This window comes from Xyrauchen texanus, chromosome 18 (genome assembly GCF_025860055.1).
Source record: "Xyrauchen texanus isolate HMW12.3.18 chromosome 18, RBS_HiC_50CHRs, whole genome shotgun sequence".
Taxonomy (NCBI): Eukaryota; Metazoa; Chordata; class Actinopteri; order Cypriniformes; family Catostomidae; genus Xyrauchen; species Xyrauchen texanus.
This window is the reverse complement of record NC_068293.1, coordinates 34161127-34275475: the sequence shown is the minus strand read 5'-3', so window position 1 is coordinate 34275475 and position 114349 is coordinate 34161127. Positions and strand designations below refer to the sequence as shown.

Sequence of the window (114349 nt, the reverse complement as noted above, 5' to 3'; positions counted from 1 at the left end):
ACTTTGTATGAATAGTAATACAACAATATATATTTACAATAAACCATAACATGAGAAGCAAAACTTTGGATCCATTTTGTGTCAGATGTGTGCTTGCATTAGACATAATTCATTTTTTATTTTAAACTCAGATTTTAGTATTTACATTATTAGTGCTTAATTATACTTAAACACTGTTTGAGCTCTCATTCCCACAACTAATTCCACAATCTTTGTTAGATTTAAGGCATGGTTAATTAATCCTTAAAAATAATTCAATGCAACTGATTTTTTTTTTTTTTTTTTAGCCTGAAAGGGAATTCAGTAGAGTGATTGTCATTAAAGGAGGACAAAATTGCTTTAAGGTAAAGGCAAATATCCTAGAGGTTTACATCTCAGCCTCTCATCTGGTTCATGGATGGGAGTCATGAGACCTATGAAAAAAGCAAAGCAGAGGAACAAACAGATATTTATCAGAGACTTTGAACAAACAGATATTTTGTCTTCACAGACTTTCAAAGAAATTTTTAATTCTCTTACGACTACAATCAAGTGTGAATCCTGTATATTTTAAATGGAAAAAGGTTACAATACATTGTGATGATAAACGGTAAAAACAAGGGCCAGTTTTGCACTGAAATGGCACCAATGCTTAATATTAAAGTTCTTAAGACGTCCAAATTTGTTGCACCCTGTATGTTTTTGAAGTTTTGTGAATTATTTTTATACTCTATACGTCAACATTACTACCCATTGGTTGTAATAAGGAAGGTTGTAGGGTTACAAGCTATACAAGTTTTTCTATGTTTAAAAAAATAATAATAATAATTTAAACCATGAAGTGTCAAGAACAATTGCAATCTGCTCTGCTTTTAAACTCTTAATCCAACACAAATATTTTTTCAGCTTATTTTTAAGATTTATACATTTCAATATCATAAAATTCCATCAAATTGTATTGTGTAATATTTAACAAAATTAACTTAATAAAATTTTAAATATTTAGTTTTTTATTTTATTTAATTTTATTAAAGATGAGTTCAATTAGATGGAATTTTGTTATTAAATTAAATTAATGCGTATATATTAAAATGATTGTTTTTTTGTTTAAATGATATATACATTATCTTTTCTTACATTGATGATTATATATTTACTTGTTAGTCATCTGGTACATAAGCTGATTTTCATATATAAAAGATATGTTTTTAAAAAATTATATATTATAGGCTATTATACTGTAGTATATTATATTACATAATATAATTTATTATATAGAAAGAACTAGCTACACAGCTGTATCGCTAGACCCGCCCATTTATCCAAATTACAACGCTCTGACACAAGTGTTGACCAATAGAAAACGTGTTCGGAGACTTGCGCAATCATACATCTAATAGAATCACAAAAGGGGCGGGGCTTAAAGATCATACTTGGTTGAATGGCAATACGAAGACAAGCAGCTCCAGAAGAAATGACACCGTTGTGTGTGCTTCGGTCTTGAGGGAATCTGCAGGGAAAAGACGTCCAGCTTGTCAACGCGCAGCATTGTTGAAGCATTGTGGATTCGACTCTTATCGCGTGGCGATTCATCCTCATCTGGACGCAAGCGCTGGTGATGCTACTGCACCAATCGGCATTGGATATATCTATCAGCACAGCACGAATGAACACGATCACCGAAGAAGTGTCCTTCGGTGAGGTCATGGCAGTGTGAGGGATCTTGGTGGTAACGCAACTTACTATGCTGTACTAAGCAGACGGAAGCTCGGGTTTCAACAGCCATCGTGATGGTTTCGCGTTGAGAGGAGATCATGTAATCATCTAGTGGGCTGCGACCACATATTCACAGGTGTACAGCTTTTGCGTGGATCAGTGCATCAATGCGGACGCACCATATGGAGTCGTGGTCTTTACTTTCTACTCCAACCAAACTGCACTTTGGTGGACAATACTGACCAAGTCTACACAGAACCGTCCCCTAAAGTTAGAGTGTATTTCCGTTGGTTTAGTTTGGCAACCAATTCCTAACGTTCTAGAAACGTTCTTGTTATTATTTTTTTATTTTTTTTATAACCATAAACTAACGTTCCCAGAACGTTCCGGTAACCAAAAGGTGTTAGCTTAGGTAGCCTACTCCTGGGGGGGAAAAAAGGAAAATGAGATGCAAGACGCGTGATGGACATGAAGTCAGTTCCTCTTAATGTGCAGTATAAAATAATGCAAGTGGCTCGTGTTTTCGTATCTCTACATTAAAATGTGGAGCTCAGTAGCCTACTTACAAGCAGAGCAAACTCTGTCTGCCGTTTACCGCTTCTTTAATTGCTCTAACCACCTGTGCATGTGTCCCCAATAGCTACTTTGTATATTTAATTAATTAAAGTGCCCTATAAAGTATTTGTAATGGTGTAATCTCTCAGACACCGTGTGACTAATAATTTATCTCACCTCACATTGCTCTTATTTAGAAAGGTAGCTTAGTATGCAAAATGTTGCTATGAAGTTTTTCTTGCTCAGTTGTAATAATGAGGTCCAGTGAGCAACCATCCACGCGTGGATCTCACACAAATAACTTCTATTCACTTTTCTTTTCAAGACATTTTTTTAATCACCAGCTGGCTCATGCTTTGTATCTTAATATGGCTTTAATGCAATATGTCCACCAAAAATTATAGTCTAACTGAAACTGCGCCTCTTTTGGGTAAAAGCAGTTTATTTTGGATCATGCACGTGTAAGTTTGTCCTTTTTATTTATAGCCTATATATAAATATAGGCCTACAGTATTTTATTTAATACTCGAGATCATGTCCAGATCTGACACTGTGAGCCCACCCGTTGCTGGCGCTCCTGGGCTGAGGGGAGGGACGGAACATAGATCTGCTTGGGGTGAGTCGGAGTCCGTGGCGAACGGATGCCCATACTCGACCAGATCCTCCAGCAGGAAGCTCATACGGTCCAACAGTCGCTGGATAGAGGAGGATGAATTCGAGCGACCACCGGGTCGAGCAACGACCACCGTCAGCCGGGTTAGTTTCAGGTCCAAGTCCGCGTGGCAAGAACATGGGGAGGAGAGTCGCAACAATAACCGATCGTCCCTGAGGTACCGAGATGGAGAAGTGAGACCAAAGTCTGTGGAGTTGGGATTGGAGGACAGGAGAAGCAAGCCCGAGGAGGAGCTCATGCCCGAAGTGGTGAACTTTTCCATGGTCGCGTGCTGCCACGGCGTGATGCAGATCTTGAAATCCAAGAAATTCCAGTCGGAGAAGTTGGAGAGGCTTTACCAGCGCTACTTCTTTCGACTCAACCAGAGCAGCCTGACTATGCTCATGGCCGTTCTGGTGCTGGTGTGCGCGGTGATGCTGGGCTTCCACTGCGCCGCAGGACTGTGTCGACTGACGTACGTCGTGGTTTTCTCCACGGCGATCTTGCTGGTCCTCACACTGATTCTCGTGTGCAACAGGACCGGCTTCCATCAGGATCACATGTGGATAGTTTGCTATGTGATCATTTTGGTGGTGCTGCTCGTGCAGGTGATCGGTGTGATGTTCGTGGAGCCGCGGAGTGCGTCTGAAGGTATCTGGTGGACCGTGTTCTTCATTCATGTCATTTACACTCTTCTGCCGGTGCGGATGCGAGCAGCGGTCATCACTGGAATTATACTGTCTGTGGTACACGTGCTAGTCTCTTGGAAGTTAAACGAAATGGACGTGTTATGGAAACAGGTGGGTCTTGCACTCTTATGTCAACTTGTATGCTTTTATAAAATGGTTACGTTATACAATGCTACAATAATGTGTCAAAGATGCCCATATGGTGCATTTGATCTCAATTTTACATACAAAAGGAAATTGTTTGGCACCGTTTAATCACTCTGTTAACTTAAAACAAATTTGGGGGAATTTGAGTGGACTTGGGGGCCGTTCACACCGCACACGTTTCAACACGCGCTAAAAAGTCAACGAACGTTCGACGAACTCCGATATCTCGAGACGCGTTTTTAACAGGTAAAGTTCTTTTGAATTCGACACGACGCAGCGTTACGGTCAAAGAAATCCGTCGTACGCATTTCGACATAAAAACAATCGAAAAACAGCGCGAGTGGACTCAAATTATTTTGATGTGAACGGCCCCTAAAGTGGTCTCCCTTGTTCTATGCATGAAGAGTTTATTTTCATGAACTTTTAAATATTATGATGACATTTTAACCTCCTGCGTTTGCGCGTATCATTTCCATAATGGTCACCGTTTGCAAAACTGAACAATTTCCCTCTTTACGTTGTGTGATAAGCATATGTCAAAGAGTGATGGGGGACCCATATTTTCTTAGTTGATGACTTGCATTTGAAAGTGGTACTAAACTCTGGCTGCATATGGAAATTATTAACACTTTTGTTGCATCTGCAAAGCCTCTGTATTTTAAGCGCTCTTTTAAACTTTATTAAGGGTTTCATTATTACCTGTCTGTCTGTTATTTATAATTTCTTGGTAAATGCTTGAATTTGTCTCCCTTTTTTAGTGTCTTAATCTTCCCTTAAAAGAATAGTTCACTCAAAAAATTGGAATAATCTCTCATCATTTATTAACCCTCATGCCATTCCATATGTGTATAACTGACTTTCTTCTGCAGAACTCAAATGTAGATTTTTAATTTTTAGAAGAATATCTCAGCTCTGAAGGTCCATACAATGCAAGTGAATGGTTGCCAGGACTTTGAAGCTATAAATGTAATTCACACTACTCCAGTGGTTAAATCCATGTCTTCAGCTATATAATAGGTGTGGGTGAGAAACATTTTCATTTTCACTTCCACTTTTTGTTGTTGTTGTTGTTGTTGTTGTTGTTGTTTCAAATTCTTCTTTCATATCGCCACCTACTGGTCAGGGCTGGTCAAAGGTTGAGATTTATAGTAAAAAAGGACTCAAAAAATGTATCTGTTTCTCACCCACACCTGTCACAGATTGATTTAACCACTGGAGTCATTACTTTTATGCTGCCTTTAAGTGCTTTTTGGAGCTTCAAAATTTTGGTTACTACTTGCAATGTATGGATCTACAGAGCTGAAATATGAATATAACAGTCTCTGTGTTCAGCTGAAGTAAGAAAGTCATACACATCTGATATGGCATGAGGGTGAGTAAACTATGAGATCATTTTTATTTTGGGGTGAATTGTCCCTTTAACCGTTGATAATGAAAATGGAGTAATGGAACTATTTGTCAGTAGTTGAACGAAACTGTGGAGTTACTTACTAGTGATGCGTGTTTGTACAAACATCATACATGGAAAAACACTGAACTTCTCCAATGTAATAGAATAAAATACATGCTAAAGTAGAGTTTATGAAGAGCCTATCTAAGAAACATAGAGACCAGTAATAGCTTTTACTATTTGAGCTCTGTGGACAAATACTGTGCAATATTATGTCATCGTAGTACTTCTAATGCTGAAGGATATATTATGAATATTATAAAACGGTTCTTATTTTTTAAATATATTTGATTATTATAATTCTCAAAATAATCTTAATGATTAATTTCATATCATGTAATCTTTAAAAATGATTACTAACGAAATGTTTTATTAGGGCATGTAGACTTATTGACTCTCAAAATAGGTTATATAAAATCCTAGGTAACTTTCACCATTTTCTATACTCAACCACTGTGATCTTAAATTTCATAATTGTTCAAATCTACCATGTTATCTTTATAGAAATTTTTTTTTAAACTCCATTGCCTTCAAATGTAATTATGTTGTCATTGCATACACAGACTCTTTGAATGGCGTGTGTGGGAACCGGCTGCTGTGTTTGTTGCTCTTTCCACACAATGCTGTTGCCTTAAGCAGATCAGATCTTTCTCCGCTTACAAGGGTCCTAGCAGGGCTCTCCAATGGTGCATTGTTGTTTTAAGATCCTGGGTTAAAGGATGTATTAGGAATGTTCTCATAGATGAAGATGGCTAGTATTCATAAGGCTGTGATATTGTTCCTGTTATTTTTTAGGTGTTTTGTGGGCTGGAGTGACGGCTAAGGTGAAATCGTTTCACTTGTTGCATTTCCCTGATATAGCATATAGTGTTTCTAATCTACTTAACAGTTTAATTTTTAATTCTGCATTTAAAAAATATTGATGGTAAAGTGAGATTTGGATGATAACCGAGAGAATCGAAAGATATATTGGACCAAGGGCATAGCCAGGAAATTATTTTTGGGTGGGCCACAATAAAAATGGTTGGGCCAAATATTTCACCCATTTTTTTTCTCTCCAAAATTTCCTTAGCAACAGATAGGGGGTGCATTCAAACAGTTCTTTCACACTTTCAGAAAGCAGAATGTATGCATTTTTAACAGTTTTATAAATGCATATTTTAAGTTAAAAAAAAAAAAAAAGTATAATATTCTGGGTGGGCCTGAGTCTAATTTGGCCCACCCATGGCTACGCCACTGTATTGGACACATGATGGTTATCACGGGAGTCATGGGTAAATTGTCGAAGTGTAAAATATGATTAATGGAAAAATTATGGGGGTATTAAAAGTTGTGAACTGCATAATAATTATTGTAATCGTATCTTAAACAAATGTACAGGTCATAGTATTCAGATCCTTATGTTTACGGCACAAAAGAGTGTAATTTGAGGATTGGGCAAGGAAGTTGCTGCCTTATGTTGTTGATGTGTTTACAATCAATGCTGCCATACTCATACTGTCATCATTTACTCACCCTCATGTCATTCCAAATCATTCAATGAAAGTTGACCAGGGGCTGTCAAGCTCCAAAAAGGACAACAAAAGCACCATAAAAGTAGTTTGACTCAAGCACTACATTCCCTTCTTCAGAAGCCATAAGACAATATTATCTGAAGAACAGACTGAATTTTGTGTCATTATTCACTGAAAATCTTGCTTGACATCTGTGGTCACCATTCACTTTCATTGTATGGTAAAGAGCAGCTTGGACATTCTGGTATAAATAACTTATTTTTAACTTAAAAAGTTAACTTGAAAGTTAAATCGATTTGAAATGACATGAGGGTGAGCAAATGATGACAGAATTCGTTTTCTGGGTGAATTATACCAAATGTTGGTTTGAGAATGGCAGCATTGATTGTAAATGCAACAACATGAGGGATTTACTTCCATGCCCAATCCTGAAAATACACTTTAAAATCTCCACAACATTGTTTTTTTTTTTTTCAGTCCTTCAAGTTCTACTGTTTACAATAGGAAGAGGATACAGGGGAAACTTCATGTATCCTAAGTTTGAAAAAGAACAGACCAACAAAGCTTTTCAGTTTTGTCTTAGAGATCATTAAGAAAGTTTACAAACCGCTGCTTCATTTCCCCTGTGTGCTTCATTAAACTGTAAGTTGGTTGTGTGACCCAGTTATTGGAGGAAACATGGGTGCTTCACCAAGCAGCAAGCAGAGGAGGTGGACAGAGCCTGCCTGGCACATGTCCAGCTGTAACGTGGTTTGTGCCTGCTTTAATTTAATTTCCCCTCTCTGTAACACACAGACCCACTGGAATTCAAAACAGATGTCCTCCTAGCTCCTCTTGAAAGATCTTCTATTAATTTGCCTTTGAGAGTCAACCCCAATGGAGTCATTAACCTTCTCCCAGGACAGGCTGACTACGTGCTCTGCAGAGCAGCATGCTGAAAAAAAAAGCATCACCTCTTGGGACTAATGCAGAACACACACACACATAATCTTTTGTTGTTCAGAGTTAGAAAGCTTTTGCTGCTGCTGCTTCAGACAATTTAGCACTGTGTGAATTGGCAGTTTACCTTTTACGAGTATACATATTGCAGGTTAAAGGGAAAGTTGGTATTTATGGTGTTTCTGTTGGTATTCACTTTTATTTCACAACATTTTGAAAACATTTATTTATTTATTTATTTATTTACTGAACACTGCAAAAAATAAATAAATATGCAAATGTAAACTGCATTTGGCTTGCTGCTCAGTGATAGTGATGTCCGATTCACGGATTAACAATTTGAGTTGATTTGATTCAAGTCTTTAGATCAACTATATTCTTTGGAATTGGTCAGTTTGTTTTGAATGGTGGTCTGAAAGATCTATTTTGTGAATCAATTCACAAATCTGAATCTAAAGGCTTGGGGAAGCCTGGACACTTCTGTGTCTCCACTCTAGAATCTAAAGAGAAGGGACTGTTTATGGAAGATTTAATCAGTGTTTCTGTCTAAATTCAATTGATTACATTTTTGGTTTAAAATTTATGATGAAGTTGAAATATTAATATACATATTCCATTAAATTTAAATAAGCCTTTATGTTAGGGCTGGGCGACGTGGCCAAAAATATCACTGCAATTGTTTTATTTTTTTGGGCAGAACAAAAGAAGAAAAAAATTACGTCCTAAACGGTCAAACTAGTCCTTACACAACTGCATTGACCCAGAGACAGCAAAAGCAGTGGGGTCTGAGGGTCTATACCAAAATATAAAAATATTTTATAAAATGTATCTATCGAGTGCAGTTGGATATGAATGTTAAAAGATCTGTTCGTTCTGAATCATAATGACAGAAGTCCAGTATTTGTTGAATATTTTTACATTGAAAATATATATTTGAATATTTCTTTACATTCAGATTGATACCCAATAATGAGGGCACAGAAGCCCTTGTGACTGAGGAATGATACTGTATGGGGGTTCAGGGGTATCCCCTGAGAGAGAATTTATAAAATGTAAAAGTCTGAATGGACCATTTTTAGTGAGAGGGACTAGGCTACCAACTAGTAATTTTATTGTCTTGTTATCTATGCCAGAGATGATGTCATCTGAATAATTTTCACAAAATTAGAACACAAATTTAGCTGTTGATTATTAAAGGCTTGTAACATGTTGATTAATAAAGTTAAATTTAGAAGGAAAAAACTTTATGGTCTAAATGTGCTTTGGAACCACGTTAACTTACCTGGCACCTCATGTCTACTCACAATACGGGGAAATGAGACAAAGCGTGTCAAGCGGGACAGGTCATAAATTAAGCGTGTTCGGTGCTAGAATGCTAACAGTAACTTTAGCAACTTCATACAGTCTGAGAAAGCCGAACTGCTTGCTTTTTTAGTGACACACACCTGATCGTCTAGAAGTAGAACATAGGCTATCAAAAATGAATCAAAATCTTATTATCGGTATCGTGGATATTTTTTATTGCGATTTTTAAATAATATATATAAAAACTTTTTTTATCGCCCAGCACTATAAGTGTTACTCAAATACTTTTAACATTGCTTCAAGTTCCTGCTGCTTAATTGGTAGAGCATGGAGCTGGCAATGCCAATGTCATGGGTTAGATTCCGATAGAATATTGATGTACTGATCAAATTTATGCATTACCTAATAACATCCATAGCCCTGCCCAGTGGTGGTGAGCAGTGAGATGGCAAGGAGAGAGCAGAGCAGGTTAGTCAAGAGCCAATCATAACAGTGCATGTACACTGTCAAGTCTAATATCATATCAAGTGAGCCTCAAGGTATATATAAAAATGGTAACATACATTTTTTTTAACATTGTAGTTTTGAGCAGTAACAGTCATGATTCAATTATGAAACTATGATTTATTGTAACTTATTATGGGGTACCCTGGAATACTCTATTCTGATTGGTCAATGGCACCATCTAGCAGTCTGACATTTCTCTGCAACAACCACATATTCTCCGTATCAGACCGCTTATCCGGGTATTTGTGAGCCATTTGTCCTTTTGAGATCACTGTGCAAACTCTGCAAAAATCGAAGTTTAATGAGCATTTATTTATTTGGCAAGTAGCCTTAATGGGTGACACAGTGGCACTGTTGCCTCACAGTAAGAAGGTCCCCGGTTTGAGTCCCGGCTTACCCAGGGTCTTTCTGTGTGGAGCATGTTCCCCCCGTGTTTGTGTGGGTTTCTTCTGGGTGCTCCGGTTTCCCCCACAGTCCAAATACATGCATGTTAGCCCTGTGATGGAATGGCCACATGTTCAGGGTGTTTCCCTGTCTTTGGCCCAAGACAGCTGGGATAGGCTCCAGCACTACCCGCAAACCTTTATAGGATAAGTGGCTTTACAAGATGGATGTAAGATGGATGAAAAAAAATACACAATGGGCTGTCAGACATTCATTAATTACAAAATAAACATTAGGAAAGTCTGACACAAACTGGAGGTGGATTTCAGCTGTTCTGCGATTTTATATTGTTCCTTATTTATTTGGTAAGTAGCCATGTAATAAGCCGCTTTGCATCAGGGTCCTGATCTCCCTGTCGGGATTCATTTTGCGATAACAAATGGCTGACTGTACAATATACCTTACTTAATGCATGTTTCAATGTGTATTGTATTGCAAGATACTGTTGTTGGCAACCAGCCCTTTTTGTAGATCTAACTTTCTTACATGCAGTCAAGATATTACAAGTTTAATATTATGTTCTGTTCTAACAGTTAGCTTAGTAAGGTGTAAGTTATGTAAATATATAATGCAGCTTTAGGATTGAATTTGTGTTACCTCTCGATATCCGACTCTGACATGTCCCTTATTAGTTCAGACACTCAGTCATGCTTCCTGTACCTTAGCAACCAATATCTGTTCTCACAAACACCATCCAAAAGCACTTAGGGCCTCCCTGTGAGAGGACCCCTGCTTTTCATCTCTAAATCACCTCCAGTGAATGTGCCATCTTACCATTAGAGGTTCAAATTGAGATAATTGTGGCAAAACTGCCCCTGGTTCAGTAAGATTTCACTCTCTCTCTCTCTCTCTCTCTCTCTCTCCTTCATCCCTTCACAATGCATTGTTTTTCGTGTTGTCGGTGAAGAACTGTGGTAATCAAGCTCATTTGTGTGTGGGTGGCCATCCGCTCTTCTTTTAAAGGTTTGCTGCAGCCTATAGTTTGTATTTGAAATCTTATTAGGAGTTATGTCTTGGGATGTCACATCATAAAGCCTTTATTCAATGTAACCTTCCCTTTGAAACCAGATTTCCACACATGCGGCTGAATTTTGATAATTGATTTTTGTTTTAGTTTTTGTAAATACTTATTTCTGATGTCTTTGTAAGCATGTGTTGACTTGCTTTACAGTATGATATTTTTTCAGATGAAATGAAAGGAAGGTCAGCACAATAATTCCTGATAATATATAAATTTGTGCCAGTGGTGTCCTTTTCAAACTTGCAATGGATAGTGTGTAATTTCTTTGTTAAAAGTAGGGTTCAAAAGTCTGAGAACAGTGTTGAAAATGCTTCTTTTAGAACTGAAAATGTGTGTGAAATTTAGTGTTTCTTAGTATTGGATACAGTGTCGCTTTTCCCATTTTGCTTTAAGCATGCTTTTGGGCTGGCATGGACTCCACAAGCTTGTGCAAAACCTGATGATCCGTGTTGTCCTATCATGATCTGAGAATGTTCCAAAGAGCATCTTGTGTGCTTCAAAGGAAGCAAAGAAATTGAACTTGGGTACAAATGAATTCACATGGTCAGTGTCACAAATAACCTTATTTGTGACTAGGGATGTCTTTGTAACAAAAGCGTTTCTGCATGTTAACATGTATGGCCCTATTTTATTCATGAATTTTCACTATTTCCGTGTTTTCTGTTTTTATACTTTATTCCATATTTGACAGCATAATTCAGTTTTAACATCAAAAGGGTGTCAAAGTAAAGGAATACATTAAAACTTTAATCAAAAGAAAGTATAATGATTAATTTTCAACATAACTGCATTAGTATTATAATATGAAGTACTTTTATACAGATCTTCACAGAACCATTCATAATGCAACATGGAGTTATTTTTGTCAAATAAAGTGCTGCACAACAGAGCATCACAGATGTGAGATATTGCTTAATTGAAATACAATTATTATAATTAAAAATATAAATATTATTAGTTGTAGAATTATCATTATGGTGAATATTATTAACTATACAGTAAATTTTGCTTGTTATTTATTTATTTTTCATTTAAATTGAACTTTTATTTTGGAAGTAATCCAAGTGAAGCCATTTCAGTTTGTATGTGTTTGACAACAGAGTCACACCTCCAGAAAAGCAGTTTGCTACGTGACCCGATGTGATTATTAAATTCCAAAAGGCTGTGATTTAATTAAATATGTAGTCTGTATGTGCTGTGCGCTTCAAGGTCAACTCATGCTCTGCTCTCGGTCATCTACTACACGAGCGTGTGTGATGCTCATTGTGTGGTGTTTTCAGTGTATGAGCAGCAGGCTGCACACATTCACTTTGAAGCAATCAGAACATGCAGACTAATAATCACATGAAGACATATCACAATTTGAATTTGTGCAGTGAATGTTTACACAATGATGTTGTGTAGTGTCATTGTGCAAACATACAGTATGTAAACAAAAGAACATCTCTGCAACTAGTGCAGAATCTTCAATATTCATGAACCTCCTAGAATAGCATTGCAGCTGCTTGGATTTCTGTGGAAGTTTGTGAGAACATCAGATGTATAAAGGGCAGGAGTGTGCCTTCAGGGACTAAGCCATCCCAGTTGTGTAATCTTTACAATCTTCTTTAAAATATATTTTTCCCTGTTGATCAATTTCTTGCCGACTGGATGATTGTAATGGCATGGTTGGATAACACTGACAGTTCTCAAAATCATCAGTGTCCATCGATTTTTGAAGAGTGACATTAAATTAGCGTTAGGATTTTCCCACCTCACAACACATTTTGGGAAAGTTAGTCCAAAAGAGATTTTCTTTTTTTTTTTTTCTTCCTCCAGTTAGCCAGGATTTATTTTTTTATTTTTACGGAATTAGAATGTTCACTTTTTAAGTTGTGCACATTAGTTCCCCTAACATTCTCTTAACCTCTAAATTCTGCTGGAACGTTAACAATCATTAATTTTAATGCTCAGAGCTAGTCAAAACCATGCTTTCTATTCTGAATGTTTTGTCAATATTTAGCTACCACTCTCTCTTCTCTGTAACAGGCTTGGTCTCGCACACAAGATAAATGCATGATGTGTTGCGCGTGGAGCTGATTATTTCAGTACCAACTCTGGAATGCACCCTGAAACAAACCAAATCCAGCTTGTTATTTGTATTGCAGAACCACCCTCTTTCTCCATGTAATCATTTGTCATCCATCTCTTTCTGTTTTGCATCCAGAAGTGGGCCTTGCAAACTAAGTATATATTGCAGACCTGCATAGTGCATTTTCTCAAATCATTTATCTACTGTAACTTTATAATTATATATCTTAGGCTACAGAAAACTGCCATACAATTGAAATTCTAAAAAGAAAAGCCCCCTCTTAAAAAAAAAAAGAAAGTATAAGCAAAACATTGGGTACAGTGAGAAATGTAACTTCTCAAAATCATAATATTTAACAGCTGCGCAAATCCCATCAGCAGTGCACAACAACAGCCAATTATTTATTTATTTATTGTTTACATAATTCACTGTATTCTACCAGATGTTTTTAGCTTTCAGAAAAAATTATACATGAATTAGCTTTCGTTTTTTTTGTTTGTTTTAAATATATACTTAAAGAGATAAACATCATTATAAAGTGGCCCCAACAAGTATTTGAACACTTTAAGCTATATGGAATGTCACTGTATGCGATAACAAAACCAAGCATTATTTTAAAGAAGTTTAGCACAAGTACATTTTTCAAGTAAAATACACACAATAAATGTAAGTTTTAAATGATAAAACAATAGATACTGCAGACACAATGCAAAATACAATAGATAATGATATGCTATAATTTGGAGCCTGATATCATTGTTATATGTAGCCATTTGTTTAAACCGTACTTATTTGCACATTTGGATAGATGCTGAAACTTAGAAAAGTTACATTATTTACTAATCAATTATAAATAAAATGTTTTTTATAAATTGTTCCTGTTTTATAGATATTTTAGATTCCTAAACCCTGCCTAACCCCTAAACTTAACCACTTTTCGACAACAAATATTTTTTTTCACAATGTTAATTTATTTAATAATCCCACACATACCCCTAAACCTAACCCTAACATTTGTTAACCATATAAAAATATAATGGGCAGATAAATTTAATCACAATTTATTCTGAAAAATGGCAAAAAGTGCTCTCTGACAGCATCCAATTGCTTTAAGTGATGTAGAGAGTGGAATTTAAGCTATTAATCACAAAAAAATCTTCTCCTGATCATATCTTATTGTCTTAGTCATGAGACACATGATAACCAACTTGACATTACTGCCTTAAAACCTGTGACATAATGCTTCCTGAGGTGGCAATTTTTTTTATTTCGAAATCAGTGTGAATTGAAAGTTTGGCTGTTATGTGCACTATGGTGGATGGAGACCAAGATCGTAATAAAATTCTTTAAATTTGGGTCTATTCCTCAAACAGAGCTATCCGAAGACTTGAATTATAGCACACAAACAAAATGTATTACTTTTATGATTCTTTTATGGTGCTTTCTGAAAACTGCTTCTGTGTCACATGGCAAACAAAATAAAAATCAAATGCTTAATGAAGAATTAGACAATAACATGTTTTTTTTTTATTCATTTTATCATTTTAATGTTGAAGGAATAATTTACCCAAAAATGACAATCCTCTTATTTAGTCACCCTCATGCAATCACAGATGTGTCTGATTTTCTTTCTTCTCTGGAACACAAATATTTTCAGAAGAATATTTCAGCTCTATAGGTCAATACAATGCAAGTTAATGGTGATCAGAATTGAGAAGTTCCAAAAAAGCACATAAAGGCAGCTTAAAACCAATCCATATGACTCCAGTGGTTAAATCCAAATCTTCAGAAGTGATATGATAGGTGTGGGTGAAAAACAGATAAATATTTATGTCCTTTTTTACGATAAATCTACACTTCCACTTCTACATTCTGGTGTGAACGGGACATTCACATTCAGCCTCCTGCTGGTTGGGGCTGGTCACAGGTGGATATTCATAGTAAAAAAGGACTTGAATATTAAACTGTTTCTCACCCTCACCTATCATATCCCTTCTGAAGACATGCATTTAATCACTGGAGTCATATAGATTACTTTTATTATGCCTTTATGTCCTTTTTAGAGCTTCAAAGTTTTGTTCACCATTAATTGCATTTTATGGACCTACAGAGCAGAAATATTCTTCTAAAAATCTTTGTTTGTGTTCTGCAGAAGAAAGAAAGTCATATACAGCTGAAATGGCATGAGAGTAAATGATGAGATAGTTCAACCAAAAATACAAATTTTCTCTTTAAGGCTTTGTTAAAGAAATTGACATAATCCTTTGAAACAAGTTGAATACAGCAGCAAAAATCACACAGAACACAATGAAACCATTATAATGTTATATCAGTTAAATGCATTAAAGGGGCCATGACATGCATATATGATATATATATATATATATATATATATATATATATATATATATATATATATATATATATATAAATTCTACCTTATGGATCACTTATAATGTTATTGAATTGTTTCGAACAAAAAAAAAAACAAAAACATTTTTTATGTGTGACATGACATCTTACATATCAAAATATCAAGAAAAATGTGATTCCTCATGTCATGACCCCTTTAAATCAATGTGATGGCATTGAACATTTAATTACCATAATCTCATTTATTCTAAATGTAATAAGATCAACTGATTAATTATATTAATTACATATTCATGGATTCAATAAGTAAATGCAAACAATTTGTTCGTCTCTAAACTTGTTTATACATAAATTATGCCGTTTTAGATACTGTCAATAGGTCCGTATTGTACGTTTTGGTGTCTAAGCAAACATGTGCAAATGTATGTTTGCTAGAGCCACTCCTCACATAAGAATACATAGGAATTCTCATGCGATCTCATTGGGACTTGAGTGGAACTGACTCTGTATTCCTGAAAAATGACCATGGAACCAGTTGGTTAAATAAAAAAAAAAAGAAGCGTGCATCATTTGTGTAAGCCCGTTTATCGGTCCAATGACGGTCTCCAATAATACGGGTGAAGGTCTCTGCGCGTTACAGTCTTTCTTGTACGCAACACAACAATATTAAATGAAATACATTTTCTCTTATGTATTATCTCGTTATTTCATCTGACTCCATAAATGAAAAAGGTTTTTAATGATATCTGAGTATCATTAAAAGTGAGCGAATGTTTGATTATTCCTTTAACTCTTTAATTATATTTTACCCGTTTAGATTAAGAAACTATGTCGTTTTGAGGTCCTCGCGTGTTTTTCTCTACACCGCGGGTCTCACGATCACAAGCGGCCAGTATTGGATCATCAAACAGAGGTAATTGCTATATACCTGAGATCGGTCACGTTCACGTATACACAATCAAAGATACTTCAGTATAGCCCCATGGAATTGCATACACTTGAATGTAACTTAACGTTTTCTTCAGTAGAGGTCACGGCCACTATTATAGATGTAAGTTGACCAACATAACTTCTCTTATAATAGCTTTGGATTGGCCATGCGTGGTTTCCCACGTACACTTATCTGGAGAAACATCAAATTAAAACAGAGGTAAGACACCCAGATTTAGATTGGTCAAGCAGCGTTTGCTGTTCTAAACGGAAATTCCTTTTTGTCTTTGCAAACCAAGTACACTTGAATCGATGCCAAATATTAGTCGTCACTAATCTGACGCAGACTTGCGGTAACATACGAATCATTCAATCTGTTTGGGAAACACAATGTCAGAGTCAGTCAGAATAAATCAAATGTTGACAATTTATTGACCAGGTAACATAATCAATTCATCAATTCCAATTAGACATTGATAAGTCAAAGTTAGACATTTTATCAAAACATAAGAAATACGAATTGCAATCACCTGAAATAAACTACAAACAGTAAACTGTTTGGGATCGTCTGATTACAGAGAGCCCTGAGCAATGTGTCAGCCTCTCCTTAAATACCCAGATAATTCAACATGCTTACCAAATGGTGGTGTCTGTCATAATTAGATTTTGGTCCCCTGTTGAGGGGGTTCCTGTAGATTAACATACAGGAGGTATGGAGGATCTGGGGAGGGCACACCTTTAAGGGGCACACCAAATTTCACATATTTTATAACTTCTTTTTGCTTTTCATTATGGCTGGGAGGATGAGACCAGTTTACCAGAGCACTGAGAGACTTTAAATGATACCAAACATGTTATAGTTACTTTTTGTACACACTTCACATTGCATAAGTTTTTAGTGAGCTTTAAGTGAGGAGGAGGAGTAAGATGAAGATACTTTAGAAGGGAGGTGTTAGCTGCACAGTATGTTGCATCTCGGATGTTGCTGTTACATCTGCGAGAGAGAGTTCAGATGTTAATTCTCATGAGAGCCTTTTGTTTTCTCGAGGAGAAGCCCAGGCTCACTGGCACCCGCCTTAAATTTGTTTGCAAAATCCATTTGGTTTGGTGTTTTGTTTTCTAATGCACTGAAACTTGTAGGTCTTGACTTCTAAGTTACAGTAGGTGTTATAAGTAAGTAAAATAACTATTTCATGTTTGTACAAAAATAGGATATTCAACATTTTCCCTGTAGGCAAAAGTGGTTAGTGAACCTGAACTCTTTAGTATTTTAAGCCATTCGGTGTGATCAGAAACAGATGCCCTCTTCTCTCTGGGATGAATCTGTAGGCCCAAGGGTCAGTTCCAGTGTTTGCCTTATTGCTCATTTTCACATTCAAGTTGCTGAGCACTCATCATGTTATTCAAGGGGTTTCCATAACGCTGTCACAATTGTAAAATTATACTGGAAGGAAGCCAGTTGGCCATGCCTTCATAGGTAATCAGAAATAAACATGCAGTCCCTCACAAAGTTTTAGATACAGATAGAGCGTGGAACGCTTTCCTCTGTTGCACAACCATTTGATGTTATAAAAAGGTTACAGCTCTGTAGCACAGCCCAAAGATTGATGATGGGATGAGATGGAGTGAGAAACCAATGGCTAGACAGTGCAACACTCAGATTGTCAGTTACCTCACAGATGTACTGTTCATTAGCACCAGAGAAAAGTGATTTAGGTTATTCCAAACCATGAGGGTTTAAATGAGAAATGCAGGTTACATTTAAGGGAAAATCCAGTTCTCCTTTATCTTTTGAAATAAGAGCAATGTATTATAAAGCAATTCAGTCCAAAAAGGACTGAAATTAAATTATGACTGTTTTTGGTGCCAAGACCTTAGTTGATGGATGTGACCTCTATAAATGCGAACTGATTAAGGAGTATGAACCTTGCTGACTTGACAAAGTGCAACAATTATGGTAAACTAACAATTTATCGCTACTCTCTTCACATTTCAACTTTGTTGAAGTTGCTATTTTTGGATGCCTTTTTCATTCCAGGCTATAATTTTTAGGCAAAACCCAGTATGTATTCTCCATAAAGATCAAATTGAATTTGTATTTGTTCTTTACCCTTTCAGATTTTGAAAAGCAAATACATTGTATCTAAATAAATTCTAATTTGAAGTTGAAATATTCAAATATATGACAGTACCGGTTTTAAATAAGAAGGTTGACAGTTGTTGTTATAGGCATTGACATTTTTAGCATTAAATAAAAAGAAATGAACCTGCAGAGGAGTGAGGGAAAATTTAAAATATAATAGGCCTAATTGAATCTTGTTGCTGTTTTTTGATGTCTTGACCCCTGGCTCCAAATTGAGGGAATGAGGAATTATACTGTAGTTTCTCAATGATTGAAAATTGCTTTTTTGTTCGCTCTAAATTTGAACACAATCAGTATCTAAAGCATAATGTTTGTTTATGATGGTGTCATACAGTGTTGTTCAAAAGTATTAGGCATATAAGATGCTTCACAAAAGTATTTGTCTTAAGATGGTTATTTATATTTTCAGCTTTAGTGTGTCAATAGGAAAAATACATTTTAGACTCCCAAACATTCCTTCTGCAAATAGAATAGAAGAACGGGGAGCCCTGCAACCGATGGCATGATCCCCATAGATCCCCCTACAGAACATCGAGTCAGTCTGGGATACATGAAGAGACAGAAGCAGTTGAGGCAGCCGAAATAGATAGAACTGTGGTGAATTCTCCAGGACGTTTGGAACATCCTATCAGCCAATAACCAAGAAAAACTGTGTCCAGGTGAACTTAGGAGAATTGGTGCTGTTTTGAAGGCAAAGGTGGTCACACCAAATATTGATTTAGCTTTTTTTATGTTTACTCAACTTTGTATGACATTAATTGATAAATGAAAACAATTTATGTCATTATTTTTGAAGAAATCCTCACTATGCAACATTTTTACAAGTGCCTAAAACTTCTTCACAGCACTGTATATAGCAAAACACAATCCTTGATGTGTGGAACTAACTTTTGTAGCCTTATTTACTCTTAAAGACCCCTCCAGTGAAAATCCAGTTTTCAACCTTGTTTGCATGTCCATGTGGTGTTTTTATATAGAAGACATATCATGAGTGAAATCAACAGCCAATGCCATGGCTGAGCATTTTCGACTTGAAACTGCAGTGTACCAAAACAGTCTGAAAAACACAGATTCAGACAGCCAGGGTTTCATACATCACAAACCTAAGGAACCAATCCTGTCAACTTGCGCGATGGGGCGTTCCACATCAATAGTATACGCTATGGCGAAGCCAGGAGTGGGTGTTGGACAGCTGTCTGTAAATCTCTCTCTCTGTTGCACTGCCGTCTTTGGTCGGCCTTTATTCCTCTTGAAGGCCGGGTATGCGGAATCATGACCCGGTCCCGCCCGCCACCTTACCACACTCTGGTTTGAAGTAGTCATTTTCCAGAGTGCGGTTTTGTAAATTTCACCCAAAAACAAATGGGTTTTGCCACTAAACAGATATTGAAGCCCAACACGGTTCCATCAATTTATCCTAGGGACACAGCGAGAACGAGTTCAACAGGTAAGTTTATTTTTCTTTTGTTTTAACCGTTGACTGTGTCCAACAAATCTGCAGTGTGCTAGATAAAGTTAGCCAGCGTTAGCATACCAAGTTATTTGATGATTCATGTCAAATGGTGACAGGAAATGTTATATGGCTTGGGTATGTTGACGAAGAAAGTTATAGCAAACGTTACTCAAAACATATACATATTGTATATTACGATGTTAGTTATGATGAACTATATTCCTTTCTCCAGAGACTTTCTATGGTGTTCAAAGCATTTCTTCTTAACGGCACATCTGGGTATTTATCTTTACACGGTAGCTAACTTGGCAGAGGTGGCGACCGGGAACAAGGTTTGTCTAACATTAGCAACACATTATTAGCTGTTTGATAACGTAGTCAAGCTGAATGATCATGTTATCTATTACTATTACTTCTGTTTCTAACGTTGTAGAGAGCGATACATAAAATGCATTTCCATTGTGATACATAGACATGTAGGCGACCCTGTACAATTCGTTCTTCTTCTGAATCAGTTTCCTGTTCGAACATATATGTCTGAATTACTCCAATATTACCATTTGCCATTGTGTAGCGTTTAGTACTTTTACAGTGAACAGAGTTGAAGGTGAGCAGGGAGCCTGATCTGCAGGTGAGCAGTCCAAGGGTGAGTGGAGATGGAGGTGGGGCTAATTTGCATATTCATAGATCTGTGCATACTAAATGAGGCAAAGATGTAGTTATATCTAAGCCATTTTAAGGTATGAAGGGATTATTTTCATGTAAAAAACTTTTAAATATGTCATTTTGATTAACAAAGAGGAGTTGTTAGGGGTTAAACCAGTGAATGTAGAGGGACAATGAAATGGGCCTAAGGGGGGAAAAAATCGCCCTAATAACAGATGCCATTATATTATAAATAACTGGGTTAAGGGTTTTAGAGACTAAGGAACAGATTTAAATTCCACACACAATTAAAGTGATTTACTTCTCAGTCCAACAGTTGCAAAAGTGTTAATAGTGCTTGTATTAATTTACTAGGGTGCTATTAACCATATTTTAGCTGAAAATACATTTTTCTCTTTTTTTGTGAACATGAAGGTTCATCTGGTGTACAGTGCTGCAGAGGGATTCTATTCTAACTGTTACAAATTTTTTTTCTTCATTTTATTCTTTCAATATAAGAGCTTAATATTAAAAAAAAAAAAAATTGGAAATCAAATTTGCATCATATCATATCATACAAAATATCAATATATTAAAAATGAGCCATGTTTCCAACTTGATGTGAGTTTGTCCAGATGTCAAGATATCTACTAAAATTTACTGTTTTTCATGAGAAATGTATATTTTTATTGAAAATTAGTAACTCTACAGACACTGTGATGTGTTTTTGTAATTTTAGACAGATATTATCCTCTTTGATCCTATTATTAAAAACGTCCACTAGAAAAAGTCAGGTGATTTTGCCCAACTTTTAATTACATCATGTCCACTGATTTTGACATTTTTATGCAATTCATTTTTTTTTATTCACAGCTCTAATAAATACATGTACTGTATTAAGTTAATTAAATAGTTAAATATATAAATTGTGTAACACCAATGGAAGACAAAATATAAAATAATTGATATTATATTAGTATTTTTAAATAACCAAGATGATGAGTAAATCATGCTTTTTCCTGTTGTTTTGGCCAAAAATATTGTTAAATTTTGAATTATATAATTATTTGAATCCTTTTAGTGTCCTGTGGACAAATTATCTTTTTTTTTTTTTTACCTAAACTTGAAAAAGCAATCAAATACATCTCCATAATGCAAATAAGTTTTTATTTTATACTAGAAGGGGCCAGCCCCCTCAGAGAGAGAATGAGAGAGAGGGGCCCAGCTCTTTCTCATCTCAAACTGCTGTGATGAAAATGTAATACGAGTTTCTGTTGTGTTGCCTTGATTGTACTTTCTCTCCCTTCCCTTTTATCATTTAACTGAATTAATATTTATAAAAAAAATCTAACTGATTATTCCATGATGGCTTTTCAACACTCTGTTAAGCCACTGCTTTTCCATACCAAGATTTGCGTTGCACGGTCAAAATGGAAGGTAGGTTGGATCATGTACCTTATGTAACACATAATCCACATTGAAGTCTTAATGAAAATTCTGCCATCATTTGCTCACCCTTATGTCTTTGGAAACCCATATTTAGTTTTTTTATGGAACACAAAATGTTACATTTAAGTAAACATTTTCTCAGTTGGTATTCCACAGAACAAAATAGCTCACCTTCATGTCTTTTCAAACGTGTTTGAGTTAATAATATAAAAACAAATAATTTTTTTAACATTTTCTCTCTAAATCTCTTTAAACTCTCATATACATCAAATTAGCTTAGGTGTGGATTGAGTTCCAAAAGTTGGAATACTCTAATAATGGAACCAAAGTTTTCTTTACACCAGTTGTTGTTGGCAAAAATTAAGAGCTTTTCTTTAACAAGAAGCAATTCCACTATGATATGATATTATACAGAGAGAAAAACCTCTTGACCAACTATCTACCAGATTTGATGTCCGGCAGAGATATCTGCTTCTTTTAAGTAGATTGTTGTTTGATATTCCAGTTTTAATCATTGTATATAGAATATTTATTTTTAGTTAAAGGTGCAATATGTAACAATTTTCATGTAATATCCACCTTTTTTGCCAATGTGTGAATGGCTTGTAACGCAACTTAAACAATGAGCCCTTCCTAGACTTCCTAGGTTGCCTATTAAAGCCTGTAGACTGATTTTCATGCGACATGAGTAGGTCGCTTTTGCACAGAAACTCCAAATGATGTGACGTTTATGCGCGCTCCCTGCTAACGCTGACGAATTACAAGCTACCTTGCTTCATAACTTTCAAATAATTCCAATGATCTTCTCTTTATACTAAAAATCAGGTATACAGGATACATTTAAGCAAATAGGCTGATTTCTTGTATCGTAGTACAACATATGACAGGGTTTTTCCTGACTCAAAATGAGGTGGAGGTGATACCATACTGATAAAAAAAGTGACGTTAAAAACGCTTAAATATTGGCTTTGCGTTAATACAGTACTAATGACTACTGAAACCATACTGAATACTAGTGTTAATTTTGTCAGCTGTTTTTAATTTAGTCTTAATCCTGTGTCAAATGTCCTTTTAGTTTTTATCATATTCAGTCAACTAACCTGTATTATTTGTACTTTAATTAAGGATGAAATAAATATATATTGCCAAGCTGTGGTCTATCAGACACTTGAGCTTCAGTGTTCACGTGTCATCATTATAGTTTTATATGATCTCAAGTTATAGTTAAATGACATCAAGCAACTATTCGACAACAGAATGATTTTATTATTATTGCAGAAATATGTTAGTGTTTTCCAAGAAGACACCTACCAGAGTTTTGTAGACAGCCGGATGTGGCATGAAATTATATGGAGGCGGCCGCCTAGTAATTCTCTATGCAGGAAAAACCCTGTATGACATACAATAGTGTAACATAACAGGGCAGTGCAACAGTAAACTGTGGTATAGTTCGGTAGTATATAGCTGTATTTGTGTATCAGTTTACTATGTTAGAAGATAAGTAGTTTTATTTTAGTCTCAAAGTTTGTAGTAAAACAATCATAACTGTGTAATTTTAATTATGCTACCTCATCTGTCAGGTGAATCACGTTGTCTTTTTGTATGCTATTTCATTGTTTTGGATGCTCGCTTGCGTCCATATGGAGTGTGTGCACGAGCATGAGCAACAGGTAGCTGGCTGCAGTTTACTTAATGGCCACAGGTGTCATTAATAACAAGGGTTTCTGAATCTTACATTCTGCACCTTTAGTTAAACATAGCAACAAGTATATATTTATTTCTGATTACAATTGAAAATAATTTTACATTTTTCTTCAAATAAAAATTCAATATAAAATATAAAATAAACTTGACAAAAACTCTTTATACCTAAACACCTTCTGATGCAAAATGTTTTACTAGATTCTCAACAATGTGTAAAATGCAAACTTGATGCATATTACTTAATTGCATCCAGCATGGGTGCCCTACTACAAACCAGCCTCTTACTTTTGCATTATTGCAGTAGCTCAGTGTTATAAACAAAATACCATAATAATTAGTGGTTAAAATATATGTTTTTCAATGGCCGTGGGCTGACTGAATGTCAATATCATGATGATAAAGTACATGTAGGCTGTGATATGCTAATTTGTTGAAATAAGCTATAGGAAGAACTATATATATATATTTTTACTTGAAACACAAAAAGTACTGAATTTTAAAACAAAATTGTGCATTATCCATTGACTAGGCTGTTGGTGAAGTCTGGAACTGACAAAAGATTTAGACCAAATGTGTTCTTGCATTAAATATATGTAGGTGAAGTCCAACAAAAGGTACAGAATGTATGTGTCTCAAGGCAGGTTGCTTTAAGTTAAAGGTCTTTTTAAATTGACACAAGTCTAAAAATGTAATTAATAATGTTTTACCATAGAACAGGTGTCCCCAATTAGTTTTCACCATCGGCCAAATTTCATCAACAATACAGTCAAGAGCCGTTGCCGTCAATGTAATTATCATTGTTTATTATTATTATTATTACTATTGTTGTTTTATTATTAAAGAGTTTTTTTAATGTGCACTATTCCACGCGCATTTGTATCACAGTACCTTGTGTTATATTATCCAGGCATTAATCCAGACATTATAAAAAGAATAGTTGACTTCGGGAGTCTGTTTAAAAAAAACTCAAAATAGCAAAATACACGTGCAAATATAAATACATATAGGATGTATATTTACGCAACAGCGCTCTTTACTCATCTCACTTGCATAAATCACAGATTATTTCCTCCCCAGAATGCATCAACACCATGGAAAGAATATAGTGAAACAGTTATACCAAACTAGGTAAATTAATGCTTTAACAGCGTTCAATATATTAATCTCTAACAGTTGAAGGTTCGGGCATGAGACTAGTATCAATATTTGTAGAACAGCAACAGTGCCGCTTAATGTACAGGGTTGAAATTGTATTACATTTGTATTTTTTACGCACTCTGTGTGGACAGACATTCATCAGAAGTTTGTCTCTCAAAATCGTCACACATTGGCAACCCGATCTCATGAAAATTAGTACATAATTTATGAGGTGGCTATTTTGAATGATCTTGCACGATTTTGTTCGTATAAACTCATATGATTCATCACATGCAAATTCCCAGATGTCTAATGCGGAAGTAAGCGTGAGTTCCTCACACGAGGTGTTAAGGACATGCTTATTAATATCATGCCCTTACCCAAACCCCTTATCTATACTTCACCAATCAGTAGAGTGTGTAAACATGATAGGAAGCCGTTGTGTGTGACAGAAGCAAGTCATTGTCACGTATTCGATGGAAACGATGTCCGGCGATGTCATTGGCTTTTGTGAAAGTCGTGGGTCGCACAATACCTTATGAATTAGCCAAATTTAGAAAATACATACGAATCCTGACAATTTCGCTGTGAGTGTGTTGGATTTGGTGTGAATAGTCCTTTAGCGCAGGCCAAACATTTGTCACTCGTGGGCCGACTATTGAGGAAACCTGCCATAGAATAATTTTCCATGACTAACTACAATTCTTGTTCCTTGCTGTGGTTTTGCTGAATCCATATTGAAATTACTTTTTGATGTTTTCAGTTGGATATTGGTTTGATGTGAAGGTGGTGTGAATATGAGCTGTAGGGGGTTGTAAGATAATGACAGTAATGTGCAGGCTCCTGTCAGATAGCACTCTGCAGCAGGTCTTCCGTCAGCCTATTTAAACTGGGAAATGACAATAGCTAACTTTACTCGCTTTGATTCTCTCTCCCTACTAAAATAGGGTTGAGAAAATATGTGTATGTAGTTTTTACATGTGAATATGAGAAATCATGAGAACAAGAGAAAACAAGCAAAAAAAACCTAATTGGATAAAATTGTATAATTTGGGTGTGTAAACACTGCAACTTTTACCTTTTTTGATAAAGCTTCATATGTGATTAAGACGTTTTCAGGCTAAAGTTTCTCTCCCATAGATTTTTGACTCCCACACTTTATTTCTGTGTCTCTGGGGTCTTTGAAGCCATTTTTAACATATCACGTGTGTAGATAGATGTAAAAATATTATGTAATCTCAGTCCAGCCAATCCTGATGGGAAAGTTTAGGGAAAAACACTATCTTGTATTTGCACAAACATTTTAGCCCTTTTTGAAACAGGATGTCTTCACACTGTAGTCTTTTTAAGGAACTCATTGTTTTGTTTTTCACCTTTGAGACTGGACATCTTTTTAAGCAAATATCTCTGTATGTATTTTGAAGACCACAAAAGTCAACGGCAAGTTAGTGGAATGATACTGAAGTCATATCTAAAGTGCCTGTTGCAGTTTGTTTTTTTGCTTCTTGTGAAGTCAAGCTATGAAGTTCCACCACAAAGTGAATTCTGAGCCTGGTAGTAAACTGGCTCCTAGCTTGTTGTCTTTACTTGTCTTTAATTTACCATCTTGTAGGATCCAACATAGCCAGTTTAAATTGAATTTAAAGTACACATCCAGACATATCTTTCTATTATTGATGCACACAGCTTTGAAAGGTTCAGTTCCCCTCAGTTAATCATGGATGGATAATTTAGAGCAGACAGACCAGCCCTGAAGGCCCATGAGCACAAGTGTGTAATGGGTCTGAGGTTCAATCTGTCTGCCTCCAGGGACACAGACATTCGGTGAGGCAGGCAAGAAGAAGTTCTGCAGCTCTCAATGCATATCCCAAGAGAGACATGGAATAATTAATAAAATGTAGTTTTATTGCAAGCCTCAGCTGACAGCCCCAGGACCCTTTCTTGACAGCTTTTTCCTCTGACCTGGAGCACTTGAGGAATACAGCAATGATGATGATATAAACCAATCTTTCTCCGCTAAAATAAAATTGTCACCTTTTACATCTTTGGCTTCTTTGGTTACTGTATTTAAATCCATTCTGTAGAATTCTACAGGTCTTCCTAGAAAATGTGAAAAAGGGTCCAGATTCAGTGTTGGGCTATGATGATTCTCACATTACTGTAGCGTTCTGGTGGCTCTGATGGGTTTCTAACATACCATTTAAAGCCATGGAAAAAAAAGATGCATTAAAACAAAGTGGAAAGTCAATGACCTCACCATGTCAGTCCTCAGGGATGTGTTTAGAAGAGACTTAGCCTGTGATGTATGTACCCTCACTCTCATTGGGCTATCCTTGTATCTGATAGACATCAGCATTAATGCTAGGCTGCATTTAGGTCTTTTTTTTTCCAGTTTACCATAAGTAATTAGACTGGACAGCATAAAGCAATGTTCACAGGTCCCTCATACAGTATGTATCAGTAACAGCTGTTATTTGGATAAGAGCTCTGAGCTTTGTGAATTTCATGAATACAACAGCGAGCATTTGTGGCACATGGAAAGACCAGAGCAGTTCAATCCAGGAAAACAATATCCCAGCTGCCAATTGTGGCTTCCCCCCTGCGAGCCCATATGCTTGTTAATATAACAGGATATTTGGGATAATCACAGGGTGGCCATAGCAAATACACCTGAAAACAAGGCCAGGGGCGCTCAGTGGAGCTTTGGTGCATGCAGCTGGTATCAAGCATGAATATTCAAAAGGCTAGAGAATTCAGTTTCAGATGGCAGCATGAGTTGGTTCAGTACAGATATTTTTAAGCATATTCTAATATGAAATGCACTTTCTCTCACTATCCAACAGGAACCAGGAAATGTTTATGTTTGGATGTGATTGGCAGCAATGAAACTTGAGCAACTAGCTTTTTGTAATTGGCATCATTGTGTGGCATGAACACTGAGCTGAACTGATGAACACCGATCGTTTCAAAAGAGTGGCACTGTCTTCTTCTGCTCCACTACTCCTTGCATTTTAAGGTCTCTGTGCATAATTGATGATCTTGAAGGAGATTTTCACATCAATCCCGGTTTACTTGATGAAGAAGTGTAGAACACAATTGAGCCTTAACAAATCCATTGCACCTTATTTGTCTCTGAGCAGCAGAAGAGTTGATCTGACATCATTTAACACTTAAAGCGGAGTAACGCACACAAAACATAATGTTCTGTCTGTCTAAATGACATTCCTTTTCTGGAAATGTTCTTGTTTTAATTCTGCACACTACAACAATCTCTTCAAACAATGTAACTCTTTTGCGATATGCCTAACAACAACCACTTTGGAGGCATCCTGTGATTTCTTCACAAAGCCTTTGGTTAGTCAGTATGAATCATCAATTAGTGCCTCTAAAAGCATTTGTGTTGTAAAATGTGAACGAGTGCACATACCTTGCTGCAAAAAGCTTCTATATAAATATATTGTGCACACTTGTTTGTCAGCCACTAAGGATGAACCTGAGTGTTATCAAGTAAGGATTGCCACGGCAACTGAATGACACCTTGGCTGCCTTGGTAGCAAGAGCCTCTGCAAATAGTCAATTCACCCGTGGGAGGAAAGGGTGGGTTTAAGAGACTGCTAGAAACAGAATCTGAGAATAATTTTATGAAGCGCAACCTGAAGTCCTGTTCCGTTAACAAGTTCAAAAATGGAAATGAAAAATGTTCCAACATTCAAATACAGCATGTCATTGTTTAGACAGTTTGGACAGCTCAGCGGACAGCTTAAACAATTATACCAAACCTTATTAACTGTTTTCCAGCTCAAGGAATAGGTAGGATATATTTTTCCAGAGACTACATAATAAAAGAGTTCATTGGCTAAAGATTTAGCTATTTTATATACATGTGTTTTAGTTTGTGTTGCTCTGATTCTTTTCTTGGAATAATATTTGGTTTAAAATTGGCATAGAAATTACAGATTGAGTGCTTTGGCTGGTGACATGCTTAAAGATACAATATTCTTTGGTTATCATTATGGTGTGCCAGGATCATCTCTCTCTGAAGTTTCGCCAACAAAACACTATTAAAGATATGCTGTACAACAAGATGGCGCCTTATTAAATCACACCTTGATAATGAGTGGAGCTCTCAGCCATGCCATTATGTGGCAATTGATTTTGGAAGGTAAACTTTAGAGTAGGGGATTCAAATTCCAAGAGGTCTAGTCTCATAAATTTCCTTCCGAGCAAAGGTCTTTGCAATTCTAACTTTACATTTTCCAAGCCAATATGTTGAATGGCTATGAAATTACATAAGTTATGTGCATTTTAAGATTATTTATTGTACATTTGGCATATTTCATCGAAATAACATTTTCGTTACATTTAAGAAGTAATAAATCGTAAATAGATGCTCGAAGACTGCTGCTTTGACAATTAGGCCTATAGAACAGCAGATAATTGCATATGATCTCTGCCTCATTAATACAATTTTGATGGTAGACTGTAAAAAATGTCTGTAATTTTAACATTAAAAGAAAGAAAAAATGAATTGGTTAACAGGTAGTTTCTTTAACATACTATAAAAGTATTATATATTTAACAAGAGAATACATTAAACTATTGTTAAAATTAATGGTGAAAAACAATAATCGGGTGTTCCCAGAGGTCCCTGTCTGATCATTTTAGTGTCACAGGTGTTACCCTGATGATGTTTTGTGGTCTCTACATGTGTATTGGTCATTGCTCCTGGAAGGGATGCTGTTGTTGAACTTGAAGTAATTTTTTGTGTAACTACGATGATTAACAATACATTTAAAAGTGAAAGGCTGACATTTTATAATGTAAACCGTATAGAACCGTAAAATATACAGGCATCAAAATGACATCTCATAAGGCCTGAAACATTGTAACCGTATTTATTATAGTAAATTTCTAGCAACCACAGCTTAAAAACCTTTTCAAAGAAAGGCTTATACAAATTCATTTTTTTTTTTTTTCATGGGAAATTGAGGCAAATAATGGCAAATTTGAAGAGACTAAATTTAATGTAAGAGTTTTTATGTGTCACATTTTTGGTCACTGCACATAAATCCCATACCATTTATTTCATAGATTGGATGACTTTACTATTATTCTAAAATGGGAAAGTACATATTAATAAATAATGAGACAGCTTGTCCAAAAGTTTGACCGGTAGTGTATGCCATCTTAAAAAAACTCACTTATGAGAAATTATTTGTGGTTCAGATGAAACCAATCCTGATGTCTGAATCTGGACTATGATTTGTTGCAATGTTAAGTCAAGAGGTTGACTCAGTGTAATATGTTCCAATTGCCTTGGACTTATATTAATCCAGTGAATCCTGCTTCTTGATTAGTGTCTTCCTGTATTCGTATAGTATTCTTTCAGTGTCTCGTCCAATCACTCCTTGTAGTAGGCAAATCTGTTAGCAGACTGCAAGAAGGCTTGATTATTTGATTACACTAATTAAAAGGATTAAGTCACCTTCCTTACTCGAATGAAATTTCCTCCTCCATGTAATGGGTGCGCTTGTACTCTTTCAGTCAGGCATTGCGTCCAGCCGACTGTACAGTTGCCTGGTTACATTTGAACTGGCATGGAAGATGGTGCCAGGACTTAAACATATGAAGGAAATATTGGCTCAGTGGAACCAATCTGGCAGTGAGTCCTCTCCTGCCCTCTGCTCCTCATTCACCGCCTGGCCCTCTGGGCAGCTCTTTCCATTGTCTCAAAGCCAGCAATTTGCATTTTAGAAAAATCCCGTAATTAGGAAAGCAAGGGGTGTGAGAGCTTTTTGAGATACATTTATTAGTCACTTTGGTTGTTTTTGGACAACATCAGAAACCTTTAAGGCAAAAGTGAGCAAACAGTGTTATAGATGTTGTCCAACTGAGAGTGGTAAATGTGTTTAATGTGTCCAGCATAGTTAATAGCTTACCAGTGCCAAATTTCAAATCTATAAAAATTAGATTAGCCAGCAGCATTATAACATAAATATCACTATGATGTTTTTTGAGTTGTTAAATGGTGAAGTGTGCAAATTTTTATTCTGTTAAAATAAGTACTCCTATTCCAGTTTAATGTGCAGAGACAACTATAGGCTAAGCCATTTGTTGGCTGACCTCCTGAATAGTGTAAACACTGTGCCTATTTGGTACATTGGAAACATTGCTCTGATCTTGTGGGGATCAGCAAGGGCCTGCAGATATGATATTATAATTATATCTAGGTCTCAATATGATAATAGTGGGATTTCTTTTTATGTTTTGTGTATTGGGATTTAAAACTTTAAAGCTACACTGTGTAAGATTGTTTGTTAGAAATGAACAACATTTCATTAATGAGCATGTACACCAACACTCAGTCTTCAAAACCATGTTTTTGCATTACCCCGATTCACTACGGTAAGCCTATAATAATTATTTATATTTTAGAGCTTTCGGAACGGAATTGGTGGGAAATTGCATACTTCCATCAGTCTTCCGTGTGTTTATGTCACGTCCGTAAATAAAGAAAAGAAGGTCCAGCTAGCTACTACAGTGTGTGTATATGTCTGGTGATAGGCGTGGTGGAAGTTTGAAGCTGCCACAACCCATGAACAACAATGACCATGGATAATTCAAAAAGTCAACACTCCGGGGAATCACTAGTTTTCAAAATAAAGAAACTTCGAACCAAGAAGAGCCTGCAAGCAAAAAGGGAAAAGGACAGAGCCCGTAATAAAACATGAAACGACATCGGCTTGGCTTTTTCATAAGTGACGACAACTCCAAACAGGATTTAAAACCGACCCCGAGATGGAGTTTTTCTCGCTCAAAAGGTAATATATTTTATTGGACCCATAAAATTAAGAGACAGGTCAGGACAGTTTTATTGGACCGTCTCTTAGCGCTGAGTTAGTTAGACAGTGTTAGCCATTTAAATGGGGCATTTTATTATGGAGTGTGGTACTGCAGTGCTTTCAATTTCATTTTCGAGAAAGGACAATGGGGGAAAAAAATAAATTTTATACTGGTAACAATGCCAATCTTTAAACTAGATACTACATTGGTCTTTTTGCCTGCTAAATAAGTTACAATTTTCACCGTTTGCACCGGGTCCACTATTTGACTTCATCTTTTACTCATTTATCATTTATTATTGAACTTTTTGCTTTGTGCAGCTGAACTTCCTGCTTAACTTCATTGAAGGCCCATAGAAGTAGCGTTGAGCCAACATGGTCTCATAAAATCACTTTACTAAACCTACATTTTTACAAAAGGTTTTTTTATGTGGCTTGTGTACATGTTGCAGCAGTTTCCTTGTGAAATGAACACCAGAGGCAGTACAACAACCATATTTTTTGCCCTTCAAATAATTCAGAAGTAAAACTGCAGATCATCTGTTCATTAACATATATTTTAGTCTTGTTACTCACACTTTGCTATCTTATGACAAAAAAAAAACGTTTACTATACTGCATGACTTGTGAGGCAATATATTTGAAAGTTTATGTCATTTGGTTCAGTTTAATGTTTAGGAAGGTAGGTTTTGTTTGTTTAAAACTTACTCGAGCATTAAAAAAAATTAAAATAAATAAAATCTGTTAGGTGGAAAAGTTAAATCGCTTTTAGTACCACTCAGTGATACATGTAAGGAACCAGGTGATATAATTTGAAAATGTAACCACAGTCCAAAAAAAAAAAAAAAAATTAGTTGAGGGAATGGCATAATTCAGTTGCAGCATGTTCATCATTATCCAAAAAGTTTAGCAGTTTAGCTGTATGGAGGATCTGTTCGGACATCCTTACAAATGAAACAAGTTATTGACTTATTCTTGACTCATTCTGGGTTTATGTTTTGGCAGAATAAAAATAATTGTTTGTTGACCTAATGCCACAGTATAATCTGTCTTCTCACACACTTTAATTTAGTGTATATATATATATATATATATATAACAACTCTGGAAAAAATGAATAGACCACCCAAATGTTTCTTAAATCAGCATCACTACATATATGGCTTCCATTCCAGTGTTTGTTGCATTCCTGCTTTAATTGTTGAGCCAAGAGTGGCATAAAGTCTCCCAACAGCTATGTGAAAGAGGCATGAAAGCTGTGATTTGAAACTCAGGGCTATTCCATCAAATATTGATTTCTGAACTCTTCCTAAGTTAAAATATTAGTATTGTGTTGTTTAAAAATGATAATTAACTTGTTTTATTTGCATTATTCAAGGTCTGAAAACACTGCAATAAATGCTCTAAATGACAATATTTTTATTTGGAATTTGGGAGGAATATTGTCAGTAGTTTATAGAATAAAGCAAAATTTTTGTTTTACTCAAACACATATAATAGTAAATCCAGAGAAACTGAACATTTGGAATAGTCTCTTAATTTTTTCCATATATATATATATATATATATATATATATATTAGGGCTGTCAATCGATTATTTTTTTTTATCAAATTAAACTATTAATTAAAATGATTAACTAAAGCGGCTTTAGAATACAATGTATTGTTTACTACCATATTACTGAACATAAGTCAATCATTGGCATACAGTTCACAGCAATCCATTTCACAAGTGAATTTGTCAATCTGTTCGAAATATATTATGAGAGCTTGTTTAAGAGCCCGTCAATCTACACCTGCGTCAGACATGCTTGTGTAGTCTCGGGTGTGTTGCATCATAAACATAAAACTAAATATAGTTTAATACTTAGAACATATCTTGAGATCCCTTAGTTCGAATTTGCGCTCCATCAAGTGTTTTGAACGCAAGAACGTAACGCATGTTTGTGTTGTCTGCTGGATGGTTGTTTTCTTCACTGTATAAACTGCGCACTACAGCTGAAGTTTCACTTACTGCCCGAGTAAACTGGTGGTACTACAAACTTGCATTTCTCTGGAATCTTCCTTATTACGGTTCGGGGACAATGCGATTAATTGCGTAATTTAAAAAAAATCTCTCTCTCTCAATCAACCAATCACATGGCAGTTGCTTCAATGCATTTAGGGGTGTGGTCCTGGTCAAGACAATCTCCTGAACTCCAAACTGAATGTCAGAATTGGAAAGAAAGGTGATTTAAGCAATTTTGAGCGTGGCATGGTTGTTGGTGCCAGACGGGCCGGTCTGAGTATTTCACAATCTGCTCAGTTACTGGGATTTTCACGCACAACCATTTCTAGGGTTTACAAAGAATGGTGTGAAAAGGGAAAAACATCCAGTATGCGGCAGTCCTGTGGGCGAAAATGCCTTGTTGATGCTAGAGGTCAGAGGAGAATGGGCCGACTGATTCAAGCTGATAGAAGAGCAACTTTGCCTGAAATAACCACTCGTTACAACCGAGGTATGCAGCAAAGCATTTGTGAAGCCACAACACGCACAACCTTGAGGCGGATGGGCTACAACAGCAGAAGACCCCACCGGTACCACTCATCTCCACTACAAATAGGAAAAAGAGGCTACAATTTGCAAGAGCTCACCAAAATTGGACAGTTGAAGACTGGAGAAATGTTGCCTGGTCTGATGAGTCTCGATTTCTGTTGAGACATTCAGATGGTAGAGTCAGAATTTGGCATAAACAGAATGAGAACATGGATCCATCATGCCTTGTTACCACTGTGCAGGCTGGTGGTGGTGGTGTAATAGTGTGGGGGATGTTTTCTTGGCACACTTTAGGCCCCTTAGTGCCAATTGGGCATCGTTTAAATGCCACGGCCTACCTGAGCATTGTTTCTGACCATGTCCATCCCTTTATGGCCGCCATGTACCCATCCTCTGATGGCTACTTCCAGCAGGATAATGCACCATATCACAAAGCTCGAATCATTTCAAATTGGTTTCTTGAACATGAAAATGAGTTCACTGTACTAAAATGGCCCCCGCAGTCACCAGATCTCAACCCAATAGAGCATCTTTGGGATGTTGTCGAACGGGAGCTTCGTGCCCTGGATGTGCATCCCACAAATCTCCATCAACTGCAAGATGCTATCCTATCAATATGGGCCAACATTTCTAAAGAATGCTTTCAGCACCTTGTTGAATCAATGCCACGTAGAATTAAGGCAGTTCTGAAGGTGAAAGGGGGTCAAACACAGTATTAGTATGGTGTTCCTAATAATCCTTTAGGTGAGTGTGTATATTAAAACTGTAACTTAAAATGTTATAAAATGCAAATAATACAGTTATTATTGTTATCAATAGTAAAAGAAAATCCCACTTCTAGTGAACAACAGAACTCTGTAAGACCCTGGTTGTGAGAGTTTAAATTCTCATAGTCAGGCTTAGCAGTGTATCTGGTTAGCTGGGCTCCACATTAGCAGCTTTGCCTGAGCTCAGTAAAGGGGGCTCATAGAATCTGAACAATACTACCCAGTGTCCAAATGCTTGTCCCGCTGCAAGTGTAATCCGTAGGGGATCAAAAGGTGAAGCACGTTAATTAGGACATTAAGCAAATACATTAAGCATTAAACGAGTCTAAAAATAGTTCATGTGTTTCCAACATCAACAGCAGCAGTTGCCATTAAACAGCAAATAACGGTTTTGTCCTCCGGCTTTGTGATTTGTTTGTTGAATTTATTCTTGTAGTGGAAAAATATAGCTAATGACATTAACCAGATGATATGGCATACAAAATTGGAAACTGCTTTAGGAGATGATAGGCAGAATGTCGTAATCTCTTCATTTTCATTTAATTAAAAAAAGATGCAATTAAAGTGGATGATGACTATTACTTTTTTTGGGGTGAACTATCCCTTTAAATACAGTAAGTTAGGTGAAAGTTTTTACAATGAGATCTCTTTACACATGTCATTTGTCTGTTGTGTGTCTGAGTCCATTTAAGTGATGACACTGAGCAGAGAATCTTATCTGGTTATTTGTCCAATGAAAAATGAGTGGCTATAGCCGTGTTTCATGACATTCAAGATTGATTGTACTACAAAAGCCATGCTCTTTCTCTTTCTGCATAATTGATCGCTGTAATTCACATCAGACAAATGTATATGTGTGAGCATGAACCATGTAAGACTGCATATGATTGTATTCCATATGGCTATTTTCAACTCTACTCATGTTTATGCAAAATTCAAGTGCCTCCTCTTAACCCAGAATTCTGAGACACTGCAGATTTCACAAACTGCACGATTGACAACTGCATTTACTTACAGGTGTGAGTCTTTAAATATCCTCTTCATACAACAGCTGACAGTAGCGGCTTCAAAACTGTCTGTATGAACGAACAACCCAAGTCATGCCTGTATTCTAACAGCTGTAACCATAGTGCCAGTGACTAAAGTAAATATCAAAGAGCAACATCCATAACACCAGCACGTCTTATCACAATTTATGATGCATTATTTAATAAACAAGTCTAATTGAGGCGCAAGTTCATCCATTAGATCATAATTAACCGACAGTGGTTTTAGCCCCATTCACATTGTAATCGATTTTGTTGCTGGATGCAACAAATTTCAATGACAGCTGGTGACTTCCAGCTATATGAGCGACAGCGACCATTGGCAACAGGATGTGGGTGTGTCAAGAAATGCGAAAATTTGAGAAAAGTTTAACAATGCAAATGCAGAGCGATATCATGCAGCGGCTAACAATAAGAGAAGACCGTGAAGATCACGTCATCGGTGTCCTGTGAGAAAATGGAACCGAGTGCAGAAACCACATGTGTAACCACATGCATAGAAATAATAATACAATGGTGAATGGAAATACATGTCAGAAATTGACGGCATTCTGAGTGAGTGAGTTTGATTGATAAATTGAGCTGGTGAGTTCTTTGATTTCATTGAGCATTGCCACAGTTTATAACACTTTCCCCTCCAGAATTAAAATTTTAGTGGGATGAATGATGTACCAGAAATTGTTTAATACATATATTATCATATACTGTACATATCACATGCAATATCATACACACATATGATGCATTGAGCACAGCTGCTGTTTAATATATAAACACCCTCCCTTGCAGAATGTTTATTATTAGAGGCAAACAAATTATTCGTAGTCAAATAAGAATAATTTCCTAGTTTTACCGGTAATATATATCTCATCTGCGAACAAGCTTTTGCCAGTTGTGCAGCCTACCAATAACTTTAGAGCGACAGCAGTAGGAATGCCCACTAGTGACACGGAGTACAGAGACTAGCGACATCAAGCGACAAAATCGCTGAATTGTGAACAGGGCATTTGAATGCTTTTTAACCGAGTGTAGAGCACAGCATTTGTGTGCAGCTCATGCCCTGGAGCAGCTCCGATGGAAGAAATCGGCTGGACCTTCAGATGACACGCAGCTCATTTCTCCATCTCTGTGAGTTAACAAAACCCCTCATGATTAACATGAGACACGCATGTACAGTGCACTATGGCTGTCACATTATATGACGTGACTAACAACTAGTTGTCCAGTATGTTTCCGCTCACACAGCTCAGGTTTGCCAAAAATGTGGTTGTTAGTCCTACAAATTTGCTTTGACAACCGTATTCTGCTGTTGTGTGAACATGGCCACAGTGAATTCGGAAACAGTAGGTTGACTTTTCTTTAGCTAATATCGATCTGTGCTTACCTAGATGTGAAACACTATGTAACAAAAAAGGTCTCTTGCTCAAGGAAAAGGAGACTGGAACAGGATTAACATTTTAATTCAACATAAAACACTGACTTCCAACACAACATAAACAATGAGGCACACACATAGCTTTGTGCGTCTCTCTCTCTCTCACTCTGATGTCCCTGGCTCCTCCTTTATCTTTCTCCCACTGATTGGGCAACTCAGTGCCGGGCGTGCATTCTCTTGGCCCGGCCTCGTCCTCCTCCTGTCACACAATGCCTCCAGTGGCCAATGCGGTATCTGTTGTAAGGCGTATATCAAAGTGAAATGTCCACAGAGCGGCGCCAAAAGCAAGTTGTGAAGCAAGTTGTTTTTAGATGTACAGGGTGTAATTCAGTGAAGAGGAATGCATAGTTTATTAACCTCCAACCCCAAACAATAAACCTAACCATCAGTGGAGTTAAAATGTAATGAAAAATGCAACCTCCGAATCGCAATCGTCACTGATTATGTGAATGCGATTATGGGGGAATGAAGGTCTCTCACGCTGTTGACGGAACATGCTTCCTGGTCTCGACAGAGGTGAAGGTAAACATGCTGGAGCCGATGCAAAAATGTCTGATAAGAGATGGTGTTTGTCAGTAAGTTTGCATTATGTGACCGATCCTATGGTATTGGAACTCTCTGAAACAACATGCCAACTTCCTGTGTGATCATTTTAATATTGCAAGATATGAGAACATTTTGAAAAGTAGAAGTAGAAACCGCTGTTGAGTGGCATTCAACATTTGGCATTGTTCCTGAAATGGATCGATTGGAACCATATTAACCGGGAGATTAACAGAATGCTATATTGATGTATGCTAGAGAATGTCAGTTTATTGCTTCTCATTCACAGATTTATTCACTTGGAGATTTCCACACTCCAGAATGGATTCCATATGCACTTGAAAAATTGAAAAAGATATCCATCTGTTGTATTTTAAATTACACATTTAATTAGCACAAGCTTTCTTTTTTTCCACCATCAACAACATCTATTTTGCCACTCTACATTTTTACAGCTATATGTAACAATTCATTCTGAGGAGGATCCAAAACATCCTGAGATGTGTGAGAGAGAGACAGAGACAGAAAGAGAGTTTTTTGGTGGAGTTGACAACTTATAATTATTATTATAATATAATAATAACTGTAATATAATTACAATACAATTCTTGCAATCAGATTACAGTTACTGAATTTCAGTTAAACTAACTACTGTGTTACACATTTCTAAAATAAACTTATATATGTAGAATGCATTTTGTTACAGATGAAAGGTCTGTGCCCCCTGAGTCAATGAGCAAAGAGGAAAGTAGACCATTATTTTGAATTTCTTTGAGCAGAAAAACAAAAGCATTTCAGTGATAAGTGATTTAGCAAGTAATGTAAAAGTAATAAGTAATGTGATTACTTCAATTTTCAAAGAAGTAATCAGTAAAGTCAGCAATCTGATTACAATGTTAGTATAATAATTGTATTGAATTACAGAACTTTTTTGTAATAACTTTCCAAACATGAACTAACAGTAACTTCTGCGTAACAGTGTAACTATTTTCGAAACAGTCTAGCGTTTCCTGTAACAAGCTACTTTTTCCAAATAATTATAGTGAACGTTACAAAATGGTACATTACTGTTGTTACGTGCTCCGAGGATATGTTGTTCTTTTGTTGTTGTTTTTGCTTTCACTTTCTCTGCTATCATCTCTCAGGGCGGTGCTGTTGGCTGTCCGTAATCATTGTGACGCGCACCGGAATGGGCGTCCTTGCTATAAGAGATTGACGTGGACCGGAAGAGAGAGGGAGAAGGAGGGAACTGTTCGTTTTCGTTTCGGGTCACGCTGTGATGTTGGCATGTCTTGTTTTCTTTTCGTTTTGTTATCTAAAGTTTATATTTTGAGTTAATAGTTTGTTAACGTTTTTTTTTTTTGGATTAGGTCGGAAACTTGAGTCTTTATGTTTCTTCTTTTTGTTTCTTTTGTGTTGCTTTTCAACCAGCCAGGGAGTAGTAATCAGGCAAGCATGTCACGTGACTTCCATTCATGCAACACCTAGGGAAGCACTCTGTTAATACAACAGGTAAGGAGCGGGTGCTACTTTTGTATGTTTTGAGTTTTTATGTAGAGTAGGTTAGCGAGGGCGTGTTGCAACGCAGTCGATGTTGTTTTGTTTCTTTCTTTGATGTCGTAGTTTAGTGGGAATGGGAATGTAGTTAGAACTTGGGTTTTGTTTTGATTATTTCTTTGCTTTAAGCCCCATTCAGATTCCTACTCCCTGGGTACGGTATTTGGATTCGTTTTGTCTCTCTCTCCTTTGTGCACGTGGTTGCAATGAATAAATATATTCATTTACTTGACTTAAACCTCCTTATGTCTTCGTGTCTTGTTGCTCCAGCATCTTAGTGGTGTTAACAGGGATAACTAATCTGGGAATATTAAATAAATTACTCTATGTTGTGTCCCCTCATTCCCTGAGCCGTTTTAGGGACGTAACATAAATTGGGGGCTCGTCCGTTCCTTAAAGCCTGGAGACGTTGTTGGGGTGCTGGTTCAAGTTGTTGAGTATACATTTGATTTAGGGATTTGGTGGGTGGCCTGTGGTTCGTTTGTAGATTTCATTATGATTTCGCACGCGCAGGATTTTATTGAGAGTCCTTCGTTTGGGGCGTTTGAGAGATGTTGAAAGATGAATTGATCGTTATAGCTGACCACTTCCGAATTTCTGTTAGGCAACAATTGTTAAAAAGGGAAATTAAAGATTTTTTATTGCATCGATTAGTGGAATTAGATATTTTGGTTTTATCTGAGGCGGAGGGAGAAGCAGATCAAATCGGCGATGATGCGCAAAGTATGAAGGCTGGGGAGGAAGTTGTGAAACTCGCTGGGACGGAGACCGAGGTCGAAAGCCGAGCAGCTTTTCCACTCTTCGAGCCGTTTTCCCCGGCCACACCGGGATCGATAGGGGAGTCAAAATTGAAAGTTCGTCTCGCCCGACTCCGTATGGAAGCGGAGGAGAGCGCGCAAGCACGACAGGGCGAATTTGATCTGCGGCTCAAAATCCGTAGGTTGGAAATAGAGGCTGAGAAGGAAGTGAACTTGCGCAAGTTAGAGATAGAGGGGAGGACACTCGCCCCTGTTACTGCTGGTCCAATCACTTCTGACTTGGTGAATAAAGATACTACAGTTCGCGGTTCTACAACCTCGGTGGTATTTGATGTGAGTAAAAATCTTCCCTTGGTGCCCTTATTCAGAGAGTCGGAAGTGGATAGCTATTTTGGAGCTTTTGAACGGATAGCGTTTTCTTTAGGATGGCCAAAAGATGTTTGGGCTTTATTGTTGCAGTGCCGGTTGTCAGGGAAAGCTTTGGAAGTTTTTTCTGCACTTTCATTAGCGGAAAGTTTACAGTATGAGACCGTCAAGATAGCTATCCTTCGTTCGTTTGAGTTAGTCCCGGAGGCTTACCGGCAAAGGTTTAGATACCACGGGAAGAGTGGGAATCAGACGTTTGTGGAATTCGCGCGCAGAAAGGGGTATTGTTTGATAAATGGTGTGTATCAAGTAAGGTAACTGATTTTGCATCCCTCCGAGAATTAATGTTGCTTGAGGATTTTAAGAAATGCTTGCCAGAACGCGTTGTTCTGTATTTGAATGAGCAAAAAGTTACTGATCTTGCCACGGCAGCCGTGCGCGCTGATGAGTTTGCGCTCACACATAAGAATGTGTTTTGTAGTGCGCCCGGATAGAAATACGACTGTTGGTGTAGCTCAGCCTCAGTTGTTTCAGGGGAGATCTGCTAACGAACAGACGAGGATGGCGGGTGAACAATCGAAAGAGAGACGTGAGTGCTTTTATTGCCATAAGACTGGTCACGTTATTGCAGATTGTTTAGTGCTGAAACGCAAACCGCAGAATGGTTCACAGCAGAGGCCTGTTGCTTTTGTGAACACGGTTCCTGAGGATGCCACAGAAGTGTCACCTGATGGTATATACAAGCCTTTCTTATTGAAAGGGTTTGTATCGTTTAGTGGTAAACTTGAGGAGCAGGTGGAAATACAGATTTTGTGTGATGCAGGGGCTGCTTATTCGTTTATATGTGCTGATGCGTTGTCCTTTTCTGATCAGTCACATTTGGGATCTAGCATATTAGTTCAGGGATTCTGTATGGAAGTGGTGAAGGTGCCTTTGCATCGTATATATGTGAGGTCTGAATTAGTCACGGGATTTGTCAATGTGGGGGTACGTTCTGCGTTGCCAGTTCCAGGGGAGTCATTTATTTTAGGAAATGACTTGGCTGGAGGGAGCGTGTTACCTGCACTAGAAGTAGTTGACAGCCCTGTGTTGACTCCAGAATCAGAGGAATTAGCCCAGACATACCCTGATCTTTTTCCGGCATGTGTTCTCACTCATGCGCAGGTTAAAAAAAAAAATGAGGAGGTTGTGTTGGAGGATACCTTTTTGTGTGTGTCTGAGTCTGGTGAAGTTGTTGCACACAGTGATCCTGTTAGTAAAGATACAGAAGTTACAAAGGTCAGTAATGTTGTTCTGCCCTTATCAGTTACTCGTGAGGAAATTGTGGAAGCCCAGAAGATGGATGAAACTTTGTCGAGGTGTTTCGTTGCAGCAAGGGATGGGAAAGACAAGGGAGTCTCGTATATCATCGATGGTGGTTTGTTGTTGCGTAAATGGCAGCCGACTACCACTGCGAGTGAGGAGGGTGTATCAGTATATCAAGTGGTGATTCCTTCCACATACCGCCCTCCTGTACTTTCCCTGGCGCATGATCACATTTTTTCTGGACATCTGGGGGTCACTAAAACGTATGACCGTGTTTTACGACATTTTTTCTGGCCTGGACTTAAGAAAGATGTAGCAAATTTTTGTCGTACATGTCACACGTGTCAATATATGGGAAAGCCGAATCAAGTTATTCCCCGGCACCACTGGTGCCTATTCCAGCACTAGGTGAGCCGTTTGAGAATGTAATCGTGGATTGTGTGGGACCGCTTCCTAAGACTAAATCGGGTAATCAGTATGTTCTCACGATCATGTGTTCTGCTACTCGATATCCAGAGGCTATTCCGTTACGTACAATTACTGCTAAAGCTGTAATTAAGTCCCTTATTAAATTCTTTTCTACTTTTGGACTGCCGAGTTCGTACAGACTGATCAGGGAACGAATTTCCTTTCCAGAGTGTTTAAGCAGGTGTTGAGCTCGCTCAATATAAACCATCGTGTGTCAAGTCCAGTATCATCCTGAAAGCCAGGGAGCCCTGGAAAGATTTCACCAAACGCTGAAATCAATGTTGAAAAAGTACTGTGTGGACACAGGTAATGAATGGGACGAAGGACTTCCTTTCGTTTTATTCGCTATACATGGAGACTGTGCAGGAATCATTAAGGTTTAGTCCAGCTGACCTGGTCTTCGGACATTCTGTTAGGGGACCTTTGAAGGTGCTTAAGGAACAAATGCTTGGTATTAGTAATGACTTGAGCCCGAAGGTTAATGTGTTGGATTATGTTTGCAGACTCCGGGAACGTGTGCAGAGCGCTGTGACTTGGCGAAAGATTTTTTGTCTCACGCTCAGAGTGATATGAAGAAACGGTTTGATAAAAAACAGTTCTTCGTTCATTTTCCGTTGGAGACCAAGTGTTGGTGTTGTTACCTATACCAGGGTCGGCCTTGTCAGCACGCTTTGCTGGACCATATGAGATCGTGGCTAAAAGAAGTGAAACTGACTATGTTGTTAGAACACCTGACAGGAAGCGACAGCGAAGAGTCTGTCATATTAACATGTTGAAGACGTACTATTCTAGAGATGATGTGTTAAAATCACCTATGGATGAGACTGCAGGGCCCGCTATCTCTCCGGTGGCTGTGAATTGTCATGTGGAAGCGTCATCTTCTGGAGTATCGATCGATGAGGATGGTTTGATGCTACGCAGTGATCCATTACCGCTCGCGCGGTTGTCAAACTCCGAGGTATTGAGCGATCTGTCAAATTTCCTGGTGGGATTAACGGAGCCACAGAAACAAGATGTGACCGCGCTCATTCATGGTTTTTCCGAAATTTGTGGTAATGTTCCTACACAAACACGGGTGCTGTACCATGACATCAATGTGAAGGATGCGCACCCTATTAAGCAGCATCCATATAGAATGAATGCCACTAAGAGATCTTTAATGAAAGATGAATTTGACTATTTAGTAAGAGAAGGTCTTGCTGAACCTAGTAGTAGCCCGTGGAGCTCACCGTGCCTACTTGTCCCGAAGTCAGATGGAAGTTATCGATTTTGCACGGATTACCGTAAGGTCAATGCTGTCACTGTGCCAGATTGCTTCCCTTTGCCTCGCATGGAGGATTGTATTGATAATTTAGGCTCAGCTCAGTTTGTTAGTAAACTAGATCTGCTGAAAGGGTATTGGCAGGTGCCTTTAACCCCTCGAGCTTCAGAGATTTCTGCTTTCGTGACACCTGATTCATTCATGCAGTACCGGGTTATGGCATTCGGGTTACGAAATGCCCCGGCCACTTTTCAAAGATTAGTAAATACTGTACTTGTTGGCGTTTCGAACTGCAGTGCCTACTTAGACGACTTGGTGGTGTATTCGACTAGTTGGTCTGAACATGTGTCCTTGTTGGGAACAGTGTTCCAACGCCTTGAAAAAGCTTCATTGACCTTGAATTTGGCCAAGTGTGAATTTGGCAAGGCCACTGTCAGATATTTGGGAAAGCAGGTAGGTCAAGGTCAAGTTCGTCCGGTGGAAGCTAAAATTCTAGCCATTCTTGAGTTTCCCGCACCTTCGACCAGACGTGAATTGCGACGTTTTCTCGGGATGGCAGGGTATTACAGAACTTTCTATAAGAATTTCTCCACTGTGGCTCGTCCTTTAACGGATCTGCTCAGTCCTTTAAAGACCTTTAGCTGGTCTTTGGAAAGTCAACAAGCTTTTGAGAATATTCAGGCATTGTTGTGTAGTGCGCCGGTGTTGTCCGCGCCTAATTTCACGGTGCCGTTCAAGCTTGAGGTTCACGCGAGTGCGTATGGTGCGGGTGCAGTGCTTCTTCAGGAGAGTGCAGATGGAGTGGATCATCCCATTTGTTACTTTTCCAAGAAATTCAATAAGCACCAAATCAACTATTCAACCATTGAGGAGGCGGCGTTAGCTTTGCTATTGGCACTCCAGAATTTTGAAGTGTATGTTGGATCTACGGCATATCCAGTGATTGTTTACACCGATCATAATCCCCTAACCTTTTTGTGCCGAATGTATAACCAGAATCAAAGGTTAATGAGGTGGGCTTTAATTGTCCAAAATTACAACATCGAAATCCGGCATAAGAGGGGCTCGGAGAACGTAGTAGCTGATGCGCTTTCAAGAGTTTGAGGCGTTAATCAGGGTGTATGAATATTGTCCATTGTCTGAGTTTTGTTTTTGTTTTATCTGTCTTTCTCCCCTTGTGGAATTTGTGACAAACATAATGTTGTATCATGTTTGTTTTTTTAGGGTGGGGATGTTACGTGCTCCGAGGATATGTTGTTCTTTTGTTGTTGTTTTTGCTTTCACTTTCTCTGCTATCATCTCTCAGGGCGGTGCTGTTGGCTGTCCGTAATCATTGTGACGCGCACCGGAATGGGCGTCCTTGCTATAAGAGATTGACGTGGACCGGAAGAGAGAGGGAGAAGGAGGGAACTGTTCGTTTTCGTTTCGGGTCAAGCTGTGATGTTGGCATGTCTTGTTTTCTTTTCGTTTTGTTATCTAAAGCTTATATTTTGAGTTAATAGTTTGTTAACGTTTTTTTTTTGGATTACGTTGGAAACTTGAGTCTTTATGTTTCTTCTTTTTGTTTCTTTTGTATTGCTTTTCAACCGGCCAGGGAGTAGTAATCAGGCAAGCATGTCACGTGACTTCCATTCATGCAACACCTAGGGAAGCACTCTGTTAATACAACAGGTAAGGAGCGGGTGCTACTTTTGTATGTTTTGAGTTTTTATGTAGAGTAGGTTAGCGAGGGCGTGTTGCAACGCCGTCGATGTTGTTTTGTTTCTTTCTTTGATGTCGTAGTTTAGTGGGAACGGGAATGTAGTTAGAACGTGGGTTTTGTTTTGATTATTTCTTTGCTTTAAGCCCCGTTCAGATTCCTACTCCCTGGGTACGGTATTTGGATTCGTTTTGTCTCTCTCTCCTTTGTGCACGTGGTTGCAATGAATAAATATATTCATTTACTTGACTTAAACCTCCTTATGTCTTCGTGTCTTGTTGCTCCAGCATCTTAGTGGCGTTAACAGGGATAACTAATCTGGGAATATTAAAAAAATTACTCTTATGTTGTGTCCCCTCATTCCCTGAGCCGTTTTAGGGACGTAACAACTGTACTTTTTGTCACATTTTATTGCATCCAAAGCTTTAATTTTAGTGAATTGGTTTGTTTGCATGGCATGCAAATAAATCATTCACCAGTTTAATAACCTACTGATTCAAACAAGTTTTGCATCTTTTTTTTGTAGTGGAATATTTTGTTTAATTAAATGCTGTTGAATGACTGAAATTATGGTGTTTTCTATTTGTATTTATTGTAAATGTATCTTCTTAATGTTGTAATTTAGATCTTTGTTTATGTGCAGATGAATACTGCTCTGATTTAAATATATTATTATATTGTATGTATTATATTATCCCCTCAAATAGCTTTAATGTCGTTAGCTACTTTTTGTTAATAGCTTGCTGTGTAGCTGACAACTGTTTGGAAAGGGAAGCTGTATTTTAATGATTTTTAGCTTAACTAAACTTTAATTGTAGCTTGCCAAGCTACTCATAATTTAAAATATCTTTCGTACAACTGGTTTCCAGTGCCACTTTTATTTTCAGCCTTAGATCCAGGCCTGTCTTAACAACAGCAGACTGTGAGCTTAATAATATGCTTTATTGTTTGTGTAACCACTTACACATGTTTAACTCTCATCAACAAAACTAGTATTTAATTGTTAATGTGGCTGGTTTGGACTGTGTTCAGAGTGTTGCCGGGCCTTTGATGTTCAGGAAACAGACAAAGCCTGTTACGGCTCACTGTATCAGACTTCTATCAGGATTCTGAGAGGCCAGGTTCATCAACCTGGCCTGTCAAACAGGGAAGGTCGTGAATATGCTCCATTTCCATTTAGTCATTTAGCAGACGCTTTTATCCAAACAAAATAGCAAGCAATTGGTCATTCAGAGTTTAACAACATCTGCAGTTCTCACAGTGGCTGGAGTAGTAAAAGATGCTAGAACAGAAGTAAGAGACGTTAGTACATTAAGAGCAGTAATAAGTGCATTTAGTGTGGATTGGTTAAGTGCTTGTGGAACAGATGTGTTTTCAGCGTGTTCTTGAATGTTGAGAATGTAACAGCAGATAGTGTGGAGGTTGCATTCCACTACAGAGGAGCAGAGAAAGTGAACAATCGTGAAATAGACTTTGAGCATCTTTGTGATGGGACCACTAAACATTGCTCATTCATAGACCACAGCGAGTGAGTTGGAGCATATACCTGAAGAAGTTAATTTAAGTAAGAGGGTGCGGTTCCAATGGTTGTCCTGAAAGCCAGAGTCAACACCTTAAATTTGATGCGGGCAGCTACAAGTAGCCAGTGGAGTGAAATCGAGAGTAGGGTGGCATGAGCCCTTTTTGGCTGATTGAATATGAGACTGCTGCATTCTGGAGGTGTTAGCTGGAAGGTCAACCAACAGAGCATTGCAGTAGTCCAGTCTTGAAATGACCAGAGCTTGGACCAGGAGCTGTGTAGAATATTCAGACAGGAAAGGTCTGATTTTCCTGATGTTGTTAAGTACGAAACTGCAAGACCGTGTGGTTGATGAGATGTGTGCAGTGAAATTAAGCTGGTCATCTACCACCACTCCCAAGGCTGTTTTGGTTGGTGTCAGTGTAGTTGAACCAAGATGAATAGTGAGGTTGTGGTCAACTGATTTGACAGCGGGTTTGCTGGGATCACGAGGAGTTCTATCTTGGCAAGGTTGAGCTGAAGGTGTAGTTCCTTCATTTAGGCCGAAATGTCAGAGGGGCAGGCAGAAATACGAGCTGAGACAGTAGGGTCATAAGGCTGAAACGACAGTTAGCTGAGTATCATCTGCATAGCAGTACTAGGAAAAGCCATGTGCCTCAATGACCAGTCAGTGTGATGTTGTGTATATATTAAGTAGAGGAGGGGTCCAAGCACTGATCCTTGAAGAACCCCAGTTGTCAGCTGGTGTGACTTGGACACCTCTCCTGGAGACCTTGAACGATCTGCCAGTGAGATATGAATCAAACCATCCAAGTGCAGTTCCTGGGTCAGACATCCAAGTTTTTGTAAGGTAGATATTGCAGCAGTCCCTCATCTCTCGTTGGAAATTCAGCTTGCAGAGCTTGTTGTCCAGAGACTGAAAAACTGCCAGTTGAATGCTAGGTAGTGTGGGCTGATTTGCGTGAGTCTTAGTCTGACGAAAATACCAGCTTTTCTTCCCCTTTTCTAGCTGCATTTCCGTAGCCGGGCAGCCCAGAAAAAGGACTGTCGTGTTTGAAAACAGCGGGTCGGCATTGAGGTATTTAAGTCCTGTTTTAGGTGTGCTATTGAAGAACCAATGTCCAAATGTGTTTGTATATTGTAGACAATACGGCAGACAACATCATAAAAGAAGGAAAATGCAAGAATTGTTGACAAAACAAACAAAAACTGCAATATTGGGTCAGAGCTCACAGCGCAGCAGCCAGCACGGCTCCATCTTGAAGCTTTGTAATAATATGATATTCAAAAGTTGTGTTATTGCAGATAGAAGAGAGAGCAGAGTGAATTTCCATGAGTTTGAAATTAGCAAACCGTTTCCCCCATCCTGCCCATTCAGACGAAGGGTGTGGGTGAAAGTGAAGTACCCACACCCATCCAGTGGGGTTGTCACAATAGTCACAATGCGATTTTTGACTGGCCAGCTCAGGACCTTTTGAAAAGTTCATGCGAATGAACTAGAAATGTGCTATGATTGTGAATTTGAAAAAAGAAGAAACTATCCTGGATTATCAACAGACCCAGGGCGTATCTGCAGTTGTTTTATGCATGTTCTGTGCTGATTTTTGGAGAAATTCTGTGGGATTCTGCAGAATTATTTTAAACATGGTCAAATGTGTTAATGGCGCTGATAGTATTACATTCTTACTACATATCCCAAACAGGCATGACATGGGTTTACAACTCTAATTGAATTGGAGAATGTATTGCTGCATGGCTTGATTTTTATGTAGGAGGTGATATACTGTAGGCAAAAAATACATCTTTTAAACACAACTCTCTGCCATGTATATTTTTCTTGAAGCTTTTTGTTTCATCTCCAAAGATGAATGGTACCTTTAGAAATGCATATGCGGCTATACCATCATGGTGGGCTTGAATCCCTTGTGTTGTATTTTCAAGTAACATGCCTGTGTTGTTTCAAGTCAAGTCAAGTTCATCATTTATTAGAATTTGTCTGTCTAGCACAAAGTCACAGTGAAGTGTAAATGTGCTGTCAGAAGTCCATTAACTTGAGGACTGTGGAATATTCTGTATGTACAAGGTCTTTCAAATACAGGTTTATGAAAATCCTCTTGTATAAATTTGGTGTTCGTGAAGGAAGGTTGATATATGGCATGTTTACTGGGCATCTAGACATTTATTATGCAGCCTCACAAGGTGCTTTGTGAAAAATAACCATGAATCACTAATGTGCATTGAAGCAAAAGAATAAAACTTGCTTTGTTATAAAAGATAGACAGACAGACTTGTGGTTATTGAAAACAAAGTCGCATCTTTTCAATTAAAAGCACTTTTTTGGTATCGCCTTCAATTCATAAACTAAAGTGACCAGATTGGTTTGAAGTGTCAAACCAGGGCTTACTGGGGTGGAGGGTATTCTTGTGAGTTTATTTTTTATTTATTTTATTTTTGTAAGAGATGCCCACCCTTGTCAGAAATAATTACAGAAATAACAGTAGTCCAAAAGGATGTGGTTCAACTATGCTGAAATGAGAGAAAACGTGAAATGTAGCTTTTCATATCAAATTAGTGTCATATCATTTTCAGTTAATGTCTAATGTGCTTCAACCCTTTTCATGGGCACCTCCGTAATGCTTTACATAGCTTCCCCAAATTTTTATTTATATGAGTTTACAGTTAAAAACCTATCCAAACAAATCAAAATATCATAAAAAATTGTAATTCCACATTTAACAAATATTTTGAAATGTGTTATTCCACATTCAGCAAACATGACCCCATGGTTGTCAGAATTTGACGCATATTTTTTTAACTTTGAACTTTTTTAGCCAACGATTTTAGAGATAGTCTTTCGTCTTTCAAGTAGATAGAAATTGTACTTGCATTCCCAGGGATGTTGCCAAAAGGGCCGACAACCGATTTGTTCCGATAAGGACTTTGATTGGATGTTCGACTGTGAGACAAATCGATGAGCATTGAAGACAATCGTGTATGGGGGAAATGCAGTGCTCTTCATTCAGACTGTGCAAGAACAAATGCCTCAAATAAATCTAGAATGTTTCATGTTATTTGACCATAAAACTACAAATCCCATGATCCAGACATTGATGAGCTAGAGATTCATAGGTGAATGTGATGACATTATAGAGATTGTCATAATAGAGATCTTACCATGGTTTAGAGTGGTATTTGAGGAAATAATTAAGAATTAATCTAGACATTTAAGATTTATTGTGCCTCCAGGTCATTGTTCAGTCAACTTTTCAACAAATCTTATCATTATAATATTTTCTAAATAATTTGAAATCCAAATTTATCATATAATGCTGGTTTTACCATGTTGACAATTTATGAGAATTGATGAAACTGAAAAGTAATTTGTTTTTAGTTTCCAAATGTAATCATTTTTCAAAGTAAGCAGTAATATAGAGTGTTTTTGAAACTCTCCTTTTTCGGTGAAGGAGAGCACTTTTCTTGCTAAATTAATGTGTTTTCAAACAAAAACTCAAAACTGTGTTTTCACGCCACTCGACCACTGTAATTGATTTTCTTGGTCATGCCCAAACAGAATCGGCAAGACCCAGAAGGAATCTGCAGACCTTTTTCTAGTTTTAGGGAGGAGATTCCATGTTGGGCTGGTTATGCTAGAATTTTAAATGGCAGAATATATTAGAATGTTTATCACTGAGAGGTTTATTAGGCACAATTATTTGTAAAGCTGCAATATAAATCAATTTAATTGAATTTTCTCGATTGTAATAAAGCAATCCCGTTTTTATGACGCTTCTTCAAATGGTACTATCATGTTAGTACCTTTTTAAAATGATACTTCATTTGCAAACACTGAGATGCCACTGAAGAAACCAAATGAAAAAGAGTTTCATGTGACCGGCCTTCAGACATGTCACAACAGAGTCATTGAGTTTTTCACTTGCTCTCGCTGTCTCACATATCTTCTCTCTCCTGTATTCTTGAATTCTGTTAGAAAATGAGTTAACCACTAACAAAAGCCTTCATCAGCCAGAATCAAAGGACAATGCATCTATGTGTATTTCCTCAATTAATCTGAGGACTTTAACACTTAAATATATATATATATATGAAAATATAACCATTGACCCAAAATACTTACTTAGATTTTAATTTTAACCACTTATAATTCTAAATATAAATGATTAATATTGGCATTATATTCATTCATTTTCTGTTCATGTACAGCTGCTTTGAAACAACGCCTGTTTTGAAAAGGATTATACATTTTATTTTGACTTGATTTGACTTGAAAGAGATTTTTGGCAGTGGTCGACCAATATATCACGATATATTCTTGAGGGTGCCAAAAATCGCCTGCTTGCATGTGAAGCAAATGAGACACGTAAACGACTAGTCATGGTTCGTTTTCTTGTTACGTGCCATCGTATCACTACAATAATAGATCGCTGTGCAATACAGTCTCATTTAAATGGTCCACATATCACGTGGTTTCTTTCTCCCTCTCTCTCCTTAACAGTTCCCTTTAATGTTTAACTGTCTCGTACAATGATAAAAAGGCAAATATCTATGAAACTAATATCATATACCGTCTGCAAATATGCACATATCTCATTAAATCAGATGTAATAAACCTCACACAACTTGAGGAGATCAGATTTATTTACCTCTAAAGCACATATGCTATCCTCCTCTCCTCAGCAGTTCCTTGTAAATTTTAACTTTATTTTCTAATGATAAAAGGCAAATATCAATAAAACTTCTATTATATACCATTTGCAAATATGCAGATGTAATTCACGAACCTCGCGAAAATCCAACGTTTCCTTGCCGTCGAGCGCTCATGTAATATATTCCTCTGAAGTGCATGTTCTATCCGACAGAATAAAAAACTTAAGGTGCAAAAGTTCCTCTCATTCACAAGTCATGATGGTCTGACCTGTGACAATCCAAGCAGGCATTCCAGGCCATTTAAACTGTCAGGAGATTGCTGCTGCTCGTGATGAATCCACACGAGCGCATCAATACAACTTCAAGGCTGCGTCTGAAACCAGGAAAATGCTGCCTCCGAAGGCTGTATATGGAGGTACTATGAAAATAAGGTGCTTTTCAAACTGTTCGGAGACTTAGTTTGCTTAAAAGTTCCATTCATTCAAAATTGATGTTATTTAGGCCATTAACTGATTGGGCAGCCAAGCAGCAAGTCAGCTGCCTACATTTTCAGATGTGGCCCTAGGTAAAAGCGCATAACTTGATATAAGAAAATGTCTTTTGTTTTGATTCTGTATTTTTTGAGTAAACGCGATTGCTAATGTGGACATGCAATCCATGGTTGCTGGACTACTGTGTGTACTGTTATTTCCTTCTTTCTTATATATTAATAGTTTCTTCATGTGGAAATGAATTATTAAAATTTGATGACTAACCAGAAATCGGACGAAACGGCTATCTGTCATTTTTAAAATATAAAAAAAAATAAAAAATATTCATAATTGTTTTGTTTTGTGTGAAATAGTGTAAATATAGTGCTAAATAATGAGGGTTATTTATTTTATTTTTTAGCTATTTTATATTTGTTATTTACTATATTAAATTGTGTGAAATATCGCATTGAATCGGCCTATTGGCCACCCTGCCCTCTGGATATTGGCATCGACCATTTAAAAAAAAACAGAACTGTCGACCACTACTTTTTGGTGTTGTGTTTTGTTTTTGTGCTATGGTGTTTTTTTTTAGCCTGTTAATAGCTTTTTTTTCATTAATGATTCTCAGATGACATGCACAATGGATATGGATATGTTTTGATATGTTTTTGCCACAGAAGCCTATTCAGTTTTCCTTTTCATGGAGGCTTTAAAATGCAACATGAATGTTGCATTGTTGATGTAAGAAGCCACTTGTTACATTTGCAAATAACCTCATAGATGGTGATTATAAACAGCATCTACCCTTTGCGTAATGAGGAGTACAGTCATTTGATTAAGGCTAGTCATCACAAGGGTGATGACATTCATTAAAGGCTTACATTTACTAAAGTTTAATAGTGTGGTCGTAGTTGCCGTTTCCTAGCAACGCTTTGTTCCAGTTGTCGAGTGGAATACTGTTATCCTACGGCAGTGATTCCCAACCAGGGGTATGAATACCTCAGAGGGTACTTGAAGAGATAGGTCACCCCGTAATTCAAATTCTGTTGTTTACTCACCCTCATGTTGTTCCCAGCACGTTTTACTTTTTTCTTCCATGGAACACAAAATTAAATGTTAGGTAGTATGTTAGTCTCAGTTACCATTCACATTTTTAGCATCTTTTTTTCCATACAATGAAAGTGAACAGTGATTGATCATTTTGCCTAATATTCCTTTCATGTTCCACAATAGAAAGAAAATCGTACGCATTTGGAACAGTATTTAGTGAAAATGGCAATTAAACATGTGGGATGCAGGGACCAGGGATGCAATGATTTATGGGTGAGCTGATCAGAGTCAACACTTAAGGAATGCCAAGCACGTCCGACTGTCATGCGGATTGGAGTTATAGGCACCGGCCGGATCAGTGATTCCATCCCAGGTCCCCCAAATGTCATAGGCTTGATTTACACCAATGAGGAGCTGGACAGATTGCCAGCGATGAACAGATAGTACTTGGGTACAGAAAGAATCTAGCCAGTTAGTAAAAGGATCATCAGTGTTGCTCATGTGACTGGAATTAACATGCAAAATGGTTTCCTTTTGTGTTGATCCAGATGCAGAGAACTTCATAAAATGTAACCTCTGAATAAAGGACGTTGTATTGAATGTCATTTTTTGTATTGCGGTTTTGTAAAGAGTATGGAGTGTTCTGTGTTCCAAACATGTTGAGCTGTATCAACAGCATTTGTGGCATAATTTTGATTTCCACAAAAATTATTTTGACTTTAAGCAACAATTGTGTTTACAGTAAAATGTAGTAACAATGAAGGAAAACTACTAAAGCATTCCAGTCAGAAGGTTTTAAAATAGAAATATGTTCCTTGTGTTTTTTTGTTAAAACATGTGAATTATTGTATTGAACTCATAACATTCCTTTGAAACATAAGTACCATAAAAGAGTAATTACACCATGTGTCTTAAACAAAGTCTTTAAAACATTTTTGGTCAGTCAGTTGTAGACACAAAGTAGGGAGGGTAATGAGACATTCAGTTTCTTTCAGCAGTCATTAGACTCCACTATGAAGTACACATAGTCTTAGCAAGATGGTGCTCACATTAAACTACAGTACATTCCAGAATTGTGAACCGTAACCCAAGAATTACATTGTTGTTGCTGTATAGCTTAGCATCGATAAATATCCCCAACAGGCCTGTTGATATGCATTAATTGAGTAGACCCTCCAACCATTGAATACATTCACAAGAGACACATCCTTTCTAGGTTTATCGCATTTGCTTCTTTACTAAGACGAGGGAAACCTTCCCAAAAGCCCCAAAGCTCTACAGAGGTCCTCTAGCTATCTCCCAGCAGATATATGACTTCTTTGATGACAGTATGGAACTAGAGATTTTCTGTATGCAAGGTTTGTAAGTGATAAGCTCATAAGCTAGTATAATTATAACAGTTGTATTTCCATTTTTTTTTAAATTTCACATCTACTCACTCTATGGCATTTACTGTATGTCATGCCTCCTTTACTGTATTTAAATGTTTGCTCTTGTGCTTGCTCTTGCTGCTTTCTGGATTTAAGAGCCTACTACTGAAATCAAAGGGCTACGAAAGCCAAGAGCCACATGTGGCTGGTGTTTGCAGTGGCTATATTTGGACTATATGTATGCTTTATTTGTTTTGATGTGGAGGATGAAATATTGAAAATATTTTCTATTCTGTTTGTCAGTGGGCCTAGTGGTTGTCTTCAAAGGTGTCACTCAGAATGTGACATTTAGGACCCTTTCAGAGTCAAAGCCATCACGGTTCAGACCAGTGTCACAGTCTCCATGAGAGCACTCTGTAAGCCCAGGTTCTGTGTTCAGAGCAAGAGGTGTTCCTAAAAAGATATCAAAAGACAGACCTTTTTCAAGTGTATTGTAGGCTTTATAAATTTTTAATTGGATCTTTCTTTTGTGCAATCAATAAAGCCCAGTAAGCAGATCATTGTGTTTTAAAGGTGACTCTTGGGAGTTCTGCTACTACTGCCTAGGTGTTCCTATCATGAGAGGTGAGGTCACATGACTATACTTCCATAGAAAACAAGAACACAAGATAAGAGTTGAAAATAACGTTCCTGGAAGAGCAAGAATTTGTGATGAAAAGAATGATGATAATTCTTTTGTAAAATTTTCTTTAAACTAAAAAGCCACACATGGTTTTTATTTCATACTTCCTTTCATGTTACGGCAGTTTAATTCATTATATCCCCATGGGAGCTAGAAATATTTTTTTTGTCCTGTATAGAGGACTTTTGTTTTTTGTGAATTTCTCTGAGACACCATATATGTTTCAGGTATCTTAAAGTGGACATCCTGGGCTTTTCAACAATACCAAATATTTTGGGGTCTGGCTACTTCCCCTTTTTTCAAAACCAAAAAGCAAAACATGTCTGACATCACAGTTCAGAAATCTTAAAAAAAAAAAAAATGCATATATATTTAAGCAATATCACACTTCCTAATTTTTTTAAATGTACATGTTCATTGAACTGTTGTATATAAGCAAAATCACACTCGCAACCATGCGATATGGCCCTATATCAGCACCAGGGTTTCCGTTGTCCGGTAATTACCGGACATTGGCCGGTAAAAAAATTAAATGTCCGACAAAATTAAATCTCTCCGGTCAAATTGTCCGATTAAAATTGCCTAATAATCCCATCCCCCTAACACAATCCGAATTTGAGAATAAGCCTAAAATGTATAAAGCAAAAATACACCGATCTTTTGCTATGTTATAAAGGAACAGGCTCTATCGTTTGAAAGTTATGAAACAACATCGCATGCTGCATTTCAAATAAAGCGCCTAAAACGGCTGCAATATAGACCTAAACAACGAACGATTGAGTGAGACGTTTCAAATATGGCCAGGCCCAGGCAGACTAGCTTTAAAAGCTTTTTTCAGAGGCCAGACTCTGATGAATCAGGAACATCTCATTATAGATAGACCAGTGCTTCTAATCCGCGCATTCGTGCAGTTTTTTTTCTCTATCATCAAAACTGAATAGCCTATGTTCATCAGTGCATGGTTACAGTCTATATCAAGCAGGGACACGTTTGTGTGCATTTTATTTTGTGATTTCACCGGAATTAATAGAGAGTCTCCGCAACGGCGATAGATTGAAACGCTCGTCCTAGTGAAGATTGCGCAACTCGCGCAGCGCATCGTCCATGCAGAGCCGGATTATCCATAAGGGCACTTGGGCCAGTGCCCAGGGACACCAACCATTCACAACCACTAGGGGGCACCACATGACACAAGCTTTAAAAATATTTTTCGTAAATTGTTATATTATTAACTTGAAATTCTTGAAAGACCATACATAACTAGTTTATGAACACTAATTTAACAATAATAATAATAATAATAATAAATTATAAATAAATGAAGATTACATGACCACTATCACTCCCCCCCTCCCCAATCTGTCACAGTTGAGTTGGTCCACAACAATTACGTGCAAATGCGTCTTTTTTTAACGGCTACTACAGAAAATGAATCAAAATCCAAAATGGACAGACGGCAATTGAGTGGTTTCGCAAAAAGAAGATTAAAGAAAGAGGAGGATGCTAGACGTTTAGCTACAATAAAAAATGTTCCAGGGATCGACAAATTTTTTGTTAAATCACTAGTTTTTTGGGAGAACACGGGAATTGCAGACACCAGCAGCACTAAGTCTGACACCGCTGGCACTGCTAGCGGGGGAGATGCAGCAGCTGCTAATGTTAGTCAGGGCGTCGGCGATGACCGCCAGGTGAATGAAGATATTCTCCTTGTCCTTGGGGGAGACAGGAGCGAGGAAGACTCGGGTGAGGAAGAGGACATTAATGAAGATAAATATTAGGGGTGGGACGGTACATGTAAGTTATTCGTATTGAACCTAAACGGTACGGGCGTCACGTCTCGGTGCACGAATTTACACGGAGAATACACGGTATAAAAATAAATAAAACTAAATAGCGATACATATCGCTCTATTTCGCATAATGAACAGTCTGATAAAGATTGCAATGCTGGAGTGTGTGTGTGTGTTTGTGTGCGCGCGCGTGATCGAACTTTTTTTTTGGGGGGGGGGGGCCTTTTGAGGTATAGTGCCCAGGGGCACCACACTGTCTTGATACGGCCCTGCGTCCATGCAACTGATAGCAGCGGACACGAGCGCTCAGCTTGATTTCAAAAACAACAGATTTTAGCGCTAGATCTCTTATTTAATAACGGACTAAATTAATGATCTGCTAGTTAACTGGAGATGTTTTATTTATTTGTATTAGGTACATCCGTGCCGCAACGTTTCAAAAAGTGAATGTGTGTGAAACCACAGTAAAAAACAATTGCCGTTGATTGACGCCAATCGGACGTTCATGTTTTTTTTTCGTCTATTTGAAAGTTAAGCCAATAATAATATGTTGCATTCTATACGGCCTGATTACCGGTATGTCATTTTTTAAGTTACATAGACTGCCTCCAGTTTTCCTCAACTTGACTAATTAAGAGGCGATATATTTGACCGGCATATCATCAAAATGTCCGTAAAACGAAACCTCTGCCGGTCACTTTGACCAGCACCATTTTTTTCTAGCGGAAACTCTGATCAGCACTGCTGTGATTCACGAGGCTGCAGGACGAGTGACGTAAGTAATCACAACAGTGCTGATTTCGGGCCATATTGCACGGCGTCAAGTGACAGCAACCGGAGTCTGATTATTCGCCAATGATCACGATATTGATGAAAGGCCTAATGTTATCAGAAGAGTTACGACCCTGAATAATCCCCACCTGATCTATATGTATATGTCATAACTTAATCGGTTAGTTAGAATCTAGCTGTATTAGGGAAATTGGTCGGTAACTCTTACGGTCACTTGGAACTTTGTCCATTTTAAGAATCAGACTGATCCGGGTTGTGTCATGGTTGATGGAAGCTTTCCATTCTTTAACGATACCATATAAACTTCCAACAAAGTGGAGCCAGTTCTGTAGCATAAAATCAAAAAAATTCTGCAACAAAACCATCTAGCCCCGGAGCCTTGCCTGTAGGCAAGGCCTTAATTAGAGTTCTAATGATTCCACAAAGTTTCTAATATCTATCGTCCCAGTAGATGAAATGTGAAATGTAGAATGTGGTTCTGTAAAGATCAAGAAAGAATTCTTTAAAAGTATTATTAATATCAATGGCTGAGGTAAATATGTATATCTAGCCAAAAGCTTCCCTGCTTTGTCCCCCGACTGTCTTGCCCTGAATAGCCAAATCTCAACCTTCTGTGACAAAATAATATTATATCTGTATTTAATACTGAAGACATTCAGCGCTTCAGCTCTGCCTCTGCACTTTTAATATTCCCTTCCAACTCCAAAAGTTCTCATGCTTTGGATGTTTTGATGAATGAAGCATACTATATGATCCGACCCCTAAGAACCGGTTTAAGTGCCTCCCAAGCCACGCCCACAGTGGATACTGAGGACCAGTTGGTCTCCATATAAACATTGATTTCGGCCTTTAAAATGTTTTTGAATTAAGGTTTTTGCGAAAGGGATACATGAAAGCGCCAACTATGATTTCTTTTTCTCCATATGCAGCAGCATCTCTAAACTCACCAGGGTGTGATCTGAGACTAATATGTTTCCAGCTGAGCAATCCACAACAGATGCAATGAGGGACTTTGATATTAAAAAAAAATCTATTCTTGAATAAATCTTATGGATTGATGAAAAAAAATTATAGTCCCTACCAGATGGGCTCAAAAGTCTCCAAATATCTGTAAGACCAAGATTTTTACACATCCTGTGACGTGTTGCTGTAGGGAGCTTATACACTTTTGCTTCACTGTCATCAACGTTACATACATAAATATTAGCCAAAATCATCCTTTGCCACTGAATTTCTGCTAAAACTATAATGACTCCCCTGCTCCTACTTGAGCCAGCACTAAATAAAACATGTCCACGCCATATCTTCCCAAATTTTTCAGCTTCCTGTGGGAATGATGTGTTTCTTGAAGAAACACTATATCATATTTCTTACATTTAAGAAAATAAATAACCTTCCTTCTTTTTATGGGGTGCCACAACCCATTCACATTCCACATGGAGAAAGACAATTCACTCATACTAACATTTTAAATTTTGACATATTAGAAAAAGATTTATTGTGTGTCAAAAACAAAATTATAAAGACAACATTCCAACATTATATCAACAAACAAACCCTGAATTTCCCCCAGAACAAATAAACTGAAAAAAACATTATCCCTGTGCACGACAGAGCAAACCGGCGTTTATCCTTCTAAACTCCAACAGTCCATGTACGCCTACGAGAGCACCCGCGACAACTTTGCCATCAGATTACTTAAATCTGGTGCTTCTTTACAAATTTTGTGAGACAGAATTACACAACTGAAAATAATCTGTAAAAAAAAACACAAAGACGTGTAGATTCCTCCACATCTATTGCGGAGAAGTGTTATTCCACAAAAAAAAAAAACTCCAGCCACTAGGTGGAACCAGCACAAAAAGAAACAAAACAGGCGTCCAGTTTCCTCGGACTGTCAAGTGAATGTTCAGTGAGTCAGGTCCACTCGGCTGCATCACACAATGATTTACTTAATCCATTGACTTTATGAAGAACATCGCTGGCTGTGGGCATGTTAATATTTTGCAGCCATCGTTAGTATTCTCAGTTTGGCCAGGAACATCAGTGCAAAAGCGGCCTTCCATTGATGTAAGAGTTTCTTGCATTCCTTGAATCGATCTCGTTTCTCTCTTGTCGAATTCGAAAGTCTGGGAACAAGAAAATGCTGTGTTTCTTCCAAGAAAGTCTACCTTTACTCCTCGCCTCATGCAACACGAGATCTTTATCGGATGATCTCAGAAATTTGGCCAGAATTGATCGGGCCCTGTCTCCCTCAGTAGATCTCCGAGCCAGGACTCTGTGAATTTGCTCAATTTCCAGCTTATGGCCTGTTATGTTGAGCAGACTCGGAAAGAGCTCGTCTAGGAATTTCAACATATCTCGACCTTCTTTGTTCTTGGGAATTCCAACAATTCGGACAGTGTTTCGCCGGCTACGATTCAATTCATATTCCAACTTTTCCCAAATGGAAAAGTCCAACCCCATGTCCAAGCTGTGACTGAAATATGGTTATTCCACCAAATATTGATTTCTGAATTCTTCCTAAGTTAAAACAGTAGTATTGTGTTGTTTAAAAATTAATATGAAATAGTTTTCTTTGCATTATTTGAGGTCTGAAAACAGTGTTACTTTTTTGTTATTTTGACCAGTTGTCATTTTCTACAAATAAATGCTCTAAATTACAATATTTTTATTTGGAATTTGGGAGAAAAATTGTCAGTACTTTTGTAGAATAAAACAAAAATGTTTTACATTTAAATGATTACAAATGTGATCTCAGTCATTTGGACTGTGGCATGATAGTTGGTGCCAGATGGGCTGGTTTGAGTATTTCTGTAACTGCTGATCTCCTGAGATTTTCATGCACAACAGTCTCTAGAATTTACTCAGAATGGTGCCAGAAACAAAAAACATCCAGTGAGCGGCAGTTCTGTGGACAGAAATGCCTTGATGATGAGAGAGGTCAACAGAGAATAGCCAGACTGGTTCGAACTGACAAAGTCTACGGTAACTCGGATAACTGCGCTGTACAATTGTGGTGAAGTGAGATGTGAGTTTGTGCTGTTTGGTGGCACGAGGGTAACCTACAAAATATTAGGCAGGTGGTTTTAATGTTGTGGCTGATCAGTGTAATATTGGTGTTATGATACAAGAGCCTCAACTAGGTCATCGGAGAAGGAATTCCCCAAAAGAGTTTCACCGCAATGTAGAGTGAGCTAAATTGATAGGGAACAGGGGCCTTGCTTTCGGACAAAAATGGACTTTTGGCACATATTGCTCGGTGGGATTTTGATGGTTCCGCCAGCGATCATTAATCTCTCTGAAATAATGTTTTGCTGTGCGCTGCCTGTTCCCTAGTTACAGTTCATTCTGTCTCAGGCAGTAGACTGTAAACACAGTCAAGACAGCTCTTCCAGCCATGCCTCTCCACGGCCGTGCTGTGGAACAGGGATGACTGCTGTTCCATTGCTCCCACATGACTGATGTCTGTATTGCATAGAAAATGAGTTGTTGGCTTTGTTTAATTGTGCAGGTTGTGCTCTTGTCAAATAAAGCTGGTTTATAAACATACTGTACCTGGTGTTTATTATTATGTCCATGTTCATTAAATATGTATGAGGACCTTTTCCTGGCACAGCAGTGTGTTCTGAAGCCTGCTGTATTTGGGATCAGTACTCTCATATTTCTTTTCACACTAAGGCCAGAAAAATACTTAAGGCAAGTATACAAACGCAGACGTGAATGCTTGGTCAGTGTATCGCAAGCGCAATGTTCTGTTGCACACTTAATGTGCATTCTTGCATTACTGTTGTGGTAATAAACTCTAAATGCGATTCATTTGATTAAAAAGGATGTTAGGCTACTATTCGTTTTGTTAAATGTTGACAGTTGTGGATTGTGTGCTGTTGTATTTTCTAAAGTGTTTAAAAGTTTAGAGTGAATGCACTTGGCTGCATAGGAAAGCTATAGGATGCTCCCTATTTAGTAAATTACTTAACCTCCAGTGTCCGTCTGCACTGGTCTCAAAACTGTTTGAAATGCACCTATATTTTCAATATACTCTTTTACTCTTTTATTTCAATTTACTCTGTAAACAGCCTCTGAAAGCAACATTTTCCATCTTTTGAATGCATTCATTGATTCTCAATGTGATAATGCACAATGGAGATAGGATTTCCAAGGGCAAAATAGCCCTATAGTCCTCGTCTGCAGTCATTGTGTGTAATAGCATGCCGTGTTTGCGATTAATCAATTGCATTTTCAAAACGCTGTATCGGATGAAACTAAAGACTTTTGACTCAAGCACGTTTCAATGTTTAAACTCAATTAGGTTCTTACCAGATGTAGCTTTGTTGCCGTTTCTCCCGAAGACAAACTCCGCTGTGATCAGTGCCATGCTGTTTTGTCACATGACTCAGTGCTGCGCAAGTTTAACCCTTTAATTATAGCCCAGAGTGTCCTGAACTGAGATCAGTCAGTTTAAATATCATTAAATTATGCATAGAGTATAGCGAAGACAAAATGTTTGTATATAATGTATGCGCATGATGACATGGGGTCGCATGAGGTAAAGTTTCAGCTTTAACCTCATACTATACTATTATTGTTCACCTAATTAATGCATACCTGGAATATCCATTAGACAGACTTTGTTCTTTGAAGGTCCTCTTCAACTGTCTTATTATGTGCATGACATTGTGATAATATTTTGAGTAGTAACCTGAATGTTTTAAGTGAGTTTTGTGCTCCTACTGGTGGCAAAGATTCCATATGAACCTAAACTTACATCTTATCCACCACTCTCTGTGTGGTTTTAATTGTTTGCAATTGTTTGCATTATCACACAAACATAGCTTAAACAAGTTTTAAATAGGACAATTCTCCCTTTTTCTCCTTTTTTTGCATCTCCTTTTTTTTTGAGTAAGGAGGTGTGAATATATTAAAAGGCCTTGCTAAAACAATGATATCTTGAGATCTGAAATCGTGTAGGTTTTTTTGTTTATCAGAGGAACCATTATTTAGACCAAACAGCCATTGTTGCCAAGTAATTCAAATTTTTAATGTGATAACTACAAAACAGTAAAATTCCTAATAAAACCTAATAACCACAATGGAAAATGTTTTTAGTTTATTCATGTACAAAAAGATACATACAGTATAAACAGCAGTATTTATCTTGTTTTTTTTTTTTTTTACTAAAACAAAAGTGCAAAAGAGGTTGCCACTATGCTAGAATGTTGTAGGCTGTTGCAGTTCAATGCGTGAGTCACCACATTTTTTTTATAATGGTTATTAAAATAACGCTTTACCGTCACATCACGCTATTTGAATATGTACGTTATTTGAGATATATGTGTTGGGACTGGTTGGTAAATGCTCAAGTTAGCAGCAGCACATTGCATATGTTTAAAACATAACTTCTTTCAACTGAAAAACTGTGAATGCTTTCATGTTGTTAAGTGTTAGTGTTCTATTTGAGATGATACTACCCTTTGCACTAGATTGCATTGCATAGTGTATTACTGCAAGTGTACAGTGTATAGTCCATCATATTATTTTATTATTATTTTTCTAAAATTTATGATACCACAATAATAGACCAGCTTGCAACATAGTGGTAGTTTATTCAAATTATTGCATCGGCTGTAATTGGCTTCATTACTGGTTGACTGATAGAAACCTGTCTACTCCTGACCCCCAGATGGTTGTCGCTTGATACACAACTAGATAGGATAAAAACTAATTGATATATACAGTAGAAGATAGCGTTTATTGCTTGATGCTTTATTATGCTGTACCTAGTTAGGACATCAGCCTAGCTAAGACACAGGATGGAAAAGCTCTATGCAATTCCATAAACCTGAAACCAGCTGTTGCAACTTGCTGGGTTTGCATCAGGCATCGGTGAATTGCTGCACTGGCTGTCCTTGACAGAGATTGATTGATTGGCTTCACAGAGACCATCCCCCAAACTCTGCTCATTATGAATATGTCCAACAAATGCAGAACAATACATCATTCAAGGTGGCACGTTGTATTATTGTAAATAACACACAAGTTGAAGAACAAAAGGCTCATTTTAGAAGCGTGATGTATACATTAATCCATTAAAAACAAAAGGGTTCATACCCTTGTTTTACATTTATGCATTTGTTTTACCCCCTTTGATAGCATTTGGATCCCCCGCATTCCTGCATCTGAGACCAAGCACTATAATGTGACACCTCCCACGCCAATTTCCTAATAAGGCCGTTGCAGAGCGAGTAAAGGGAGTGTATTAATAGAGATGATTATTGCTTAGAAATATTTGCATTGCCGACTTGAAGACTTATCTGATGTGTGTGCGTTTCCATGGTGCTGGTGAGACTGGAGTTAATGCACAACTGGACCCAAGATCCTACAGTCAATGCAGCAGATAGTCAGCACTACACTGCAGCAGTTGCCTGGAGATAATGTTATAGACAGATACTGTATCACATATTCAATCTGCTGAATTAATTGAGCTAAAATGAAATGGCTTTTTGGGTCAGACTCGGCTTTATGATACTGTAATGGAGCTGCGTGAAATGGACTTCAAGGTTTGTTTATTTGAAGGTGTGGACACTAAGCTGACGCCCTTCCTTCAAATATTCGATTACGCATTTTCATGTATACTTGGACAGATAGATGAAGACAGAAGCTCGACTACACAAAAGCCTCCTATTGCTTGATTATACAGTAACTACGCATGTAAACATACAGACTGTTAACACGTTATCCATATTAGGCTAAAGGGACTGGTGTGTTCTGGTGTTCTGGGACCTGAAGTCATGGCGGAGATATGTCCACTGAAGTTCCGCAACCAGTTTTGGCAGAGATATGATTGGAAATGTGCCCACTGCCTCCGATACCAGTGTGTGGAAGGAGTTAAGACGCTCACCCCGCTTATGGAAGAGATGGAGGAGGACCTTTTTTATCCCAGATAAATTGAAATGTGTTGACACTGAACAGCGTCAGGTTGTTTGGCATGTCGTTATCATACACTCTATTTTTGGTGTGCAGGCCTCATGCATTGGAGCCAAAAACAGTTTGACCTCTCAAATTAAAGGTGCAGTCAATCATTTCCTTTTTTTTTTTTTTTTTTTTGTGAATTGCTAAACTTGTTTGTGTTGCATGGATTTTTTGTTTGCATGAGAGTTTATAGAATTATTAACAGTTCGACTGAGGGTCGTTTGAAACAAGACAAGGTCACTGATACACTGATATTCTCCTCACAAACTACATTCATCCTTACAGTGTGGTGTTAGGGATAATGAACAGCCGGTTGTTATCACAAAATATACCCCGACAGGGTGATCAGGGTGATCAGGACCCTGATGCAAAGCGGACTCTCACGCATATTATATGGCTACTAACCAAATTAATAAATACATGAACATAAAATATTGATTTGCGATAAAATTATGTGAGAAGAAATAAATTGCTGAAAAACTGAATTCCACCTCTGGCTTGCGTTGGAGTTCTGTTTTATTTATTTTGTATATAATGAATGTCTGACTGCTCATTTTTCATCTTAATACAAGAATACTTGCCAAATAAATACACAAATGCACATGAAACATTGATTTGATATTAGATTATTAGTTTACATGTAGAGATTGCATAGTGATCCAGGAACAATGGCTCGCAACACCTGGATGAGTGGTCTGATACGTGGACGTGCGGTTGTTACTAAGCAATATCAGATGCTAGATGGCGCCATTGACCAATAAGAATCGAGTATTCCAGAGAGCCATGTAATAATATTCATTAATCAATAGAGTTAAAAGTTCCCACAAATGCAAAAAAAAAAAAAACATTTCCACACATATTGTCTGTGCTGAGAAGAAATGCAAATGGCTTGGTATTTATTTGTATATTGAACTACAGATAAATGACAAATGACCTTTGTGTATTAATGGATTTAAATGTGATCTTACAAAAGAGTACATATATTTATTTATTTCATTGTGTGCAGCTAGACTAGACTAGACAATCTTGTAACTCAATAATTAGCTATATAAAAATTAGTTTAAGCATTTGTCTCAAATCAGCCCCTTGTCTCTCATATTTTCATGCCTAATTTTATGTATATCAGATACATGTATATCAGAGGTTAAAATGGTTGACTATGGGGTTCCATTACACTTTAAAGACCTTAAAAAAAACATTGTTGAATACCATGTTGTTTGATTTTGTATTGTGCTTTCTTTCACAGCTTGTGTCCAACGTGCTGATCTTCTCCTGTACTAATATAGTTGGTGTGTGCACACACTACCCAGCGGAAGGCTCACAGAGACGAGCCTTCCAGGAGACCAGAGAATGTATTCAAGCTCGACTGCACTCTCAGAGAGAAAACCAGCAACAGGTGAGAGTCCACAGAAATCTAGAGGACCCCTGCTGTCTACTAATGTGCCATCTTGTATAAGAGATTCGACACTCGGCATGAAATGTTTGCTAATGGAGATTTAGTGTCCCCAAAAAGTATTTTCACACTTTTGGACACTAAAATCACCCTTAAAAGTGGCAGAATGTAATTGCACCAAACCAAGTGACAACTGCAAACCTATGAATCAAGACCTTTACTTCACTTTTTTGAGCCACCAGTGATTGTGTCTCTCAGCAGGGGAGGATGGATTGAGTATATAAACGGGGGCGTACAGTAGAACACTGTACTCTCACTTAAGAGAAATCGGTGTCTATCTTGGGATGGCTATCTCTCTCTTTGTTTATACCTGTTTTTCCCCTCCTCTTTCCCCTTCATTTCATTGTCATCATTTGCAGGAACGCCTCCTTCTCTCTGTGCTTCCTCGACATGTCGCCATGGAGATGAAAGCCGACATAAATGCCAAACAGGAGGATATGATGTTCCACAAGATTTATATTCAGAAGCATGACAATGTGAGGTAAGCCTGAATCTACAAATAGCTCTAAAGACGGGGAACAAGTGTTTTCATCTGAAAGCACTTTTGAAGCATAACCTTTTCATAACATTTTTTAAAACTATGCCTCATTCTGCGTTTCGACACATTTTCCTGGTGAAATTAACACAAGAGACGCTACAACAACTGTTCAATTTATTCACTTTCAGACAAATCACGACTTTATAAACACTTATTTTTCGCACTATTACCCACACAGTGCTATGATATGAAAACACTTTGCTAAATTTGAAAAACGATACATTTTAAGGCTTGTATTACTTACTCATTTACATTTACAAGCTTATTTCAATGTGATTAACTCCCACCGTAGCTCACCTCATAGGCCACGTACACACTGCTGCTTAATTCGGTTGTCAGTTCACCTTTTAGTATTTAATCCTGTTCTGTACACACACATTCAGTTAAATACGGGAGCGATGACCACATTTTACAATCAAATGAACTCCCGAAAAATTCTGGTAGTGATAACCGCATTTAAAACAAATTCACATAGTGTGTACAAAACTAGTTGGTAATGACGTGAAAATGGCGCGTGTGAGATTTATCCGTCTTCTCCTGTGTAAGGGAAGTTACATAGGATGAGGGAAGGAGGACACTGGGACAGGATGTTTCAGGTCTCAGGTGAGCTTTTATTCACAAACTTTGGGGTAACACAGTCACAACTGGCACAGTAACTTCTTCAGCTTCACAAGCTCTTTAGCATCACAGGCTTCTAGTCACAGCCTCTTAATCAGCACAAAGTCTTTATCACAACATTTTAACGTCACAACTGCTTCACCGTGAGACTCTCGTGCCAGACTCTCTCCCTCCCCATCGGTGGCATGGTTCTTTTATACCACTCTCCCAAAGCTCACTGCAATTAGAAATAGGTGTTAGACATGATCTAGCTCAGTTGAAGCGCCCTTACCGCTTTCTCTGTCTCTGGACGGACGCTCGACCACACCCCTGCTCCCACATCTTAGTTTAAATTACACTTACAGAGGTATGTGTGTTCATTTGTTCAAATATTCCAGTCTTTCTCTCACATCTGTAGTTCCTCTCATTAGCCCTGTGGGGGTAACCTTAATATTACAGTCCAGAGCACTTGCACTTGTTAACAACAACCGCTTAGACACGCATAAACCAAACAGGGCTTGTCTGTCGACGGCAGCTAACTAAAAATTGTCTGATGATAATACACCTGTGGTGGATTATTTCTTTACAACAGCAACAAAAAAAAATGGGTTAAACTGGTGGCAGTCATATTTATTGTTCACAGGTGCGAGACGCTGCAGAGTTTATATGGCTACACTTGTCAATCATCACAATTGTGGGAGTTAGTCCTGTATTCTGTACACATATAGAATGAAAATTTAGGGAGATTAATGTTTTAGGTTAGGGACCGGGAGATACGTTTTACTTATTAAAACCTCCATCTAATATTCACCTTAACCTCGTATGATTACGACACCATTTTACTCACTTTTGGCTACCTACTTGAATAAAGAAAGACCAAAATCTCCAAAACGATTGGTCAAGATTATGATCAAATAACAAACTTTAAATCTGCAGTAAAATCTGACAACAATTGTATATAACTTGTGACTCTTAAACTTAGATTAAGAGGCTCTTACTCAAGCTTAGCTGGGATGTGTGAAAAAGAATTTCACTGTATATGTGCAAATGTTTAATGTGTGAAAAAAAAGAAAGGCTTCTAAGGCTTCTAGATCGTGCTAAAAAAACTAATTTTCAGGCTGGTTCAGCTAATGCTCATCTGCATTCTCAAGTTGACTGACAGGTGATGTCTGTATCTAATAGGTGATTGGCTCTTTCACCTGTAAGGTGGGACTTCCTTTTGTACATCTGTGGGATTGTGCATTGCAGATTCTCCCATTAATTTTAATACATTTGGTCTGTCTTTGGCTAAATGGTATTTGGATGCATCCAGCTTTTGAAATTCAAGAACAGGTTCATTGTGTACAACCATTGAGGTAGCATCCTAAAAAAAAAAACACATAAGTAATTGATTTATAACCATTTACATAGGTAGCAACACGAATTACAAAGTGTTTGGCATTGCATTTTGCTAAGCTACCAATGCAATACTTTACAGTAATGAGAATTAAAATCCATTACACACACAAATATTGGGTGATGTAGTAAATTTCTAATTAGATAATCAACATTTCTCTGTCATTTTGGAGGACAATCCAGTAAGTAGTTGTTCTTCATTGTAGCAGCCTGTGAAATGGAAAACCTAGCCAATGAGGTTGGAGCTTACCATTTAAAAAAATTCCCTGCCATTTTTGTTTGCAAAAGCATCAGCTGGTCAGTTCTTAGTCATGGTTGTTCCAGTGGGCAGCTCGAGTCCAGCCTCTCTAGGTTGTTGTTTGTAGTTGGAGGTTCTGTCTTTTTTCCTTGTCCCATAAAGCCCCCACCAACCTGTCTCCAGGGTCAAACAAATTATGTGTGAATTTAAGTGTACAGCCAAGCAAAATGCTTTGCTTCCCATCTCGATAAGTGGAATATTGATAGTTCTGATACTAGAGGACCCAGTGGTTTAATTGCTAATGAGAGTTATGTAACAGCGTCTGTGTTTGAATCTTTGCTCTTGAAGGAAACCCACACAGTTGTGGACAGAGGAGGCCTAGACTTCAACTGTAGGAATGAGCAGATCTGGTTCATTCATCTGCTACAGTACCAGTTACTTCAAATATTATACAAATAATCCTACATTTTGCGTGTATGCATGCATTTTGTTTCTAAGAATCATAAGTGTCAAACAGCTGGGAATTTGTGGTTTGGGAACATTTCGCTTGTGCTCACTGCATACAAATGAAATCAAAACATACATGCTAATATGAATTGCACTGACATATCATGCATCTGTGGACAATGAGTCTGTGAGGGATGGACTTATTTTCTGTACAATGGTATGCACTATATAAAGGTCCAAGATCACATATAGTTATAGCTAGTTGTGTTCTGTTTTTTTTTTTTAATGCACTTTCAAACTGTTGCATGCCTTTGATCACAACCTCTTTGCTGAATAGTAATTATTCAGTCCGAGAAACAGAGAAATTTCATTCAGAAAGGAAATATTTTGATCAAGGCTACTATGAGTGAAATCATAATAATTTCTCCTAAAATCTAGTCTTAAGCCATAGTTACTTTGCACTTAATGCTCCATTTACTTTCAGGAAAGGGAGTAGACAGTATATTTAAAAATGTTGAATATAAAATTATTTGTTACTTGTATTTATTATGTATTAAAACCAGAAGCCCTGAAGCATGACATGATATGCTGTTTGTTGTGATGTCCAAAGTCATTTTACATGCTCAAAGCTTTGTGTGACCATGGTGTGGGTCTTTAAAGAATCCCTAAATGAGCTCTGGGGTCCTGTGGTGGGGGTTGTGATGCAGAGATTAGGGGTGAGAAGGTCAGACCTCTAAGCAGCTACTTTGATAAAGGCTGAGTGGTGACCCATGATGGATTTAGAGGGCCTTGTTATATAAGCAAGAAGTGTGACTTTGTCTAACATTCCTTCATGGAGCTTTTTTTTTTTTTTGGCTGGAACAGTTGTCCTGCTGATGTCCCTCAGCAGACTATTGCTGACCCACTACACTCTCCACTTGTGAAAAATGTTAGTCACTTCCTGTCATTTTTTTAATTATTATTTTCCTGTCAACACAGTGAGATTAAGCCATTTTGGTTCCTGAGGTAATTTGGCATATGCAGAGAGCAGCAACATTTGACCTTAGGGTTGCTGTCACCACAAAGCCATTAACATTGCCATTGGCAAGAACTATTGTTTTTAACCCGGTGACACAATAAATCACATTTCAACTCAACCATATGTATCTCATCAGCTTCTATGAGAATAATACTCATACAATATTTAACAATGCATCATAAAATCATAATCATGATGCACCAAAAATGTTAAGCACAAACACATTTTAAGTCAACTTAAGAAATCTAAATTAAACCTACATTAATTACTTTCTTAAAAGGATAGTTTTTAAGTGAACCAAAGATATTTAGAAGAATATCTTAGCTCTCTAGGTCCTCACAATGCAAGTGACCAAAAAAAAAAAAAGCACATAAATGCAGCATTAATTAATCCATACGACTCCTGGTTAAATACATATCTTCAAAAGCAATATGATAAGTGTGGGTGAGAAACAGATTAAAATTTAAGAACTTCTTAACTATCAAACACCATTTTCACGTTCCTCTTCTTTTGTTTTTGGTGATTTACATTCTTCATGCATATTGTCTCCTACTGGACAGGAAGGATAAAAGAGTAAAAAAGGACTTGAAAAAAGTATTGATCTGTTTCTCACCCACACCTATCATATTGATCTGAAGATATAGATTAAACCACTGGAGTAATATGGATTATTTTTATAATGCATTTTTTTGATATTTGGACCATCAGTGTTCTGGACACTATTTGCTTTTTATTGTATTTGACCTACAGAGCTTAAATATTCTTCTAAAAATATGTATTTTGTTTTCAGAAGAAGAAAGAATGTCATACAAATCTGGTATGACAAGAGGGTAAGTAAATGATGAGTGAATTTTTATTTTTGGGTTAACTATTCCTTTACAGCAATAGTTTTGAAAATTATGTCATCATTTACTCACATTTTTGTCATACAAAACCATGACCTTTTCTGTGGAACACAAAAGGTGAAATGTTGAAGAATAGTGGCCACTTTTTTCCATATCATAAAAGTAAATCTGGGCCCAAAATGCCATTAAATGAATATAAAATAAGCCCATTGGACTACAGTCTAATTGTTCTGAAGCCATTCAATAGCTTTGTGTTATGAATGTGTTTTAATAAAATAACCTTTTATTAAAATGTATTGACTTGCTCTGTCTTTGAAGCAACATTCCTTTATGTCCCCTAGGCTGTGCAGGTTATTGGATAAAGTCGCCAAAGATCTATTTTGGCATTGTTTTAGCAAACTGTTATTGGAATGGACCCTTTCACTATCACAAATTCATGATAGATAATATCAAGTCCTGTCCTACTACTTTTTACTTATTCTGTTTACTCAGAAATATCTCACGTTACAGAAGTAAAATGGGTTGTGAATGTAGTTTCATGCTGAGTTTAAACATTGTAATGGGACACTTTTTAACCACAGCTTTATTTCCTTTAAGACTCCAAAGTGCTGACCGTATTGGTAGTCTTTCCTCTTGGGCCAATCTGGGTTTCATTTCATACTTTGCCTCATGTTTACAATATTACATAAGATTACAAGCACCTAATAAATGACATAGAGTGTGTTTGTAATGGCCAGCAGAAATACTCTTAAGCCAATAATATGTTTGGATTCTCTTTAGAAAACAGCCCTGCCATTGTGACACACTGCAGCGACAATTTTGGTCCAGACGGCAGGGAACTGATGAGTCACACACGAGCTAACGATTAAATGAGCTTTTAAGATCTGCCTGAGATGCTTCCAGCAGCCCAGCCAGCTCAAGGCCTGCCTGCCTTCAGAGAGCAGTGCAATCTCTCACTCTTTCACAATCAACTAACCTTAATCCACCCACCCACCCATCCACCCACCCAGGGGAGGCCTTTTGTTTGAGCTTTTATAAATAGCAACTCTAATAAAATGGGCAGCTATATAGAAACCTCTGATCTATGACTAATATAAGGGGTTTTAGCGTAAGGGAGGGTAATCATTTAGCCTTGGTGTCATTTGTATGCTCTAGGCTATTTATACTTTTTTAAGAGAGAATTTGCCGATAAACAACAATTCTGTCATTTTGTATACTCAGTCATTCCTAATCCACATGCTGACTGACTGATATCAGTCCAAATCCATATGCTTACTTATCAGATAAACCATGTCTATTTAAAAAAAAGGTGCCAATGGGTACAACACACACAAGAGCCAGTGACCAATGTCAATGTTTTTTTAGTCTGAACTTGAATGAGTTTTCAGAGCTTTGACAGAGATGAAGATACTGTATCAATTGTATCCTAGGTTCAATAAAATGTATGCACAGTCAACAGCATAACATAGTGTTGATGATAACCACAAAATCTTTCCTCGTTTATAAAAAAAAAAAAAAAATGAAAATTGCGGTTGCATATAAGGTTCTTATAATGAAAGTTATTTGGGCCAGTCCATAAATGACAAAATACATGGTTTCAAAATGATGAAACATATAAACATTATACATGTTAAAATGATTTTAGTGTGATAAAATTATATTTTATATTTTTCAAACAGTATATGAGCCTAAAACAATAATAACTTTGAATGAATTTTCTAGACTATTCGTTGAAGCAGCTGTGAGGTCAAGATCAGATGCCTTTTTTTGGCAACCAAGCAGCCTTTTAAAAGGGAGTGGCAAACATCACATGAGCTGACACTTTAGCAGAGCCATTGTGTAAGCCTTGCATTTTTGGGTCCCTTTTAAACACTTCTGGAAACCATCTTGGATACTTAGACATTGAATCCAAACAGAGAGGTCATGCTGACCCCAATTTTAAGTTTCAAACACACCTTGCTGTCTCCCTGCTCTCGTCACGCTAACTTGAGTGTCAGACCAGCCCCTAGCTGTTTGTAATAAAGCAATGGCAGCATTTGGTGAATAATGCTCGACAGAATATTGAATTGGAAAAGTCATTATTGCTCATGAGATTTTGTTTTGTCTTTCATCTGAGGCACACAATATAGAAGTCATATCCATTACCGTGCTCCCACAAGAGAATATCATGCTTTATACAGATTCTTGACTCTATAAGCCCAACGCTCTCTTAATATGCATGTCATCTATTGCTATAGAGAAAAGGCATACTCCCATTTAAACCTGTCTGCTGTGCCATTGGCATGGTAATGGTGCTAGGAAGCTGGGATCACATTAGTTCGCTGATATTGTGTCTATGTAAAGTGTCTATGTATGCCTTTCAAATGGTCAATTGAAATGAATAGCTGTGGCCTATGATTTCTATTGTCAGCCAGGTAGCCATGGTAACCATGTAAAATTCTGTAGGTAAATTTGTGCCTCACTGATCAATGAGGATTATGAGCCTGAGATGTTTTTTTTTAGCTGTCTTGATTCTTGAAGTATTTTTTCCATTTGCTTTTTATCCATAGGGATTTCATAAAATCCCATAAAACAGTTCTAAGCCATGAACCAAACCAACCAGCTCTGAGGTTTTTATTGAGAAATTAACTACAATCCCACAAAGCACTGTAAATGATATAATTGAATTAAAAACAATGGAAATATACAGTATAAACCTATTGATTTTAAGTTGTTGATTGTATTGGAACAATATATTGTAAGTGTATTGCTAAATATTCATATCTTTACAAAGTATTTGTACATTGAGAGTGTAGGGAGACAGACTCGTTTGCATCATTCACGGTGCATCATTGGAGTGGCCGGTCACTGCAGGGATCCTTTGCCATGGTTTGTTTGCCAAAATTCTCTGATTAGTGGATTTTTGTCTTCCGGATTTATAGGTAGTGTAGTTCTTCAACAGGAATTTCACTATTAAACATATATTTATAGATTTACAGTGAGGGAAAAAAGTATTTGATCCCCTGCTGATATTGCACGTTTGCCCACAGACAAACAAATGATCAGTCTATAATTTTAATGGTATGTTAATTTGAACAGTGAGAGACAGAATAACAACAAAAAATCAAGAAAAACGCATGGCAAAAATTTTATAAAATGAATTGCATTTTAATGAGGGAAATAAGTATTCGACCCCTCTGCAAAACATGACTTAGTAATTGGTGGCAAAACACTTGTTGGCAATCACAGAGGTCAGAAGTTTCTTGTAGTTGGCCACCGGGTTTGCACACATCTCAGGAGGGATTTTGTTCACTCCTCTTTGCAGATCTTCTCCAAGTCATTAAGGTTTCGAGGCTGATGTCTGGCAACTCGAACCTTCAGCTCCCTCCACAGATTTTCTATGGGATTAAGGTCTGGAGACTGGCTAGGCCACTCCAGGACCTTAATGTGCTTCTTCTTGAGCCACTCCTTTGTTGCCTTGGCTGTGAATTTTGGGTCATTGTCATGCTGGAATACCCATCCATGACCCATTTTCAATGCCCTGGCTGAGAGAAGGAGCTTCTCACACAAGATTTGATGGTACATGGCCCCGTCCATCATCCCTTTGATACAGGGAAGTTGTCCTGTTCCCTTAGCAGAAAAACACCCCCAAAGCATAATGTTTCCACCTCCATGTTTGATGGTGGCGATGGTGTTCTTGGGGTCATAGGCAGCATTCCTCCTCCTCCAAACACGGCGAGTTGAGTTGATGCCAAAGAGCTTGATTTGGGTCTCATCTGACCACAACACTTTCACCCAGTTCTCCTCCGAATCATTCAGATGTTCATTGGCAAACTTCAGACGGGCCTGTACATGTGCTTTCTTGAGCAGGGGGACATTGCGGGCACTGCAGGATTTCAGTCCTTCACGGCGTAGTGTGTTACCAATTGTTTTCTTGCTGAATATGGTCCCAGCTGCCTTGAGATCATTGACAAGATACTCCTGTGTAGTTCTGGGCTGATTCCTCACCGTTCTCATGATCACTGCAACTCCACGTGGCGAGATCTTGCATGGAGCCCCAGACCGAGGGAGATTGACAGTTCTTTTGTGTTTCTTCCATTTGCGAATAATCGCACCAACTGTTGTCACCTTATCACCAAGTTGCTTGGCGATGGTCTTGTAGCCCATTCCAGCCTTGTGTAGATCTACAATCTTGTCCCTGACATCCTTGGACAGCTCTTTGGTCTTGGCCATGATGGAGAGTTTGTAATTTGATTGATTGATTGCTTCTGTGAACCTGAAAATTAACCTACCATTAAAATTATAGACTGATCATTTCTTTGTCAGTGGGCAAACTTACAATATCAGCAGGGGATCGAATAATTTTTCCCCTCACTGTGTATATATATTTAATAAAATGTAAATAATGCAGACTGATGGGGAAGCATATACCATCGATTAACCCTTAAATGTATGGGTGTTAATTGAATGGATCTACAAAATGCCAAGATAGTGTCAGTTTTTCAAAACTTTTCAAGTATTTCAAAGTATTAGTATACAATATAATCTAATATATTTTGTTATTTTATTTTTTATATATCAAAGAGATGATGCATCACATATAGAACCGGATTCATTACTTCAACGCTGAAATTTCAAGAGATGCCACTGTCTGTCCAACACATATTGAGCTACACATTAGCTAAGCATATGTATTTTCTCAGACACTTTTTTAGCCTAAACAGACTCACAATTTACATCATTTCAGTAGTACACCAATATGACAATAGCCAAAATCATACTGTTCATGCGTGTTAAACTTACTGTAGTTTATTTTTCATTGCTGCTTCATCAAATAGCAATGTCAAATGTAAATCAAATCGATCACGGAATCATAAGCGCCACCTTGATTAAGAAACAGCATGTATAATATGTGTGTACACGCACATGGAATACTGATAATTCACTTTTGTCACACAGACAATGAATGTGATCTAGTAGTCATTTATATGAATATAGTACTCACTTGTATTGTAAGAAACAAAGAAATATATTTCCTGTTATAGTAAACTTATATTGATATGAAATAATCCTAAAAATATGATTTTGGAAGAGCAAAAAAGAAAAGAAAAGAAAAGCGACACTATTACATATTTCAGGTCTTTAATGACCCTATTTTTTTGGTAACTAATGCCGAATTTACACGATTTTAAGCCCGATTTTCGCTTGCCGACAGTTTTGTGGAGATCGCTGACAAAAGCCTGAAATCGTAGGATAGTCGGAGCTCGCTCCCGTGAGTGACGATCTCAATGTATGAACTATCAAAGATGTGATTTGAGAGAAGCCGATGTCAGCGAGACATCTAGAATGTTAAATATCTGGACCTGTCTGCGATTCCAAATCGTGCCATGTGAAATATGTTTTGACCGAATACAACTGTAGCATTGACCTACAGCCAATGAGAGAGAAAGAAACGAGACACGGGAAGTTTCAGTGGGAGGAGTCCTGATGTACCTGCAACAGAACATCAACTAGCATGGCTGCGATATCAAGAAACTTTAATTGGACCAAAGAAATGGAGGAACAATTAGTGGAACATATGCAGTAGCACCTTATTTGACATTTCATATAAACTATACCACAACCGATTGGAGAAAGAGAAGAGTTGGAGAGAAATTGCCTATTCTCTTGGACAGTCAGGTAAACAAATAGGTAGATTTTTGAGGAGGAGGTACTTTTTCATATTGTAACCAATAAAATATATGATACCTTGAGGCGATTCAAAACATGCACATAATTTTCTGAAATGCATAACATATGATCATGCATTTGTTTTCATATATCGTATCACTTCTCGCTTGTGCTCTGTTGTGAAACGTAATTTGGAGTCCAGGCAGAGTCGTCTGTGATTCATCAGTTGTGAAATATCTTGTAATGTGTTCACCCCTGTCGCGGATTCGTCGTGTAATTTGAAAATGCTACGACTTCAATGACAAGACAGACAGTTGTGTAATATGAACAGTACCACAATCTGACGCCTTTAGAAGTCGTGTAGTGTATAGGAGCCATAAGGAGTTATGCAAAATTATATTTCTTTTGCAATTTTGCCTTATTTATAAATTATATATATTTTTTATTATTTAGAAGAGAAAGGTTGAGAAATACTAAAGAGCTGTGGGCATAACTCCAAAAAAGGATGAGGTACAGTGGGTGGAATGAGGTGCCGGGTCACTAAAGACCTGAGATACATTAAAGGTGCATTAAAGTGTTAACACTAGGATTGATGATGCATAATAGACAAACCACACGCATCACTATCTCTTCGTTTGATGTTTCTCTCTCTCTCTCTCTCTCTCTCTCTCTCTCTCTCTCTCTCTCTCTCCACAGTATTCTCTTTGCCGACATCGAGGGTTTCACCAGTCTTGCTTCCCAGTGCACTGCCCAGGAGTTAGTGATGACCCTCAACGAACTCTTTGCACGATTTGACAAACTGGCCGCCGTAAGTGTGCACAAAACTGCCCGCACCCTCTGCCAAAGGGCTGTTTTTTTTTTTGTTGACATATGGTGTCAGACTGAGATGGAATCACATAAATTCTGAAGTGCATACTGCTCACACAACTGACAGAAATAGACAGACCCTCCCTCCTGTAGGATGAGTGTTTGTGATCACACATTGCACACTGATCTGTTATTCCAGCCCAGCTATCTCCTCATTATCTCCACCAGGGGTGGTGACTCATCGCAGCCAAGTCACCATGCAAGTGCGCACGTCCTCTGCTACTGCCACTCAAAGAGAAAAGCATTTGGTGTCTGTTCAGATGTTTGCACACTTCCCAAAACCTTCAAGCAGAAAGACAAAACAGTGTGCATGCACACTTCTGCCCTGATGATCAACAATAGAGGTTGTTGTATGGGCTGCAGGTTAAATCAAGGCATGTGCTGGGGTGACATTCAGGTGGCTGTCATAAGACAGCTGCTGCGGTGAGTCCTGTGCCCAGCCTGAGGACAAAGTTTCCTCTTCTGCTCCTCACTGGTTTTAAAGGTGATTTATAATCTGAGTCACTTATAGTCCTCAAATAACAACACTTAATTTTAAAAGTTTAGTTAATCCAAAAATGAAAACTCACCCTCATATCATTCCAAACCCATGTAGTTTTCTTCCATGGAAAGGAGATGTTAAGGACTGACAACATTTATTTGTCATTGTATGGACAAAAAATTTAATGATATTGAATGGTGACAGGCTGTCAGTCCATAATGGAAGAAAGTAAAATAAGATTTGGAACAAACTCAATTTAAATTTTTGGTTTAGCTGTCCCTTTAAATTGCCTTTTTTGAAATCCATTAGCCCTGTTACATTTAACTTCTGATATGATTTCTGCTTATATGAGTTTACACACTCTTTAAAGCAAAGAGTGATGGTTATCTTTGAGGTTTGTTTTCCACAAAAAATTGGATGACAAATTGCATTACTGATTTCATGAAGATGGGATGCCAAGCGTATTACATAAATAAACACAGTGCAGACAGTGATTAAACTCTAACCTTTGTAAACCATTTGGGAACAATTAGGTTTGGAGTATTTTTTGCTTTCATAAATCATATAAATCCCAACGAAAATCCACACCCTTAAAAGGAGAAACCATTTTCGGTATTCAGTGTTGATGTGAGGGTTTTTTAGTGGAAGAAAGGCTATATGTGTAATACTCCTTATGTGATGATATAATGCATCATTCAGTATATAAAATAGTAGGATAATGGGATATATTTAGGTTATAAATACAAAGTATAAATAAAATGTATATCATGTGTAAATACAAAATAATAAAAATATATTATACAAAATAAGAGCTTTATAGCTAAGAGCAGCACTATGCTATAATTCATAAATGCAAAGTCAATAAGCATGGCCATGATGTTTTGGTATATTCGTGCAACCATGCACTAAGTCTAGGCACAAGTGGGTTTGGCGAAATTGTGCGCACAAAGCGGTTATGGGCTTGGCTAAGTGCAATTTTATTATGATCTTCTCTGCCACCATCTGTGTCCTATTATAGATTCTATTCCCTGTCCAGCAAGACAGCACATTCATAAGAAGTTGGTAGTGTAAATGAGTTGTATGAAATGAATCAGAAGAATAGAAATATGCAAATGAAATATGCAGTTATTTTTTGCATTAACTTCTTCCTTGTTTAATGCCAGATATATTTTTAGTGACACACTCCTTTTATAAGCCTAGAAAATGGGGTTTTGTCAGGATTTGGATGTACACTCTGTTAAATTATAAAGAATGTAATTATTATTAATACTTACATTCTTTATAAGTATTATTAATATTTTTCATCAAATCATGGCTTGTTTTAACAGTGATTGTATCTACATGCACTTCTCTTCTACTGGTCGATTTTGATCTAGAAATATGTAATTTTCTTTAAACAAAAGAATTTACCAAAAATATTTCTTAATTCAAATAATACTTATATAAAATATAATTAAAATAACAAAGTGGTAAAAAAATCATAGCAAATCCAAACATATTACTCTCTCCAACTTCTTCCAACTTCTTCCAACAGCCCCTTTTGAAGTGTCTCTACAACATCTGGTGGAAAAATACCAGTATAAATGATATCATAAATACAATTATAAATATTAACATAATAATAATTGTAAAATAAACCATGACCATGATAGTTTAACAGAAATCTCATATGTTTTTGTTTTATAAATGCCTACAACTGTGATTGTCAGGAACAGTATTTGATATTCCTCTATATTTTCAGAGTTTGGACATGAACTTTATTACCACTTGCTGGTGGAATCTCCAAACTGCGAATGTAGGAACTGATTTTAGACTTTGTGCTGAAAACAGACGTGCTTCTCAAGTCTTTTTCTCAGGAAAATTTCTAATTGTTCTTTGCAGCACTTCATTAACATACAATACACCCACTGTTTGTGTGCAAACACCAACAGCCATTTGCACTTTGCACTAGCACCAAAATTGCACTTAGATTTATCGCTCTCATGACAATTGGATAAGACATAGTGCACAGTCGTATAGACTAAAGCAGCATCATGAAACTAGAGCCTGTTCTCTGTTTGCACCTGATATTACCATCTGTCTTTGTTGATTCCTAGAGTGGGTCAGTCTTACACTCTCTTGTCTTTCTCTCTTTCTCTGGGTTGTGCGTCTGCAGGAGAATCACTGTCTGCGCATTAAGATCCTGGGCGACTGCTACTACTGTGTGTCTGGACTTCCAGAGGCCCGCGCTGACCATGCGCACTGCTGCGTAGAGATGGGAGTGGACATGATTGAAGCCATCTCGTGAGTGTTGCACTTTTAATTATTAAGGAAGAGCATGGTTTTTGGACATGGTTTGAAAATGTACTTGGACTCAAGTTCTTTCTTATTAGAGAAGAGACTCTTTGTTGTTTGGTAATTATGCATTTAATCATTAGCAGACACTTTTATTGACTTGCATCAAAGGGTATGTCAAAGAAGGGAGGTAATATGTGCATTGTTTGCAATTGTGTGCCATTCAGAATTGAATTAAGATGGACAGTTCCTGATTTTTAATTGTATTTGAATTGAGGAAGCAAGCTGGATGCTGGAAGCTGGATTACATTTAAATGTAAGGAAGTAGAATACAAAATGTAATTAAATTTAAAGAAATTCATATGTGCATTTAAAATTTAAATTCAACATCTAGTAGAGTGTGGCCAATTCAGTTCCAAGCCATGATCTTAAAGAGGGCCAATTCTTAAATTCTGAATGCAGGCCTCAATTCTGTATAGTTGAATATCTGTGAGCAGTTGTTTATTAAGGCAGGAATGGTGGTGACGGGCCTTCTGGTCCAGTGAGCACATGTCTGTGTTTTTCTGAGCCACAGCCAACCGCCCCAGTGCCCAGGAAGAGAGCATTTTTCCACAGACTTGCCTGTCACACTCAATGTTCAAAGGGATTTGATGACTTGTTTGCTGTGTCGACGGGTTCACAATGTGCTGACTTGTTCATGTGCCAAGTGAAAAGGTGTATTTCACAGAGGACTTTTTCTTGTTGGGGAAAGTGGGGTAAGATTTTAAGATGTGTCGGTGTGTAAGCTGTGTCGCCCCCTTAATCTAAAAAATTAAAATATATATATATATATATATATATATATATATATATATATATATATATATTTTGCAGTCTCCATATATCTAGACATTGTCCATCATAAACTGTACACTAATTGTCAAAAGGTTGAACACATACTCTTTATGTTCATTTATTTTCCACATTTTAATAATTGTCTAAACAAAATAGTAGAAGAATTGGAAGTATTAAAAATGTTGAACAAATCAAAACTTTTGGGGGTCGTGTGGCGCCATCCGAGGGTCGGTCGTGTGAACGGCGAGCTCTGCGCTCTTTGCTAGTTTTTAATACATTTTGTGTCATAAACTGTTGAGATTCCATATCACCTGTTCTATGAAGACAATTAGTCAAAAGAATTCAAAATCCTTGGGCTCTGGAGACAATAAAAGACACTTACATGATCAAGCTGATACCCCTGACAGGGCCACAGACCAGGGACTCAATTTGGATGGTGCAGCAGGAGAGATTTCAGTGTCAACGAAGGTCGTTGCTGACTTGGAGGATCTTGCTGTAATATGCCAATCAATCACTGCCATGGAGACGAAATTCATTGAGGGAGTTACAAGAGGGTCTGATGTTGAGAAGCAGATCGATAATCTGGAGTCATCGGAGATGGAAATATCTGCTAACCTGCTAGCGGCCAAGGTGGACTTGGAACGCCTTTGGGAAAAGTTGGAAGATATGGAGAATCGTAATCGGCGAAACAACGTCAATTGTTGGAATTCCTGAGAACGAAGAAGGCAGAGATATGGTAAAATTCCTAGACAAACTCTTCCTGTGTTTGCTCGACATAACAGGCCATAAGCTGGAGAGCGAACAAGCTCACAGGGTACCAGCGCGGAGATCTGCTGAGGGAGACCAATTTTGGCCAAATTTCTGAGATCATCTGATAAACATCTTGTTACGTGAGGCAAGGAGTAAAGGAAGGCTTTCTTGGAAGAACCTCAACATTCTCTTGTTCCCAGACTTTGCGAATTCGACAAGAGAAAAACGAGACCGATTCAAGGAATGCAAGAAACTCTTACATCAACGGAAGGCCGCTTTTGCACTGATGTTTCCAGACAAACTGAGAATAGATGCTAAGGATGGCCGCAAAATATTTACATGCCCACAGCAAGTGATGTCCTTTATAAAGTCAATGGAATGAGTAAGTTATTGTGTGATGCTATTGATGAAGCAGAGTGGACCTGACTCAAAGAACATTCACTTGACACTCCAAGGAAACTGGGCGCCGCCTTTGTTTCTTTTTGTTCTGGTTCCGCCTAGCAGCTGGAGTTTATTTGTGGGATAAAACTCCTTCGGGACAGTTTGTGGATGTATCTGCATGTTCTTTATGCTTATGCCTCCTATTGGATGGAGTTTGTTTTGTGGAATATTTCTTGCAATTCATTAGTGTTTAGCGCATCTGTTCCACTCATGTAATGGCCGAACAGGCTGAACATTTGTTTGACTGCCCGAGGAAAATGAATGGCCTTTTTTAGTTTTCTTTGTTTTTGTTGTTGTTGTTGTTGTTGTGCTGGTTCTGCTAGCGCCTGGAGTTTGTTTTGTGGAGGAACACACATTCAGGATGGTTATGTAGATGATCCTGCATGTTCTTTGTGCTTATGCCTCATATTGGCTGGATTTTGTTTTATAGATTATTTTCTGTTGTGTAATTCTGTCTCACAAAATTTGTATAGAGACACCGGACTCGAGCAATCAAATGGCAAAGTTGTCGCGGGGACTCTCGTAGGCGTACAAGGACTGTTTGTGTTTAGAGCGTTGGAAGTCAGTTGGCGCTGTCGTGTGCGGGGTTAATGCACGTGTTTTTTTTTGTTTTGGGGGAAGTTCAGGGTTTGTTTGTTGCTCTAATGTTGGAATATGGTCTTTATAATTTTTGTTTTTGTCACACAATAAATGATTTCTACTATGTCAAATGTTAAAATGAGAATGAAAGGATGAAAATTAGTTGGGGCACCCCATAAAAAGAAGGAAGGTGATTTCTTTTTTTAATATGAAAAAATAAATATGATAGTGTTTCTTCAAGAAACGCGTCTTTCTCCGCAGGAAGCTGAAAAATTTGGAAAAATATGGGGTGGACATGTTTTCTTTTGTGCTTGCTCAATCAAGAGCAGGAGAGTCATTGCATTGATAAGTATACTTCTACGATTCAAATGTCTCAAACAGATTAAAGATAAATTAGGAAGAGTCATTATTGTTTTAGCTGAAATTCAGGGGTAAAGATTGATTTTGGCTAATATTTACGCACCTAATGCTGATGATCAGGGATTTTTATAGATCTTGAAGTGATGCAAGCCGCTAGCACACCTCATGATATAATATTGGGAGGAGACTTTAATATTTTGATGGACTCAGTCCTAGATCATAGTGAAGCAAAAGTGTGTAAGCCCCCTAGAGCAACATTTGACACATTACAGATATTTGGAGACTATGGAACCCATCTGGAAGGAACTATAAATTGCTTTCATCAGTCCATAAGATTTATTATATAATAGATTTTTTTATATATCTAAGTCTGTTGTTCATCTGTTGTTGATTGCTCAATTGGAAACATTTTAGTCTCAGTTTGGAGGTGTTGCCACATATGGAGAAAAGGAAATCATATAGTTGGTGCTTTAATGTATCCCTATTGAAAAATCCTGAATTACAAATGCTAAAGGCTGAAATCAGTGTCTATATGGAGACCAACTGGACTTCGGTATCCTCTGTGGGCGTGGCTTGGGAGGCCCTTACGGTGGTTCTTACGGTCGGATCATACAGTATGCCCCATTCATCAAAAAATCCAAAACACAGGAACATGTGGAGTTGGAAGGGAATATTAAAAATGCAGAGGCAAAGCTAAAGATGAATGTCATCTGATGGCCTCAGAGAACTAACCATATTGAAATACAGATATAATAATATTTTGTCACGGAAGTTGGAGTTTTGGCTATTCAGGACAAGACAGTCATATTTTTGTCTGGGGACAAAGTAGGGAAGCTTTTGGCTAAATATATAAAGCAGAGAGTCTTTTTCTACCATTCCCTCAGTGAAATCTGCTGGTGGTGAAATATTTACCTCAGCCATTGACATTATTAATGCTTTTAAAGAATTCTATCTTGATCTCTATAGTTCGATGTCTTCATCTACTGATGAAGACTTTAGAACATTTGTGGAACCATTAGAACTCCCTAAATTGATGAATGAGTATGAAAATTCTCTTGATTCTGAGATAATCTTGGAGGAGCTTGGCGAGGTAATTAAGGCCTTGCCTACTGGGGCCAGATGGTTTTGCCGCTGAATTTTTTAGATCTTATGATACAGAATTGGCTCCACTTTTGTTAGAAGATTATCTGGAATCATAAAAGAATGGAAAGCTTCCACCAACCATGACACAACCCCGGATCAGACTGATTCTTAAAACGGACAAAGTTCCAAGTGACCGTAAGAGTTACCGACCAATTTCCCTGATCCAGCTAGATTCTAACTAACCGATTAAGTTATGACAACTCTTATACATATAGATCAGGTGGTGTTTATTCAGGGCCTGTTTTTCTGATAACATTAGGCTTTTCATCAATATTATGTTGTCAGTGGTGAATGATCAGACTCCGGTCATGGCCATCTCACTTGACGCCAAATGGGGCACCAGGATTGGGGCACCAGGCAGGGTTGCCCTCTCTCCCCATTATTGTTCTGTCCGGCCCTGGAACCATTAGCAGCCATGATATGTAGGGAAGATGATTTTCCAGGGGTGGTGACGGGAGCTATGTCGCATAAGCTTTTGTTTTACGCAGATTATATTTTATTATTAATTATTATTAATTTATTATTTCATTATCATTAAATCTATGCCTTGCCTCCATAGAATTATTAATTCCTTTTCTAAGTTGTGATACAGAGCCAGTTGGTCTAAATCTGAAGCTTTGGCTCTGACAGCATACTGCCCAGTAACTGCTTTCAAGCCAGGTGCCTTCCAGTGGCCCAAACAGGGCATTTGTATTTGTATTTGGGAATTTTATTCCCAGCAAATTTGACTGATTTAGTTAGTTCATTTTGGCCCCTTAATAAAAAGGTTTTTGAGCGATGTGGGCAGGTGGGTGTCATTACATTTATCTATGATTGGGAAGGTTAATGTTATTACAATTCATTTTATTCCTAAATGTAACTACCTGTTACAATCTCTCCCTGTAGATGTCCCCCCTCTCTTATTTCAAGCAATTTGATGGCATTTTAATAAATTACATAGGCTGATTGACAAAGGTGGGCTAGGCCTACCCAACATTTTGTTTTGTTATTATGCATTCCGTCTCAGACATTTGGCTGATTGGTCGCTTCCACCTGAATGAGCCCCTCCCCAGTTTAGTATTGAACAGGAAGTTCTTGCCCCTATTTTGCTAGTATTCTAAAAAATGTCAAGTCTGCATCTATAGATGCAAGGGTTCACCTTAGGCAATTCAAGATTTTCTATAGATCTTTTTGGACCCCCTCGAGATTGTATAGGGTTGGTCTTAAAGACACACCCACCTGCTGGCAATGCCAATAAGGAGATACAATCACCACCCATATCTTTTGGGGGTGTGTTAAGATCCAAGAACTTTGGTTGAAGGTTCAGAGTTGTATGTGTGACTTTTTGGGCACTCAAATTTGACTTTGCCCAAGACCCTGTATTTTGGGTGATGGGGCGGTCATAAATTTGGGGGATAAACGTATAGAATTTCGGTTCTGAGCAGTATCATGATTGGCAGACAAATTATTTTAAGGAGCTGGGAGTCAGACAGAGTGCCATCATTTCTTGAATGGTGTGCGAAGATAGTGAGTGTGGCAGCTTCGAGGAGGTGGGGTTTGGATACTTGTTTGTTAGGAAATGTGGTAATTATTTAGCATTTTTGAGGGACTCTCTGTGAAGGGATGGGAAGAGAGAAGTTAAGTTTAATTATGTATGTTTATTATATTTTCTTATTATGACCACAGGGGTGTTCGTTGGGCATCAGGGTGTGTTGGTATGTCAGGTTGGTGATTGGGGAGGGATATTAGTGCGGGTTAAATGTTGATTCGATATGTATGTGTTGTGTTTTTCTCTGTGTATTTTTGAATCAATAAAACATTTTATTGAAAATAAAAAAACGAAAAAACTAAACAAATCTTTTATGTAAGCTTCTTCAGCCAAACACCTCTGCACACTCTGGGCATTCACTTAACCAACTTTTTGAGGTATCCACCTGGGATACTTTTTAAAACATTATTTTAATTCATTATCTGGTGCAACGCCTTCATAAGAGTGATAGAAACTAAAGATACATAGCTAAAGATTAGCCATGAATTATTCAATTAAGCAAAAATATAGCTGTGTGGTAAAGAGATGTGGAGGACAAATGTCTTTCCAGAATCCAAGGGAGCCTTGGCAAAGGGAAACCCACTGTTACAAGGTTAAAATGTGAAAGGAGGCGGGAACTGACTGATTAGCCCGATTGGGAGCCAGGTGTGCATCTTCACACCTACCATTCATTGAAAATTATTAAGGATTTTTTCCCCCCAAAGTGTACAGAAGCTACCTTCAACTCGCAAAGTTTGCATGGGGAAACTGCAACATTTCATGTTTCCCTGCCATGTTTTAGGGAAATTTCTTTAATTTTGTTTTTATATCAATAATTGTTAAATGTTAAAAATATTTATATAATGAAATAAAATAAAAATAACAATTATAATTATTCATAATAATAATTAAAAAAAAATTGTTTTACTACTTTAAATATTCCAAATTCTAAATATTCTTATTTTACACATTTTCCTGGTTGGTTTATCGATATTTAAGAAATATTGAATTCTTAAATACTAAAATTTATTTTTTTATTATTAACATTATTCAAGTGTATTATTGTATAAACTTATTCATGCTTCTATTTTATTTTAAATGTAAATTGATCACATATTCCTCAATATTTCAGCTTAACCCTAACGTGGGCAAGTTTTAACACTGAACCACTTTTTTGAGTGATCATATTTCCTTAACTCTTCCTTTTATAGACACTTTCTTCTAATTTCAGTTGAAAGTATCCTTAAAAATAATTAGACACATTGGTTTTACCTGTCTCATTTCTCCTTGATATACCTTATTCACAACAGCGCCATCTTTGATTTTTGACAAGAATGACAACGAGGCTGTGAGGGATAGACTTGGTCTCTTCAATGGGCAGTACTAAAAGGGTTTGTGGATCGTTCCTAGGACAAAACGTTGAAAATATCTTTCCCAGAACATTCAGTAGACAAAGAACTCCAGACAACATGAGTTGTGGAAAATCACATGGGATGTAGTAGCTTTATACGGCTTTCTATCATGCGTGCCATTGAAAAGATTGTAAGTCTATCCCTCACAGCCTTGTTTTCATTCCCGTTTGAAATCAGAGATGACCCTTCTGTGAGTAAGGTCTATCAGAAGACAACTAACTACCCTACATTTTACCCTATTGCTTGTGTGTGAACCGTTTTCCCAGTATGTGACACTGTCTGGCAGTGGCGGCCCGTGCATTTTAAGTCTAGGCCTTCAGTGCGATTCATGCCATTAAGAAAACACAGTTTCACAATGAATAAGACACTATATACCTTTCATACATTACGTGGCAGTCAACTTATAATACTAATACAAGGAGGTCTTATACCAAGAAAAAGCTTTCTAATAATATTTGTGATTTAAAATTTTGTTTGCAATAAATTTAGTTTATTCAGGGTACACGGTTACTTTTCAAAACTTGATCCGACACTGAATGCTCAAGCAGCCTTATTTACACGTAGAAAACTCCTGATGTTGCTATAACAATGCAAAAAGCTCTCCAATTAGCTTGAAGTGAAAAATCAGCTCTCATTTCCTGTTTAATTAATCAATTGCACGATCATGCAGAACATCTCATGTTTTTAAATCCATAAGGATCCTTTTCTCCAGCAGTGATGACAGACGTCTCGAAAGCAAGAACTCGCGCACTTCGCTTTCAAATTATGTATATCACTTAAAGCATGATTGCGTCACTCAAGACCAGCTAGAAGGCCTGGACTGGGACATATCCTTAAGATCACACCCACCAAGAACAAATAAATCAATCTGATTGGCTGATGAATCTGACATTAGATGCTCATTCATTTGCACTGTTGAGGGATTCTGTAGAAATTCTGAAGGCCTGACAGTGTGGAGCTCAGACTCACGCGCTGCTTCGGCTAAGGAGCATCGCTTCCCCTCCCCCCCACTAGAATTAACACATTTTATTTTCTTGTTTTTTGCATCTGTGCTGCAGGTTGGTGAGGGAAGTTACCGGTGTCAATGTCAACATGCGTGTGGGCATACACAGCGGGCGAGTCCACTGTGGGGTGCTGGGATTAAGGAAGTGGCAGTTTGATGTCTGGTCCAATGATGTCACCTTGGCCAATCACATGGAAGCTGGGGGCAAAGCAGGGTGGGTTCATGAAAATTTTCTCAAAATGCAAACCCCAGCAAAAACTCCTTGTGTTTCTTAACATTTCAAGTCTGAAAATGTGTTATTTTTTTTAATAAACACAAGACATGTTTAGACCATTCCCTAAGCAATTCACATTAAGTTCCAAACCTCTCTGCACTGTAGCTTTGTTCAGAAACAAATATTACCAAACTACTCCTTTCTATTACTAAGCATGCAACATTTTGAGGTTAGGTGACCTCATCGAAGTAGCATACTACTGTTCAAAATGTTTATCTTTGCGTAATGTGTTCTGTCACTTTATTATGTTACCAGTATATACTGCACAGTATTTATTAAGCTAGTATACCATTCCAAACACAGCCTACTGTTATTGAGTCCTGGGCAGCTTCCTGTCTATATTATGCCACATTTTCAGATGTTTTTATCTAAAGCAGTTCACAAATTTGGAAGATTCATCTGATTCTTATTAAGGTTGATTTTGTCATCTCAGGCTGATCCATATCACTAAGGCAACCCTGAACTACCTGAATGGAGATTATGATGTGGAACCTGGATTTGGTGGAGAGAGAAACATCTATCTTAAGAAGCACAACATTGAAACATACCTTATAGTGGGCTGTAGTCAGAAACGGGTGAGTCCCTCTTTTTTCCTTGTCAGCGAATCATATCAAGGTAACACTTTACAATGAGGTTCCATTTGGTAGCATTAGTTAAAAACATGTTAACATGAACTAACAATGAATTATTGTATTTTTATTATTTAACATTCAAAGTGCACTCAGTAACTTTTTTCTTTGTGTCATCTTGGATCTTGGACACTGACACCTAGCGGCTTGGATGAAGCATCATTTAAAATCTATAGTTTGCTCTTTCCGATGCCATTGAAGAAATTTAGAATTCACAGTCAGACATGATTATCTTTATTATCTTTAGTCAAAGAGTGAAAGTGTCAAATAACAGGATGGTTACTGAGATTAAGCGAGTAGTATTCAGCTGGTATATAACTGATATACGTGTTAGCTTATTCTAACATGGCAGCCCCCATGTGCGGACCCTCTCCATGTAGAATAAAACAGCTTTTATAAGGTTACTGATAAGACTGGAGTCTTCATTTTAATGTAAGTGGTCATGATTTCCTGCATATATTGCAAAACTATAATTCGTGACTTTAGAAGTTAGAACTTTTTAATCAGGAAAAGATTACTGAGTGCACCATTAACAAAAGTTAATAAATGCTATAAAAAAATATATTGTTCATTGCTTGTTCATGATACCTAATGTATTAACTAATGTTAACAAATGAAGTTTTATTGTAAAGTGTTACCCAAATCAGTTCAATTTTAAAGGAATATTCCCAAAAAAGGAACATTCTGTAATTACTTACCTTTAATTTGTACCAAACCTGTTATTTTGTTTCACAAAAAGGAGAATGTACTGTAGCTCTTTTCCATAACCATGCCTAATTGGATGTTTTCACTCTTGAGTCCTCTATAAAAGAACCAAATTTAGACCCCTTTAAGTGGACCAAAAAGTGGATCAAGTGAAAAAGGACCCAGTTCCCTTTGCGTTCACACTGTATTAAACCTTGTAGAGTAATTCTCTCGAAGCTGAGCTTGAACTTTGGCAGTTTTCAATTTAAAAATCAATATAAAATGATATTCTAATAATTGTACACAATAGATATACATGTGCTTTTTCTTGGACATAAAGATTACAAAGGTTTAATTTTTAATTTTAGATTTTTAAAGAATTTTCTGGTTAAATTATCATTACCGCAACACATCCAGCTTCAAAATAAAGACTATAAAATGTTGAATAAACAAATTAAACAATTTAAAAAATGCATTTGAATAATGTATGTTGTACCCAAAACCATATAGTAAATAAAAATGTATTATTTGATGTTCCAAACATCACTATCTGGATAATAGAAGGAAAAACCTGGTCCATCTAACCATTTTGCAACACTTTTTTGCTGCCTTTGCAAAACAAAAAATATTTGTGAGGAAAATACTTATTCTGTTATGATGCATCAGCAAGAGTAGAAGTTCAAATAAGGATACTTAGATACTTGTCATGTCACTTTGTTTTTACTAAACATTTTGTAGTTGTGTCTAAATAAACAGTTTCAGACACTTTGCATTCTCATTACTGCAATGGATGCTAAATTTGTTAGACAATGGATTTAATGATCAGTCTTGCCAGCTATGTTAGTTTTTCCATGCCTCTGTAAGATGAAGCAATAATTTTTTTCTCACTTGTAATGGTTGCCCTTATTATTAGGGTTTTTGTGTTAGGTCACCTCATTACTGCAACCCACTTTATCATTACCACAACATTTGTATAATTGTTTCGGTAATGAGAAACTATTCTGTTTTTCAGGATTTTTACTTAAAATTGTCTTTTAGTTCCTAGATGAATGTGTTTTAATATTATTAATGCATTATATTGTCATCTAGGTTAAAAGAGAGAGGCATGCTGCTGGGAGAAATAAGCATATTGGCCAAAACAATGTTTAGAAATGTTTTGTTACCTTTTACAATTATGTTATTTCATGAATCATTTTGTGGCTCATAATTGTTTTACTTTATATATTTTTCTGAAAAGCCTATGATGGGCGGTTTTTGTGACAACTTACCCCATATACGGAATAAACATGTGCTGCTATTGGGGCAAGTTTTCACAAAAGCTTTAGCTATTTTCCTGCGCAATAATGGTGACAATTTTCAACAGCTTTTTTGTAGCCAAAAGTTTAAAGTATGTGACAATGCAGAAGTTGAGAAGTTGACTCAAAAGTACCCCCCACCCTGAGAAATATTCACTGCAGTAAAAAGTGTGGCAGTCTCCCTATTAACAAAATCATTCAATACAAATGTAATTAAACATAGTCATGTTGTCTTTCTTGCCCATTTGTAGTTAGACCTAAAAGTTTGAAATAATATAAATTATTTGAAATAATTATAAATATAAATATTTACTTACCTTTAAAATGTACTTCAAATTCTCCTTTACACAATGTCTCCATTTGTGACATCAGGTAAATAAATAAAACTTGTGCATTTTATACTAATTGTTTTCAAAATTAAGAAACATTATAAATTGAATATTCATGTATTTAAAAGAAAAATGGAAAAATTGCAGTAATGAAATATCCATCAGTGATGTTCTCATTCTTCATCCATCAAGATTTTCATGAAGATTAATTATTTGTATTTTTCATTTATTGAATGAAGAACACCTTTGGCTTTGACCTTCAAAATAACTATGACATAATTTAAATGTTCTCTTGTCAGTCAGAACATGATTTTTACTAAAACATGTTCTTTTCCATGTTTTAAAAAAAATTAATTAAAAGGATTTTTTAAACCATTATATAATTATTTGAATCATTAGCCTCTCTACTGTTAGCAAAACTTTCGGAGGTCTCTCATCCTCCTCACTTGTGGTCAAGTGGCTTTTATTGTCATTTCATCATATACAGCTAGTACAGTACACTAGTCCCTGTGGAAGAGACCTGTTTCTTTGAAAATTTAATCGGTATCTATATTTATATAGAACATTTCAGATATTGCTATAATTTAATCTTTTCATTAAAATTTTGAGTCATTAGATTCTCTGTTAGCAAACATGCCAAGTTTTAATGCAAGAAATAATGAATAACATCTTAAAATATAATATTAAGCTCCTCATACCAGAATGTGTCTGCTGTGAATTTTCCATTTCCCTTTTTGATTTGTAACTAGTAGCACCAAATAAACAAGCCAAAAAAAAACGTATGTTTTTTCTAGACCAAATAGTTTTCCTAAATATGTCCACATATGTGCAGTGGGACTAAGCTGTGTTTCATTAGTCAGATTTTTTTTTTCCACAAAATTATGCATCCAGGAGTCTTGGTTATTTGTGTTTTTGTGATGTTATAGACATTATAGCTAATTATCTATAAAGCTGAATAAATAATTCTGTTTAAATTTAATGGTCAGCATCATCCAATCACTGCCAACCATGTTAAAATAAAATTGTGAATTAAAAAAGTCTGAATCGATGTACTGATTACCATTGTCACATGCCTTTCAAACATGTTGAGTGGTCCAAACATCATCTGCAGCTTGAAACTGATCTTTTGGTCGGATTTCAGTAGTGAATACATTTAACTGCATAAAAAGATATAGGATACTCCCTTGCTCCCTATTTAGTCAATGACTTAACCTCCAGTGTGCTGTCTGTCTGCACTGGTCTCAGAACAGTTCAACTTGCACCTTGTTTTCATCCTAACCCCATATAAATCCTCTGAAAGCAAAATTTTTCAGCTTTTGGATGAACCCATGTATACTCAATGTGAAAATGCACAGTAAATATAAGAATTTATTTAGTAATGTTAATGAATAGTGCTGTATTGTACAGTTATTACAATATAAAATATAAAGTATAAAATGACCCACAGATGTGTTAATGTTGAAAGTAATTCAAAATAACTAAATTTCAACTTTTCAACGTCTTTTCAAAATGTCTAAGCTTGTGGATGCGGGGTCGCAAAAGGTTTAATGGATGTGTTTATTGTATTTGTACCATCGGTTGTTTTTAAATACATTATTATACAGCTATATCTGGTTTGCTAATACCCTTGACTTTGGATGTTTAACAGGGTAAATCAGGTAGACAAAGTGCTTTCATATTTACTGTATATTAACAGCCACTAATGTGCAAAAATAATGATTTAGGTGCTTGAGGGTGGATGGAAGGATCTTATCAATGTTTTATGGAATTTAATTGTAAATCGTCAATGGAATTCTGATTTCCACAACTTTTTTATCCGTACCGAAACACATGACAATACCATACAGATTTACAGAGCCAATAAACTTTAACAATTATTAAATGGCAATTATGAGCATTTATCCTTATACCAATCATTACACATAAACCTTTTTATAATTAAAAATTCTTATAATTAAATTCTGTATTATTGCATATTGTTCTATATTTATATATTTATATTTATGCATTTGGCAGACGCTTTTATACAAAGCGACTTATAGTGTAATTATTACAGGGACAATCCCCCCGGAACAACCTGGAGTTAAGTGCCTTGCTCAAGGGCACAATGGTGGTGGCCGTGGGGTTCGAACCAACGACCTTCTGATTAACAGCCCTGTGCTTTAGCCACTACGCCACCACCACTCACACTATATATTTTTATATAGAAATACTGGATTTAAAGGCAAAATTTAACATTCAATCATCAAATTCAAATTAGTCAAATTCAAATTAGTCAACGACAAACAATAAAATGTATCAAGATGTACGTTTAATATACTGACAGCCTCGGGTTACATCCATTCATAAAATACATTCAATATTACTGTAGTAATTTTTTAACTTTCATGCGGATTTCAAGGCATCCGGTTAAACCCTTGAATCTTCATGTGCACAGAACACTAAAGAAGGACATTTGAGTTTGTTTCATGTGCAATCTACAATAGTTATAATATGCTTCCCTCGCTGTCATCTACATAGAAACTGAGCAAGCAGGTCGTCGTGTCTCTCCCGTGCTCGCATTGCCATTTCCTGACTGCAGGAACTTGTCAGGGCCAAACATGTTTGGCGTTACGTAAATGGGAAAATCAAGTGAGACCAGAGCGATTTTTGTTCATTATTAGCGAACCGAACCACAGGCTACAAGCGAACCATACTCAGACCACCTCCCGAGATGGTCTTGGCTCGGTTGGCTTTAAAGGGGTCTGAGATTATTTTGGAGTGTTCGTGGGACCAAAAATCCCACAAACAGCGCTCAGACCCCTAAAATGGACCAAAAGTGAAAAAGCCCTTTAGCTTCAACAATGCAAGGCTCCAGACTAAACAAAAGGACTGAACTGGCTGTTTTTTTGTTGCCATTTTACAGAATTGCTCTATTTAGATGGTTTTTCAGAAGAAAATTCGAAGAACTGATTCATTGCACGATAGTTTTTAAGATTTTAGATTCTGAAAAATTTGAGTCATAGTCATACAGGTTTGGAAAAGGGCCTCCTGATCTTTGTGTAGTCCATGCTCAGATTTTTGGATGATCTATTCCTTTTTAAATTCAGTTGAATGGAAAAGACACTCCAAAGCTGCTCCTATTGACTGATTCTTTGTTTATTTCGAATCTGTCAAAAAACTTGGCGCTCTGTCACATGAGGCATGTAGGGTCAGTATGCTATTATTCTCTGTTAAAATATGCATCCTTTTTAAGTAAAAACACCTAGCACTCAGATGGCACGACACATGGTTTTTGTTAAATAGATAGCACATTCAAATTAATGCTATTTAGATTAATTCAGGGAAACGTGATGCCAAGAGACAAGCAAGTTAATGACTGTGATATTGAAACATACAGACCATAAGACTGCCTGGTTTTCTGTTTCCCTCCACAGAAAGAAGAAAAGGCCATGATTGCTAAGATGAACCGGCAGCGCACCAACTCAGTTACCCATAACAGCACTCACTGGACCGATCGGCCCTTCTACAATCACCTGGGTGGCAATCAGGTTTCCAAGGAGATGAAGAGGATGGTGAGGAAGTTACCCTTTTGAAAGGGTTGCATTAACCACTTTTTAGGATGAGAACATTATCTGAATGCAGAAAAACAGTTGGATTGCATTTACTGTAATTGCCATTGCTAAAATGCATTACCTATTCTGTTAAAGGATAAGGTCTATGACAGGGGAGGCTATGTTTTAACTAAGCCAAAACAATCCCAAGGACATTGCTATAGGGCCACATGTAAAGGGCCTGTCTGTGCCACTAGCGTCACCAATGGAATCGCAAAAATAATGCATGTTTTACAACAGATTCCACAAAAGATTTTACAACTACCATTGGTTGTGTAAACAGATGATCCTACCCCAAACTCACACCATTAGTTGTGCCAATATTAAAGGGATAGTTTACCTAAAAATGAAAATTCTTTCATGATTTACTCCCAGATGTGTATGACTTTCTTTCTTCTGCAGAACACAAATTAAGATTTTTAAAGGAATATGTAATCTCTGTTGGTCCTTACAATGGAAGTGAATGGGTGCCAAAATTTTGAAGCTCAAAAATCCACATAATGTTAGCATAAAAGTAATCCATATGACTCCAGTTGTTAAATCCATGTGTTCAGACACGATATGATAGGTTTGGGTGATAAACAGATCAATATTGAAGTCATTTTTATCATAGATTCTCCTCTCTGCCCAGTAGGTGGCGATATGTATTAAGAAGAAGAAAAATAGGAAAGTGAAACTGAAGTTCAAAAGACTGAGCAGGGAGGAGAATTTATGATAAAAATGAAATTTGGATCTGTTTCTCACCCACACCTATCACATCACTAAGAAGATAAACACTGGAGTCGTCAGGAGTACTTTTATGTTGCCCTTATGTGGATTTTGCAGCTTCAAAAGTTTGGCACCCATTCACTTGCATTGTATGGACCTACAGAGCTGAGAAATTCTTCTAAAATCTTGGTTTGCGTTCAGCAGATGAAAGAAAATAATACCAATCTGGGATGGCATGAGGGTGACTAAAAGAAGAGAACATTTTCATTTTTAGGTGAACTATTCCTTTAAGGCCAAAGTATACTTTTGGTGTTCGTGATCACTCCGTGGACAGTGTGCATGATGCAAATTTCACCACCAGCACAGTCAGCACATGGCCCAGATTATCTGGACACGTGGACAGTCCTCATCTGTGCGCATTGTCGATGTATGCACCTATCGATTACTGTAATAAAAGAGTATTGCAAAGCAGTCGCAGTGTGCATACGTTGAGCACGTATGTATTCGTTTGCAGTCAGAAGAGTATACTTTGAAATGCAACGTGGTTGACCAGTCACGGTCCGTTCTGGACTGCACAAAAACAACGTACACCCCGGCCTTTGCTGTGTCGAGCTGGATGGGAATGTTTTGCCACATGTTGCACTTTTAGGTGAAATCAACCTACAATGGCTTACTTACAGTATAGTTGACTCTATAGCTTTGTCCAAATTCACATAATGCCACCGTAAAGCTTTTGATGAAGAACACACTTGGCCGGTAAAAAGTATGTTCTTTAGGTATGCAAGTGAAAAGCATGAATGCATTCCCAGACATATTTTTGAAGCATTTTTTTGAAGGTTTGGGTTTCATCATCCATTTATCTTTTTTTTTATTAAATTGTGCATATGATCTGACACCACCTTTGTAACAAATGCAATGTTAAAATATTTTTATGCTATAGATTTGACAGCACTCTGCTGCTAAGCAATAATATAAGATAGGATCAAATATGCCCACCCAAAACAATGCTGATTCATATTTTGGAAATCAATGTAACTGAACTACGACCAGAAAAGCTTAAATGCATGCTCCGGTCTGGAATCTCCGGATATCCGACTACCACTGAATGGTTATGGATGTTCCACTGAGTGTTGTTAAACTCACCGCTGAATGCTGTTGCATGTGCCACTGCGTGTTGTGACTCAATTCAACTCACCTTTGAATTTTGTTCTGAGAACGCTCTGATGTTTAAGACTTTGAGGCAATTTAATCAAAATTAATGGGCCAGATAAAGATGACTGGCTTCCCGCCAGTTGACTAGCCCTGTTGTAGGTCATCCAGGTATTTCTCAATTACTGAATACTGAGGATTCGGACACCCTAGGCCACTGACGTACTGCTTTTAGCATACTACTGTACATAGTAGGGAATGTTGCATATTTGGTTGTGGGGTGTACATAACACTGTGACATGAGAGAATTTTAACATTGAAAAAATTACATATAGCTCTTAATCCAGTTGGAGCTCAGAAATGGCATTTCATTTCCTGAGATCTGTCCACTCCTACACAAACATTACGTCTTAATGGAGGCAGTTAAACATGTGGTATACTCTGACGAAAGGAATATTGGTGTCATAGTAACAACAGGACCTGTTTTGTCTGTTGTATTTTCTAGAGGCTTGTGTTGGCTCAGAAGGTGTTGCTTAAAGGAGAGAAACAAATGCTTTAACACATCAACATTCTGGCTGGGCTACCATCTTTGTAAAGTGTATACATAAAGGCCTGGATGTGGGAGTGAGTCTGACTCCTTTGAGAGTTTAAATTTAGCAACTATTATTATGCCCCTAGCAACCCTTTCTTGGACACTTTTCAGTGCCAATATTTAATGTTTATTACTTAAAAATCACCATTAAAAGAGTAATTTGATATCTAATGATAACAGTCTTATCACTGACCCACATGTTTGCTATTTCTGATGTAGTAATTAGTCATTTATTAACGCTTTTAAAGCAAACATATCCCAAACACACTTTTTAAGCAAAATGTTTTACAGAAAAAAGTTTGATTTCAAATGATAAAACAATTGATATAGTGTTGATATTGTGTAAAGTTAATATAATAATAATATTAATATGACAAAAAGTTAGTGAAACGTGTCAAAAGTTTATGTGATCTATAAAAATAGGAAAGATGTTAAAAACCACTACCAAGCCAGAGATATTTGAGTTATAGTTTGTTTGAAATTATAGTTAAAGTGATAGTTCACCCAAAAATGAAAATTCTGAAATGGTTTACTCACTGTGATGTTGTTCCAAACCTATATGACTCTCTTTCTTCCTCAGAACTCAAAAGGAGATGTTAGGCAGCATATTGGTCTGTCACCTTTCACTCTCATTGCATCTTTTTTCATGCAATGAAAGTGAATGGTGACTGAGGCTGTTCCACAAAAGAAAGTCACACAGGTTTAGAACAACATTAGAAAGGGTAAATGATGACTCTTGAGAATGTATATTTTTGGATAAACTATTCTTTTAAACACATGCATACTACTGCAACACAAGCCTTTTTGGTTTCCTGTCCATGTTTCCCATGTCCTCCCAACATGACAATTCATTGTCTCATCAGCCTGTTTACTTCATTCACATTGGGCTCTGAATTTCAACTCTCCCAACACAGATGGCTTGTTGTCACAAATCAGGCCTCTTTATTTGAATTTGGTGAGCTAATGCAGCAAAAGAAATGGCACATGATTGACATAGACGAGTTGTTCTTACTTCATGACTCAGCTCTCGGCTTGTTTGCACACTATGTCAGTCATGTTTGGTTGGTTGTATCAGTTCTTATCCGTGCAGTAAATATTGTCCTTGATGTATGAAATCATCAACCTCCATTGAGTTTGTTATTTGGATACTAAAGTACTTGCTGAAAAGACCAGCATAAACCAGCATGAATTGTCTCAATACAAGTTAAGCTCAATGTGGCATAATGTTGATTATAGATTACTATTACTACAGATTAATATTATAGATTGATATTAGATTACCAAAAAAAAACACAAAAAAAAATTCCCTCCTTTAAAAAAAAAAAAGCGAACATCGAGGTATCAGTGAGGCATTTCCAAAGAAAGTGAATGTGGCCAATTTTTAGAGGGCTTAAAGTCAGAAATGTGAAACAATTAAATTAATTCTTCTGTTAAAACTCCTGTATTAATTGAGCTGCAAAGCTGTTTAAATTGTCATTTTTTTTCAGTGGTTTTATGGTTTAAGGCTTCGCCATGGCAACAAAGTTGGCAAATTTCATGTATCTTTACATAGAAAAGATAAGTAAGTGATTGTATCAATCTAAAAGCATGTTAACACGCATATGGTTTATGTCTTGTGTCTGTTCTTTTGAAAATGTGAGTATTTTAACGTTTATGGGTTGGCCCCATTCACTTTGTAAGTCTCTTTTTGTTTTTTAAGAAAACAAGGGACAAGCCGAAAGAAATTGTAGTTGTAGTTAGCATTATGCCACAAATTCTGTCGATTAAGCTAAACTTGTATTGAAACCAGAATATTCTTTTTAAACGTTTTTGAATTCACTCAAGTTCATTGTCCAAGAAGCATTCTTGTCCTGTTGTCCTGAGTTACTCCAGAAGGGGTCAGTGATGTGTTGATATTCTGATGCTGATCCATTCTACATTGATGGATATGTTTTCTGTCTCAATTTTGTTGTAGGGATTTGAAGATCCGAAAGACAAGTGAGTATAAACACCTCCCAACCCTCCCCCCTGTATGCCAATTCTTTTATGAATAATTGATAATCACAGTGAAATTACACAGCTGTAGAAAGGTGTTGAGAAATGTTATTATATTAGTGTCATTATAAGTAGGCCCACACATAATCTGCACACTTTTTTTCACATTTTCTGCACTAAAAATATTTATAGAATGGAGCCTTTTCATAGACTTTGCCGTATTTTAGCAGATTGAAACTAGCAAACATTTTTATTTTAAATTTTTAAACCAATACTGTGTTATATTACCCTGGCATTATTAAAATAAATCAACTGATCACCACTGCTGCAATTGTTTAAATAGTTAAATGCTTCACATCTTCTGTGTTGATTGTGGGGGAACCTATGGAATTATGTGGAATGGATTTAAACATAGTAAAGTTTGTTAAACATAAACATATATATATATATATATATATATATATATATATATATATATATATATATATATATATATATATATATATATATATACTGAGAGTTGCTACTGTAGCCACTGAATAAACTAGTCACCTACCAACACAGGCACACCTGTAGTGTGAGCTCTACTTATGGTGTTGGAAAGCATGCTTTCTTTCTAGTGTATTTTTTGTGTTTGCTTAACATATTCGCAACATCGAAAATTGAGAGAGTGGATATGTGAGCCAGTTAGTTTCTGCAGGTAATGTGTGTTACGATATAATCAAACCCTATAACTAGAGTCAACAAAGCTTTCCATTACCTTCATCATGTCTTTTTCAACATAATTTGTGCCTGACCCTTGCTACTGTAGTGTAGTGGGCTAAAGCACATAACTGTTAATCAGAAGGTTGCTGGTTCGATCCCCACAGCCACCACCGTTGTGTCCTTGAGCAAGGCACTTAACTCCAGGTTGCTCAGGGGGAATTGTCCCTGTAATGAGTGCACTGTAAGTCGCTTTGGAAAAAAGTATCTGCCAAATGCGTAAATGTAAATGTAGCACAACTGCTCAGTGATAATGTTAAAAAATATATGCTTCAAAACCTCAAAGTACAGGACTTGCTGACGTGATTTGAGCTTGTTATTGAATAACATGTACATGAGTTTAAGGCCTCTTTAGCAGATGATTTGTTCTTTCTCAGTGTAATCAACTAAAATTAATTGAAGAAATCGGTAGAGTTTGCAGGTAATCATATCAGGACTGGTCCTTGTAAGCATGGTCATTGTGAACTCAGTCACAATGGGGGGGTTAATGCAGAGGTGAAGCAGAAGGTGGAAAAACGCTGTCTTGTGTTATCTAGACATTTCATTTTCAGAAACACGCAAGAAAACCTGAACCCTGAAGATGAGGTTGACGAGTTCCTGGGCCGCGCCATTGACGCCCGGAGCATTGACCGGTTACGGTCCGAACATGTTAAGAAATTTCTGCTGACTTTCCGAGAACCTGACTTGGAGAAGAAGGTACAACATTATTGTCCCAGACCAGCTTCAATAAGATGAGCAGTATGATCACAAAGTGAACGGATGAGCACAATAGATCCTGAAAATCTGCTTAGTTGACAATTTATTATAAAAAGGGTAGTTCACCTATAAAATAAGTTTTGTCATCATTTAATTATCCTCATGACGTTCCAAACCCATATGTCTTTTTTTCATGGAACACAAAACGAGACATTTAGAAGAATGTTCACACTGCTCTTTTTTTCATGCAGTAAAATTAGTAGTGATTGCAGCTGTCAAGCTCCAAAAAAGCACCATTAATGCACCATAAAAGTAGTCCATACAATTTGTGTGCCATATATTCAAAGTCTTCAGAAGTCATATGAGAAATTAATGTGTGGAATAGAATCTTGACTTTTCTTCAAATTTTTGTGTTTCAAGGGAAAGTAAAATAGCATACAGTACATATTTTGAACAACATGAGGAGTTTTCATTTTTGAACGAACTATACTTTTAAAAGCTCATTAGTTCATGTTAAGTGTACAATGTTCCTTGGATTGCATGGTAAAAGTAGATCAGAGCGCCAATCAAGTCCATTATGTTAGTACCATGGTACAGGCAGTGTAAAACTATGCAGGAGCACAGCTAAAAGATGTGGCATGCTGCTAAGATGAATAGAAGCAATGAAACTCAAGGTGCAGAATGAGTCAGAGACTGACATCTTTACTCTGCACTGTGATTTAAGTCATTTTATTGTGTTACATTCAAAGCATTTATCACTAGTGACCCGCAAAAAAAAAAGGCCAGTTCCTAAGGTAGATAATTATTTAATTTGTTTGTTTTCAGAGTAGGTTTTTTTCGGCTCATGAACCAATCAATTATTAGTATCTACTTGGTTATAAATTCACTCACTATTTTCTGTTCTTTTACATGGGTTACATATTTAAACACATTTTTGTACATGCCAGCTTTTGTTTTCTTACAGGGAGCAACATATACATATGTAGCTTTTCCCCATATGTACCTCTTTTATCAAGCCAGCAAACACTTTAAATAGTGTTTATAGCTGACTTAAAAGATTAGTTCATACTAAATTAAAATGTTATCATCATTTGCTCACCTTTATGTTCTATACCTGTATGATATTCTGTCTGTCTTTGAACACTATGGGAGTTTTGAGCAGTGTTTTCTATACCATTAATGTGGAAGGTGATTTTCACTGTCAAGCAACGACACAAAAGCACCATAAAAGCAAATGAGATTTGAGAGCCATGGCAGAGGGGAAGTTTTTAATTGAACATTGACTAACACTTTGATGTCTTCCTCAAAAAAAAAGGATATAACATAAAATGTTATGGCTTAGGAAGACTTGGAATACTGCACACAGGTCATACAGACAAACTCTGAAACTTTTATGGTGCTCTTTGTCCTTTTTGGAGATTTTATTGTAAGGAAAACAACAAATGCAAAATATCTCCTGTTTTATTCAATGAAAGAAAGTTACTCAGATTTGGTACAACATGATTTGGGTGAAATATTTCAGAATTTTCTTTTTTTTTCCTTTAGTGATTGAGCAAAAATATTGCCTGAATGTTTCGGTTTTCAAATGTTTTTGAAGTTCTAAGTAAACACACCATAAAAAAACTGTATGCATACACAGTTGTTCACAGCTTGCTTACACATGCAAATTATACTGTATTTGTAACCCTTCCATCTTTTGTCAGTACTCCAAACAGGTAGACTCCAGGTTTGGAGCATACGTAGCCTGCGCATCCCTTGTCTTTTTATTCATCTGCTTCATTCAGATCGTCATTGTACCACAGTAAGTACAGTTCAAACCTATAAAATTCCTTGCCTTTTTGGTCCATTCAAGCAAGATGCAGGTGTAGACAAGATTTAGTTTGAATCAGAATGAGAATGGCTTTGTCATACACAGAAGCCGAGACTTTCATTCATTTTGACTTGTTGAAAAAGTGAAGACATTACCTGAAGAGCCAGAACAGTGAAAGAAGGTCTCTGTTAATTCTCTGACCCTCAGCTCATACACACACAATTTCTACAATGGTATCGCTAACCAAAAAAGCCTTTGCTTGTGTGTGATGCCGCATTCACATCTATAAGTATCGTTATAAATTCCAAGACCACTGTTAAATTGGTCAGCGAAACTACTAAGGATTCCTTTAAGTGGCCTTCTCCCAGTTGTACTCTCTGGGTTCTTATAGGATTCATCTGCTTCCCTGTCTATACCTTTGTGTTGTTCCACAGCTCGGAGCTGATGGTGGGCTTCTATGTGATTTGTCTGGTCCTCCTGATGTCTGTCATGTTCATCTCGGCCATTTACTCTTGTTTTGGGGTAAGTGATCCTTCTTTAAGATAAACTCTTAGATGAGATAGTTGTGATATGATATGACTTTAGCAGTCCTGACAACAACAAAAAACAATCAGAAAAACCGTTCCCCACACTGAAAACCCTAATGAGTTGACTTAACTCAATAGATAATGTAAACTTAGTCCCTCTATTGAATTAAGTAATGGTGTCTCCAAAATGTGTGTAAACTTAAGTGAGTGAACTTAACTATTTAAGTTAAGGTAACTAGATGCAATTAGAATCAACTCAGAATTGCCATTTAAATATTGTTGTGTCTACTTAATCATTTTTTGTTGAATTGACTCAAATGTAGATCATACAATAACACAGCTCAATAAATTAGATTATAACCAATTTTAGAATACTTATTAACAACTATTTAAGTCCCCCCATACTGTAAGTTCCTTTTGACCAAGGAAGCATAATTAAGTAATTCAAGTGCAAGGGATTATGGGTATTCCCCATAGCCTCAATTATGTACTCAATTGGTTGAGTGAACACTTAAAATCCTAAGTTTATAAATTAAGGTAAATAAATTCAAGGAACATAGATGTTTATGTTATGAGCCCAAAACTTGACATTTCAGGTAATGTGTTATTAAGACAACTTGATATTTCCAGTAATGACAACCAGTGTTGTAGTACTCGAGACTCGGACTCGTCTCGGACTCGGTCTCGAGACCATATTTTAATGGTCTTGGTCTTGTCATGGACTCGTGTGCATTTTGACTCGGTATTGACTCGTACTCGAACATTTTAGGACTCGGACTTATTCCCGAGTCCACTCGAGTCCAATTCAAAATATTTTTCATGATTATTAATGTATGTATATAATATTTCTTTTAATTGATTGACACGCCCAGTGATTGGTGACTAGAAATGTTATGTGGACTTACAGTATAGAGTGGTACAGTAATGTTATGTGTACTAGAAATGTTATATGGATGTATATAGTGGTACAATGAAATGATGTTATGTGGACAAGAGCACTTAATACTGACAAATTGTAATAAAATTACTTTAACACCACCTACTATGTGGCCTTTTTACCCTAAACTGATAATATTTTTTTAAACCAATATCACTAAGTAAATAAAAGTAAATTAGGTAATCAACCCTCTCTGGTCTCGGTCTCGACTCGGACTCGACCCTCTCTGGTCTCGGTCTCGGTCTCGACTCGGACTCGACTCTCTCTAGTCTCGGTCTCGACTCGGACTCGAGTGAGTTGGTCTCGACTACAACTCTGATGACAACATCAGGGTTTACAGTGCAACAATGCATCTTAGGGGGCCTGGGTAGCTCAGCAAGTACTGACGCTGACTACCACCACTGGAGTCACGAGATCGAATCCTGGCCGTGCTGAGTGATCTGGTTGCTAGGGAGGGTAGAGTCACATGGGGTAACCTCCTCGCGGTCGCGATTAGTGTTCTCGCTCTCAGTGGGGCACATGGTAAATTGTGCGTGGATCGCAGAGTGTAGCATGAGCCTCCACATGCGGAGTATCTGCGATTTCGTGCACGACGAGCCATGTGATAAGATGCGCGGATTGACTGTCTCAGAAGCAGGGGCAACTAATAATAAACTAACTAACCTCCACCACCAGATTGAGGTGAGTAACCGCACCACCATGAGGACCTACTAAGTAGTGGGAAATGGGCAGTCCAAAGTGGGGAGAAAAGGGGATTAAAAAAACAATGCATCTTAACACATCCTTCACATACACTCACGCACTCACAGACACATCATCGCTAATGGCATTCAAATTTCCCGATGCTGTAAACAAACTCCACTGAAATAACCCAAGCTGGTTTGAATGATATTGTGCCTTTAGCTGTGTATAATTTTGAGCAGGTTTCTAGAGACAATGGGTCACACAGAGCAAAGAGACACAACGAAAAGCTGACAGCCCTTTTGTGCACACTGAGGTGGAACGATCACTATACTGCTACATGGGCAGCTCGGGTGTTTAATGAGGACATGCAGGTCTCTTAGCCAAAGGCCTTTCTATCCTTAGAGATGCTGTGGAATTAGACACCCTAAACTTCCCTAACCATGAAAAGTCTTTTATAAAAGCCTCTAAATCTTCATGAAACCACTTAAACAAAATAACAGACTAAATGTGAACATGACGAGGTGTTGGTTGCGATGCCTGTGTTGAAAGAACACTTTTAAATGGTTATTATACAGTATACAATGGGCTGATATTTATTAAAAGTTAGTTAATATTTTTCTCTTCTGACAGTTTTTCCCTGTGCCTCTGCAAACTATGTCCAAACGGATTGTTCAGTCCAGACTCAACAGCACCCTGGTGGGGGTTTTTACAATCATCCTGGTCTTTCTCTCTGCTTTCATTAACATTGTGAGTCCCCTTAAAGCCTTTTTTAAGAGTTATGGTGTAAATTCCCCTGATATTTAGTTTATTCTGTGGATCTTTATTGTCATTAGTGATATACTGTATCATAGCTGAACTTTTCTGTACCACTAGTGGCACCAAATGTAATAGCAAATACAAATGTTCACTAAGGCCAAAATTAGTTGTTATCTCAAGACATGACAGAATTATAACAATAATGCAGGGCCACTTTTGGATTTTGTATGTTTGGAAACAATTATTATTAAAACACTGACCAATCAGAATCTAGTATTCCAGAGCGCAATCGCTTCATTCTTGAGTCAAACATTTTTGTACAATGACCCTTAAACCATTTGATTTACCATTGTCTCAGGTCTCATAACAAAATAAGTTTAGCTGAAGTAAATTTTTCATGTCCATCTATTTATTTAAGTAGCTGTGTAATAATATACAGTAAGTTGGTGATGATCGTATTTATATTATTCCTGACTTATTCCTGATTTAAAGCATCCAATTCCATCTGGTGCCAGTAGAGGCGCAGAAATTACACGCTTAACTTTCAAGTTGTTTGCTTTTAACATTGAAGTATTTCAGAGTTTGTTAATGAATTTGATCTGTAGTAATGTTTTGTCAAGTCTGAGTAAATGTGATGTGTGAATGTTTTTTTCTGTCCGTTAGTTCACCTGCAGTATGGATGACCTGAAGACATGTTTAGGACAGGAGTTTAATATCAGCCCCAGTGAAGTGAATGCTTGCCATCTCCGCAGCTCTTCCTTTAACTACACTCTCTGGTCTCCGGACAGCCTGTGCAACAGTTTGTCACCCACTTGCAATTTCCCAGAGGTGGGGCACTGTTCTTAGATCAGTTTAGTAATTCGCTTAGCATGCAGACTAAATGCATAGGCGTAAGGGCTCAACAATAATGTTACATTGTGTGTGTGTGTGTGTGTGTGGGCTGGTCTGGTCTGGGCTATTGGGCCATCCTTATTGTTGAGCCTTGACCACTACAAAATGCTTGTCTTTTGATTAATCATACATGGACTAAGTTAAAGACTGTGTTTCTCTCCTGTGTCTGCAGTACTTCTCCTCATGTGTGTTGCTGTGCTTGCTGGCGTGCTCAGTGTTCCTGCAGGTCAGCAGTATTGGGAAACTCTTCCTCATGCTCTTCATTGAGATCATGTACGTGCTCATCATTGAGGTACCTGAGGTCAGCCTGTTTGACAATGTGGATCTGCTGGTCATGGCCAATGCTATGTGAGTATCTGTTTTTCCATCTGTGATTTAGCCAGACAGGCCACACTCCAGGGTCAACATCTTTTGTTTGTCCTGGAACAACATTTTTGTCAAGCAGTCACTTTTACAAACCCTAACCATAATTAGGTCTAGAAGATATAGCTATAACCATTATTTTAAGCCTTTTGATGATATTTGATATATATTTGGAAATGTATGTATTTGTGGCAATTCTTTTTCAGTCAGAGGAACCATCAATTCAGCCAGACAGCTCTTTTAGCTGAGCAAGTTCTAAATGTTTAATGTACAAAGAAGATCAAAATCTTGTTAAAAAGAATCAAGGCATGTGTAACGTAGTTCAATGGAAAGGAGGAGGCGAGAACCAGCTTGGCAATATAAATTATATTTTAATTATAAACTTAAACAAAAGACAACAACACACACACACATATGATGGACATGCCCATAACTCTCTCATTGCACCACCGTTCACCATCGGCCTTTATCCCTCTCGGAGGCTTAATTAGCCTGATAAGGGACCAGGTGTGTATAATCACAACCCGGCCCCGCCCTCCGCCCTGCCACAGTCCTCCCTCGTTCTCTCAGGCTGGGGAGCCCCCGGCCTGATGTACTCCCCCCCCCCCCGCTTTCCCTGAGGGAGGGCGTACTTTAAGCCAGGTCATTCCCATCTACCTGGACGAGGAAGGAGACAAGGGGAGGGAAACAGAAATAATTAAAATGGGGGGGTACTTCCTGTAACAGTGTAGTGTATTTTCATACATTCTCCGCTTCGCGTCGTGACCGCATTACCACCCCGGTGTGCATTATTTTTCTAATAATTCAACGGCCCGTCGTCAATTATTCCTTACTTATTTGCATCTATCTATCATCCATCCCTCCCTCTCCCTCTCTCTCCCTGTCTGTCTTACTGTCTACTGTACTTATCTACCTATCTATCTGTTTGTCTGTCTCTCTCTCTCTCTGAATAGGTATTTAGTGATTTGTTTAAGGGCAGTTTTATAGATTTCATCTTGAAGATAAAGCATTGACTGTTCTGTTCTGTCCTTCTGATACATTTTCTTTTGTCTTTCTGTTCACAGCACATACATCAATGGCACAAGGTAAGATCAGTCAACAAAATGGAAACAGTGAGCTATTGTTGTTTTAATTGCAAAACTAAAATGATCGCTGTCACCATACAAGTAAACCAAATGTGTACGAGCACGTTGCCATTTATTGTCGTGCTATGTACTAATCATGGTCTTTGGTAGTAGATAACATGTATTTGATTTGATTTAAACTTTAAATCTTCATGGTATATCATTTTAGTGTGAAATTGTTGACACTGTGGATCTGTGTTTTGTAGCTGTGTAACAGACACGCGGGTTCCTCTGAAGATCATCACTCCAGTCGTCATCACGGTCTTTGTGCTGGCACTGTACCTTCATGCACAGCAGGTGGAGTCCACTGCAAGACTGGACTTTCTCTGGAAGTTACAGGTGTGTTTATACAATGGCCCCAAGAGATTGGTTGGACACTTAAGCCACATCTAAAAATATGTAAATGTCATTGATTTAGATAAAAAGAAAAAAAAATCTAACTATACAGCTTTTCTTTTGAGAAAAAGCAAAAAGTTAATTTCAAGCAAAACACTTCACAAAAGAAGTTTCATGGGTTTTAAGTAATAAATTAGTTATCATTTTCTAATTGAAGACACAATTTGAATTTGGATACTTTGTGGTTGTCAGCTTAATTGAACATGTCAGTATGCACAAAACATGTGGTTACTCTTCTACAGCACCTGTATGGCAACTTTATTGGAACTAAAAATGACCTTGGGGCAAGTTGGTCAATCGTCACTGCAAAACTGGCTTAAAGTTAGTTCTTAAAAAAAGCTTTAGCATGATTTGTTTGCAAATGCTGCTTTGATATTTTATATTTTATATCTAAACCAATGAAATCCATACATTTTAACTGTGGCTGAAGTGTCCATTTTTAGGGGCCACTGTACATGTATGCTGCTTTAATGGGGAAGATCCTTTGTGAAAGGCTGTTAAATATACACAGTTGTTTTTACATCTTCCTGTTCAATTAAATATTGTGTCTGACATTTTTTTTACCACTCTAGCCTCTGTTTGTCTCACTAATGGACTCTACCTAACCTATATCTGAATGTGTTACACTGTGTACAGCAAACCATTGGCCCTGAAATAATCTACTTGTTGCTTTACTGTTCTTTCTGCTATTTGTGACAACATACTCTTTTTGCCATAGGCTACAGAGGAGAAGGAGGAGATGGAGGAACTTCAGGCCTACAACCGTCGGCTTCTCCACAACATCTTGCCCAAAGATGTGGCCGCACACTTCTTGGCACGCGAGCGGCGGAACGATGAGCTGTATTATCAGTCGTGTGAATGTGTGGCTGTAATGTTTGCCTCCATCAGCAACTTCTCTGAGTTTTATGTGGAGCTGGAGGCCAACAATGAAGGTGTGGAGTGCTTGAGACTGCTCAACGAGATTATCGCTGACTTTGACGAGGTAAAGTAGATCTCTGACAAACTTCAGGAACTCTAAGATGCTTTCTTACAATTTACAACAAGTTTTAGGTGTCATTTGATTACAAAGTAATAAGTTACTGTAATCAAATTACATTTAGTCAAAAATTACATTACAATTTGAATTATAGTAATCAGATACCAGTGATTGACTGTCACGTTTATGTGTTTTCATGTCTTTTATTTATAAAGTTTAGATCCTGTTCATGTCATGTGGTTTCCTGGTCATGCGATGTCCGGTTTTCCCTCCATGTTCGTGTGTCTTGTTTTCATTGGTTTATTGTCTTGTTAACTCATTATCAGTCTTGTCATCATCATTCTGACAAGATTTCATGATTTAGTATCTAGTTATCTTGTTATTATGTCAGTCTCATCATTGGTTGTTTATGACATGTCCTTGTATTTAAACCTTCATATTTGCCATGGTCCTTTGTCAGGTATTGTTAATGTAATGTTGTTTGGAAGTCAAGTCTAGTCTAGTTTAGTTCATGTTTATGTTTATGTTCACGTTTTTTGGATTTCACGTTTATGAATAAACTGCACTTGGGTTCTTCACATCATCATCGTCTTGGTCTGCCTGTCATTGCCAGCAATCGTTACAGAATGCCTGACCTACTATGAACCCATCAGTTCAGCGCATATGCCTACGTCAGGGGAATCGTCCCCTGGAGGAATATGTAGAGAACTTCGGCGCTCTGACCTGCGTTTTGGGCTGAATAAGCCGGTCTGCTTCCTGATGACTGACGGTCGAATTACACTCAATCTGGTTCAGTTAATTGATTTGGCCCTGCAATTGAGCATTACGTCTTTTACTGTGGGAGTGGCTGAGGGGGAACTGTGCAATCCTACTGTGAATGCCATATAAGAGCCGTCCACCGTCATGGCCACCAAGCCAGAGTTCCCCGTCATGGCAACCGAGCCAGGGAAACCATGTCATGCCGCCGAGCCAGAGTCCCACGTCACGGTCGCCGAGCAATGGTCCCACGTCACGGTTGCCGAGCCAGCAAATTACCAAATTACTTTTAAGCAATCAGTAAAGTAGTCTGATTACAATTTTATAGAAGTAATTAGTAATTTATAGTGGAGCAATATTTCTGAGAAAAGGCCCCCAGCACAGTCAAGGTGAAGTGCTTCTTAATTCTCTGCTCAGAGCCAAAAAGAGGTTTGAAAAAGCTGAACAGCGACATACTGTTTGTGAACATTCAGACACCGGCCGCACTGCTGTGTGAGGCACTTAGAGGAACATTTAAATATGGGGACACACAAAACTACATGCAAAACATCAACTAATATGACATTATAATGTGTTATCAGTGACTTCAATTTGTCATTCGATGAGTAGAATTCACACATAATCAGTCAAATAAGCTGTATTATATACTCGATGATGATTTAAATGATTACACTGTTATTGTATTGTATGATGACACCGATTCTATGGCAAAGAAGGGTGTATTAAAGAGTGTTAACGGGTGGAATACAGACTAAAAATGATGATAAAAGACATATCTCACTTTGGGCAGATGTGTGAATGGCTTTCAGCTGCAGAATGCACATATCAAGCATATCAAGATTGAATTTGGGCTTAAGAGTATTTGAGTAGATTTCCTTTTTGCTGACTAATTAAACAAAAAAAAAAAATCACACAACAGCTTCTTGGAAAATGTCTCTATACGAACGATCATACAGGTGTAGGTAAATTTGCACCAGCTCAGAAAGAGCTAAATTATATTTTTTTAAGTACAATGTGCTTTCTTCTGTAATTTTCTACTTTAAAATCCTTTGAATTTAAAGACTGAACCGGCATCTTCATATCTTTTCAAATAGTTTGCATTTTTAGAAATTTACATATTTAAAGTAAATATGGAACACTGTTTGCAACCCATATTTTTTCTGTAATCTGATGTATTTGAGAAGGATATTCGTTGCTAGAAAGCATGGCGAGACATGATTTTAACCATGGGAAATGGGAAAATTGGTGATAACAAAATGGATCATGTTGTTGGAGAGGATGGGTTATAAAATCCTGGATGGGATGAAAAATCCAGAGGGATCTGTGACGTCAGCCGAAAAAGGAAAGCTGTTTCAGGGGTGGAGCAAGTTTTTACATTTTGTTAAAATAATATTTGTAAAAAATTGGAATAATGTGTAGTAATTAATAGTGCACAATAAGACCAGAAATATGCATTAAAATATACATATTTGCTGACTTGTTGACTTTAATATGTTCTATCTTATGGATTGAAGTCATCACCTTGAACATCAATACACTTGCTTTACAGATCATTAGTGAGGATCAGTTTCGTCAACTTGAAAAGATCAAAACCATTGGCAGCACATACATGGCTGCATCGGGCCTTAATGACTCCACCTATGATAAGGCGGGAAGGACACACATTCGCGCTCTGGCTGACTATGCCATGCGCCTTATGGACCAGATGAAATACATCAATGAGCACTCTTTTAATAACTTCAAAATGAAGATTGGTAAGGATTTGGCTACAAACAAAACTGCATAATCTGTTGAAAGTTCATTAAGATGGGGTATTTTATAAAACAGGTGCCTTTTTCATTTCGAAAAGGGGAATTTTAAAGTACATTCTGTAAGATTTTACACATTTCGTCAGACCAAGATACCATTGTGGTCAGCCATTCATCATAATATTCATATTCATTATTTACAAATATTTTAATGAGGGACTCAAAAGGCACCCATTTCATAGAATAATCCATACAGTATATTTTATTGTTGTCAAATGAGTAGCATGTTGTAAAGAGAGCTCATAAATTGCTATACTGTAGGTCTCAACATGGGTCCTGTCGTGGCTGGTGTCATAGGGGCCCGTAAACCGCAATATGATATATGGGGAAATACTGTGAACGTAGCCAGCCGGATGGACAGCACTGGGGTACCTGAAAGAATACAGGTGAGATGTGGGAAGCTTTTTGCATGTTTATTTGTACATAATGAAGATAATTACAAATCAAGATCATCAGAAAGATAATAGAAATCAACAAAAAAAATTCAACCTGTAACAGTTATTGTCCAATTACATAATATGCAGCAAATATGTTGTTTTATTTCTGCTTTTTGACGCAATAACTAAATCATTAAACTACAACAGTTAAGCATATGCATTACGGATATTTTTATATTAATTGACCTTTTTAATAACCCTGTTCATAGAATTATTTACCATTATACAATTTTTATTTTCTTGAACAAATGACAACTCCATCTAAAAAAAAGCCTTCCATCATTTACACATGCTTATGTTCTCTCTATATCAGGTCACATCAGACCTCTACCAGGTTCTCAGCTCATATAACTACACACTTGAGTGCAGAGGGGTTGTTAAAGTGAAGGGCAAAGGAGAAATGACCACCTACTTTCTAAATGGAGGACCCAACACCAGTTAACACTCAGCATCTGACATTCAGAACGTTTGAGATGACATGGGGAGCAGACGCCTGGGGCTGGGCCAGGCTGTTGACGGGCAACCTCCTGGACCAGTCAGAACAGGATTTGTTCAGAAAACAGCCCTCACCCAATCAGCATATGGCCCTTTGCACACTGAGACTTCCTATAGGATTAACGGGGGGCTAGGTCCCCTTTATATAAGGTATGGAACAGCTCCGAAGGATAGTCCATCCACAGAGGCAAGGTCATATGAAGAGACCAAAGAAACAAAGGAATCTCAAGGCATACAAAGCAGTTTCCCCAGTCTTATATATCTTAAATTGCCAAGAGAGGACAGATGTGCCTGACTTTGACTCTGTCAGGTAATAAGGGTGGCGGGACTATGTTCCTATTTGACCGACTGATTCTGGCAGCTCCAAAACAAAACTGCATAAAAACAATGAAGCCTAAATACCTGTAAAACAGCTGTTTTATGTGTATATAATTCAACCATGTGTGAGGGAAGAGTCTTGTTTTTACAGTCCTGTTGCTTGTGCAACACTGATTTGGGGATATCACAATACATAGATATATCACTATAAGCTAATACGCGGAGAGAAGGCCACAGTGGGTACAGCAGCGCTATAAACCTGTTATGGATTACCGAACTCATATGCAGCGACTGTGGTTGTTACTGTTCAGGGAGCTAGAGTCAACAGTATTACCTCTCTGAGTGCTATAGAGTCAAGAACGCGACTGCTTTGTTATTGTGTGTCCCAAACACACACACTTAAGTTCACACTCGCATACACACTGAATACACTTTTATGAACAGAGGATAATACCCAAATGTGGCTGTTTTTGTATTTTGAACATTTTATATTTTGACAAAAGCCAAAATGTGTCAAAGCTATTTTATATTATATATTTTGTACAATAATATATAAGAATTAAGTCTATAAGCACCAATATGTGTGTGTGTGTATGTATGCGTGTGTGTATATATATATATATATATATATATATATATATATATATATATATATATATATATATATATATATATCTCTTATGGAACGCTACAATCCTGCACATTTTTAAAAGGTGGGGGATGTTTTTAAATGCCTGTAAATTATCTATCACCCTTTATGTCTTTGCATATATTTGGGGAATGGGGGGAAAGAGTAGCTGGCCTTGTAACTAAGTAAACAGGCCTTTCTTCAAAA

The 114349-nt window shown here is 37.4% G+C and overlaps 1 protein-coding gene across 2 annotated transcripts; it reads left to right on the top strand.

Annotated features, from left to right (window-relative positions):
• Positions 1-2587: 2587 nt before the first annotated feature.
• On the top strand, positions 2588-114112 carry LOC127658533 (adenylate cyclase type 5-like). Of its 2 annotated transcripts, none has more exons than XM_052147865.1 (21): positions 2588-3702; positions 65967-66116; positions 66533-66654; positions 77597-77708; positions 80404-80531; positions 88607-88765; positions 89259-89400; positions 95179-95316; positions 99759-99781; positions 101092-101236; positions 102940-103037; positions 103481-103568; positions 105825-105941; positions 106614-106778; positions 107014-107189; positions 108269-108289; positions 108535-108667; positions 109443-109706; positions 112006-112210; positions 112526-112650; positions 113015-114112. In XM_052147865.1, the coding sequence occupies exons 1-21, from the start codon at positions 2785-2787 to the stop codon at positions 113141-113143; spliced, it is 3558 nt and encodes a 1185-aa protein (XP_052003825.1). In that variant the 5' UTR covers positions 2588-2784; the 3' UTR covers positions 113144-114112. The 2 variants fall into 2 exon arrangements, with proteins under 2 accessions (XP_052003825.1, XP_052003824.1); XM_052147864.1 differs by having other exon boundaries at positions 101077-101236.
• Positions 114113-114349: the final 237 nt, after the last annotated feature.

What these genes read in the sequence shown, in the direction of transcription:
- LOC127658533 (XM_052147864.1), top strand. Translation starts at nt 2,785, where the DNA reads ATGTCCAGATCTGACACTGTGAGCCCACCCGTTGCTGGCGCTCCTGGG. An exon ending in AGAGAGAAAACCAGCAACAG is followed by an intron (nt 66,117 to 66,532) that starts GTGAGAGTCCAC and finishes CATCATTTGCAG; the next exon opens with GAACGCCTCCTTCTCTCTGT. An exon ending in TTTGAAGATCCGAAAGACAA is followed by an intron (nt 99,782 to 101,076) that starts GTGAGTATAAAC and finishes TGTGTTATCTAG; the next exon opens with ACATTTCATTTTCAGAAACA.